This window comes from Microtus pennsylvanicus, chromosome 20, assembly GCF_037038515.1.
Source record: "Microtus pennsylvanicus isolate mMicPen1 chromosome 20, mMicPen1.hap1, whole genome shotgun sequence".
NCBI classification, from domain to species: Eukaryota; Metazoa; Chordata; class Mammalia; order Rodentia; family Cricetidae; genus Microtus; species Microtus pennsylvanicus.
The window spans coordinates 22,985,723-23,107,618 of record NC_134598.1 but is presented as its reverse complement, the minus strand read 5'-3'; the positions used below and the strand labels follow the sequence as shown (position 1 = coordinate 23,107,618).

At 36.9% G+C, this 121,896-nt stretch overlaps 1 protein-coding gene across 1 annotated transcript; it reads left to right on the top strand.

Annotated features, from left to right (window-relative positions):
• Window positions 1-3,663: 3,663 nt before the first annotated feature.
• On the top strand, window positions 3,664-51,948 carry Slc6a15 (solute carrier family 6 member 15). Its single transcript, XM_075954373.1, has 12 exons — window positions 3,664-4,288; window positions 21,781-22,223; window positions 24,868-25,025; window positions 25,398-25,524; window positions 26,369-26,550; window positions 33,818-33,928; window positions 37,684-37,925; window positions 38,027-38,219; window positions 41,591-41,783; window positions 43,024-43,183; window positions 49,256-49,418; window positions 50,592-51,948. The coding sequence occupies exons 2-12, from the start codon at window positions 21,935-21,937 to the stop codon at window positions 50,961-50,963; spliced, it is 2,190 nt and encodes a 729-aa protein (XP_075810488.1). The 5' UTR covers window positions 3,664-4,288; window positions 21,781-21,934; the 3' UTR covers window positions 50,964-51,948.
• Window positions 51,949-121,896: the final 69,948 nt, after the last annotated feature.

Here is a 121,896-nt window from a genome sequence, read left to right as displayed (position 1 = left end):
GCAGTTCCAAGATTTGACTCTTTTAAAAGAAAAGATGAAAAACTTAGCCCAGAAATTCCAGGATTTGAAGAAACTTATAAAGAATTCTCTTTTCCAATGAGCAAAAGGGGAGAAATTCAAAAATGTCTTGAATATTCTATATATTAAGGGAGGGCCAAGCCATCATACTTTCTATTTTATTTATGTATATGTTCATTGTGCATAGGTGTTTGCCCACAAGTGACTATGAGCCACATGCATCCAGGACCAACAGAGGCCAGAACAAAACATCAGAATTGGAGTTATACCTCATTAGCAACAACGTAAGTGTGGGGACTTGAACCTGGCTAACCTGAAAGAGCAACAAGTGATTATTGCAGGATTCTTCTTGTGTTCTTGCTCGTCCTTCTTGTTAAGGTGAGAGATGGGACCTGAATCAAGTTTCTTTCTTGAGGTAAGATCCACAGTGAGAAGAAACACGACTCTGAACAGATCAGAAGAGACTATAGCTTCAGAAATATAGAATAAGTAAGAAAAGGCATTTCTTGTGTTATGAGCAACTGACATTTGATGTGGTGAACTGGGCAGGAAGCCTGGCTAACATAAGTTGGCATGGGTAGTCCATAATTAGGTAATTGTTTCATGGGAGCTTAACCCTCATGAATAAGATTAGGGCTCTTAGCAGGACAAGAGTCAAGAGATTGCTCTGCTTCCCCCCTTTCTCTGCCTTATACGGATACATCAAGAAGTTTGCATCTACATTCCAGGAAGAAAGAGTCATCAATCTTTATATTTGGCAGCAGCTTACTATACACTTCAGTCTCTAGACCTGGAGGAAAGAAATGTTTATTGTTTCAGGCAACTAGACTATGATGTCTTACAGGAGCTTGAACACACTAAAACACCTGCTTAGTGAGCAAACTTATATTTTTATGATAGTTAATAGTTTTATGCATATTTAAAATTTATTTGATATTATGATACTTAAGAAAACTTCCAAAATGACTACAAAGAAAGAAAGAAATCTAAATAGACACAATTTAAAAGACTGAGAAAAATGACACATCATTGACAGGCTTCTATATCCAAACTGTTTTATAAGCTAATTGATTCCAATCTCTCTAAGAAGATATTCTTCTTAAATGATACATGAAGGCAATTTTGCAATTTAATAAGTTATAAAATCATCATACTTCATTTTGTAAAATGAACACAACCAAAATAATGTCGATCATAAGTAACTAAAAACAAAACAAGAGGAAGGCAACAAGGGAAGGAGAGAGTGGGGGAGAAAAATAGTCTCCTAAGAATAAGAAGGAATGGGTGAAAGAGAAGGAAGTCCATAAGAGGAGGGGAATCTCAAAGAGTCATTTGTAGTCATGTGATACTTTCAGTTGGACTGGCTTTTGTCTCTTTGTTACTGTCATACCGTGTGACTTTTCCTATGGAGACATGACAAGCAAGCGTCTAATCCTCCAGACAGGACATCAACAGACCAAAGATGTGGTTTTATCGAGGTTTAGCCTAGCAAACCAGTCATCCTTTTGAGTTATTCACAGAAGCATGGAAGAAAGGTGAACAAAGACAGCTGCACTGTATTCAAGTCCACCTTGGCACCATGGATGTCTTAGGAGGCTGCTCTCCTGGGGCTCATTTCACATATTTTAGGCAGCTCCACCGGTCTCCTCATCCCAGTGATTGTTTTCTGCTCTCATACCTGTAGGGGTGCACTGACTCTTGCAACTTTATTAATTGTGCTTCATGTATGAGCTTGTATAGCATATGGGCTTTATTCTCCTGAGACAGGGTTTCTCACTGGACCAGTAGGTTGCTTCGGATACTATCCCTTCCTCCACATCAACACCACGTGATCGCTTTGTACAAAAAGAGTAAGGGCACTCAGGAATTCCTAGTAGAACAGATATTAGCAAATTGAGCCTTAAATCTTGGAACACTGTTGTTAAAACGAAAACAGAAATGCTTTTTGCCTGTGACTGGAGTTCCCTGAATTCAGGAGGACAATCCTTCCACTCCTTATCCACTCTGCTTTCTAGGTGACTAACTCTTGTTATCTTTCCCCTTTCCTCTCATTAAAGAAATCTGTAAATTAACTAAAAGCTTCCAAAATATTTCAAAGCTGGTACTGAGGACAGATTTACAGAAGACAAAGGGTCTAAGTTTATATTTTACTATCTCTATGAACTTTGAAGTGTTTTTTTTTTTCTGAGTGTCACCATTCTCAAATCTCTAATTTAAGAACATTGCCTATAGTAATTAGCGGAAGAGATTAAGGAAAATATGATCAAATCCTTAAGTAATTAGCCATAAGCTTGGTGCTTCAGTTGTTTTTCTAGCATTCCTTTATGGACATAAAATACACCAGTAGTTATTAGGGACATCAATATATTTTATGACAAGTAGCTTGTTACATGCATTTAAAGTAGAGGTCAATTATCAGTGGAATAGTATAAGGCACATGGACTTTAAGTATGTATTAGTTCCAAGGAAAACATTCGTGTAAGCAAGCATATTACTTCCCCCCACACCCAAATAGCAATATTCATTTTCTGACATTCTTTTCCTGAAGTATTAAGACTTCTGTTTCAACATATAAAGCAATGTTTAAGACTACATAAACATTTGCACACCACCAGTACGAGGGGAAAAAAAGAAGCACATTATTATCTAAGATCTTCAGTATGGAACTCCTTGTAGATGCTTTCCATTTTTTCTCTATTTTTTTTTTTCTACAGAAGATCGTCAACGGTGGCAGAGGAGGGGTCCTCCCAGGGATAAATTTTGTCACATAATATATTTTTTAAGGAAACTTTGAAGAGAGGCGGATGGGAAAAGCTCTCCTGGTTCCTTTCAAAGGATTAGTAGCCATGATCTGACCTGAAATTCAGGTCTTGTGATGCCTTTCCAAGACATGCCTCACTTTGAGAAAGTAGTAACAACCTTACTACTAAAATCTGTGTTAATTGGATACCAACAGTTAAAACGCAAGGGAGCTTTGGAAGGCCTAGAAAGGCACAAACATTCTCACTAATATTAATCTTCTAGAAATGAAGAAATGCACCTCACTAAAGAACAAAACCCATTCTTCTGCAATATGTTCTAGGGTCATTTTGCATTTCTCTCAAAAATGTAAAGTTTCAGCGCCCACAAATTTATTGCCTATCAAAGTCCTGGGAATATGTTTAGGGAAGAGTTCTGCGATTCTACAAAGGAGGCAAAGCTTTGTCTTCATCCATGTATATTTTAGGAATTCCCCCCACGTGGCTTAATTGAAAGCCTGCTTTGAGTATGGGAAGAGGTAAGTCAGACTTCAGCTGGTAGACTCTGCTTTAGAAAGATTCTGATACCTGACGCACGCAATGAGTGAGGGCCAGCTCTCTAAAACCGGTTTAACTTTACACAGCCTAACCAGAATCCTTGAGGCAGGCGGTACTCTGATGATAAGCAAAGCCCCAAGCGCTTTTCTTTCACAAAATATGTAAATGGTGGCACCGGAAGAAAGCCCAGGAACCCTCATCCCTAGACTCCTTTACTGATTCTGCAAGAGTAGAAGAGCAAGCCCTATGCAATTGTTATACTCCCAAAGACAAAGACCTTGGTAGGCAACTAGTGCCCATCCTTTTAGCTGAGTGGGTTAGAAGACAGATGTAGAATAGCTCGTGGGGCGGGGGGGGGGGGAGGGGGTCGAAGGGAGGGATAATCTGTTTTACGTGGGGCTTCCCCAGACCCACCCAGCAAGCCGCCGGCCTAGCCCTGCGCGCTGGGAGGACGCAGCAGGCAGCCGCAGTGACCTCTGCGTCAGGAGGTGGTGGGGAGGAGAGGAGGCTCCCAGCCTGCAGACCAGGCTCGATCCTTGGCGCCGGTTCCCCGCCCGCAGCCTGTCGGGGGGCCGCAGCACAGGCTGGCTGGGCACGTGGGAGCCTCCGTCACACCCTCACTCATACACACACACACACACACACACACACACACACACACACACACACACACACACACACACACACACAGGCGCGCGCGCGCGCGCACTCACACACACATACACACATAAACCAAAACACACACACCAGGAACCGCGCACCAGCATCCCGTGCCATTTGAGTGGCAGACACAGGCGCTCACGAATCTCTTGGTGCCAGCCTGCAGGACAGCGACTCCCGAAACCAAGCCTGTCCTTGGCAAGCTGTTTCTGCTCTCCAGACAGCTCCTCTGCAGCTTCTGGCCCCGTTACCTGGATCCGACCCTTTCTCGACCTAGGAAACAGTAAGAGGTGCAGGCTCCAGAAGCACCAGAGGTAATGTCACGCTCCGGTGCTGGAGCACCGCCGGGGGTAGGGTGGGGCTCTCTCTTAGACACCCTAGAGTCAGACGCCGGAAAGGACAGCAGGATGCAGGGATGGAGCTCCAGAAAGATTCAGACTGGCTCCTGGGACGGAAGGAGGAAGGGCGAAGGGAAACGCGGAAGAATGAAACTGGTTTCTGAGGATACCCTCCGGCTCTGCGTCCTGCACCTGTGCAAATTAGGGTTCGGGTGGGTGGGGGTCCGAGGCGGCACTTGTGGGGAGAAACACGTGGGTCAAAACGTGCCGCCATCCTTCCTAACCTAGGTGGAAACTGCCTGGTGCATCCGAGGAGACAGGCACCTTTCCAAATCGAGCAGGGAGTTGACGGGTGCGGGCGGGGGGGGAGGGGTTGACAGGGGAAGTCCGAGAGGAAAGTTGGTGTCAGAGCTGCGCTGCGCTGCCGAAGTAAATTGGAATCTAATCTTCATAAGGGCGGGAGGTGAGGCGAAAGAGTAGCGAGCCTTTTTCCTGAGGGCTCGTGGATCATTTGCCACAGCACCACAGTCTATCAAGCACGATATTTCGTGAACCGGATTCGATTCTCTCCCGCTGGAGGCATCCTGTGATGGGCTGCCCGAAAACCAGCCTTTAGGCGAACACTCGGCACGTGGTTGCTGAAGAAAGCGTAGCATCGCGTTTCTCTGCATCCTGGAATCGGAAAGGGCGACTGAGAGGGTCGTGGCGAGAATGGTGGCACAGGGATCTTAAGGAACTGCTGGGGCTGGAGAGGGACTGGGCATCCCTACGCCTTCTACGTAGTCCACGCACTTGGTTGCTCTGTGTGTGACAGGGCAGAAAAATTTGAATATAGGAATGTTGTACACCGGAGCGAAAGCCTCACTCTCTTAACTTGCTCACCAGCCTTAAGCAAAGGAATGAATCTGAATCCCATCGGGGTACTGGGCTAGGGTAGGAGTGGGGTCTGAGTGGCCAGAGAGAGTCTGCTTTCAAGGGCTCCAAGGGAGTTTGTTTTTTTTTTTTTTTTTTTTTTTTTTTTTTTTTTTTTTTTTTTTTTTTTTTTTTTTTATCAGTGAGCTGAGAAGCGGCATTGAAAGTGCTCCTTAACATAGCTAATCTGGCATCTTTCTTTCCCTTTCCACCCTAGTGGAGAAAGGTTGGAGTAGGACTGGGCGGGGCCCAGAGGCCAGCGTGGTGACGTAGCAAGTGTTTGGGTGCTTATGCAAATAATCCTGCAGCCATTGCCTCTGGGCCACCCTCTCTGTCTCTTTACACTTAAAGACATACCCATTCCTAGATCTGGGTTCTTCATTGCAGACCTGAGAATGTTGTGGGGAATAAAGGCTTTGCTTTAGGGGCTCTATTTGGGATCTTTTTATTCTCTTCTGTAAAACCTATCTTATTGCTTCCAGTGTTTGGTCACTTTCTGGAAAGGCAAGATCAGAGAGCAGTTGCATCATGCTTCAACCCCCAAACGTCTCGTTTCTTAATTACATCTTATTAAAAACGGACCTGATTGCATCTTTCTCAACTTTCTTAGCCTGGAGTGGTTTAGGCACTTTATAAATACTTGATGGAATGAGTGAGGTTTCTTGTTTATTCATAAACAATATGTATATTCCTCTCACATTAACTCAGATTTTGTATCATTCTAGGAAATTTAAAACTAAATTAACTGACCACTTTTCTCCAAGAGAAACTTTGAGTGCATTCTTTTTGTGTTGGTAGGAGACAAGAATTAACAAATTTTGAAAGGAAGTTAGTGTCTCGTGTTTATTATTGAAAAGATATATTACTACACATTATCTAGATGGTTTAAGAATCATTGTAAAATTCCAATAACTATGACCCAAGCTGTGACCTTTAATGGAATTTAAGAAGTATTTATACATGTTTCTGGAAGACAAGTGTTTTTTTAAAAATCTAATTAACAATAAATAGGGAGTTTTAAAATTGAGTGCTCTAGCCTTTAAGAGATGGACAGAACGTTTTTCTATAAATTATTGAAACCTCTGAAAACGATTTAAGATAGATATTACAAGTTGAGCTTTATGTGTATAATCATACTTTTACCCAGCTTTAGCATGTGCATGTTTAAAAATATTTCTCTGTCTTGAAAATGTACAAAATAGGAAATACTTTGATGTTTCTTTAAACTCTGGAGTTATATGCAGCCAGTTTAAAAACGTGATTCCCTTAGAATGGTAAAGCAGGAAGAGACTCCAGTGGTCTAGTGGTTATTCCAACCTCCAGGGTTTACTTTTCTTTTGCTTCTTCATATATCACTGAACTTTTTGTTGAAAATTATGTTAATTCTTTACCACGACATATGCACAACTGGATATAATAATACATCAATATGCAGACTTGATGGTGAAGTGATTTCTGGGCAGATGGTGTTATTAACAAAACTCCATAGGCGTAGTGGGATGCACGGAAGGTATCCAGTTTTCCATGGTCCGAATCTTTCTTCTTAGTCTTGGTTTATGAACAACTTTACTCTTCTGCTGGTATTCAGTAATGCTTTATGAACTTCTTATGCTACAGTGTCAGCTGTGGTCAGACATTATTATTTTCTTTGAGAAATTTCAACCCTAAAGATAGGCATGCAGCAGCATAGTTTAAAATATAATTGCTTGATTCAGGAAAGAGAGAAATGCTTTAGCCTTCTTGGCCAGCTAACTTAATATCTGTGGGGATTAATCCACCAAGCTGTCCTCTGAGCATGAATGTTATGAGTAGAATGGCTCGTCATGGAAGCTTTTCCATGCATCAGACTGGAAAAGATCACAAAGATGACTCAGGGGATGGACGAAGGCCCAATCACTTTCAGATGTTGTGTGTGACCACAGAGACTGAGAGAGCTTTATAAAGAACAACTTGGTAATACCTATCAAAATCATAAAAGTAGTTTTGATACATCCGTTTCACCATCAGGAATTTATTCTGTAGATTCATAAATGTAAGAGATGCAAAACTGTTTACTCGGATTTTCTAACATAAATGATCATATGCGATTTATATGTACAAAATGTAAACACAAAGGACATTGTACGGCTATTAAAATAAGTCTAGTATGTTAAGATAAAAAGTGTGAACTTCTAACCTCAAAAGCAAAAGAAGCGAAGACTTAGAATTAAATAGTTATATGGAAATGAATAGGTAGGGAAAGACATTGTAAAAGTAAAAAAGGTCAAATAAGAGCTCTTGGTAGAGAATACTCAGGCATTCATTAGCTTGATTTTATTGCTGCCTGAGTACCACACTACCAAGGGCCCTCATTTGACCTTTTCACATTTACAATGTTTTTTGCAAAATTTGGAAACAACAGTAAAAAAGGTTTAATACTTTTTGACTTTTTACTTCATTATCTTGATTATATTGAGTACAAAAGTCAACAGGTATTAAACTTTTTTACTATTGATTTCAAATTCATAAGGAATTTACTTTCAATAATTTTTTCATTATTTGTTTTATTTTTGAAAATAATAAATACAACATTTCACCCTCCTTTTTTTCCTCCAAACCCTCCATACAGACCTCTGCTTTCTTTCAAATTCTTGGCCTTATCTTTTTCATTGACTATTGTTTTATATATCTATATATGTGTATACGTGTGTGTGTATGTACATATATCAGTATATACAATGTTACTTTCATGCAGGTTTTCTGGGTTCATTCATGTAGCACAAGTTCTAGTAGGTCTTAATAATAAAAGCCAGGAGTCAGACACAGGGAAATACTAAAAGATTAGAAAGACGAAGGAATAAGACCATAGCCACCTTACCTCTCAACTTCCCAGCTGAAAAGAGACTGAACTCCTGTCTCCTAACACCTTATCTCTTCCTCTCTCTGCACAGCCATACGACTTCCCATCTGTCTATATATACCTCCAGACAGCTGTAGTTAGCAAGTGACTAGCTCTGCCCCCATCTTCAGGCAAGCTTATTTGTACAAGCAAGATGTCACCACAGGTTCACTATTTGGTATCTGATAACCAACTAATGAGACCTCCCCTGCGTAAAACTGTTCCTTTTGCTCTGCTCTGAGCATTCCTTAGCTGCTTGTAGGTGGTTTTTTTTCTTGTAGGTTTCAGACCCTCTTAGACTTTTTTCTCTCTTTGCAGCAAAGAATATTAAGGAAAACTATAATAAATAAAAATTCAAAGCTTTGGAACCAAGTCCCCATCTACAAAACACTCCCATATGCAGGGCTCAAGGAACATTGAGGAAGAAGGGCAGAAATATTGTATGAGCCAGACAATCAGGAAGTTTGCTGTGAGGCTGTCTCCTAGCAATGTCAGAAGGCCACCTACAAAGTTTAACCTACATGGATGCTTAAACATGAATTAAACAAGGACACAAGAGGAGATATGACAAAGTGGTTGGGAGATAGCCCATATGGCCTCAATATTTTTCAGAATAAAATTACATAAGAGGAAATTTAAGGTATAATTTATTAACCATCTCCCTCACAGTTTCAGTTACAGTATGTTTAGTTGACTAGCTAAATTTAGTTGGGTATATAAAGACATAAAAATAAATAAACACAGAGACAAACAAAAAGCACTTTTTAAAAATATCAGTGAATGTATGAAAGACTTAACTTTAGTTAGAGTTAGAGATAGTCACGCCCCAGCCAGAAACCACTCTCCTGCCATCAGAAACTCCTGAAGGTCTAGTGCTCAGAGCAGCTGTAGGCACTCAGATCACGCCTTCAGGCTCTCTCAGGTTTTATGTGAGCATAGTTGCCCCACATTGGGCATCATTTTGTAGGCAGAGATTACTCATTCATTTTCCAGTCACTCAGACCCAAAAAAGTCACAGAAACTATATTAATTAAAACACTGCTTGACCTATTAGCTTAAGCTTCTTATTAACTAACAGTTAAATCTTAAATTAACCCATTCTTCTTGTTTTATATTTTACCACTAGGCTTGTGGTATACCCATAAAGTTCTGGGGGCATCTGTCTCCTTCAGCAGCTACATGATGTCTCTCCTTTTGACTCTGCCTACTCTCTCTATACATCTCTTCCAGCGTCGCTATATTCTGCCCTGCTATAGGCCAAAGAAGCTTTTTTATTAACCAATGAATAAGGCATATTCATAGCATACAAAGAGAAATATCACATCAATTCTTAAATCATTGACTTTGCTTTAATAATAGTACAGAAAAATCCCAGCTTGCAGAAAATACCTAGGTCTCCTTTCCATGGTCAAAGCCATTTCATTCCATTTTATTCCATTTCAAGTATGCTATATAATATAATTATGCAGTAAACACATAGCTTTCTGAGTGCATAGTCATCTTCATTCTCATTAGATTTTTTATGTGTACCAATAGGTTGCTCCCTTGCATGGGTGAACCAGGGTTTAAGCATTTACCCAGAGGATGACATCTGGGTTATTTCCAATCTGGAGCTTTGTGAGAGAAGTTGCTAGGGAGATTCCTGTACAGGTGTTTATGGAACATACCTTGAATTTATCTAGGGCATGGGCTTAGGAATGTAATTGCTAAGGACTATAGTATAATTCCATGCTCAATGTTAAAGCAGATTCCGAAAGAGAAATCACCTGTTTTCTGGAGTAGTGGCCATACTTACATTCTCACCAAGTATAAATCAGTGGTCCACTTTTTATTCATCCTCAAGGGAATATAGACCTTATTATGGGTATGTAGTACTACTTCATTGTGACTTTGTTTCCTTATTTAATGTTAACACGGACCCTTTTGTTGTGTTTGCCATCCACATAACATTCAGTGGAGTTTCCACTAGTTTCTTCACTCAGGTAGTACTTTATATGTATTATTTGTCATTTATTGATCTATTGGTTTGTTTATTTACTTTCAAAGAGTTTCTCTACGTAACACTCTAATCTATCCTGGGACTTGCTCTATAGAACAGGTTGGCCTTTAGTTTACAGAGATCAACTAGCCTCTGCCTCTTGAGTCCTGAGATTAAAGGTGTTCACCACCACCTCCCTGTTTGTACTTTGTATTTTTAATGGATGAGTTTAAGGGTCTTATAGACTTATAGTACTATGTTTTTTCACTGTGTGATCTTTGAGCAATTTCTCTAATTGGGACCAAATTCATGGTCTTTGTCTCATTATGCTAGTGCTTTACTCCTTACTTAAAAATGACACAGTGGTTAAGAGCACTGCCTGCTCCTCCAAAGGTCATGAGTTCAATTCCCAGCAACGACGTGGTGGCCCACAACCATCTGTAATGAAATATGGGGCCCTTGAGGAAGAGACCTGCTCAGTCATCCACATCAACATAGACCTTGAAACCCGATATGAACAAGGTCAACACAATCTTCATAAATGGGCTGCCCAGGCATCCTTCATAAACAATCAGCACCTTTTATTAAAGTTTTGCTTGTTTCTCTCTGTTCTTTTCTTAATTAAAAAAAATAAAATAATGTAATTACACCACTTTCCTATTCCCTGTCCTACTCTGATGACATAAGCCACCAAACAATCCCACACCAGTTCAGAATTGTAAATAATAAAATGGTTATTTACTTAAGGGGAAAACTTACAGATCACTGTCCTAGACAACACTCCTCTGCATTAACAGGAACAGAGTCTAAAAGCCAGAAGCAGGACCTGAAAGAAGGAGAGCTGGGCGCCATTTACTGCTGCTTTTACAGTATAAGAGACCATGTCCAAGTGGGCTGGCATCTTAAAGGCTATTGGCTAAAAGAGCAGAATGCGCACCTAGAACACTACTTTCAACCTCTCCCATGTTCCCCCTTTACCATGTAAACTGATGGCCTCTTTTAGATTACGATTATATACATGTATATGCACGTGTGTGCGTGTGTGCATACAAATGCACAAATATATAAATATAACCCTCTGAGTTCACTTATTGTGGCTTGTCTGTATATCATTTCAGAACCCATTATTTCATATTAGATAACCAATGAGGGGTCATATTCCTTTTATAGGCTATTTTTTTCTCTTCTAACAGTCATTAATTGCTTGTGGTTCTTTGAGAAAAGGTGAGAGAGACTCCCTGGACTCTACATTAGCATTTCATGGTTTAGGTCTTGTTTAGAAAGCCATGTTGTTGAAATATTGTGGATGCAGCTTCCCAGTCATTTCTAGGAAACACAATCTAATAGCAGATTTTTCTGGTATTCAGCTTCCTCCTGTACAATATTCACTGACCCATAGGTTCAGAATTTCTACTGTAGATGTGTCTTTTGCCGTGGATACCACACAATCCATTGATCTCTCATCAGTTTGTTTATTTTTTATTGTTTGTTTTCATCTTCTTTATAGATCTATTAATAGTGGAAAAGTATACTTTGAAGCATAGCTTATTACCTTTTGTTTTGCTGGATCTTGGTTTTGATCTCCCATCTGAGAGATCTCTTTTCTTAGCTCTAGGTTTCCAAGACTTTTCCTGGCTATGTGTTTTGTGTTTTATATTCAAGTCTATAAACCATTCTGAGTTAACTATTGTATAATATTTTAAACATAGTTCATCCAGAGTTGGACTAAGGATGCTAAGTTGTTTTTTGAATGGCTTATTAAAAATCACCTTTTTTTCCTATTGACATTACCTTTGTATTTTATTAAAAATTCTCTATTCATATTTTATTCATGTATTTTTTTCTGGATAGAATACTCATTCCATGGTTTCATGAATTTACTTTTATGTTATCCCCATTCAGTATTCATTATTTATATTTTACTTCTTGTGTTGTTTGCATTCTCAGTAGCACTTTGTGTTTTAATAATTATGGTTTTATATTTCTTTCCACAGACTCTCTATTGTGCTCATTCTTCTTTTCAATTCATAATATTTCTTCCTGTATTTTCATGATGTTTGGGTTGTTGGAAATAAGTTATTTTTTTGAATAGTGGAACGTTTCTCTTTTTTTCCTCAATTATGACATGTAGTTTTGCTGGGTATATTAGTTTAGGCAGACTGCCAGAGTCCTTTAGAATTTGAAAAGCATTCCTGCAGATTTTTCTATCTTTCAGAGCTTTCATGGAGAAATCAGCTATTGTTATCATGGGTTTGTTTTTTTACATGTGGCTTGAACTTAATTGTTTTTATAGCTTTCAATAAATTTTTTTCCATGTGTAGCTAGTGTTTTAACTATATATACCTGGGTATTTTCTTTCTAGTCTTGTCTATTTAGTGATCTGTTTGCTTCTGGTGTCTGTATTAGTGTGTCTTTCCTTAGGTTAGAGATGTTTTCTTCTATGATCTTGTTGAAGATTGGTCTATATTATTGACTTGAAATTCTTCTCTTTCATCCACACCTGCAATTCAAAAAGTTGGTTTTTTACATGGTGACTCACATTTCCTGTATGTTACTTTCCTGTGTTGTCTTGCATTTTAATTCTCCTTACTTATTTATTCTTAACCTACTTTATCATTGAATCCTGGCAGTCTTGACTTTTCCTACTTATAAGGCTTTCCTTTGCATTTTTTAGTTGAGTTATAGGGTTTTCAATTCCATTTTCATTTCATTACGAGTTTTTCTCAATGTTTCTATTTCCTTACTGAATTCTGTTCTCAAATCCTGGATTTTCTTTCTCATCCATTATCCTTATGTTTGTGTTTTCTTGGGCATCACTCTAGTATTTATTCCTGCTAAACTCCTTTTCCTTAATTTTATTGAACTTCTGTTTGTGTCTTCTTTGAATTTTTTGATGGAGTTTATGATTATTCTATGAAATGTTGTTGTCCTGGGGTTCATCTAGGTAATTCTTATGGCAAACATTTCTAAATGTCTGGTAGATTTGGGACAGAAGGTACCATATATTTAACTATCTATAAATTTTTGGCTGGAGGATAAGGATTTCTTCTTCACAAAAGGAACTTAAATCTAATCAGAAAATAGTGTTGCCTGCCATTTCTGTACCACTATTGTACCAGTGGGCATTTTTTGGCAGGATTTCCATTATTGTAGCTCACAGAATTCACAGCTGGGTGTGATTAGTGATTACTGTCTCCTTTGATAGTTTGAATGGTACTCCTAGCTCTATGAAAGTTAACTAGTAGGGATAATTCTTCCAGGTGTATAGCAGGTTAATTTTTCTATGTTCTTTGGTTCCAGTATTTGATGTCTTTTACAGTACAGTCTAATTTCAAGTACAGGAGATATAAATCAACAGCAACAGTAATAGCTTGCAACATTTTGAGTGGTTTTTTAAGGTACCCCATTGTTTAATAACTCCATAAAAAGTAGCTCATTTATGGTGATATTTTGTTTGCACCTTAACAAATAAAGGTTGCCTGAAGATCAGAGTGTGAAGTTAGCCACACTTGTCAATGACAGAGACCAGGCAGTGGTGGTACACACCTTTCATCCCAGCACTAGGGAGATAGAGGCAGACAGATCTCGGTGAGGTTGAGACCATGTTAGGCTATAGGAGATGGCATCCATCTTAAAGAAAAACAGATCTAAGCAGTGGTGGCTTTTAACCTTTAATCCCAGCACTACAGTGGTAGAGACAGGAAGGGATATGGCTGGGCTGAGAGAGGAATATAAGGAGGAAGGAGACAGGAGGTGAGGATTCAATCTGAAGATTCATAATGATGCCGTTCAGTCTAAGGATTCCTAGGCACAGGATCGCCCATTCGGTCTGGTCATTTGGAAAGGAAAAAACTCTAGTGGCTGGCTGCTCTGCTTCTATAATATTTCAGGTTGCACCCGCTAACATCTGACTTGGGATTGTTATTATTAAGAACAATTAGAATTCTTGTTACACCCATTCCTGGTGTTGGATTCTGGTATCTAAGAGTTCATTGTTGCTCTTTTGTTGGGTAATCCACTTTAATTATTTTATTTATGTGTGTGAACTTCTTATAGTAGTTGGTTTCCATATATCTTTTTGGAAGGATGCTATGTTCGCCTCTCCAGGCCTTCTCCTATACTCTGTTCTCCATTTCCCATCTAATTAACCACCTCCTGTCCCATCATTCTCTTTTAACCCTTTATACCAAAATACCAGTGTCTTCCACCCCTACTTCATTAAAAAGTCCCTCCCAATAGCCTTTTGGTAATATTCTGATCTCTATCCTAATTGTGTCAGGCAGGGATAGCACTTGTCATTATTAATGCTATTATTTCATTGTTAAAATTTGAATATCCTAATATATATTTAATTATTCACTCATGTAAGCACATATGTGTGATTTCTGACATGCGTTCTACTGTGGGAAAATAATTGCTGTAAAACATCTGAAATATGGAGCAAAAATGACCAAAGTATCGAGGCAATTCTCCAACAAAGCTAGTTGTGTGACCTGGGAAAGGAAAAGAACATGAGAGAGGAGAAGAAAGAGAAAAACCTAGAGAAGAGCTGGCATCAAAATCATTTTTAAAAATGAAATAAAAGGAGAGTTTTTTTTAAAGAAAGCTGTTGGAATATCAGTAATCACTTTATGCCAGTAGAATTAGCAAAATGGCCAAAACCCTTACATAAGAGGGATTTCTAAATAAAGGCAACAATGAAGTAACTTAAGTATCTGTATATAAATGAGCTGAATTGAATTTGTAAATTAAATATGTATCCTGAAAAGTAACTCATGTTCTCACATGGCTTTATTGGTTAACACTGCCAAATACTTAATGGAGAAAGAATATAAACTCATTTATTTTCTTTCAGGAAATAAAAAAAATCACAAAACTCCAGTTATAAAAGCATTAAAATTAAAAAAACAAAATATGATATAAACATTACACTCACACTCTTAAAAAATCTGTACAGATATTTATTTTGTGTGTGTGTGTGTGGTGTGATAAGCACAATTTAGTATAATGAGACACTTTGATGAGGTGTGGCAGCCACACTTATCTGTGTGTTTAAGGATAAGGCTTAGAGTGTAGTAAGAAATTATTCTGTTCTAGCAAAGTACCAGGCATGATTACTGTCCTGTTGAGTGGCCTTAAGTCCAACTACACAGCAGTTGGTGGCCTCAACTTGTGAATGACAGTACTGGAACTGAGTAGGACTGTTAAACACTTTACCCCAGGCAGCATGCATAGCTTTTCTGGAACTGTGGATGCTAGACCACAAGGAAAAAGGTTTTTTATCGGTCAGATCCAGCTAAAGTCACCTGAATTCTAAGTCCTAAGTGTGTGGTGTCTTCAGCAATATGGTCCCACCTTCAACTCCATGAGGCAACAAATGATAACATATATGTCTACTCTATTTTGTTTGGAGAGTTACTTGGACTATCCTGACAAAACATTCAATAGGAGGTTTCTTGTGTCTGGACACAGTCCCAAGTGATACATCTCCATCATAAGTTCCTGTATTTATGGCTTAGTGGATAACAGAGGAAAGGAGGCAGAAATATTTTAAGAACTAGAATACTGGGATGTCTGGTATGTAATAGTCTTTCATAAAATTAGCTATTCCAACAAATAAATTGGAACAAAGGCAATATCAATAGGCATGTTATCAAAGAAGTTGCTAGACTTCATGGGTTCTCATCTCTAGACAAGGGACTACAGACAACCAATGACTTCCAGGAAGAGATTCAGCCTCTCCCAGGGATTAGTAACCTTAACAGTAATCAAATACAGAGAGGCCAACATTGAAATTGTATACACAACAACAACAATGAACTCAGAAGGTTTGCACAGGATTGTGCAGACACACACACACAAACACACACACACACACACACACACACACGCACACACACACCAGTAATAATCCAAGAGAAAGAAGCTATCAGCTTGAGAGACATCAGGTATGGGAGAGTTGGAGAAAAGAAAGGAAGAAATGACATTGTTTCGATTCTATTTCAGTTAAAACTATATTAAAAAATAAAGTGTACTAGCCAAGTCTTAAAAATAATTATCACAGGTTTCTTCTAAAGGTACATTAAATATAAAACATATATTATTTTATATAAATTAAATCATTTAAGAAACAGTTTTAGTATTCTATATTAGCATGTTAAGAAGTTATGTAATTATTTTAATAAACAGAAATTTATAGGTCAAAATTGTCTATTATTCAAGTTTTCAAATAAAAATTATAAAACCTACTTCCTTAGTAACAAAATGAAACATCCTTAAAATGATAAAAAGATATGTTCACAAAAGTTAAATTGCTTAAATTTTACTTAATTGAAACATAGAATATTTCCCTAGTCATGTTAGGACATGAAAAGATACAATGTCGACATTGTATCTTAGCTAGTAACATTAGTCGAGGGAGGGATATTAGAATTAGCAAACTAAAGAAGCACAAGTTAAATTATCTCCATTCATTCATTGATCACATAAATATTTATTCTAGGTTATCTTGTAAAATGACAAAATCTAGTTAATATCATTAGAAAGAGAAAAAATATGAATTAAAAATCAGTTCTATTCCATATAGAGTAAAATTAATTCCTAAATTAAAAAAAGAATTATGATAATATAATTATATCATATATAATTATAATAATATAATATAATAATATAAGGTAACTAGTGGTGAATTTAACAAAGTATATTATGAAACAGTGTTTAGTAAAATTGATGAATATTCATGTACATGTTGTGACACACCAAGTTTGCAAACTGAAAAAGCCGTACTTTTCGATGCCTTTGTTACCAAATAAATTTGTATATTAATGTAATCTTGTTTAAAATACCATTAAACTTGGTTTTAATTAATTATTTTTGTTTCAAAATTTTAATTTTTAAATTATTTCTCATTCTCTGTCTCTGTTTCCTATCTGTGATCTGTGACTCTATCTCTGTCTGTCTGTCTGTCTGCCTGTCTTTTATCTGTCTGTCTGTCTGTCTCTCTCTGTACATACCACAGCATATATGTGGAGGTGAGAGGACCACTTGCAAGAGATGTTTCTTTTCTTGTATCACATGGGTCCTTTCATAACAAACTCAGCTAATCCACTGATCAGGCATAATGCCAACTGCATTCATTATCTGGGCTGTCTCACAGGTTTTTATTTTTGTTTTTTGATAGACCTTGACAAATTTCAACACGTGTTGGAAGACAAAGAACCAAACTAGGTAAAGCATTCTGTGAAAAGAAGAAAATATAAAGTAGTTTTGTCGGACATATGTATTGGTTTTAAAAGTTTGGGGATAAAATGTAAGTGCTTCAAAGGCTTATTCCTAAAAAATTTTGTTTGAAGATAATTAAATCATGGAAAAAATGTAGTAATGAAAAAAATTAAACAATAAAGTTCTCAGCATGTTTCATAAGTAGGTATTCTTATTAACAGAAAGACAAAATAATTTGATATTTAAAAGTGCTATAAATGGGCTATGTTATTTAGAGTTTTTTTTTTTGCAATTGTGGAAAGTGATGTTGGCAAAAAAGTAAATGGAAAAACAAAAGAACAGAAGAAAGAAAAAAGGAAGGAAGAAAAGAAGAAAGGAAAGAAAGAAGGAAAAAAAGAAAAAAAGAAAGAAAGAAAAAGAAACTGGCCCAAAAACTCATGGACACAAGGGGTGCTTGACAATGAGATAGAAAGAGAAAAGAATGAAAGTAGTTCTGAGAATCAGAAAGCAGGATCCACCACTAACGAAATAGTTATGTTCTCTCATTGATACATTTGATGGAACTTAAAGGAGCTTTCAGCTATTTTTTCATGTTTGTTTCCTTATGATACAAACCACAGGGAAGGAAGATTATATTCAAAAAATGATGATGATAGTTTTTTCTTCCATTGTCATCCACCCTTTGTTGTAAGACTTTGCTGCCCCCTCCTTCAAAAAAATGGGGTTTATCTCTTCATTTTTCTATTTTAAGGTTTCGATTGCACCTGGGTATGGTTTTGTATGCCTTTAATACCAGCACTCTGGAGAGCAGAGCTGGGAAGAGCTCTGTGGGTTTAAGGTTAGCATGGTATACACCTTGAGTTCCAGGACAGCTAGACCAATATAGTGACCTTTTTTTTTTTTCGCAACACCCCATTCAAAACAAACAAACAGAACTCTTTTAAAAATTAGCAAGCAAAGTAGGTGGTGTCATTATGACATTTCCACACATTTGTTGTATTGGTTGATTGTCCTTGCCTGTTTCTGTCTTCCACCTCACTCTGGGCCTCTTGTATCCCTCTCTTTTCAATATACTCCATTCCACTTTCAAATAACAGGTCCTATTATGATCTCCTCAACTCCCTTAAAACCTCCTCTTCTCTTACATGGACTCTTTTCTTGGCTCAGTTCCTCAACCACATTCACTTTCATATAAATATACTTATGTAATATCAGAAAGTAAGATCTACAAGACACAGAACACGTAGCATTTGTCTAAGCCTAGCACTGTTCACTCAACATAATTTCATTTCAAGACATTTCCATTTTCCTGAAAATTGCATAATTTCATTTTCTTTATTGCCGAGGACAATTCCATTGTGAATATGCACTACATAGTTATTATCAACTCATCAGCTGATGGACATCTCAGCTGATTCCATTTCATGGTTGTTGTGAATAGAGCTGTAATAAACATGGTTGTACAAGTATCTTTGTGGCCTGATACCGTCATTTGGGTGCATATCAAGGGCTGGGATATCTGGGTCTTATAGTATTATTCTGAATTTTATTGAGAAAACTTCACACTTATCAGCTTACACTCATTCCATGAGTAAATAGGATTCCCACTTTTTACGCATATTTTAAAATTTTTATTGACCTCATGTGTTTCTTCTTTTGAAAACTTCCTGATTAGTTCTTTGGCCTATTTATTTTGGCAGAAGTTTTTTCTTTACCTTTTGCAATTATTTACATATTTTAGATGCTAGACTTTTATTTTCAGTAAAGTGCTAAAGATTTTTCTTCCATTCTATAGACTGCCCATTTGCTATGGTGACACTTTTCTTTCATGTGCATACTTTTAAATTTTTATGTAACTTAGTTTCTTAATTTAATGATGTTTCCTGTGCTATTGAGATTATATTCAGAAAGTTCTTGCCTTTACCTTGAAGTACATCTTCTGTTTTCTTCTAGTAGTTTCAGATTTTAAATTAAGGCCTATTATCATTAATATAGATTTAATGCAACATGAGAGATATATATCTAAATTTATTTTTCTGAAGGTGGACATACAAGTTTGCAGCACTATTTGTTGAATAGGCTGATTTTTCTTCCTCCTTCATAAAAATTAATGTAACCATGGTTGTGTGGGTTTATTTGCAGGTCCTCCGTTTGGTTCCATAGGTCTAGTTATCTATTTTATTCAAATCGGCGTGGATTTAGTTGTGAAACTGTCTCTGACCAGTGAGTCATTTTCAAATATAACTCATAGGCTAGCTAGTACATTTGCTTGGGCTTACCTTCTGCAGTCTGGAGTTGGGAATCTGTATTTACAATATAGACAGTGGGAGCTAGTATTTTAGAAAGAGTACTTCTAGAAAAAAAAATACAGCGACCTGAATGCTAGTTTGCTCCTGTTTAGTTGAGGCAGAGACATTCACCCCATCATATTGGAGCCAAAAGGGGTCTTTCGTACATCAATACAGCATGTAATAGCTGGTGCAATAACTGTCCTTGAAAGTCTAGCTACATTAGTAAACCAATGAATCATGCACAGTTAAAACCCTTGCTTTGTTTGAAGTTAGAAGGTTGTGAAATTGACCCGATGTGCAGAAAAAGAATGTAGTATTTATGTAAAAAATCCTGCTGAAGCATGGAGCATTCGTTCTGGACATTCAACAAATTAATTATAGACTATTGCACTCAAAACCGTGAACGTAGCCACAGTAGTAAAAGTGGACACTTGCTGCACCTTCTCATTGTGGTGGTACTTCTGCAAGAACTTTTATTGGGCAAGCTTACTATCATTTTCAGTTTACAAATGAGTTGAATAACTTGGCCAGGATAGTAACATCCCTAAGATTTAGAGAGGGGATTCAAGCTCAGGAGGCCCGTCTTTGTAAACTAGATTTAAATATTTGGCAGTGATATATCTTTTCACATGGACATATTAGTTCTTTTTTTTTTATTTTCATAATTACATCTAATTTCCACTCCTCTCTCCCTCCCCCCACTCCTCTCCCCCTCCCTCTCCAGTCCAAAGAGCAGTCAGAGTTCCCTGCCCTGTAGAATGTCCAAGGTCCTTCCCCCTCCATCCAGGTCTAGGAAGGTGAGCATCAAACTGGCTAGGCTCCCACAAAGCAAGAACATGAAGTAGGATCAAAACCCAGTGCCATTGTCCTTGGCTTCTCATCAGCCCTCATTCTAGTTTTATCCCATGCTTTTTCAGTCCCAGTCCAGCTGGCCTTGGTGAGCTCCCAATAGATCAGCCCCACTGTCTCAGTGGGTGCGTGCACCCCTCGCGGTCCTGATTTCCTTGCTCATGTTCTCCCTCCTTCTGCTCCTCATTTGGACCTTGGGAGCTCATTCTGGTGCTCCAATGTTAGTTCTTATACGATTCCACTATCATAAAAGAAGAAAGCTTATATGAGAACATACAGAGACGAAGAGGACAGTATCTTTTTGATTATGAAAAAAGCTCACATTAGTGTCTAACATCTTTCATGAAGTAACAATGGCATTTTAATGCTTGTATTTATACCTATTCCTTTTATTTTATTTCCCAATTTTGATACATTATTTTAAATTTCAATCTACATCTTTCTCTCAACCAACTTTCTACAATTGCTAAAAAAACATAGCAAATAATGAAGGTCTATATACTGTACATTAAAGTCTAGATCTTGCATATCACCATAGAACCTGCATCTGGCGATGGGTGAAGATAGAGACAGAGACCCACACTGGAGCACCGGACTGAGCTCCCAATGTCCCAATGAGGAGCAGAAGGAGGGAGAACATGAGCAAGGAAGTCAGGACCAAAAGGGGTGCACCCACCCATGGAGACAGTGGGGCTGATCTATTGGGAGCTCACCAAGGCCAGCTGGACTGTGACTGAAAAAGCATGGGATAAAACCGGACTCTCTGAATATGGCGGACAATGAGGGCTGCTGAGAAACCAAGGACAATGGCACTGGGTTTTGATCTTACTTCATGTTCTGGCTTTGTGGGAGCCTAGCCAGTTTGGATGTTCACTTTCCTAGACCAGGATGGAGGGGGGAGAACTTTGGATTTTTCACAGGGCAGGGAACCCTGACTGCTCTTCAGACTGGAGAGGGAGGGGGAGAGGAGTGGGAGGAGGGAGAGGGAAATGGGAGGCTGGGAGGAGGCAGAATTTTTTTTTCAAAAAAAAAATTCAACTTAAAAAAAGTGTATTTTTCCAAGGAAGAATTAAACTAAAAGAAGTAGGTATAAAACTTATACACATTCTAAATCATATATGAAATTGTTGAGCCCTGGTTGACCAAGATCAATCATGCTTTGTAGTATTGGCTACATTCTAAATCATATATGAAATTGTTGAGCCCTGGTTGACCAAGATCAATCATGCTTTGTAGTATTGGCTAGGGACTCTACCAAAAAGAGGAGCAAGAAAGGATGTTGAAACACTGTTGATATTTTTCACTATTAAATATGACATTTCAACTTTTCATTTCACAGCTATCTACAGAGTATCGGGATCAGTTCCAGGATCCCTAAAAATTCCTCACCTTGAATCAAGGCTCTATATGATATTCTTCGATTTACTTCATTTTGAATAACATTGGGAAAAAGACATTTGCCTCAAAGGTGTCTTTTAAAAGAATACTTTCCAATGCCTAAGAATAGCAAAGTGGTTAAGAGAGATTTAGATGATGAAGTCATTGAGTCTGTCAAGGACCTTCTGTCCAACGAAGACTCACCCGAAGAGGCTTTTAAGAAGAGTGAACTAATCGTTGATGTTCAAGAAGAGAAAGACACCGATGTCGAAGATGGATCTGAAGCAGATGATGAAAGGCCCGCTTGGAACAGTAAGCTGCAATACATTCTGGCTCAAGTTGGATTTTCTGTAGGTCTGGGGAATGTGTGGCGATTCCCATACCTCTGTCAGAAGAACGGTGGTGGTAAGTCACGCTTGCTTGCTTTAATGATGAATTGCTACACTGGTAAATTACTGTTCATTATTTCGAATAGCCCCTACTACTGATACAGTATCATATTTTCAGAAATTGTGAGTTCCGTTACAAAGCTAGGGAGACTCCTTTATGGGAAGCAAGCCCAGCACTGTGTTATTAAGTTTCCAGAGAAACACAACTGTGTCCTACAAATACTCAGGGATTGCTCAAGGAAATGCATTCTCGAACGTCTTCCCTGAATACTGTAAACATTGCTGAAGTACTGAGGGGAACGTTTCTAACATGGGTTTTGTTCTCTGCATGCCGGACTTTTGCTTTCAATGAGAATCTAAAGCCGACAGCACTGACTGAACGTGGATGTTCTCTCGGTGACTTACTACCTCTGAATTCCAAATTGTTTCGTTCTTTAACAAAAGAAGAACTAACATGTAATTTAGAATGATTATGGTCTTTAATGTGGACTAGCACTTTTAGGACTCACGAAGGAGTTGAACCAGATAATTACCATAATACCATTCATTCTTTGTCCTTGGAGGTTTTACACCATCTAATACAGGTCTGTAATATAATACTAAGGAATGCTGTCCGGCTTCAACATGTTCTTTGGAAAAGAGAATACTCTTATTTCATTTCAAACAAAAATAGTTTCACCATTATTAGCACTTTTACTATGTATAGTGGACACATAATTTTCAACAGTTTAAAAAGAATAAAACTGTCATAAAACTCTTGTGAAAAAGCTGGGGATGATGGTACATGCCTTCAATCCCAGCACTCAGGAGAATCTCTGTGAGTCTGAGGCTATTCTGGTTGACAAGGTGCCTTCCTGGATAGCCAGAACTGTTACACACAGAAGTACTGCATCAAAAGCAAACACAACAGCAGCCGGGCGGTGGTGGTGCATGCCTTTAATTCCAGTTCTTGGAAGGCAAAGAGAGGCAGATCTCTGTGAGTTCGTGTCCAGACTGGCCTGCAGAGCGAGGTCCACGAAAGGCTTCAAAGCTATAGAGGAACCCTGTTTCGAAAAACCAAACAAACAAGCAAACATATTCATGTCTACATACATACATACACACATATATGAGGGGAATATTTATGTATTGATATGTATATCACCAATATTTTTGTAATTGTATAATATATGCATATAAAGCATGATAAAGCAAATATGGATAAAAGTACATACTCTGGACTGAGATGACTCAGTAGGAACATTACATGTTTTGCAAGCCTGAGTCCCTGAGTTTGGAAGACCAAGCATGGTAGCACGTATCTAAACCCCGAATGCTCATGGCAGGAAGTCATGCAAATTTATGGGGCTTGCTAGTCAACCAGTTAAACCAAATCAGTGAGTGCAGTCTCAATGAGAGACGCTGTCTTAAAAGACAAAGTTTATTTTGATAGACAAAGTGCCTGAAATTGACCTCTGGTTTCTACATGCTTATGTCCCGACACATACACAAACCCAAACCTACATATTCTGAAAGGTACACATTTTTATCTCCAACTATTACAAGGGGTGCTTTGATATTATTTCTGGTCTGTGATAGTTTGTTTGGCTGAAAACAATTATGGTTTTATTTTGCAGTAATTATAATACACACACACACAAACCATGTCAAATGAATGGAACTAGTCATTTGCAATTTTTCCTCAGTTACTAAGATAAAATGCCAAGGCATTATGGTGATTAAAGTATATTTTAGGTGGTTAGAGAATTCCACCAGGAGCATAGTAAGAGGTTTGGAAAGCAAACTTTTGAACGAACCTGACTAAGAACTAAGAATTCAGTTTCACATCAAGTGAGCCACCCACTCCATACTGCTCATCAAACAATAATTCTCTAGCAAGTTGATAATATCCCATGGGAATTATTTATGGTATCAAAGATTAGCACCTGTAGGTGTACTTTTTTTAAATAAAAATTGTTTGGTTTTTTTTTTTATTTTTTGCTGCTTGCTTTTTTGTTAGTTTCTCACTATTCGTTTCATTTTCTAAGATTGGCGGAAATACTTACTTGGAGACATTTCACTTTCTATAACTTCCTGGACATCCTGCTAAGGATAAAGACAGACTCAGATTAAAGTTTGGTATTATTCCTTTCAGTATTACTTCAGCCTTGATGGACAGCTATTAAAAGTTTGACTATTAGTTATTAACAAGACCTACCTCTCTACCTCTTTCTTAGTAATATTCAGGTTAATTTCCCTACTATTGATTTCTTGCCTACCAATGTAAATAGAGAACAACATTGCATATCTTGTAAGAAAAATTGGCTGAACTGGAGAGTGTGTTGCATATGTGTGTTCAGAGGAACATGCATGCAGAGGTCAGAGGAGGTTTCAGGATAGTTTTCTCCTTCCACTATGGTTCAGGAAATCAAATTCACGTCATCAGACTTGTGCAGAAAGGTACTGTCTAGCTGGCCTGCGAGACTTCTTAGAGGAATTAAATACAAGATTCAACCTTTTGGATGTTCAAAGAAAATCAGTTATATTTTCTCAAAGACCTCTATTTGTATTATAGAAAAAACTCTTTTCATAAAATCGTCTTTCATAAAAAGTTTAGAGTCAATGTATACTCTACTATAACTTGAAAATACGGCACGTTCTGTTTGTTTTTGTTCCTCTAGGTGCATATCTTCTGCCATATTTAATACTACTTCTGGTAATAGGAATTCCCCTCTTTTTCCTGGAACTTTCTGTGGGTCAAAGAATTCGGAGGGGCAGCATCGGGGTTTGGAATTACATAAGCCCTAAACTGGGCGGGATTGGATTCGCGAGCTGTGTAGTAAGTCTCTTCCTCTGACATTGTTCTTACCTGTGCTGGTTTAGAATCATGCAATCCTCTTCTCTGTAAACTGCAAGTCTTTGTCTCTGTATAGTTCTTTATTCACATGTTATAAACTACTGGTACAGAGTGCACTATACAAAATCATCTATGATAACTGATAGTACCTCAATCTCGAAATGGATTGTAAATGTTCAACTCAGAAACTATTTTAAAGTAAAGATAATGCTTTCAGATAAAAATATTATGAGATCAAGACCTAAATATTATTACAACTTAAAAAAATATTAGATATTATGAATTCCACCCTGCTGTTTTAAAGAGAGTGTCAGAGGATGAGCGATAAAAGGACATTCTTTTACTTTTTTGCAGGTGTGCTACTTTGTGGCTCTTTACTACAACGTCATCATTGGCTGGACCTTGTTTTACTTTTCTCAGTCTTTTCAACAACCTCTTCCTTGGGACCAGTGCCCCCTGGTGAAAAATGCATCTCATACTTGTAAGACGCAGGTTTTGTTGTCTTCTCCTCTTGAACCGTTTCAAAATTAGCAAAGGCACAGACTTTCTTTTCTGCTTTGTAGAAACTACTGTGGGTGGCAACAATAAAAATCCAAAACCAAAACAAGCAAACAAAACGTCTGGAGTGAGCATCATAATAGACTCCCTTCGGCTTTTGGAATGGCCACTTGTCGTAATCATTATTATTTTTTTAAATCTTAGAATATAAAGAACCATTTTCTATAGAAGGCAACTCATTCATGAAGTTAAAAATGTTCTCCTAGTCCCATTTAAGAAAGTAAAATAAAACACGTGAAATATTTTTTATTTGATCCAGTATATACAAATGTTACCATTTGGACTTGCAATGTATGCAAATATTATTTTGTTGGCATTATAGTTAACCTTAGTTTTCAGGCAAAAATTCCAAAAATCCTGCCTGAATTTTACTTTAACAGCACATACATATCTCCTCATTCTGCTTTTCAGCAAAATCTCTGGCTAGCAGCTATCACATCTGACGGTGCTGTGCTCCTGTACCATATAATTATGGGTCTGGGAAGGGGAATGTTAATTACTTGTTTCAATTATTTCCTTAAGAAGTTCATGTATTCCTTTGGAATTCTTAATAACTATCAAGAAGAATACCTGTTCCCGGATTTTTCAGAGTCTGCAAATTTTTGTATTTCATTGTGAGCTTGACAGCTGTTTTTAGGTTAAATATTTTCTAGGAAATGGATAAGAATTGGCTAATGGACTTGTTCAGCAAAATCCAATATTACTCATTGCTCCTCATATATAGTCAGAATTATTGCATCTTATCTCTTTTTTTTTTTTCCACACAGATATCGAGCCAGAATGTGAAAAAAGTTCCGCCACCACCTATTACTGGTACAGGGAAGCGTTGGATATCACCAGTTCCATCTCTGAAAGTGGAGGCTTAAACTGGAAGATGACTGTCTGCCTGCTGGCTGCCTGGGTCATGGTTTGTCTGGCCATGATCAAAGGCATTCAGTCTTCTGGAAAAGTTAGTATGCTAGAATCCCTCCTGATTCGGCTAAGTACCCTCCGTGGGTATTGCCAATCCCTTGTAGCTATCCCCAAAATTCAGATGACAAATTGCTTGTAAAACTTCATTCTAAGTATTTTATGAAAAGTGATATTTTTAAAAACGTGCCTTTAAAAAGTAGATAAGTAATAAGCAAAGTGTTTTGTAGTGACATTTAGTATCATTTATAGTATCGTTTTTTTCTAGCAAAATCTTTTTTAAAAACCTTCAATATTTAAGTCTGTTCATTTTGCCATTTGTTCAGCATCTGTTAGTTCTCTGACTACGTCATCTCCAGTCATGAAAAGTGATGGAATGATGAATTAAATTTTTTGTTTGTTTGCTTTGTATCATAGCCTTCTTTGGGGTCTTTTTCTAAGAAATGATTATAAAGAATATTCAAATCGTGTACTTTTGAGTGTTTCTTAAAGTTCTTGTCCTTAGGTAGTTAGAATGATGCCAACAAGCAACACAGAATACCTAAAAAATGACAAGAGCACACCTTCCAGGACAAATAAAAATTTAAATATACTGGGCTTGGAAAGGACATTAGGTGCACTATGAAGTCTAAATAGTTTGCTGTTTTCTTTTTTTAAAATGATGCATTGGTCACATAATTTTTATTAATTCTTTTGCTTTCGAAAGCATAAGAATCCAACACTTATCACTGCCCTTCCCATCCTTCAGCCATAGGAAGAATTCAGTGTTGGCTCTTCTTACTGTCCCCTGATGGTATAATTATATTAATTTCTCTTTGCAAAGTGTAGCTGTAATCATGTGTCTTTTCAGTCTAATTGGGCATCATAGTTAGGAACACTGGGGAGAGTGGAAGTTGGACTACTCTACTATTATTATAAGAATAATTAATAACAATTAATCATGTAATAATAATAATAATAATGTGACATTGGCACAGATGATTTGAACAAAGACGGTAATAAGTAATTATACCTAGTAGACATCTCTTTGTTCTGGGACCTGTACTACTTTATCTTACTTACTCCTCAAAGCCCTAAAGTGTAGTTACAACTTTCCGATCCACTTTACTGATTAATAAAAATGGCTGAGGCAGGTTATCCTGTGTAGCCCAACTTTTTTTGAACTGGAGTTTTCCTGCCTCCCGTGTGGTAGTCACAGTCACACAAATATGTGTCACCATGCCTTGATGTCTGTGTCTTTCATGGAAGAGGCTGTGGTATGGTCCACGCTATGCTGCCTCTGAGTATATACATTTGTGCCTATCAAATGACGACTTGAGAATGGGGATGAGAGTGGGCGGAAGTTGGTCTGACTCATCTTTGTTTCCTGTTGATTCCGTTTTAGTAACAATAAGGATGGCATTGTATCCTGTAAATCCGTTTATCTGACCCTTCATGTTCTTCTTGTGGCTGCTACATTATTTTGCATGTGACAAAGTGAACATAATAGCTGCGCAACTAAATGTCTTGCAATCTTTTGTAAATGTTATTATGTTTAATACTAACTTCCCAACTTTAGACACTGCTTAGATTGAGTGTACCTTGACCTAGGGGTCACTGAATTAGATTATTAATAAAGGAATAAGTTCTTAAGCCAGGTTTCATGACATGAACATAATTGTTAAGTTAGTGTTATGTGGGAGGAAGAGCCGTCTCTGGTTGACTATAGAGATTTGAAAGCTGTTGTGATTTAGTTTGCTAAGACTTTCTGAGTGTGTGTGCTATTGTCACTTAGAAAATAATTTCTTCTTTTTAAAAACTATACTAGTTTCTATTATGCTATTTTTACAAATTGCAATTGTACACATGTGTGGAACCCAAAGTTAATGTTACAATTTTTTCTGGAAAAAATTGTATAATAATCAACACGAGTAAATGAGCATATCTATCACATCACATATTTATCAACTTTTCTGATGAGACTACTTGAAATTTACTCTCCTGATATCAGATACTTTCCTGTTTTGTCTTTAACATCATGCAATAAAAATGTTCGAGTAGAATGGAGTACAAGTTATGCAGACCATGTGATTTACTAAGCAAGAGAACCTTAGGGAGAGAGTGACATTGAGGCGGAATTTGAAGCAAGACTTGGGCTGTGTTGTATTGGATGCTTTAATACAATTGAGGGTCTCTTCTCCCGAGTCATCATCCTCTTCCAAAAGTGATCTTAACAGTCCAGATGGGGCAAAAACTAGCTGTAAGCAGCACGCGAAAAGATAGGAATGTTTAAATTGACGCCGTTCTTTAGAATTGAATAGAGAGGTGAAGACGGTGAGAGGAGAATTGGTTGTAAGGGTGAATGTGTGTGTATTAAACAATCAAACAAAAAGCCTCCAAATAAAGTGTTATGCAAGCACTAGGCAGAAAAGAGTGATGGAAGGCTAGCAAGTACACACATTGTCATTGGGAAGTCCCAGTTGGAAGATGAGACCGCCTTATATAGTTTTTTTTTTTTTTTTTGATTTTCGAGACAGGGTTTCTCCGTAGCTTTTTGGTTCCTGTCCTGGAACTAGCTCTTGTAGACCAGGCTGGCCTCGAACTCACAGAGATCCGCCTGCCTCTGCCTCCCGAGTGCTGGGATTAAAGGCGTGCGCCACCACCACCTGGCTCCTTATATAGTTTTTTAAACATGCAAACACACACAGGGTAGAGAGTGGGAGATGCTGCCTGGAACCTGTATGAGTGACAAGAGAAGGATGCTGGTAATCACTCAGGCTGCCTAAACACACCTCAAAATGCAACTGCAGCGCTGGATTCTGATATCTTTTATTTTTCTGCCTCCCTTTGGGGAAGAGAAGTTGTTGGTCTGTGAGCACACTCAACAACGAGTTAAATAAAAAGAAGACAGCAAAACCACAAAGAACAGGACTATTCCCCAGTATAAGAGAATAGAGGGAATAAGAGAGATAATAAATCCTCGTATAAAAAAAAAAACCCTTCTGGGACAATGCTTGGTGATAGTGAAATTAATTGCCTCTGTAATAGACAGTCCAGTCTCTCTGGTTATGTTCCCAGGCTATATGAGACCTGGTTTCAACATCTTATGACATTTGTGACCCCAAAATAGGAGATTGAAATGATATGTTATTGACGTGCTTCCAGCTCCAGGGTGACATTTTTTCTTAGCATTTCTTCACTATCAGTGTATTACTCTGTTAAATATTGTGCAAACATTGGTTTCTTCATTCTGACAGCCAAATGAGTTGTAAGTTTTATCTCTAATCCACAACAAAGTAAATAGTTCAGGATCCAGTTTACTATCCTGAAGTAAGTAACTAAATTATTTAACTAAAATCAGGCATTGAAGTCAACAGTAAGATTTCTTCTGAATGCGTGTCTATAACTAACATTTTAATATTAAGAGAAAAACAATTGAGAATTATTTTAAGTTTCCCAATTCTAGTAGTGAAACAATATGAAAATAGTCTACATAATATTTTGGTTGACAAAGTCATCTTTTACTTAATATAACTGCTGTGAAAAGTATTTTGGTTGGCAATTCTAAGGAGGCTCTAAATTAAACAGAGGAATGCATCTTATTCTCTTTTCTAATCACATGTACTTTTTAAACTATATCAGGCTCATCGACTCTTCCATTCATCGATTTATTTTACAAAGGTATTAAATATTTGGTCTTTACTAGAATTTGATTTAGTTTAGCAAGGGGCAAAGTCTGGATTTAAGATCTTTCCATTCTAGTGACAGAGGCAAACCACAAATTTATAAAATCATTCTAGGTACATGAGTACAAAACCAATATATGCAATGCATGAGGTTTAGGTAGCTATATACAATAAAGTGATTTCAGGTAACAATGTATATGCATCTGTGGTATATAAGGTAAATTTAATTGAATTTTTTCAGTTTCATACAAGATTTTGCTATAAAAATATAGCCATTTGTGTAAATGTAAAGAATTTGTACTTAAGAACAAGGTAGATGCTTTATACAGTATGGCTTAAGATACATTCATGTAATTCTAAGAATTTTATAAATAAATATACAGACCTTTCTTTTCTTAGAGAAGAATGCAGTCATGGGATTGGCATACTTATACTTTTTACCTGTTTGATATATTGACTTTGTTTTCACAATATAAACTGGAATATTTCTATTTTTCTTCCTTAAGAATGTATGTTAAAATCTTATTACCAAATCCAGATTAGTTTATTTAAGAACACAAATGTCTGTTGAACTAATAAAATAAAGTGGGAATAACTGGGACCACATAATTAGAAAATAATTGAAAATTCTATATAATAAATACACTGTAGTGTGTACACAGAAGAAACCTTAACTTTCTAGGAGTTCTCTTCTAATGTACAGTATATTTGATGACTTACTGAATGCTGTGATCTAATAGATAGATATTAGTACAGTAATTTCTGTCCTCATAAAGCCCATAGTATAAAGATCCAGGCAGATAATTGCTGTATTACATATGGTGGTGGAGGCAAAGAGAACATGCATGAGAAAGTCATTACAATTAGTCTGGATTTTAGGAAACTTCACATAGTGGGCAATTTGGGATCATGCTAAGATGGTTGAACGAAACCTCATGAGAAGGATGAGAAAGAGGTCATTTCAGGCGCAGAATCAGGGATAATGAAGCCCAGAGGAAGCTAAATGTTCCTGTGTGACTCTGACATCCAGTTTGGGCAACAAGAGATAAAGCAACAATGTGAGCTGGTTGCTGATGGACTTGGAAGTGTCTGCAGAAACTGGTAAAACGGTGGCGGTTATATAGTAAACTCTGTAAAGATTTGAAGATTTTTAACTGTTCAGCAAACAATACCATCAGATTTCTAGAAAGCTCCATACAGAAGAGCAATGGATGGTGATCCTCTGCCATACAGAGGCGAACTGATAGGGAGATGCTGGAGGAAAGATCAGCAGGAAATAAACTGAGAATGAACAAAGTCCTCATGCCACTTATGAAGCAGCAAATTGAATTTGATTTGAGAAATATGCAGAAAGGACTCGTGCTTTTGGTAGCCTCGTAATTGTGGAGAGCTACAATCAAATAAGACCTAGGGGACTGGAAGATTTAAAGAAGGTTGAAGTCATCAGAGATAACCAGAAAAGTAACCCCCACTTCCAAAATAACCCTAATAAGAAAAAAAATTAGAAAATGAACGTGAAAGCGTATCATCAAGGCAGAAGCCAATCTAAGATTATTGAAAATGTTTGTTTTCACTAATGAAAACAGAATTACTTTTTCAAAACATAGATTTTAATATACTGACATCCTACACGTAGAACTAACCTGTCCCTGATAGCTTCAGAATATTTAAGTATGACTTTCAGAGGATAAACCACAAAGGAAGCAAACACAGGCATTGTCTTTCTATTACAAGTTCTTTCGAGTTATCGAGTTGCATGCTCCCTTCCCAGAGGCCTCCTCTGCTTTGATAGTCTCCCCCTTATTCTCCCAGGCTCCCTTCATTTCTTCTTTACGCACATGCTTATCTTATAGCTATTCTGTTTCTACAAATGTATTAGGAGTTTAAGATCTATTAATGAACAGGAAAGACAAGGCCTCTACCTCCACAGAGCTTCTATAACAGCAGAGCGGACAGCCCACAAGAGAACTCAAGTAAGGTAACATCAGCAAGGCTATCTGCTGTCCCAGACAAAAACAAACCTAATGGTAATGTCTCCAAGGGGATGTCACTGTCTCTACTGTAGCAGGAGTCATACCAGATGGTGGATTCAGCGTGGAAATCAAAAGGGCAGTCTTATTTGGGCTGCTCAGGAAGATTTCTGCAAGATGTTTCTGTGAGTAGAGAAGAGGAGCAAGAAGGTGGTGTGCTTACAGGGAGAGGCTGAGCTTGCTGCACCTACCAGGTGGTAAGGGCATGAGGGCCTGAGCTCCACAGAAGAACATTATTAGCTTAAAGGTTTGCAGGACTGAGGGAGCAATTAGCAATCGGTTCAATGCTATTAGGAACACTTAGGATGCAGTTAGCAGAAAATGACACAGCTGGAATGCTGATGTGGAACCTGAGGGCATATTGCAGATTGTCTTGGACAATTCTGCATGTATGATTTCAGCAACAGGATCACCGGGACCATTTTCTGAAAAGGAGAGGGCACAAGTTAGAGAGAAATTCACAAGTTTGTTTCTACAATGTAGAAGTATTATAATTGTTAGACCTCCACCTGAAGATGTCAAGAAGATAGTTAATGCCTGGTTCAAATGACTCCTTTGGGTGATAAGCAATTTCCTGAGTACCTTACAAGCAAACATAGCAGAAATAAATTGTTAAAGGTTTTATACTGAATGCAGTACCTAAAGATTACACAATACTTTGGGAGTTTTATAGCTTCATCATAAAAAATTCCATAAAATATGTGTAAAACATGAACCAGGATTTGTTAGGCAGATTATGTTTGATCCTTTCTTTCCTAAATATTGCTTTTAAATAGGCATTAAAAACTATCAACACCATTAATTAATCGTACACTGTAGTTGTACCCTCATTCAAGGAAAATTAAGTTAGCTTTTTTTGCATGTAGGCACACAATGATATCTAGAGTCATTGAGCAGAATTAAATCCTGCTACTAAAAGCAACATAGATGGTAAACATTTTGGATTTTTTAATTCTGCATACACACAAACATGCAAATGTGCTCTTCGCATATTATCCATCTACTAAATGAGATGGCATTCTATCATTTACAATAACTCAGATAGAACATAAGTGTAATAATGTAGTAAGAGAAAGACAAATTCTATGTGTTTTCCTGTCTGGCTAACTAAAAGAGCCTATCACATAAGAAGAGAGGGCAGCAGAGTGGTCATTCTAGAGACTGGGAAGGAAAGAGATGGATAAAGAACTATTGGACAATGACACCCAAAAGACAAAAGGAAGATCACAATTCAGAATTGGGTACCACACTGGGGTGACTATAGTTCACCATAACTTACTGGGACTTTTAAGATAATTGTAAGCTTAAAAGCTTATAACACAAAATCTTAATTACCTCTAAATTGTTATTAAGCATTTTATACAAGTATTGAATTGTACTTTACCCCATAAATATGTACAGTATGAATCAGTTTAAATGGAGTTTTATTTATGTCTCAAATAAGATCCTAAAGAATCTGAACAATTCCCTTTAAAAATGACTTTAGAAATTGTTAACCGTATTGTTCCTCACACTACAAAAAATAATAGTAGCCAGCAAAGTGTAGTTATAACCGTAAGAATTGTCATTTTTCTATCTCACCGACTGTCATTTTTTTCTTTTTTGCTTGCAGATCATGTATTTTAGTTCTCTGTTCCCTTACGTGGTACTTGTATGCTTCTTAATCAGATCTCTCCTCTTAAATGGCTCAATTGATGGCATCCGACACATGTTTACCCCTAAGGTATGTGCCTTATTTTCCACTACGTTTATTGTAAATATATCTCCTTAGCTATGTTTAAGGGTTAATTCTTTTAACATAAATATATTAGACTTCTAAATTATAGTATGTAGACCATTAGAGAGAAGTGGTTTTTCTGTATTTCCAATTCGATTCACCTCCAATTTTTAAAACATACCATTCAGGTTCTTGAGTGAAATTGTCAGTATTTAAATTAGAAAAGTCTCTACCTATGAAATAGCTTATGGTTTACAGTAATAAATCTGGGAAATTTTGATCTGCATTTTCTCATCGTCCTCTAGTTGAGTGGTTTATATCTAATATGTGTCAACAACAGTATCTTTTTGCTAGAAGAACTAGTGAAAATATTAATTTCCCCAGTATCCGCAGGTTACACGCCATCTAAAATCTCTGGGGGAGAATCCCACTGTTTGCTAGAATACTGTCTTATATAGAATTAGTGTTTTCTTGGGAATGTTTGGCTCTCTCTGGAGTCATAAATAAAGTGGTACACTTGATAATTTTTATAAACATGTACACATACCAGGAAATTTTCCGTTAGTTTCAAAGAGGGTTTGAAATTCATGCAGTCCATCTACTAAGCAATGATAAGTTTATTGCTGTCTGTCTTGTTCCTGGTTACCCATAATTTACTTGCAGACTTAATCATGCCTTGTTGTTTTTAATTCAAAACAAAACAGAAATAGGTTTTGGGAGTGCCTGTGTTTTTGTGGTTCAGCAACATAAAATTCCAGCTCACCGTTAGCTTGTTCAGACTCTGGTGAGGAGGTCAGTGTGTGCAGTTAAAATAGTTCCTACCCTGGAGGTTATGTGAAGGACGATTGTGGTACACTGGCGAGCCTGTAAGCACGGATCTTTGAGCAGGGGCAGAAGGGATTAGCTTCTGTGGAATTCTTTGTCAGCTGCCTTGTTAGGAGGTAAAAGAAGCTGTGTTCTTTGTATGTCTGGATCTGAGTTTGTATTTATTCTGTAGGAGCAAAAATGCTGACGTGGGCGTCTGGTTTTCTTCTTTAGTCCAAAAGTGCTCTTTAATATTTGGTGCCATTGAGAACTTTCGGTGGAACACTGCTTTGGATTCATACACTTCAACCACCTTAGAATTAAAATCTGCTCCAAGCCTCACATACTTGATGACCAAAGCGATTTATATTCAGAGCGCTGAAGAAAATGTTTCTCGAGTTCAAGGCAACTAATTCTTCTGGCTTAACTTCTGAACTGTAACTGCTTTCCCAGTTCACAACTAGCTGTCACACAATTCTGGAGTTTGATTTTAGTACATAGTTTAGAACTGACACGAACTTTTATGTGGATCTAGCATTTAAAACTTTAGCTTATAGTAACATTTTGATTTGTAATAGGGATCTCCTTTAAAATGTTAGTTCATTTTCTTTCTTTTTTTCCTCTTTTCTTGTTAGCTAACTTCCCATTTACTATTGATAAAGTAATGGTTAAAAAATTTTCTCAGGCGACCCCACCCTACAAGCAAGGTGATTGTCTGGGGCTACCCCTACAGATAAATGGTGTTTGTTCTAGGGCAGTAGTTCTCAACTTGTGGGTCCCAATTTCTTTTTCAAACTTCTGTCTGTATAATTATTAGTATATTGATTCATAACAGTAGCGAAATCAGAGTTATGAACTAGCATCAAAAATAAATTGTATGGTTGGGACAACATGAGAAACAGTATTAAAAGGTTTCAGCATTAGGAAGTTGAAGAATTACTGATTTAGGGTATTGACAAAAAATTAAAATAATTATAGCATACGTTTTGTTTGTTCGTTTGAGACAGGGCATCACTTTATAGTCCCTTATGGTCTGGAATTTAGTCAGGACTGGCCTCATCCATATGGCAATCACGCTGTTTCAACAAGATGCTGGGATAAATTACTTTTTTTTAACCAAAAAAAAATATTTTATTTACTTTTTCATCTATTTATTTTACGTCCGAGCCTCAGCCTCGCTGCCACCCCCCCACACACACACCTCCCATTCCCCCTTCCCAGGCCTTCCACCACCTCTGGCCTACCCCCAATTCCCACCTCTTTTGTTGTTTCCATTCAGGAAAGGGCAAGTCTCCAGTGAACATCAATAAGACATGGCATGTTATATGCTACTTTACTTTACATTGTTTACATTGTTTATGTAGAAAAGAATGTACCTAAGCACACAAAATACCCTGAAACACCAAGTAGAAAATTCACCTTGGTATTTGAAAGCAGGTGAAAAGAAGTCTTTAGACACGGCTCTCTCCTGCCATCTAGTGGTGACGCCATCATAGACAGCTGAGTGTACTTGAAGAAATACCCCACATATTAAACAGCTGTTAAAAATAGTTGCTTGCTAAAATATTGATCTAATATTATGTTCAATAATAAGACTTCATAAAGTATTAAAATAATTTAAATAATCTGAAGCACTACATCCATTATTTGAGGAAGAGTGGTAGCTTTAGAGGTTCTGAATATTACTATTTATTTCCGCCCCTGACATGCAATGTGGCAATGGGCTGGTTTCTCATCTTTTCAAAGGCTCAGATAGCATATTCAACAGCTGCATGAATATAAATTAGAAAAACATGCACAGCACTTCTCTGTGTTTGTCACTATAATCTTCATGCACTATCAATATTGGACAGTTAGACTTTGGTTGATACTGTGGCAATAATTTTGTTGCTACTCTTTCTATTGAAAAAGCAGAATGAAGAGGATCGTGAGTTGCCTTGACTTGCACTTTAAAAAAAGTGCAATGGCTTTTGTCTCTTTTAAAATACTTATTGATTTATTATGTGTACAGTATTCTGCTCGCATGTATGGTTGCAGGGCAGAAGAGGACACTATACCTCATTACAAACTGCCATGAGTCTCCATGTAGTTGCTGGGAATTGAACTCAGAAACTCTGGAAGAGCAACCAATGCTTTTAACGTCTGAGCCACTCCTTCAGCCATTATCTTGCACTTTCATTAAATCCCTTAGCATCACGGTTTGATTTGGTACGATTCATATTCTTAGCTATCACCTACCTTGACATTACTCCCAATAAAGATAATTTGACTTCAATGTAAGAGAGAAAAAAATACCAATTAAGCATTTTTATGAATGGAAATAAGATTAGGGGCTTATTGAATTGATATTTCATTAAGTTCTTGAAAGATTTGATGAGTTTTCAAAGAAGTAAGACACAGCCCACAAGGTGGAATGTGTTTGCACATTCAGAACACTCGTAATACAATAGACCTCCTTCTGTTCTTAAAGAAATGGAAAGGTATCTTGGCAGCCCAGGAATTCCAATCGTGTACCAGTTACCTCCATCCTTAGACTTCCAGCAAAATTTGGGAAACATGAGAAGGCTAGGATGTGAAGTGATTATTTCCCTTTGTATTGGTACTTGATGTATTATGCAATGGAAAAGACAAGGAAAGATATAAAATAGGAAATTATCAAAGAGTAGTAATTTCTCTGTCACCATCTGCGGTTATGATTTATCTGGAAACACTGAATAGTTCTCTCTTAAGTGGAAAAGTCACCATGTAAGGGCTTGATAATATTCCCTGTTGCATTCTTAGCTACTTTTCTAGAAAAAAAATATTCCTAAGTAATAATTTATTTTCCTCTTTTAAATTACATTTGGGTTTACAGATATCACTTATCCATATTAAAATGATCTAATCTCATATAAGTGAATTGCTCAGAACTTGGGATTTATTCCTGACTTCTTTAATTCTCTCTTATTTTCAAACAGCTCGAAATGATGCTGGAGCCCAAGGTGTGGCGAGAGGCTGCCACTCAGGTCTTCTTTGCCTTAGGTCTGGGGTTTGGTGGCGTCATCGCCTTTTCGAGCTACAACAAGAGAGACAATAACTGCCACTTCGACGCTGTCCTTGTGTCCTTCATCAATTTTATCACTTCTGTCCTGGCGACGTTGGTGGTGTTTGCAGTCTTGGGCTTCAAAGCCAATATCGTGAATGAAAAATGCATTTCACAGTATGGACAAATCATTTCCATTTGCTTCTAATGGTACAATTCTCTATAAAACCTGCATCAAAGAAACAGGGTGCTCATTCTCCTTCTGCTCTATTTTTTAGGAATTCTGAGATGATTTTGAAATTTTTGAAAACGGGGAACATTAGTCGGGATGTCATTCCCCATCACATTAACCTTTCAGCTGTTACTGCGGAAGATTATCATTTAGTTTATGACATCATTCAAAAAGTAAAAGAAGAGGAGTTTGCTGTTCTTCATCTCAACTCCTGTCAAATCGAGGATGAGCTAAATAAAGTTAGTAAGCCATGTCTGAGAAGTCAAGCAATTATCATTCAATTCAAGTATGCATCATCCCAAAGCGTTCTTCAGTGAAGTGGGTTGCACAGTGCCTAGCGATGCAGTTTCAAAATTCTCAGATAACTCTGCATCTCATAGAGTATGTTTACTTACAAAGATTTTGGTTATTTTAAAAAAGAAGTCTCACCAGTATTCAAACCAATAGCTCTTCCAGAATGAAGACTAATCCGATACACATTTTGGTACAAAATTTAATGCAGAACTTGAATTTTGGTTTCTGAGTTTTTGATAAATGGATGAATGAATGATAATTTTTGTTAGACAGTAGAGTTCAACACATTCTGATTATGTCTTTTTCTTAGACTCTAATTTATTTTAATCAGCAAGAAATTGGGGAAAAGTAATAAATGTCCTTCTATTGGTTTTTATTATCTACATACATTGTCAATTAGGAGGACAGAAATTGGCCATTAATCATTTGTTCTAATATAGATAGCTATGCCTGAAACTCAACATAAATATCTCATGCTGGCAACTATGGCTGAAGCCTTAAATAATTATAACTTTGAATTCTAAGAGAAAATATGGTTTCTAGTTTGTTCACCAATTCTTTTAACGGAAGTAATACAATCACCATGCAAGTAGTGTAGAGTTTTGCTTTTTAATCCTAATAACATATTTCACTTTGTGTGTGTGTGTCTATGTGTGTGTCTGTGTGTACATGTAATGGCATTTCCTCATTGGGAATGTACAGAGAGACCATAGTTTGATAGGTGTTTTCACCAATCACTTTTTTACCTCTGATTTCTTAATGTACCTGGAACCACAGGGATCTGCTTGTTATGTCTGTGTGTGTCACCAAACTCCTACCTTTGTACCGCAGTTATAGACACATGGCATCAGGCCTGGCTTTTACATGGATATTAGGCAGTTATACGAATCCTCATATTTGTACAGCAAACACTTCACCCACTGACCTGTGGCCTCATTTTTTTTCATTAAAAATTATTTTTCCTATGGTTGTATATTCATTGTACATAGTACTGAGTTACAAAAGAACAGTATCCTTTGGGAGTTATATTTCTCCCATGCACACTCCTCCTAAGAGTTCCTCCTACTGTTTGTTTTCTCAGACAATGTTGTTTATACTTTAACGAATGTGTAATTTAACACATGTATATATTAATTTAATGCTTAAATATATATTGTGTATGTGTGTTAGAAAAAAGGTAAGGGAAACACACCAAATATGCAAAAAACTTTAACTGCTAAATAATAAGAATCCAACAACTCAATCAGTAAATGGCTTACGTTTTCCACTAACCACACACAGACACACACAGATACACAAGCACACACACACACGCATACACACACATTTTACAAACAAGAAATGAGAGAAAACATGCAAGATTAGTCCTTCTAAAACTAAGTATGTTTGATATAAATATCTTCAGTTATACTCACTTTTCTGTACAAGATATGACCTTGTGTTTAAGCACTAACACAATTTCATAGTGTATACATGCTGCATCATGTCTGCCCTTCCTCTGCTGATGCTCACCTACTTGGTTCTAACCTAAGCTGTTGTCAACAGTACTACAGTAACTAATGTTCAAGTATGCCTGTGATGTGTTAATGGGGAGTTCATTCATTAAACACCAGGCATGGTACATCTGTGTTTTATGGTATATCCACTTTTAGTTTGGAGGAAAATTTCATAGTAATTTCCATATCATTAGAGTCCTACCAGTGGTATATGAGAATTCCTTTTCTCAATAATTTCACCAGTATTCGTTGTGATTTTTTTTTGATAACTGCTCTGAGGACTTGTAAGATGAATAACAAATAATATCGTTTTAATTTTTTCTGTTATAGCTAATATGTTTAGCCTTTGAATGTGTTTGTGGTTCATCTTTAGAGAAATTGCTGTTCATTTCTTCAGTCCATGTATTTTGTGCTTTTATTCTTCTTTCTTTTTTTCAAAATACAAAATACTTTAATTGTGGTGGAATAGTCCATCTGAAAATGATTTGTAGACAGGGAATTCCTAAAAATAATCTTTCTTCTGAACCAATGAATTTATTCTTCTTTTTTAGTAGTTAAATTTATTTGTGTATTTTGGATATTCAGGATGACTAGCAAACTTTTATGTATAGGCTTTCTATTCATTTGTTTCTTTTCTTGTACAAAAGTTGTTTAATTTCATGATACCTAATGTTTCAGTTGTTAGCATCATTTTCAGCAAATGCAGTCCTAATCAGAAAGTCTTTAAACATTCCTATAATTTCATGTGTGTTCTTGACTTTTTTCTCTAACAATTTCAGTAATTGTGAAAATTATCAAATAACCAAAGGAACATAGGAATGTTAGATTTAGATAAGATAAGGGTGCACTTGATTTTTTTTATCTAAAGCATGTGTTTTCTTTTTTGTTTCTTGCATTTTTTACCAATAATAGATTCGTCTCTCATACAATACTCCACTTCTTCCATCTCCCCTACCACCTAGTCTCCTCCCAGACTCACTCCCCCTCCATTGCTCTTTACAAAAGAACAGGCCTCCAAGGGAGAACAAATAAACAACACAAAATAAGGTGCAATAAGATAAGGCAAATGTCCTGATCACAAGGCTGGACAAGGCAGTACAAGAGGAATAAAAGAAGTTTTTCATAAAGCACATTCTAACCACAGTTTCCCCTCCCCCAGCTCTGTCCTGCCCCTTCCCATTCCCCCACATATCCATCTCCACTCTTTTTGAGGGAGGGAGGGAGGGAGAGAGAGAGAGAGAGAGAGAGAGAGAGAGAGAGAGAGAGAGAGAGAAAGAGAGAGAAACAGACCAAAAAGGTGTTTCATTCTGTTTTTTCCTTTGAAATTGATTTTTCTTAAGATTGAAAACTGACTTTCTATAATTCAGTAATTTCTTCTTTTGCATTCTTTTAAGCTAAAATGTTTATTCTTTCCGTTGTTTATTTTCTTTATTCTAGCTGACTAAGTTACTTCATTGGTCAGAAATATTTGCATACATATATATCGTGTTTTGTGTTTATTGCAATAAATCAGTATTTGCATTCACAAGTTTTAACAAAATTAACAAATATCATTTATTTAATAATACACTTTATCATTCCCGGATCTTTGAAATAATAATCAACACCATATGGTTGTATATTTTGCTTAGCAACTCTGAATTGTATTTCAGTCTTTAGTTACTCAATACCATCAGTCTAGGCCCTGGGAAGGAGAACATGATTTAAGGAATAAAAGCTTATGCTAGCATATTTGTTTGCAGTAGCTCTGGTCATTACTGTTGAATAGAAGCATCTCAGGCTCTTGCTCTTGGTTAATACTGGTTGTATGTGTTCTGCAGGCTGTGCAGGGCACTGGCTTGGCATTCATTGCCTTTACAGAAGCTATGACTCATTTTCCTGCATCTCCGTTCTGGTCAGTGATGTTTTTTCTCATGCTGATAAATCTTGGACTTGGCAGCATGTTTGGAACCATTGAAGGAATCATCACTCCTGTTGTGGACACGTTCAAAGTGAGGAAGGAAATACTCACTGGTGAGATTTTGCTTTTGCTTTTCAGCATCAGCTGTGGCCCATTTTTGTTGCTGAGAGAATAGATACTATAATTAGATTGTATAATCTCTTGGATTGCATTAATATCAATGTGACGATAGATTATAATTTATAAAAATATAATAGTAGGTCTTATTATTTAAGTGTATTAGTTCCTTCAGGAAAAATTGTATTTAATATACGTTACATTTTTATCTTTTCCAAAAAGTAGTTTTTATTGCTATCCTATATTTGTTACTTGTCTTTTGCTATGAAAAAAAGAAAAAAAAACATGTCCAAGATAAGTAATTAAAGAAAGAATCTATTTTGAGTTTACAGTTTAAGAGGGTTAGACAGCCTGAAGTAGCAGGCAGTTTAAGCCGTATGTGAAACCTCACATCTGATCCACACAAAGGGAGTGGAGAAAGCTATTCCCAGCTTCTTCTAATTTTACTCACGTTAAAAGGAGATTGAGACATACAATACAGTCTTTATTTATATTAACTGTCAAAAAGGCAAAAAAAAAAAACAGCTTTAAAATGTGCAGAAAACCACACTATACAAATGTATCTGTAAGGTTTTACAATAACAAGTGTCCCAAAGTTTGTGACTTAAATGTTAAGCAGGAAACATTTCTTCTCAGTTGACGCTTGGATAAGGAGAATACTCATCCCAATAATCGTCACATTGCTTTGCACACTCAAACTATTCAGGCAAGAAAAATATGTAAATATGGATTGGTAGTGAAACTTTTTCTAATTGGATTTTTCATCTTATGTTTTAATGACAATATATTTCAATCATACTTGAGCATTTGTAAGTTTGATAATCCATTAGAAATCACACTAGACTCATTATTGCATTGGTATTTAAACACTATAGAAGCTTATTAAATATAATAATCACCTATGAGTGTGAGCTGCCTGAAAGGTCACTTTTCTATTAAGAGAAATATGGGATGGATATTTATTTTTAAAATTGTCATACAATTGTCCCTCAGTTATTATTTGTACTTGGTAGATGGGATGCCCCAGAATTAAGGAGATGAATTATGTACTATTAAATTTAGAGGTTAACCCTGTGTAACCTACTCCTAACATGTAATTTTCCATAGAATCAGAGAAGCTATTGCCTACAACAAATTATGAAAATTGAAAACTATTGGTTGAATGTAATGATTCACAATAACAGAAAGTCTTGGTTCTATGTAAAGGCTAATTTTACGTTTGTTTATTTTCTTTAGTTATTTGTTGCCTCTTAGCATTTTGTATTGGCCTGATATTCGTGCAGCGCTCTGGAAATTACTTTGTTACAATGTTTGATGATTATTCTGCTACATTGCCTCTGCTAATTGTGGTCATCTTGGAGAATATTGCTGTAAGCTTTGTTTACGGCATAGATAAGTAAGTATACTTGATTGCATGCAGCTGTTTTTTTACCTCTATTTTTGAAAAGTTTGATCAATATTTCATTTAAAGGGGAACAAAATGAAAAGGGATGAATCTTCAGCTATTCAAGTATTTCACAGTCTTTTCTTGATTGAACAGTTTACGGGTGCGTATTTCCTCAGTGCATAAGGGTTGGGAACGGCATACAATTTAAGGGTGCCTAGAGTTCTAAGCCCTGGCTTAATTCTTATTCAAAGGATAACTTACACACTTGAAAAGTATTTGATATGTTCCTAGATCATAAGTTACTCTGACTTGTTATTGTTTCTCACATTTTATATACGATGAGAATACCAAACCCAAGACGCTCCTTATTCTTTTAGAACCTGAACAGTCGCAGATCTGTAACTCACAGATTCCCTCACTTCATTATAAAGCTTGTGTCCTACTTCTTAGGCTGGATTATATTATGAGAAGGGAGAAAAAAAGAGAAAAAGAGAGATAGAGACAGAGAGAGATCATTACACACAGAGAGAGACAAAAACAGAGACAGAGAGACGGAGTTCATGTTTTCTGGTGTCAGAAAGATTTGGGAAAATGACCTAGTCTATTCTGAGATGCATATACATTCACAGCACACAGACTACATATGCAATTAACTGACTTTTCTGTATGTTTACACCCGGTCGCATACTTTCTATGTGTGAAGAATGTGTATTTGATATGAAATGAAATGTCAAGTTCATCTCAATGGATAAGAGAACTTCGAAGTATTTATTCAGTATGTTTTAAAATAATTGTCTCCACCAGATGGAGTGATGAGAGAGTTGTGTAAAGTTTATATGAGATGAAGACTAGAGTCTCTTATGTGACCTAAATACAATAATGGGTATTGAATAAGTATTTTGACTGAGTTGAGACAATCTTAATATTGTCCAAAGCTACAAGGAAGGAAGAATAGGAATTGCTTGTAATAATCACATTTCAGTTAGTGAAAGCAGCAAAAGCAATTTTAAAAGTAAACAAAATCTTGTGTCTTAATTCTGCATGAAAAACTTCTGTATCATCATGAAAATGCATGGGAATTAAGGGGGCTAGAGAGATAGCTTAGTGAGTAAGCACTTTCAGTTAGCACAAAAAATGAAGTTCGGATTCTTAAAACCAATGTAAAAAATGTTGTTTGGGCATGGTGGCTTGCCCATAATCCCTCCATAAAGGAAAGAGAGACTGGAAGTTTCTAGAAGACTGGTTAGCCAAAAAGCATAGCATTCAGTAAGAAACTCTGCATAAACATACTGTGATTATGGAAGACGCATGTCTTAGTTAGGGATACTGTTGCTGTGATCAAACACTATGACTTAAAGCAAGTTGAGGAGGGAGGATTTTAATTTGGTTTACACTTCAGGATCATCGTCCATTACTGGAGAAAGATAGGACAGGTACTCAAGCAGAGCTGACACCTGGAGGCAGGAACTGACGCAGAAGCCATGGGTGAATGCTGTTTTCTGGCTTGCTTCCCATGGCTTATTCATCCCACCTTCTAATACAGAACTCAAAACCAGCAGCCCAGGGATGGCACTATCCACCATGACTGGGCCCTCACCCATTGGTCATTAAATGAGAAAATGCCTTACATCTGGGTCTCATAGAGACAATTCCTCAACTAAGGGTCCTTCCTCTGATGACACTAGCTTGTTTCAAGTTGGCACAAAACTGGCTAGAATAACATGCAATGTCAATCCCAGGGCAACACACTCACATACATACATGCATGCATGCATGCATCCGTCCATCCATGCATTCATCCATCCATACATACATACACATGTATACACAGATATGTAAGCATACATATAAAATTACAATACCTACATATACATATCTATGAAAAATTAAATGCAAATTAAGATAACAAGAGATATCCTTAACACTTGCTAGAATGGATAACAAACATTTCATAATACTAATAATGAATTTTAGCTATTGGCAGTAGCAAATACTGATATGTCAATACCAGCTTATCATTTCTAATATATATGCAACTCTGATATAAAATGTTGATAATGGGGGACATGACTCATAAGTTGGGATCAGAGATATATTGGATTCAGCATCTTTACGTCAGCATTGTTATGAACCTAAAATTGTTCTAAAATTAAAGGTATATGGAGAAATGTTCCCCGATGACTAACATTCACACACTGTTAAGATGGGGGATTGTTTCTCCACGTTTCAAAAGGCACAGTGTGCTAACTTTACAGGTATAAATTTGATTTATATCTTGATTACAAAACCAAGTTTCTTAATGTGTTACCTAAAAACCATTGAATCCTAACCTTTACTGTGATAGAATCTGATATTGTTACTAGACTTCTCTCTCAATTAATAATTTATCAATATAGTTATTAATAAGTTATCAATTTAGATTTACATTTAAGTAGTTTATTATTTGAAGCCTTCTTCAAATAATATGATTATTATATATATGATTATTATATAATATATATGATTATTATATTATTATATAATATGATTGAGAATATGATTTTTTTAATGGTAGTGTTTCTAACCAATCATAACAACAGGAGGAAAAGTAATGCCAACTATAGCTTCATTTGTTGAATTCCTATTGTGTAAGAAATCATATGTTCTGCATAAGTCAATATGATTTTAACAATAATCTTTCAAGTTAGATATAGTAGTTTTTGAAGTACCAAAAATGAAATTCAAAGAAAGAAAGATGTATGTTAAAAGATGGCAGAATTGTCATTTGGAATAAGACAGCTTGATTTCAAAGGTCACAATTTATCTAAAGTTCTAGGATGGAAACTCTCACACAAGAAATTTCCAATTTAATTAGTTTTCCCTTTACATCGTTGAGCAGCATTGAATACTTCCTGCTCAGCTCCAATGATTTTATGATTTCATAAGCTCAGTAACCTAATATACTTCTACCTGAATCTCCACTAATACCTTTGAAAGATGGCAGGCAATTGAGAGTAGACAATCTAAATCCAAACTTTTGTCATAGCAAACAGTTTAGCACAGAGAAAGAAAATATTCAATTATACTAACTCAGTGTTATTAAGAAATATGAATACAAATGTAAAAGGAGTATTCTTAAAGCCTGGAGATGATGGCCACATAGTTCTTTGTTCCTTTGAGTTCTTCTTCTTTTTTTTTTTAATTTCTTTACTGGTTTTAATAGTGAAACCAAAGACTTCCAGTCTTTGACAAGAGAATCCCCCCACCATGAACCTTCATGAAAGGTTAAGATAAGCCATTGTTACCTAAAAGACCTGTATAGTGTCCCTTATATGGGGGAGGGCAGTAGAAAACATGCAACTAGGTTTCTGACACCTTCTTTAATCTCTTTAGTTCATTGAAGCAAAGCGTGCCATGCTATTTTGAAGATGTGGCCTAATCTCAAATGAGTATCTTGGGTCCCATCCCTCACTGCAAGGGCTGCAAAGAGCTTAGAACACAGTAAGATCTTTAGTGAGGGAGTTAACAAGTTTCTGAAAGCAGCAGCAAACTAATGCGTCCTTCTAAAATTAAACTCTGTTCTGAATAAAAATAATGAGAAGATAATTAAGTTAGAAAGATAGACATAAGCAGAGCCTGTCTGAATGGAAGAAGAGAAAAATGAGAGGAGGAGAGACCATAGGTCCGAGACAAAACAAAGACAACCATTGATCATTTTGCAAGCATGGAGCTGTCCTCATTCTTTCCTCCTGAAAATTCGGGAAAATTGATTCCTTTTAAGTGTAGTCAAGTCTTAAGGAAAACAAGTCATTTCAAAAGAAAGAAAATGAGGAAATGAGTCATACAGCAAGCCATTAAAATAGAATTTTCACAAGATACTTCAGTAAAGTTTTAGAATTGACAGATATTTCAAAAGGATGCAATTGTGGAATTATTTTAATTTTCAAAAATATGAAAGAGGAGAAAAGTAGATGTAAAAGCAGAAGTATTGGGATTCAAAAAATAATTGTGTGTAAAACTTTAATATGTTATAAATGCGGCCCCAAAATAAAAGGAACATTTAAAAAAGCAAAGTAGTTAATTATTTAAGAATGGAAGAAAACCCTGACTACTCTTTGGACTGGAGAGGGAAGGGGAAAGGAGTGGGGGAGGGGGAAAAGGGTGGGAGGAGGGGGCGAAGGGTGGGAGGAGGGGGAGGGAAATGGGAGGCTGGGAGGAGGTGGAAACTTGTTTCTTTTTTTCTCCTTTTCTCAATTAAAAAAAAAAAAAGAGCACTGGCTGCTCTTCCAGAGGACGTGGGTTCAATTCCCAACACCCACATGGCAGTTTACAGTTTAGGATCTGTGAATCCTAAAAATCAATGTATATAAAATAAAAATAAATGCATTATTTTTTTTTAAAAAAAGAAAGAATGGAAATAATTTTTTATTTTTTATAAAATCAAATAAATATAATGAATACATTAATATATCAAACATACCACACAAAACAATACTGAAGGAACTGACCTGAAATAAGTGATAATGTGATTATTGAAAGAGTAGGCAGAGTTCTTCAAAACCAGATGTTATAGCTAATACCAGGTCTCTAAGTTATTAGTACAAGAAAATATATTGAGCATCATACTAAAACAAACCTTATTTTGACAAATCAAAATAATATTTAATTGAAAACTCTGCTCATCAACAGGCATTTTTATATATTATTTGTTAACTATATATGTTTATAATCAAGAAAAGAAAACATAATTTTGAATATAGCTAAACTGTCATTCAAGTATAGTGCTTGTTGACAGTTAAAGATCATCAATGCAGGGACTAATGGGTAGCAGTAAGATTCATTGTTCTTTATCTAAGTATTTGTTATTTCACTATATTTTTTATTTATGGGTGTGTGTGGAATACATATTCCAGTATACTCAGGAGGTCAGAGAACTATTTTCAAGTGTGATTCTGTCTTTACACTATGGAGTTTCTGGCCATCTAACTCAGGTCACAGGCTTGGTTGCCAGGGCCTTCTTCATCCACTGAGTTATCATAGTGGCCCCAAGATTCACTTTTAGCTGAATTCAAAGGGAGATGACTGTTTTTACAATGGCCGTATACTGTTACCATGTTGATACTGAATATCCTCCCTTATAAATTATACTACTGTAACCAGACATCCCCACCTCCCACTCCGGTCCAGTGAAGTTCTAACCGTGATTCTGGTTCCATAGCTAGTTTATGAGTAGTAAGGAAATCAGATGTCTTCGTGAACCAGAAAATGGAGGTAGCCACAGGTAATTGTCCCTGGGAAACTACAAAAACAAGTAAAGAGACAATCCTAGGGGAGAGGCTTGAAGACTCAGATTGGAATTGAGAGATATTTGAATGAATTGCAAAATAAGAATATTCTTTCAATTATGATATTACTCAGAAAAACAAACAGCGAGCATTCTAGAAAATTTAAACACCCACTGGTGGTATTCTGGGATAGCATAGAATCACTATAATTTTTGTAAAAGGTTATTCAGGGTGTTTAACATAACAACAAATTTTGCAGTCATATTCTAGATTATCATCCGTAGTACACTTCAATAATTGGTTAGGGGTTTATGCTAAACATACTGATAACAGCTTCAATTTATTTCATAAGTAAATATTCATTCTCTACTTCATCTTTCATTTTGAATTGGTGTGTGTTTGTATGTATGCATCTATGTGAAGGCAAGGTTGTCTGTTTATGTACCCCTGGAAACCATAGGATAACATTCTGTTCTCGTCTTCTGTTGCCTTCTATCTTAATTTTTGGAAACGGTCTCTCCCTTTCTGTGTCAGCTGGACTGACTGGCAAGTGAGCTCCTGTGATTTGTTAGTCTCCTTTCCTTAGCACTGAGGTTGATATGCACACTGATGTGCCTCCGCTTTTTATACGGGTGCTGGAATCTGAACTTAAGCCCTCACGCTCGAATGGAGCGCACTTAGCCCACAGAACTACCCCTCTATCCATTGAATTTGTGATCAGTGCAACACATACTAAGGTGTTATATCTAGATTTCTATCAGATTAGTAAGGTAATGTCATATGATGGAGGAATAATTAAATGTTTTCTTTTCCCCAGGTTTATAGAAGACCTAACGGATATGTTAGGCTTTGCTCCGAGCAGATATTACTATTATATGTGGAAATACATTTCCCCTTTAATGCTACTAACATTGCTTATCGCTAGCATTGTGAATATGGGATTAAGTCCTCCTGGCTATAACGCATGGATTGAGGAGAAGGTAAAATGCAAAATAAAGAAGTTGGTTTTTTTTTCTTTTTTTGAATTTTTAATTTTTTTAAAACAAAACAAACTGTCATTCTTTATTACACATACCAATCCAAGTTCCCACTCCCTCCAGCTTATTTGAAGTAAAAAAATGTCACGCTAGAAATCTTTGTATTTTATTTACTTTATAGTATTATATGATTTGTTTATTTATTTATCTCTTTTGAAAGATGCTACTTTGGTTTGGGGTTAATAGCATTTATAATTTGCACCTCATACAGCTATGATGTTTATACACTGTAAACTTCTTTAGCAAATGACACTCAAAAAGCCTTCTATTTATTAAACCAGATCTCTTCATTTTATCATTGAAGAACAGTGGTTTCATGGCTTTTGACTCTAGGAAGCATAGTAAAGCTCCAAAAATATATATCTGTAGAAATTCGTTAAATATAAGCTACTCACAATGCTTAAAATATATATTAGCAATACAGACATAATTTAAATAAATATTAAATCAAGACTTTATGACAATTGTTTTCTATTAGCAAGTGACTATGGAAGGTATGTTTCCAAGTAGTATAGCCACACTGGCTCAAACATGAGGTCTGTGTTGGCTGTTATAGATCAGTGCACTGATTTAAACCCCTCTACGGTCAATAATTCTGCATAATAATAACACATTCACAATGAAAACATAGACCAGCCTGTCTTATTTATCAAACTATGGGACCAGATGTGCTTTGAAATCTCAATTTCAAGATTTTTGAGAGATGGTATGGTACACATATCACATGTCTGTTGCTTAGTAACAACTTAGTGATTGATAGTTTTTCCTAATTATTGTCAATTCTTTTGGTTTTTCCTAAACTAATAGATGTGATAGCATTCAGTTGGGAGATAATTACTTCCCCCCCTCTTCTTCCCCTCTCCCTTTTGTCTTTATCTCCTCCTTGGGTTCCCTCAAGTTTAACGGGGTCAGGGCAGAATTCTAAGAAACAAAAATATTAATGATCAGACTTTTTAATCATTGAGTTTGCTGAATGTCATTTCCATTACTTACTGTCAGTCAAAGCAAGCGAAATGATTATCTGAGAACCTGACTTATAAACCCAAGACCAATATAATGCTTTTATCTGTGCGCATAAGAAGATGGTTGATATTTATCTTTCCTTGGCTTTACCAGGCTTCTGAAGAATTTCTGAGCTACCCGGTGTGGGGAATGGTTGTCTGCTTCTCTCTGATGGCTCTTGCAATACTTCCCGTCCCTGTTGTTTTCGTTGTCCGTCGCTGCAACCTCATAGACGATAGCTCCGGTAACTTGGCCTCTGTGACCTACAAGAGAGGAAGAGTCCTCAAAGAGCCTGTAAACTTGGAAGGAGATGACGCCAGTCTCATTCACGGCAAGATACCAAGCGAAATGTCGTCGCCTAATTTTGGTAAAAATATCTATCGAAAACAAAGTGGTTCCCCGACACTGGACACCGCTCCCAATGGACGCTATGGGATTGGGTATTTGATGGCGGACATGCCAGATATGCCTGAGTCAGACTTGTAGCTGAAATGGCAGCAGCCTGCGGGCGTGGTTCATTTTTATCAATGGATGTTGGTTCTACTATGAGAAGCATTGGGCTTCACTTATCAGAAGGTGATCTCAGGTGTCCACGGCTGTGATCTTTAATCCCAACAGTATAAAGCCGTCTAAGAAGAGCGTTCCTCAGTTTACATTTGCACAGAAATGATTAAAAACAAAGCTGACAGTGACTGAGGTCATATTTTGCCAGGATTTTTTTTTTAAAAAAATAACTATACTTTTGGCATATTTTCAAGTATTTCTATCTCTTTAAAAAGAAAACAGGTGTTACCTCAGTTTCTAATGATTTCTGAATTTAATATTATTGGCAATTTTAAAATCATTGGTATATCTTAAAATGTATAATTTTGCCTTCAGAGCAAGTCCCAGTATTACCTGGAACAGTTGTGAGAGTCCATGCCTTTCTGCATAATTCCATGAATATGTTCTGTAGATAGGCTCTACTTATTTAGGCATTTAATTGAAGAAGACTGCGAAGTATTTTTCTTATGTGACAGCCATATAGAACAAAATATCAAAGAGTGAGTGAGAAGGCACTAATGCTGGATGAATGTTAGATTGGGAGGTGACAGAGGATCGCATGTGACGGCTGTCTGTATATATTGTGTAAAATACGTGGGTGAAAATGACCTAAGAGTGAGTTGCTCCACACTCTCTAGAATGATGCAGACTCTGCATTTTTCTTATGCCGTGTGCCTAAAAACCTACTTAATATTTATTGTGGTTTTGAGATCACTTACAGTATATTTATATAATATACTTACAATGTATAGAGATGCATAATCGGGACTCTAAGTGCTGATTTGAAAACCTGAAGCAAGATAGTATTTGATTTCATATATTTCTGTTTTGCTTCATTTTATGCAAATACAAATCCTTTTTTAAGTGATTGTTAAAACTGTATGGCATTACATTTTAACCTACAAATAAACGAAGTTTAAACAATGGCGTTTGTTTTCCTCGTTGATTTTCCTTGAATCACCTGGACAGGATTGCGCCTCTTGCAATTCGTGAGCAAGGTCGTCTTGCATTTCAGCCAGCACTTGAGCATTTTGTAGTAATCATCACATTTCCAGTGGGATCAACAAAGTCACAGGGCTGCCACCACTTTACAAACAAATAAACAATCGAGTTTATTGATTGATGAGTGGCTCTCATGCAGTTTCAAAGTATGGAAAAAGGCATATAATTTCTAACAAACTGTGTTTAGAGTTGAATGCTTGCTTCATTTTTTTTTCATCTATAGCATTAGATAAAGAATCGGAAACACAATAGAATAATCTGAATGCACAATGCAGTTTTATTAATTATAGTCAGATTCCTTTCCTTCCTTCCTTCCTTCTTTCCTTACTGGATGTTAAACCTATGTGCATATCACATAATCAAGGCAAGTGCGTTACCACTGAGTTATATGCATGCTCAGGCCTGCCCTGTTAATGCCTATGATTTATAAGAGCCCTCTACGTTTAATTTCCATTTCTAATCATTTCCATAACGGCATGTCTATTTTTCTACATTTCTTCTTCTACTCTGTTGCTGGTAATTCATTGTTCTATGCTCAGTTTCCAACTACAATGGTTGTTTTAAAAAGAAAAAAGCTAACACATAAGTGAAAACAAATAATATTTAGCTATCTGTTTCTGGATCTTCTTATTTCTTTGATTTCTTCAGTGTTGTCCCAGATGACAGTCTCCCCCCATTTTCTCTCTCTGTCTCTGCTAAATAATATTTATATTTTATATATAACACTGCTTTTATATATAAAAGTGGTTACTTCTTTTTCTGCTGGTGCTTTGGTGGACACATATGTTGCTCCCATACCTTACAATTTTCTGTAGGGTGTTGCAGCAGAAAGAGCTCTGTGAGGGGCTGATTTCATTTCTCTTCTAGCAAAGTTTATAGTTTGGGATCCTACCTTATACAGTAAAACAGATCTCCATCCCTTATTCTCAAACTAATTAAGAATAATGCAGGAAGCGTGTTTTTGACTCAGAGAACAATTTAAATTCATTCTAAGACTCCTGCATGCTGCACGAGAAACATTGGTCTAGAGGTTAGAGCAAAGAGACATGTCCTTTTGTTTTGTATTGTCATGATATCACTTCTTCAGATGTTCTTTTGGGTAGTCTTTGCCCTGATTTCAGCGTTTGTTAAATAAAAATCTGCAAGGTACGGTGGTTTTTACCTGTGCTGCCAGTACTCAGAAGATGAGGCAGGGAATTGCTGCATGTTCAGGTTCAACATAATCCACAAAGTGTGATGTAAGAATGCCTGTACTAAATAGATATCCTGACTCGATATAAATAAGTAAATAAAGATCAACATTACTCCTTATAAATAGCAAGTCAATGTGCCATGACAATTATAATTAAAATATAGATAATATCACATTTCCTTACTAATTCCCTAGTCTTAATTCCCCTTTCCTATATTAATTGCCTGTGAGAACTTTATCTGCTCTCTCCCCAGCTACTTTGGTATTTGCCAACAATAACAAGAAAAGATAATAATTGGAGATAATTGTTCCCTAAAGCTAAAATTTGAATCAATTGACTTTTTTTTTCTTCTAACTCTTCAAGCTTTGTCCTAAATTTACATCTAGGAGTGTCATGGCTAAAGGGATGTCTCTTGGCAGAATGAAAAATGGTAGAATTCTTATCGCAGTACTGAGAATAAAAAGGCTGAGGGAGAAGAGGCCCTCATTGCTGAGGTCAGAGTCTCAGTTTAGGAGGCAGTATCATAATTAGGTGATGGAACATGATGACGTGAGCCGGGCGATGGTGGCGCATGCCATTAATCCCAGCACTTGGGAGGCAGAGGCAGGCGGATCTCTGTGAGTTCGAGACCAGCCTGGTCTACAGAGCTAGTTCCAGGACAGGCTCCAAAGCCACAGAGAAACCCTGTCTCGAAAAAACAAACAAACAAACAAACAAACAGAAAGAGCATGATGACATGAAGATGTATTTGCATTTCTATACGTCTTTGATGTTTACAATATCACATTTGCTCATTATTAGCTTTCTTTTCACTCCTTTTATTTTTTTTATGGGAAACCAATGAATTTATTGGACTTATTTATAGAGCCATGATGAGGGGTTGTTTATTGGAACATGCTTACAGTCTTCCAACTTCACTGCCAAAAGTCCTGCTGGATCATGAATAGCAACATGGAATTTACATCATGCAGATACCAGTCAGTCGGCTTTTCACTTTCTGTCCACTCTAGTTTCTCCCATGATTACGGGCAGTGGGAGGTTGTCAGGAAGATGGATTGGCTACAAACATTAGACCCTCTCTTTTTTCTAGTAGGAAGTGATAACAAACTTTCCAGGTTGCACTTGGCTTTGTGGTAAGGAAGATAATAATGTGCATCACAGGAATACATAGCCATCAAACATAGTTTTTCTTATTCAATAGTGAAATTTTCCCAGTTATTAATAAAATAGTTACATCCCAACAAATCCTAACTTAAACATGTAGGTAAACATTTTATTATTAAAATGTAAAAACTCATCCAATAGCATAATACACTCTTGCTGTAATCAACCACCTTGCTATTTATCTTTCTACCTTACTTTAGAAAATAATCCTATGTGAAACCTCAGGTTTTCACAGTTTTCAGTTGTTTATTTTTTGCTATAGTTAGACTAACCAGATAACTTATTTTCAATATGCGCATGCAGTTAGTTTTAGGATTGGAGTCATGACCGGAAATTAGCATATGTTTCATAATGTTGATCAAAGGCATACATTTTTAATGTATATGGTGATGTTAAATAAGATGTGTATTAATTCTGAGTTTCGTTTTGCTTGATTCTGGCATGACAAATTGAAAGTGCCTAACTTTTTATAAATATCATCATTGTGGAAATTCAAGAATTATATACAAGTATTGCTTTTTATTATGATCATATTATTTTAAGTAACGTTATGGCATAAAATTCAGAGGGATAAAGAAAAATAATTTGGGCATTAACAACCTGCTCTGAATGATTAACTATTACAGAGTTTGTCTGGCAAAACACCGAGTAGCATTTTTTACTCGCACGTTATCATGCCAGTCATCAGAGAAGAGGAAATATTTTTTAGGTGGATGAGCTTTTCTTTTCTTTTAATTGCCTCTGTAACACTATTAAAGAAAGATTTGCATTAGGCAGAGGAACACACTGAAGATTCTGCTTTCCTTTCCTGTGTCCATCACTGGTTAGCTAGGCTTGAGCAGCTTGTCTATCATCTACTGATGAGTTCTCAAGACGGACTTGAATTTTAAAGAGAATGATCACACTAAAATTATACTTTAAAAACAGTCCAGTAATCCCGATTTTCTATACAAATATTGAAAGACGTAGTGACAGCAGTACCTTATTATTGCCCTTATTTGTATCAGACTCGAGTTTTAAAATTAATTTATTTTTATTTGCATGCCTTGGTCATGTGCCCACTTGCATGTCCATGTGAGGGTGTGGGATCCCCTGGAACTGGAATTATAAATAGTTGTTTATTACCATGTGGGTGTTAATTGAATCCAACCCTGTCCTATGGAAAGCAGCCGGTGCTCTTAAACGGTTCTTCAGTCTCTAGGTTTAAATTTTTTGGAACCTCTGCATGTACTATTAAAAATTTTGTGAATATACTATTTTGTGAATATAGTATTTTATAGCTCCTATATTTTAAGAGGTTCTATTTATTTTCAAAGATCATTTATCAAAAATGAGTCATGCTTTATCCATAGTAAGAGACTTACAACAAATACCTAAGATACAAAAAATACATAAGATACAGGGGGAAAACTGGTTCACTTATCTAAGAGTAATTACAAATTTCTATACTAGTGGGCAGAGCTACTACTAAATGATCAATACATTGCATTCATTTTCTTGATATTTTATATTTTATAAAAGTCTATATTTTAATATTTTAAGTTTTATTATATGTGTTTTAGGAGTCAATAAACCTGTTAATATTAGAAGAAAATACTTTTTTAATAAAAATGAAACATTTTCTTTAAAAATTGCATGACTGTGCAGGTACATAAAATAAAAGTTTATTTTTTTTAAAAATGAACAAAAACTAAAAGCACCTTACAGTATTTTATGTAAAAAAAAAAAGAACTATAAAAGCAGAAGGATCATTCTAAGTGTCTCCACTTCTTTGAGGGTCAGCTCTGTATGATAATGCTGACTTTCTTCAGGACAGATCTTGTCTCAGTTCTCTCTGCTAGCACATGGGACAGTTGTTGCTGCTCTTTAATAAAGTCCTCTGAACTCTCAATTAACCCTTCTATTTCCTGTGTTCACTTTTGTGACAATTCTATCCTCTGTCTTTGGTTAGATCCAATCCACATTTCAGTTCTCATTTAGATGGTACTTTCCTTAATGCATCTATTCACTTTGATCACATTCTTTCTCGTCCTTGAAAGAACATTCCTCTCATTATATTAAAATTCTTTCCTAAATTACTCAATGAACTCTCAAAGGTCAGGAATTCTGTTTTGGTCAGAACTGTATTTCCAAAACATTCGTAACATTTAGCATGAAAGGGCGAAACATTATTGAATGAAAGAATAGAAAAAAAAAGGAGATGTTGAAAATATAAGGATAGCTCATATCTGTGTGTTTGCTGTGGATTGAATGTGGTTGGTCATTCCAAATTTCTGTGTTTGAAGCATTTTCCCCCTGTGAAACATGTGAAAGGTTTAAATAGGAACTTACATAAAGCACCGTCCTTGAGGATGTCATCAGAGTCTTCATAGGTCACAATTAATAACTATAAAATAATTAACAACTATAAAAATAATTTTTTGGGGACAGGGTTTTTCTGTGTCGCTCCAGCTGTCCTGGAACTCACTGTAAAGACCAGGATGACCTTGAACTCAGAGATCTCCCTGCTTCTGCCTCCAAAGTGATAGTGCTCAGATCAAAGTGTGGCATTTAGTGTGCCAACACCAACATGCTATTATGTAATTAATTTATAGAATTTCTCCTTGTCTATATTTCAAGATCTGAAGTAAAGATGAGAGTGTTTAAGCATGATGATTTGTTTGAAAGCATAGCAGACTAATAGTATAGCATCATTAGCTCTGAACCTAGAACAATAATGGCACAAAATACATGGTTTCACTCTGACCTTAGCATAATTTTTGTTTGTTTCTGTGTGTGCTGTTGAGGACCAGTCCCAACAACAAAAAAAATTTCTTACCAGTGTAGAGGCATGGGAAAAAATAAAGACACTGTTCACACAACAGTATTGGGAGGGACTTTCAGGGATTATTCAGATCCAGAAATCCACCCTCCTGGTTATTTTTCAAACAGCTTTTATATCAACGTAAACTGGTGGAGAAGATAACAAAAAGCTTCATTACCATTCTGTTTCCTAGGTAGCAGGAATGAGTCAAGTCATATTTACTTGGTCAACACTTGGCCACATAGGCTGAAAACACCTACTCTCCAGGTAACCTTATAGTTACAGTGGAAGGAGCAGAATTATATTAGCATATCCTGACCACCTGTTAGGATGGCTCCGAGTTTGCTTGACTTCAAGAGAAGTCAGGTGACCACCACCCCTGTGGAAGGTGCAAATTGCACCTGTCTCTCAGATTCTCTGACCACCAGACAATGTGGGAATGGGCCTGCATTTTTCCCACCCCTACGGTGTGTGTGTTTATGTGGTTATGTGTACTTATATGTTTATGTGTGAGTGTGTGTGTGTGTGTGTGTGTGTGTGTGTGTATGTGTGTGTATGCATGTATATGGAGGCTATAGGTCCAAGGCAAAGGTTTTGCTCTCTCACTTTCTATTTTACCTATTGAGACAGGAACTCTTGTCGAGCTGAGCTCACTTATTTGGCCACAATGTATGGTCAACAAGCTGTCAGGACACTCCTGTTTCTGCTTTCACAGAGTTGGTATTTTTGCACATGCCACCATACCTGGCCATTGAAAGGGTTGCTGGGGAATTTAACTTTATAGTTGGCTGTAAGTGCTTTATTAACTGAATTATCTCCTCTGTCTCTGGACATTGTCTTATCTTCTGCTTCATCCAGTTTTTTCATCTATGTTAATCAGTTAGAATTTAAGTGCCAAACCAATTATTAATCTGTCCTCAAACACACACACAATGTATGTGTATATATTACATAATAATGTGTAGGTATAATATATATATATGTATGTATATATATTCATATATATTCGAGAGGGTGTCTCACTATATAGTCCGGGGTAGCCTGGAAAAATACTTTGAAGACCTGGTTGCCTAAAAATAATAGAGTTCATCTAGGTTGTTTCCAGGTTCTGTCTATTACAAATAATGCTGCTATGAACATAGTTGAACCAATGTTTTTGTCATATGATAGGGCATCTCTTGGGTATATTCCCAAGAGTAGTATTATTGGATCTTGGGGTAGGTTGATCCCGAATTTCCTGGTTGCACAAGTTTGCATTCCCACCAGTGTGCCCCTTACTCCACAGCCTCTCCAGCAAAGGCTATCATTGGTGTTTTTGATTTTAGCCATTCTGACAGGTGTAAGATGGTATCTCAAAGTTGTTTTGATTTGCATTTCCCTGATCGCTAAGGAGGTTGAGCATGACTTTAAGTGTCTTTTGGCCATTTGAATTTCTTCTGTTGATAATTCTCTGTTCAGTTCAGTGCCCCATTTTTTAATTGGGTTAATTAGGTTGGAAAGAGCCTTGACTCTAGAGGGGTTCCCAGGGGATCAGAGAGATGTACCCAACTAGGTACTTGGGCAGCTGAGGAGAGAGAGCCTGAAATGGCCCGATCCTATAGCCATACTAATGAATATCTTGCATATCACCATAGAAACTTCATCTGGCGATGGATGGAGATAGAGACAGAGACCCACATTGGAGCAATGGACTGAGCTCCCAAGGCCCAAATGAGGAACAGAAGGAGGGAGAACATGAGCAAGGAAGTCAAGACCTCGAGGGGGGCACCCACCCACTGAGACAATGGGGCTGATCGATTAGGAGATCACCAAGGCCAGCTGGACTGGGACTGAAAATGCATGGGATAAAACCAAACTAACTGAATATGGTGGACAATGAGGGCTGCTGAGAAGCCAAGGACAATGGCACTGAGTTTTGACCCTACTGCATGTACTGGCTTTGTGGAAGCCTAGCCGGTTTGGATGTTCACCTTCCTAAACCTGGATGGAGGGGGAAGGACCTTGGACTGCCCACAGGGCAGGGAACCCTGACTGCTCTTTGGACTGGAGAGGGAGAGGAGTGGGGTGGGGGGAAAGGGAGGGAAAAGAGAGGTGGGGAGTAGGCGGAAATTTTTAATTAAAAAATTTTAATAAAGAAAAATAATAATAGAGTTCAGTCTACCTCTGCCTGAGAGCTGAGTTAAAGGTGTGCATTATCATTCCCAGGCTCAAAGCTTAAAGGCTTCACCATTGTGTCTCATTTATTCAAAGACAAGTTTGAAGTAGACCATGCGATAAAGAATATTCTTCAAATACTGTACTAATTACTCTAAGGCAAAAAAGAAAACAACAAATTTTTAAATATATTTCAAATTTATTAAATTAAGTAATAAGACAAAACAATAAAAACAAAAAACCTAAAGAAGAACAAATCATAGTGCTCAGATACTATTTTTCTGTCTCAATTTTGAACTGTACATGTAAAGTTCCTGTCATTTAAGTTTCTTCCAGAAGAGGGCAGTAGCACATTTTCTTATCGCTGGAAGATAGGGTTTATGTTATGTCCCAGTCTAATAATTCAGTACTGAAACTCCTGTTCCGTAAAGCGCTTTATTTTTATTTTGCAATTGTATATTATAAATATTCACTACACTGTAATTTAAAACCTGAGTGCTTTCAGTTCTATGAGAAATAGATAATGATCACTATTATTAATTCTTTTTACTTTTTTCCTTTTATGAAAATTGACTTTTTTCTCACATAATGAAGTCTGATTATGCTTTTTCCTCTCTCTACTTCTCTAGTTCTTACCCACCTCCCCTTTCATGCATATCCACCCCCTTTCTGTGTATCATTAGAAAGCAAACAGCTTTTAAGGCATTACATTATACTATAATATAATATAACAAAAGCTAACCCATCAGCAGAATAAAACAAAATAAACAGATGGAATAGAGCCCAGAAAAATACATGAGAATCAGATATAGACATGATTTCTTCCTTATTCACACATTTAAGAATCCCATGAAACAATAACCTCAAAGCCTTAATATATGTGCAAAAGTCATGTAAAATAAAATGAGTGAAAAATATAAATAAATAAAATAAAATATGGTAGGTGAAAAAAGCTAAAAACATCAGTAACCCTTTTATATATAAATGAAAGGCTGAAAAAGAAATCAGAGAAACAACACCATTCACTATAGCTTCAAATAATATATCTTGATATGTATTTTATAATGTATTTATAAATTTTATAATATAATATATTGAGCTAACTCTAACCAAGCAAGTGAATGACTGGTATGATAAAACTTAAGCCACTGAAGAAAAAAATTGAAGAAGATTTCACATCTTCCATGTTCATAGATCAGCAGAATAAATGTAGCAAAAATGGTCATCCTACCAAAAGCAATCTACAGATTCAATGTAATTCCCATCAAAATTCTGAAACAATTTTGAGTGAATAATGCAATGATAATCTTCAGCTTCATATGGAAATACAGTTTTATTACTTTTTAAAAGAAAATTACAGATATTGAGTAAAACTTTGCCTTCCTAAATGAAAGCAAGTTAAAAGTTAAAGTACATAATAGATTGCTTTTGTAGCTAAAGATTGTGAATATTTTATAAAATAACATTTTCTATTAATCTAAAATAGTTAAAAATATGAATTAAGCATTTTTTTCATTGCTGAAATATTTAATATGTGAGGGTGTCTCTGTGGAAATGTGTATTAGCATGCACATGTGAGTACAAATAATAAAATTCCAGAGACAGAAATTGGGGTTCAACCCAAAAGCCAGAAAAGCAAAGCTGTCAAGCACTCGAGAAGTCTAACCTCTGTCAAGGCTGACTGTAAACTAAGAAGTCTCTCTTTCCTTCCATTATATATACCCTCTAGTGCTGGGATTAAAGGTGTGAGTTCCTAGTACTGGATTAAAGGTGTAGACCACCAACACCTGGATTTATTTCTGAATTGATCTAGTGTAGCTCAAATCCTCAGACTGAATGGGCTATCCTGTCTCTATGAATCCTTAAACTGAATGCAGTCTCTAGAAAATGTCAGACCGAATGCTATGAGCTCCTGTCTCCTCCCGCCTTATAATCCTCTCTCTGCCTAGTCATATCCCTTCCTATCTCCACCTGCCTACTGCTAGGATTAAAAGAATGTGACTCCCAAGTACTGTGATTAAAGGTGTGAGTCACCACCACCTGGCTCTGTTTCTCTTTTAGACTAAATCAATTTCCTGTAGCCTAGAGTGGCTAAAGCCAACGACCTAACAATTGCCCACACACGTACTGAAATGTTTGGAACATTCCATCATCTCCCTCAGTCCTTGTGAATGTTCTCCAAATAGAACTCAGTTATTGAACAGGGGCAAGATAACCCTTAGGTATTGACTCAGTGACTGATGTTTTGACTTAGGCCCTGGGAAAGGGCAAAGTGACCCTCAGATGTTTTCCTTTACCTCATCTGATCTAGCAACTACTCTCCAGCCAATTACTAGTAATAGCCCTTTTGAATAAGCCAATCACAATAGTTAAAGAACAACCTCTAGACACCCCTTCCTTCTGTGGTTTTTCCCTTTAAAAATAGCCTGTACCAGACATTCAGGGTCTTCTAGCCTCCCGACTGCTAGAAGGCCCTGTCATGACAGAATTAATAAAATCCTCATGCTTTTACATCAGCTGTGATATGAGAGATGGTCTCTTGAGGCAACTCCTCCTCCTTGGTGATTGGACGCTAGGGTCCAACAGACTCAGTGTTCTTTTTTTGTTGTTGTTGTTGTTATTGTTGTTGTTTTTCCAGACAGGTTTTCTCCCAGCTAGAACTCAGTTTTCTTTAAGGAGCTGGTACTGGGAGTTTGTCCATGCTTCAGTAAGTATATAAGTAACACAGATTGGATTAGGTATTTGTTTTCTGTTCTTATTCTTTACTTGTGAGGGGCTATGGGGGAGGCCATAAGAGGATGGGTGAGTATCGGAAGTGAATATGATCGACTTGCTTTATGTGAAACCCCCAAATGATCAATAAAAATGTTATGCTGGAAAAAATGTACAACATCTTATATATACAGTTTGCAGGGAGAAAACCGAGAATCAGCAGAAATCTAACACACAATGGGACAAAGTTAGCAGGAAGCTAACCAAGCAATGCTACACAAAGGGAGCACAGAATATCTTAAGTGTGCCACAGACTCAGCAGCCCAGACTGAGGACCACAGACCTTGAGGGTGGGGGGATGGAGTAGGAGGCCTAAACCATAGCTTCTCCAAGTCCCTGGCCCCAAGCAATTACTGGCCTTGCCAAGTATGTGCCTGGTTTTAGAAAAGGAAAAATTCCTTTTCTAATCATCAGTGCCTCCGGCAAAGTCCTAGACAAATCCAACCCTTAACAAACTCATTTAATTCTATTGGATCATAATATCAGTGGTCAAAAATCAAAAGTGTTTTCTTTTTTATCCTGTAAATTCTCTTCAGTCTCCCAAACATCAATGAAAAACTACTGAATTAAGAAAATAAAAATATGCTTGGTCTAAACTTTATTTTTATTGTGGTCTTGTAACAAAGCAATCAAAAATAAAACATTAACAAATATAAAAACGAAACAAAAAACATTATTATAGCCAACTGTCTTATCAGCTGAATGTATCAAGTGCTAATAATGTTCTCAAACATGGCAACATTCATGCAGTTTTCTTAAAATTCTCACTTAGTATGCTTTTCAATTTTCTTCCATAGAAATTAATTTATAAATATTATAGGTATTTGAAAAATATAGAGTATCATGGAAGTAAGTGAAATCACCAGTAATAACATCAGCCAACATACAACGTGGGAAAAAAAGTTAGGTTTCCTCTAAGTTACCCTAACGTTTTTACAGCAGTGTGTTTCATTATTTCATAAGCAAGGCCCTGTAATAACCATAAATGGAGAAATATAGGAAAGACTGGTAAGAATAAACATGACCTAATTGAGTATGGGAAATAATAATTGCAGAGACTTTTTTTTTTGCTTTTTCTTTCCCAAAAATATTCTGTTGACCACACACCATTGGCTTGATAGCCCATCTGTATTCTGTGGTCAATATGGCTGATTTTTGAGAAAATTATAGGATCTACAGTAAATTTGGTTTTATGCTTTATAGAAAACAGTTTATCTAAATCGCCAATGCGTCCCACCCCAAAACACTAACACTATTTACAGGCTTTAAGTCAGGCATGATATGTCCAATTTCTTTATTTACTTTTTATTTCTAACATGATGATATATACTTGCAGTTTTATGTAGACGACAAACCCACATATTTTAAAAACCTCCATGTCAAGAATTACAGTGGAAAAGAACCACGAGGAATGAAATTTGTGTAACAAATTTTGGTTAAACACTATGAGTGCCTCCGGTTGTATATGAATTCAGAAAGCAATGAAGTAGGATGAAGAGACAGATCTGTTAGAAAACGTTATTCTATTTTCAAAGGAGTTTTAATGTATTTGAACTTCCCTAAAGAGTATTTTACCCCAGAGTGTCTTGATTATCAGTGACTCAAATTGCATGGTTCCTGGGTTGTAGTTACTGCATTTCAGTAGAGATTTAAGGATATTGTTTGGGATTGCTGAGGGTCCTCAAGATTGACTATCACTTTTCTTTCTTTTTTATTGATTTTTGTTGAGCACTACAGTTTTTTCTGCTACCCTCCCTGCCTCTCCCCTCCCCTTCTACTCTCTCCCAAGGTCCCCCTGCTCCCAATTTTCTTAGAAGATCTTGTCTTTTTCTACTTCCCATGTAGATTAGACCCTAAGAAAGACATACATAGACTTTTCTTAGCATTCCACACTGTCTATCGAACTAGACACAGCAAAGCGTTCATAAGTTAATTTCCATCCTGAAATAGTCATTCCAACTTAACTTGCTTTTAGGACGTTTACACTTTCAATTCCATTATAATAGCAGTTTATAAGAGCCTGGAGCACTGGACAGAAATCTCAAGGTCCAAATCAGGAGCAGGAGAGAGAGCACGAGCAAGGAACTCAGGACCGCGAGGGGTGCACCCACACACTGAGACAATGGGGATGTTCTATCGGGAACTCACCAAGGCCAGCTGGCCTGGGTCTGAAAAAGCATGGGATAAAACTTGACTAGCTGAACATAGCGGACAATGAGGACTACTGAGAACTCAAGAACAAGGGCAATGGTTTTTTGATCCTACTGCACGTACTGGCTTTGGGGGAGCCTAGGCAGTTTGGATGCTCACCTTAGGAGACCAGGATAGAGGTGGGCGGTCCTTGGGCTTCCCACAGGTCAGGAAACCCTGATTGCTCTTCGAGCTGATGAGGGAGGGGGACTTGATCGGGGAGGGGGAGGGAAATGGGAGAAGGTGGAGGGGAGGAGGCAGAAATCCTTAAATAAATAAATTAATTAAAAAAGTTTTAGTTAAAATTAAGACAGTTTTAACTATATAATACTCATTAAATATTATGTAATATATATATATATAAATGCACAGTGTAATATAAATATATATATATAAATGCACAGTTGTATTTATTTTTTAAATCCATGTTTGCTAATAAGTCCTACAACAAATATTACATTCTTTTCATCCTCCATAAACTCACCTTCCTAAATCTTTAAACAAGATGCATATGTCTACACCAAAGAGTCAGGACAGGAATGCTTGCACCTAAGTAGAAGGCAAGTTAATAAATGAGTGCAGAGCATGGTCACATTTGGGAGGAACCCTAGACACTTGATTTCTCTAAACTCAGAATCAGAGCGAGATAGAGATGAGATGGTGCATGCAACAGTCCTCTGTTCGCTCCACTTACCTATTGATCTACCTTTCAAAATGGAAGGCATTTTAACTGACATTTTTTTTCAAGTTTGGATGTAGTGAATGAATACTGTTTTAGTGGTGTTCTAGCTCCTTAATTTTTTCCAGAATTTTTATGTTTTTTTTCAAACTGTTCTAATTACTTTGGCCTACTGAACTAATGACTTGCATAGCTGAATTTTGATTATTTTTCTTATGATTTTTATTATAAGTGTATCAGTGTTTTTCCTTTCCATTTTTATATTGAAAGTAAAATTCTTGATGCAATATATTCTGATCACAGTTTCTCCTCCCCAATTTCCTCTCAGATCCTCCCCACCTCCCTCATCCATCCAACTCTGTACCTTCTTCTTTCTCTTTAGGAAAACAAGCAAGGAAATAAAAAAGAAAACAAAATAAAAACTGAAAGAAAACACAAGAAATACACATTGCCATTCCCTTCTAAACAGTCTTTTTCTTAATAAATTTGAACATCTTCTAATGTCAAACATGAAGAAATTGTCACAGTATTTCCAAGGCAAAGAAAAGAACATTACATATATTCTTTACTCGAACTTTCAAAAAGATTTAAAAATTTATGAACCAATAATTTATTTATTATAATATTGAGTTCCACAGAATCAGCATGTTTGGATTTCTAGTCTCATGAGTGGTTTTACAAATTTTTTCCATATTATGAAACCTGGGCAGTAAAGAAGTAGAACAGCTTTCATGAGAAGTCTTCTTCTTTTGGATCACAGTTACTTCCATCTTAGAAACACATGTGAAGCATGTTGACACATGTACACAGACAGAGTGGAAAAGAATCATGCAGAGACAATCCTCAGAAATTAATCACAATGAATCTTGAATATGAGTACGAATTTTCTGAAGACACATTCTAATTCAGCATTCTTTTATGAGGACCAAACGCTCTCCCTTCTCACAACAGAGGTTGAAAGATAGCTAGGAAGGAAAGCAATGGATTGCATATATAAATGTCCACCTGAGGGAGCCATTAAACAAAAAGAGAGACCTGTATTTTAACCAGCCGGGAAACACGGTTATTTAATAAGCGAATTTGACGTCTTGGCAGTTCACAGGCTCCATCATCTTCCAGGTCTATGGACTATCTACTTAGGCAGATGGATTTCTCCCTTGCAACGGGCATGGGCACATTTATGCTTGGCAGAAAGGATGTGTGTGGACGAGAGAGAGGACATTGTTAGAGGTCAAGTGGTAGAAGGAAAAGGCATCAGTCTGATCAGGTATATTTTCTATTATGCCTTCTCAAGTCATGGCAAAAAAAAATCTGAGAGGCGAAAATCAGTGTGACACACAGTTACAGACTGACATCCAGAAGACCTTAATGTATCACACTGCCTGACTTCCCATTGCCTCCGTGAAATTGGATTTTACTATTCCTCCCTTCTCACCTCTACTCCAGGTGCAATTCATTCTGCTATTTAGTATAATTCAGAGACAAACTTTGTATTACATGCTGCTTTTGTCTGGAATTCTACTGTATTTGTTCTATGGCTGGACGCCTTAGCTCTTGTCGTATGCTCGTTTCTGCTGCATCTACACATTTTGTCCTGCAGGAAGGCTTTAACATGCACAAAGCAAAGGAAACTTAAGAGGACCAAGGGACTAAATAGAACTCAACTTTTGGAACCCCTTGAAAGACACAAGATCCATGTCCTTTCCAAGTTAGTAGAAATTGGGGAAGGAGATATTTCCACTGGCTGGTCTACGTGCAAGGGATGCAGGGAGCTGAAAGGATGTAGCTTTTATGTATTGTCACCATGGCGATGTGGGCTTTTAATATCACAGATGCGCCTTGAGCAAACTCTCTTCGTGTTCATGTGAGTAGCCCCTATAAACTCACTGCTTTTCTAAACCTGAGCTGTGTAGCATCCTTTCTTGGACCTGTAAGATGTCTTATGTGGGATGAGTAGATATTTGAATACTTATCCCCAGGATAATTCAGGAAACTCTGATGGGGACGCTCAACCAATCACATCTGGTTAGGGTGTGGCCGCCTGGAGCCCAGGTAGAAAAACCTGGAGATGCAGGCGCAGGCTCTCTCTCTCTCTCTCTCTCTCTCTCTCTCTCTCTCTCTCTCTCTCTCTCTCTCTCTCTCTCTCTCTCTCTCCGGTGTTCGCCGGATCCTTTTGGATTTTGGACCTCCCACTCTTCTAGAGTAAGTTCCCCCTTTTTTCAATTATTAAATTAGAACTGTTCTTGAGCTGTTCTGGTTATTTATCGTACCGACCGAACACACCAAAAGAACCCTTTTATAAAATCTCTGCTCAAATATTGTCTCCTCACTATGCTTCCTTCTTGACCACCTTAGGTAAATGTGAACGTTGCAACAACTCTTCTAACAGACATAACCTGTATTTCGTCACATACCACATGTCACTCTCTCATATCACACCCTTTAAAGAACAATGCATTTTTGTCTTCTCTGACATCACTAGAAACTAAACGGTGGAGAACCTTGTCTATCTGTTCACAACTACTGCCAGATTGACAATAAAATTGTGTTAAGAGACCGAGTTCATAAATGAAGGAGTGCATATGAGATCACAGCTAACTTCCAGGGCCTCTTCTGTGTCATTCCCAGTAAACGAAAGCACTACCTATAAATGTCATCTATACTCGGCAAGCTTGCTGGTCTATCATTATAGTTTCATGATTTCTTTCTATGTACACACCTTTGTACAAATAAGTAACTTATACATCTTTTAGATGTGCAATTGAGAATTCATGTTTAGTGAGAACATGAAATCATTAACCCTTATGATAGTTTTTTTCAAGAAGCCTATTAAGCAGCTGTAATAGTGCCTAGTAGAGTAAGTGGTTGGTATTTGTTTTTTTGGTTTTTTTGTTTGTTTGTTTTTTTTTAACATTTTTTTATTGATAAAAGAAGAATAAAGAAAAAAAAAACAAATTTCCACCTCCTCCCAGCCTCCCCTTTCCCTCCCCCTCCTCCCACTCTTCTCCCTCTCCTCCCACTCTTCTCCCCCTCCTCCCACCCCTCTCCCCTTCCCCCCACTCCTCTCCCCCTCTCTCTCCAGTCCAAAGAGCAGTCAGGGTTCCCTGCCCTGTGGTAAGTCCTAGGTCCTTAGAAACCTATTTTTCTGGTCTGCAGTCCTATGTATCTAAATCTATTTGCTGGCATTGATGGTTGCTTTAATAATTTGACTAAAGTGATTTCAAGTGAATCAACGGAATGCTCATTCTCAACATCAATGACATGATTCTTTCATAGGACAAAGTTTAAAAGAAAATTGGCCAGTTTGCTTGTTTGCCACGAAGCATTCAGGTATTCAGATGTTGCTTTTCCCTCCATCCCACATTCTTGGCTCCAAAACGTGCGTGCTCAGCATTTTCCTAATGATAAATTGGCACCGTGGGCTCTGGCTCAGCTCGCAGCAAATTTAAAGAGCTGGCCCAAATAATGCCATGTTGGGATGCTGTTTTTTCCCTTCAACATTCTTGTGGTCTATCAAAAGCTTGCAATTTCACATTTGATTATTTTTTTTATCTTAGAAAGTCTTTTATTTGCCCTTACATAGCACTTTAGGGAGCCCATTACTGCTGAGGCTGCCCACGCAGGCATGGTACACATGAAGCATTGATGTTCAGATTTGTACAACAGACTTGAATGTTGTATCTGTGTAGACTTTTTAGTAACGTAAGTCAACTTTTCCTTGTGATTTATTTGCATAACCACCACATTAAAAAATCTAGTGTGGTTTGCATTTCTAGTTTATCTAGACTTAGCCACCATATTAAAATGTACAGAAATTAAAACACAGCAAGTTTCATGTTCATAATACAATGGTTTTTGCAATAATTTTCAAATTGTTTAGAGTCTAAACAATTATTTCAGAAGTGAAAAACCAGGAGAAAATTGCAGATATTAGTTCAACAATCTAATTAAGCAAAACATGAAAAAACATGTAGAAAAGAACATCTATGGATCAACCTACAGGGCTACACTGCCCGGTACCTCCTCTCTCTTCCTATCCCATCCAGCTTACATCCAGATCCCCCCACCCTCTGTTTCTCTTCCCCCTCCCTTCCCTGGTGGCAGAGAGCCTCCCTGCTCTGCCTGCTTGGGCGCTGGGTCCTAACCCCAAGCGTAGGGTAAAGGGGAGCTCGGGGGCTTCTTTGTCCCCATAGCCCGCCTGCAGCAAGCAGGGTGGGCCCTTTGTCTGCGAGCGAACCAAGCAGCACGGAGTTTCGATCAGGGCACCTAGTGAGACATCATTGTGGTGAGTGAGTGCTGTGGCACCCGGGAACAGCCCGCCTACACTTCCTGATCAACCTACAGGGCTACACTGCCTGGTACCTCCTCTCTCTTCCTATCCCATCCAGCTTACATCCAGATCCCCCCACCCTCTGTTTCTCTTCCCCCTCCCTGTCCTGGTGGCAGAGAGCCTCCCTGCTCTGCCTGCTTGGGCGCTGGGTCCTAACCCCAAGCGTAGGGTAAAGGGGAGCTCGGGGGCTTCTTTGTCCCCATAGCCCGCCTGCAGCAAGCAGGGTGGGCCCTTTGTCTGCGAGCGAACCAAGCAGCACGGAGTTTCGATCAGGGCACCTAGTGAGACATCATTGTGGTGAGTGAGTGCTGCGGCACCCGGGAACAGCCCACCTACACTTCCTGATCAACCTACAGGGCTACACTGCCCGGTACCTCCTCTCTCTTCCTATCCCATCCAGCTTACATCCAGATCCCCCCACCCTCTGTTTCTCTTCCCCCTCCCTGTCCTGGTGGCAGAGAGCCTCCCTGCTCTGCCTGCTTGGGCGCTGGGTCCTAACCCCAAGCGTAGGGTAAAGGGGAGCTCGGGGGCTTCTTTGTCCCCATAGCCCGCCTGCAGCAAGCAGGGTGGGCCCTTTGTCTGCGAGCGAACCAAGCAGCACGGAGTTTCGATCAGGGCACCTAGTGAGACATCATTGTGGTGAGTGAGTGCTGCGGCACCCGGGAACAGCCCACCTACACTTCCTGATTAACCTACAGGGCTACACTGCCCGGTACCTCCTCTCTCTTCCTATCCCATCCAGCTTACATCCAGATCCCCCTACCCCCTGTCTCCCTCCATCCCTCCCTTCTTGGAGCAGAGTGCCTCCCTGTTCAGCCTGCCTGGGCGCTGGGACTGAACCCGAAGGTGAGTGCAAAGGGGAAGGTGGTAGCTCCTTTGTCTCCATAACCTGCCTGCAGCAAGCAGGGTGGGCCTTTGTTTGGAAGCTAACCAAGCAGCAAGGAGATCGGAACTGGACTCCAGGAGAAACAGCACGGGGGAGTGACATCACTTGGAAGGTACATCAGTTGGCAAGAAGACCTGATCCTGTAAAAGAAGATCCATAGGAGAATATTGGAAGGAAGAGATGGGGAGACGCCAATGCAAGAATTCACCCAACAATCTGAAGAACAACACGAAACCACCAGAAGCCAGCGACCTCACAACAGGAGGACATGAACACCTTAATCATGAAGAAGGAGAAAAAACTGACTTCATGACAGTGATTGACACCCTTAAACAGCATATAAAAAACGCCCTTATAGAAATGGATGAGAAGTATAACAGAAAGTTCGAGGAATTGAGTAAATCAGTGAATGATACCCTAGGAAAGCAAGGAAAAACAATCAAGCAGATAATGGAAACAGTTCATGATTTGAAAAATGAAATGGAGGCAAAGAAGAAAACACAAACAGAGGGCCGACTGGACATGGAAAATCTAGGTAAACGAATAGAGACTACAGAAACAAGCATAACCAGCAGAATACAAGAGATAGAAGAAAGAATCTCAGAGTCTGAGGATAACATAGAGAAAATAAACGCACTGATCAAAGAAAACAGCAAGTCCAACAAACTCTCATCACAAAACATTCAGGAAATATGGGACACAATAAAAAGACCAAACCTAAGAATAATTGGAGTAGAAGAAGGAGAAGAAGTGCAGCTCAACGGTCCAGAAAATATACTTAACAAAATTATAGAAGAAAACTTTCCCAACCTGAAGAAGGATGTACCTATGAAGGTTCAAGAGGCATACAGAACCCCAAATAGGCTGGATCAAAAAAAAACATCCCCTCGTCATATAATAATCAAAACACAAAATATACAGAATAAAGAAAGAATATTAAGAGCCGCAAAGGAAAAAGGCCAACTTACTTATAAAGGTAAACCTATCAGACTTACACCTGACTTCTCTATGGAAACCATGAAAGCCAGAAGGTCCTGGATAGATGTACTGCAAAAACTAAGAGACCATGGATGCAAGCCCAGACTACTATATCCAGCCAAGCTTTCGTTCACCATAAATGGAGAAAACAAAATTTTCCAGGATAAAAACAAATTTAAGCAATACGTAGCCACAAATCCAGCCTTACAGAAAATAATAGAAGGAAAATCACTAACCAAGGAGTCCAACAAAGACCTCAATAACTCAGACATCTAGAGACCCTTCACCAGCGCAACTCAAAGAAGGGAAACACACAAACCCTACTACTTAAAAAGTGACCGGAGTTAACAACCACTGGTCATTAATATCACTTAATGTCAATGGACTCAACTCACCTATAAAAAGGCACAGGCTAAGAGACTGGATACGAAAACAGGACCCAACATTCTGCTGTCTACAAGAAACACACCTCAACCACAAAGACAGGCACCTACTCAGAGTAAAGGGCTGGGAAAAGGCTTATCAAGCAAATGGACCTAAGAAACAAGCAGGTGTGGCCATACTAATTTCTAACAAAGTTGACTTCAAACTTAAATCAATCAAAAGAGATGGAGAGGGACATTTTATACTCATAACAGGAAAAATTCATCAGGAAGAAATCTCAATCCTGAATATCTATGCCCCTAATATAAAAGCACCCACGTATGTAAAAGAAACATTGCTAAAATTCAAGGCAGCCATCAAACCGCACACACTAATAGTAGGAGACTTCAACACTCCTCTTTCACCAATGGACAGGTCAATCAGACAGAAACCTAACAGAGAAATTAGAGAATTAATGGAGGTAATGAAGCAAATGGACTTAACAGACATCTATAGAATATTCCACCCAAATAGGAAAGAATATACCTTTTTCTCTGCAGCTCATGGATCCTTCTCGAAAATTGACCACATACTTGGTAACAAAGCTAACTTACACAGCTACAAAAAAATATTACTAACCACCTGTGTCTTATCAGACCACCATGGATTAAAGTTAGAATTCAACAACAATGCTACCCCCAGAAAGCCTACAAACTCATGGAAACTGAACAGTCAACTACTGAACCATACCTGGATTAAGGAGGAAATAAAGAAAGAAATTAAAGTCTTCCTTGAATTCAATGAAAATAAAGAAACAACATACTCGAACTTATGGGACACTATGAAAGCAGTCCTGAGAGGAAAGTTCATAGCACTAAGTGCCCACTTAAAGAAAACAGAGAAAGCACATATTGGAGACTTAACAGCCCACCTGAAAGCTCTAGAAAAAAAAGAAGCAGACTCACCTAGGAGGAGTAGAAGACTGGAAATAATCAAACTGAGGGCTGAAATCAACAAAATAGAAACACAAAAAACAATCCAAAGAATCAATGAATCAAGAAGCTGGTTCCTGGAAAAAATCAACAAGATTGACAAACCCCTATCCAAACTAATCAAACGGCAGAGAGAAAATTTGCAAATTAATAAGATCAGAAATGAAAAGGGGGACATAATCACAAACACAGAGGAAATTCAGAGAGTCATTAGATCTTACTACAAAAGCTTGTATGCCACTAAACTGGAAAATGTAAAAGAAATGGACACTTTCTTAGATAAATACGATTTACCAAAATTAAATCAGGACCAGGTGAACAAGCTAAACAGACCTGTCAGTCGCGAAGAACTAGAAGCTGTTATCAAAAACCTCCCTACCAAAAAAAGCCCAGGGCCAGATGGTTTCAATGCGGAATTCTACCAGAACTTCCAAGAAGACCTAATACCTATACTCCTCAATGTATTCCACAATATAGAAACAGAAGGGTCATTACCAAATTCCTTTTATGAAGCTACAGTTACTCTGATACCAAAACCACACAAAGACTCAACCAGGAAAGAGAATTACAGGCCGATCTCACTCATGAATATCGACGCAAAAATCCTCAACAAAATACTGGCAAACCGAATCCAAGAACACATCCGAAAAATTATCCATTATGATCAAGTAGGCTTCATTCCTGAGATGCAGGGCTGGTTCAACATACGAAAATCTATCAATGTAATCCATCATATAAATAAACTGAAAGAAAAAAACCATATGATCATTTCATTAGATGCTGAAAAAGCATTTGACAAAATTCAACACCCATTTATGTTAAAAGTCTTGGAGAGATTAGGGATACAAGGGTCATACCTAAATATAATAAAAGCTATATACAGCAAGCCGACAGCTAACATCAAATTAAATGGAGAGAAACTCAAAGCCATCCCGCTTAACTCAGGAACACGACAAGGCTGCCCACTTTCACCATACCTCTTCAATATAGTGCTGGAAGTTCTAGCAATAGCAATAAGACAGCATAATGGGATCAAGGGGATTCGAATTGGAAATGAAGAAGTTAAACTTTCGTTATTCGCAGATGATATGATAGTGTACATAAGCGACCCCCAAAATTCCACCAAAGAACTTTTACAGCTGATAAACAGCTTTAGTAATGTGGCAGGATACAAGATCAACTCCAAAAAATCAGTCGCCCTCCTATACTCAAAGGATATGGAAGCAGAGAGGGAAATCAGAGAAGCTTCTCCATTCACGATAGCCACAAACAGCATAAAATATCTTGGGGTAAATCTAACCAAGGAAGTGAAAGATCTATTTGACAAGAACTTTAAGGCATTGAAGAAAGAAATTGAAGAGGATACCAAAAAATGGATGGACATCCCTTGCTCTTGGATTGGGAGGATCAACATAGTAAAAATGGCAATTCTACCAAAGGCAATTTATAGATTCAATGCAATCCCCATCAAGATCCCATCAAAACTCTTCACAGATCTGAAGAGGACAATAATCAACTTTATATGGAAAAACAAAAAACCCAGGATAGCCAAAACAATCCTATACAATAAAGGATCTTCTGGAGGCATTACCATCCCTGACTTCAAACTCTATTACAGAGCTACAGTAATGAAAACAGGGTGGTACTGGCATAAAAACAGAGAAGTCGACCAATGGAATCGTATAGAAGACCCGGACTTTATCCCACAAACCTATGAACACCTCATTTTCGATAAAGGAGCTAAAAGTTTACATTGGAAGAAAGAAAGCATCTTCAACAAATGGTGCTGGCACAACTGGATGTCAACCTGTAGAAGAATGAAAATAGACCCATATCTATCACCGTGCACAAAACTCAAGTCCAAATGGATTAAAGACCTCAATATCAGCCTGAAAACACTGAACCTGATAGAAGAGAAAGTGGGCAATACCCTACAACAGATGGGCACAGGCGATCGCTTCTTAGGTATAACCCCAGAAGCACAGACATTAAGGGCAACATTGAATAAATGGGACCTACTAAAACTGAGAAGCTTCTGTAAAGCAAAGGACACTGTCACTAAGACACAAAGGCAACCTACTGACTGGGAGAAGATCTTCACCAACCCCGCAACAGACAAAGGTCTGATCTCCAAAATATATAGAGAACTCAAGAAACTAGACTTTAAAATGCTAATTAACCCAATTAAAAAATGGGGCGCTGAACTGAACAGAGAATTCTCAACAGAAGAAGTTCAAATGACCAAAAGACACTTAAGGTCATGCTCAACCTCCTTAGCGATCAGGGAAATGCAAATCAAAACAACTTTGAGATATCATCTTACACCTGTAAGATTGGCTAAAGTCAAAAACACCAAGGATAGCCTTTGCTGGAGAGGCTGTGGAGGAAGGGGTACCCTCATCCATTGCTGGTGGGAATGCAATCTTGTGCAACCACTGTGGAAGTCAGTGTTTCGGTTTCTCCGGAAATTCGGGATCAACCTACCCCTGGACCCAGCAATACCACTCTTGGGAATTTACCCAAGAGATGCTCTATCACATGTCAAAAGCATTTGTTCAACTATGTTCATAGCAGTATTATTTGTAATAGCCAGAACCTGGAAACAACCTAGATGCCCTTCAATGGAAGAATGGATGAAGAAAGTATGGAATATATACACACTAGAGTACTACGCTGCGGTAAAAAACAATGACTTCTCGAATTTTGCATGCAAATGGATGGAAATAGAAAACACTATCCTGAGTGAGGTATCCCAGGCCCAAAAAGACGAACATGGGATGTACTCACTCATAATTGGTTTCTAGCCATAAATAGGGTTCACGGAGTCTACAATAGGCGAATCTAAAGAAGCTAAGTAAGAAGGTGAACCCAAGGAAAAACATATAGTTATCCTCTTGGATAAGGGAAGTAGACAAAATTGCCGGGGGGAAAAGTGGGATCTTGGGGGTGGGGTGGGATGGGGGTTAGGGGAGATGGGGAGAGAAAAGGTAGAAGGGAAGGAGGGTGGACTTGGGGAAACAGGAGGATCGGGATAAAAGAAGGTTGGATAGGGGAGCACGGAACCACAATTCTTAGTTAAGGGACCCACTTTAGGGTGGGCAGGAGACTTGACCCTAGAGGGGCTCCCAGGTGCCCAAGCTGAGGTCCCCAGTTAGTTCCCTGGGCAGCTGAGGATAGGGAACCTGAAATGACCCTACCCTAGAGCAATACTGACGAATATATTGCATACCATCCTAGAACTTGCATCTGGCGATGGATGGAGATAGAGACAGAGACCCACACTGGAGCACTGGACTGAGCTCCCAAGGTCCCAATGAGGAGCAGAAGGAGTGAGAACATGAGCAAAGATGTCGGGACCACGAGGAGTGCACCCACCCACTGAGACAGTGGAGATGATCTACTGCGAGCTCACCAAGGCCAGCTGGACTGTTACCAGAAAAAGCATGGGATAAAACTGGACTCTCGGAACATGGCGAACAATGAGGGCTGATGAGACGCCAAGGACAATGGCACGCGGTTTTGATCCTATGCAATGTGCTGGCTTGGTGGGAGCCTAGCCAGTCTGGATGTTCACCTTCCTAGATATGGATGGAGGGGGGAGGACCTAGGACGTACCACAGGGCAGGGAACCCTGACAGCTCTTTGGACTGGAAAGGGAGGGGGAGAGGAGTGGGGGGAAGGGGAGAGGGGTGGGAGGAGGGGGAGAAGAGTGGGAGGAGGGGGAGAAGAGTGGGAGGAGGGGGAGGGAAATGGGAGGCTGGTGGGAGGAGGTGGAAATTTGTTTTTTTTTTTTTTCCTTTCTTTATCCTCCTTTTATCAATAAAAAAATTAAAAAAAAAAAAAGAACATCTATAAGATGAATAAGTTATTTATTTGTACAAAGATATGTACATAGAAAGAATGTCAGGAAACTATAAGGTAGTAGAATTGACCAATATAACAACAAACTTGAAGAGTGGGGATGGAATTTACAGGTAGTTTGGGAATGCCACAGAAGAGCCCCTGGAAGTGATCTGTGAATCATAGGTAAATTCTGTTTAACAAATATTGAATACAGTGCTTATTATGTGGTTAGTATTTAGTGATCAAATGCTCATAGATCATCTTTGGTGGTTTGATGAATTAGACCTGCATAGATATAAATATGAATTTGAAGTTTAGAATTAGAAAATATAGAGCACTAGAAAGAGAACATGTAAAAAAATCACAATCATTACTTCTGTTTCCTTGTATTCTAATAAATTAAAGAGAGATAAACTCAATGTTTGTCCAGACTCATTGCAGGATTATTTGCAGAAGTCAACATATGAGACAATTTACCGTCTCTTGAAGGATGAATTAATAAAGACAATACAGCCAGACATGGTGGCAGGCACCTTTAATACAGCATTCAAGAGGAGGAGGCAGGTAGGTCTTTGAGTTCCAAGGCAGTCTGGTCTACATAATTAATTTCTTTCTTTCTTTCTTTCTTTCTTTCTTTCTTTCTTTCTTCCTTCCTTCCTTTCTCTCTCCCTCCCTCCCTCCCTCCCTCCCTCCCTCCCTCCCTCCCTCCCTCCCTCCCTTCTTTCTTTCTTTCTTTCTTTCTTTCTTTCTTTCTTTCTCTCTTTCCTTTTTTAAATAGTAAGTTTCAGGATAGCTAGAAAGTCACAGAGGCACCCTGTCATGAAAAAACAAGCAGCCAAATAAAGTATAGCACACAACACTTGATACTATTATTCTTACTTTAAAACGAACAGAGCAAAATATTACAATTTACAGCTATATGGATCATTTTGGACATTGTGATTTTCATGAAACAAACCAGTAAAAAAAAAATGGCAAATATCGTGCAGTCCTTTTAGAAGAGATTCCGGAAACAGCTGGGCTCATCATAGCAGATGGCAAAGTGGCATTGCGAAGATGTATTGGGAAAGAGGTAGAGAGTGCTACTGTTAATGGATCAGAAAATTTGGGTTACATGAGATGAATATGATTTAGTGATCTGCTATCTAATGTCACTCCCATAGTTTGCATTAGCATGCAGTCCATTTAAAAGATGATGAAAGGTCAGATTTCATGTAGCATGTTCTTATTATAATTCAGGCATCTGGAATTGACTTTTCACTAGAATATATTAAGAGTATGCCATTTATTGGCAATGGTAAAATAAAATGTTTTCCATTTTTAAGAAGTGTTTACTCTTTATGAAAAGAAGACTAATAAAATCTCAGACTCCAAGGTATCCGTGCAATCAGTTTAGTTCCCTGGCCCTATAGAAAGCATGCAGGTTACAACTCAGCTTCCTGTTAAGAGTTGGGAAGTTTTTTTCCAAGATGGCGTATATTCAGATTCATAGTGCACAGAGACATTCCAAGGTATCCAGGCAAGTGTCAGGACAACATGTGGAGGCATGGCTATTTCTGAGGTGTGCAGCCAGGGAATGAGAAGTTGGATTGGAAGATATGTTCTTCCCTATTGTCTGTGCCAGCTGGGGAGGCAGCCCCACGGTCATGTCCTGGCACCTACCTTGTTTTCTGCTTACTGGGGTGTAATGAGGACACCGTGTCAAGGGTCTGGTCTACACTCTTCTAATTCTTCCACAGACATAATGAGGTTTTTTTTTTTAAATGCATAACATGATAGTCCCTAAAGCAATTATGTACAGGATTAGTTCCTAGACAGTAGGAAAGAGATGGTCTTAGGCAGCTAGCTTCAGGCACAGTACCTAAGAAGGGTAGAAATTCTACATTGTAGCTATATGCAAATGACAGTTTGCCTGTGTCCTGTAAGGTTTCTAAACATTCATGTACTAAAAAAATTAGCTTACATTATTTGAGAATAAATTCAAAGGATTTTCCACGATTCAGTTCACACTCATTTATGTGAGTGCCACTGCTGTACAGACTAAAGGGAACTTACACACTTTTGTTTTGAGAACATAGCCAACAGAGTTAATATGGTGGTCTATGAATTCAGAAGTAGTAACTCTGAAACTATGTAAGTAGGCATTCAGTATGGATCAGAATTGGTTACAGGGAGTCCAGTATGGGTCTGTACCTGAGCAAATCACAGAACCAGTTTATATAAATTAGTATAAGTCTTGGTCATAGACAGGAAAAGACAGTGTCAAAATAGACAATAATAGGTAAGTTTCATAAATTACACACACTTGTGTTTAATTGTTCTTAAGTAGATAATTGTGTGTAAATTTAGTTTTAGGAAAGTTTGGGGGCATTGCAAAATTATAGGAAGAAATTAGGGAAGGAGTACAGTTAAAGATAATTTATCAAAAAGACCTCTGAAAATGCTCCATGGAAACCTACTACTGGTGAAATGCCCTAAAACACCTACATGTGCATTATATAAAAGAGGTTTAAATAGAATGGCCCTGTAACAGGAGAGACAATGGCTTCTCAGGCACCATGTTATCAAATCGAAAGTCAAGTGCCATGCATCCATGGGTTACTTCTTTTTGAATTATTGTTTAGTGAAGTCCTGTAGATTCTCCCTCCCAAACATTACAGGCTACTGTTCTGGGTTACCATCTGGAACTTGACAGTAAGACTCTGCTGCTTAAGATAACAAAGACCTAAATCATGAGACATGTACAAATCAAGCTTGTACTAACATGGAAGCTTCTTTTCTGCTGGTAAGCATCCATAGGGTTGGAAGGCTCTATATAAGATAACCAGGAAGAACAGTCAAGAACGTACCAAACAGAGATACGACTAGTCTGACAAGTAATTTCCACTTGTGCAATGAAGACATATACGTCATGGAAGCTTTCAACAATTTATGATTGGATTTGAGGTTCACTTTACAAGTTGGAGCTATTACATAGTATTGCTAATTGGGAAAAATGTGGCAGGTTAGGTATTAGGCCTGAGATCAGAACCAAGTACTGTTGCTCTGCTAAATGTACCTAGTAGTAAACTGTCCCTTAACCTCGTATCTTTAAGTCCATAGGCTAGCATATCCCTAAAAGTTATCATAGAATGATTCTTTTTTTGCAGTAGATGAAGAGTCCAGGGACTCATAACTGGTCAGCATACAGAGAAAAAGCAACTGGAATTCTCATTTGCAAAGAAAACATCTGTATCACATCCTCTTTCCAAAAAGCTCAGGGTTCATCATGGAAGAGGGGATGGAAAGATTATTGGATGCAGAACGAGTAACTATCTGCAGTTAAACAGTATCTACTGAATACAACAGCACAGCTGTGCACATGATTGCACATCTGCTGGGACTGCATGCACAAGACTTAGGAACTAAAATTCCCGTAGGATATTGGGAGGGTATCATGAAGTTCAACATTTAATTGGAGATTCACTGGAAATTTATTCCTTATAGGAGAAAGAGAATTAGTTTTTTCCCCAGGGATGTAGCACCTTAGAGCCTATTCATTTTCTAGTAGACATTTCCACACCTACAAGTATGTGGGACACAGTAAACGGACTCAATGGGAATTAAAATAAAAATAGAGAGAGACCATGTGAAGTTCTCATGGAAAAGAGGTTCTGCATTAGAGAGAAGTTGGAGGGGAGGCAATGGGGCTGGATGTTATCAAAACACATGGCATGTATACGTAAATTTAAGTAAAATATCAAAAAGGAACTGCATATTGAAAAACTTTTCAAATACTGTGCTGATTTAATAAAAAAGCATCTGAATATGCTATAGTTCTCTTTTCATATATCCAAAGACTTTTCTTCTTTCTAGATAGAAAATATGATAGAGAGTACATAAAAACGGATAAGGGCAAAAGTGAGTTTGTGTTCAGAAAAGAGAAACAGTGCCATTAATATCACACGGACACCCTATATGGAGTGTTGAGTCTATTGGCAGGGAGAGAGAACAGGGAAGTGAAAGAAAAGGAATGAAAGAGAGGACAGAAGAGAAGCGGAGAGGAGAGGAGAGAGCAGAAGAGGAGAGGAGAAGAGAGGAGAGAAAGGGAGAGGGGAGACAAGGGAGGAGGAGAGGAAGAGGAGGGGAGGAGAGGAGAGGAGAGGGAGGAGAGGAGAGGAGAGGAGAGGAGAGGGAGGAGAGGAGAGGAGAAGAGAGGGAGGAGAGGAAGAGGAGGGGAGGAGAGGAGAGTTAGGAGAGGAGAGGGAGGAGAGGAAGAGGAGGAGAGGAGTATTGATATCAGTGGCCATAAGGTAGTAGGGTATTACCTAATGTTTAAAAACGGGAAAGTGATTCCAATCTTTGGAGGTAAATAATCATAACAAACATACACTCTTAATTTTCTTCTGTATTTCTTGGTGAACAAAAGTCACTGAGAAGACTAACATTTTGTGCTTTTCAGGTCGAAGAAAAGTGAATGAATTCAAAGGAAAGGACTGAGAAAAAACTGCTGAAAGTGAATTTCACCAAGTACAACAAAACTGAAATCAGTTGCGAGGAAGGGCATTGTAAGAATCTTTCATAAGAATATCAACATGGTTTTATTCCATATAAACTTTGGTTGAGCCAAAATTTCTGTATAGGATTCAAGAATCCCATTACCATTCATGTGATGTTTTTTCCTGATTCTGCTTTTCAACTCAGTACCTGTTGAGTTTATGACGATAATCAAAACACATTTCAGGAACCAAAATTTGTCTGGCTCTAATCACCTTTGCGTCCTAGAATATTGTAGAGGATATGAAACTTAGTCTGGCCGGTCCAAACAGAAACCACCTGTGGCCTAGCTATATTCGTAAGGACAGAGTTCTTAAGTAGGGAGCACAGATTTGGAACTGTAATAGTCAAGCTGCTCATACCTCCAAAGACACTGATGCCCTAAGTCTCAGAATTTGTATATGTGTGTTCTGTTACATGGCAACAGAGAAATTGAGTTTCAGATGAAAAGTAATATTTATGATCTGCTGACTTCTAAACTAGGGGAAATATGTACTCAGTCCAACATAACAATTCTTTTTTCCTTTATACTTGAAATTTTACATACCAATCCTAGTTCCCCCTCCACATTCCCACCCCACCACACCCCTCCCATCCACTCCTCAGAGAGGCTCATGCTTCCCATGGAGGAGTGAACAAAATTTAGCTTTGAGGCAGGACCAAAGCCCTCCCCACTATATCTAGGCTGAGTATGGTATCTCTCCAAATGGGAAGACAAAGACAAAGGTGCAATTGCAGAAATCTGTAGTGAAGGGAGAGGTCAAATAAGAAGTAACTTGACTAAGAGCTAAGACCAGTTTAACACTGTTGTATTTAGGTTTAACTGCAGCAATTCCCCGTGGTAGCTGTGTGAAATTTCTGAACTTCAATTTAGCTTCTGTTTCTCATTGGAGAAACAGGCAATTTACAGTTATCTGTTTAGGACTAAAAAGAGGGCTCGATTGTCAATAGTACTTGCCGCTCTTCCAGGTGAGCCAAGTTTGGTTCTGAGTACCCACAGTGTGGTACAATTTCCTGTAAATTCAGTTCCAGGTGATCTAAAGTATACTTCCAGCTCAATGGACACCGGGCGTTAAAGGAGCATGGATACACGGGTAGGCAAAATCCCACATAATATAAAAAACAAATAAACATTAGAAACAGTTACAACAGTGTTTTTTTTTTTACATGAGATTGTTGCAAAAAAGGATGAGTCCAATGTCCAAACGTGAACCATTGAAGTCACTGGGCAAGTGCCATATAAAGCTTTATTAACTTCAATCTCCTGAGCTCAATATCTCTGTAAGTCTCCAAATTCAAGTGGAAATCCTGCACTGACTGCCTAGACCCAAAATACGCTGAATTCTTTTTTTTTTTAAAAAAAGAGAAATGCCTTTTTATTCTTTCAGTCAAAACCCAATACATACTAAATACAATTGTGGAGTTGAAGTCAGGTTTGAAAATTTGACAATAAAAAGAGAGATGCAGTAGTTTGTAGGGCTCTTCCTGAACCAGCCACTTCCTTGGGCAGTTTTGTGGGTGTTCAGTGAGTTAGGAGAGTGTTGGTTCAAAAAAATAGCTTTGAAAGCAAAAACCAGGAATCTGTTTTGAGAGGAATCCTCATTGCCTCCTTTTTGTCCTTTGGCCCCTACAGAAATGCTACAGAGTCAATGGTTCATGTTTGACTTCCTAACATTAAGACTTAGATCTCATCTCAAACTTCTGCCCCACAGCATTTTAACACTCTGCCAGTCACAGGATTTGTTTATATATTTTAATCAGTATTCAACAGAATGAGTGTAGTTTTCTTTCCATTTTTATCATCCCTAGTTTCTACAGTCGTGCTTAAAATAAGAGAGCATAAAAAATAAGCAAATACATCAGGGTTTTGATTAAGATCTAACTTTTAACTTTTTTGAAATTCCATTCAGCATTAACGTCAGATTTTCACAGTGCGAGAGCTCACTGAACTCCAGCATAAACGACCTGTAATTATTGCTTCATTTGCTGCTGTTAGCGCTGTATGCTCTCTTGGCCGCCTTGCTTTCCAGGTTGTTTTTTTCTTCTTGACTCACATTCACCGTCCTGCACTCTGGACCTGCTACTTAAGCAGTTCTTCCCCCAACCCCTACATTTGCTTTTGAGAAAGCGCCCTAGACACTTTGTTTTTCATTTTGATTTTGTCACCAGGTTTTAATATCTCAGAAGTCACATGGATCATCAAGCCATGTCTGGGTTGACAGTACTGTTCTTAAAAACACTGGAACATCATTTTTGTTTCCCAAACTTGCACACCTACTTACGTTTTTATTATTGCTATTTTTTTTAAACAGGGCCTAACATCTAGCATAGTCTGTCTTCAACATCATCTGTCTATTACAGATTGTCCCTGAATTCCTAATATTCTGGCGTCTGATTCCTGAGTGTTGGTATTATATGTGTATGCCTCTGTGCCTGGTGCATCTTGCTGTGTCAACATACATGAAAAAAAAATAACAAACTTCAACACGATTAACTTCGGCTCACAGTTGGGTAACTGAGTCCACATAGTCAAGAAAGCATGGCAATGAGATTGACTTTAGGTGTTACGTTGGAAGTGAGGAACAGTGAGTCACATTGTGTCTAAGTCAGCGGTCAGAGATAAGGATAGAGTCAGGTTGCTCAACTCACCTTCTGCTTTTTACTTTCCTCTTTTAATAGTCTAAGAATCCAATTCACAGGAGAGTGCTACCCTCATCAGCGTAGGCCTTGTCTATCCAGATGTGCTCTCAGATATGTCTCTTACATGTGTATCTTCTGGGTGACTCTAAACTCTGTAAATTGATAATGAATATTATCCATCACATCTGACTTCATCTGTATCTTATCTAACCAAACCTGGAAGTACCTAAGTGTTTCACTTTAATAGTTTTCAATATGGAAAAGAGTTTCCTAGAGAATTTCCTTGTGAACATTTTTCTGTAAGTTGAAGGAATTACAGAAAAGGACAGTTTCCTGTAAGTTGAAAGAATTACAAATTACACCTTAGTACAGAGGGCTTCTATTTAGTTCAGGCCTTGGACATTGTTCAGTGTTTGAAGCTTGACAGGGACATTTAGAGTTTTTATTCTGCAGGATTTTTAGATGTTTAAAATGTCAATCTGTCACAGTTTGCAATGTGCAGTAGTATTTAGTTAGGCAAGGCACTTACAAGAAGACAAATTCATTGGTGCAAAATTGAGTGACTGTGGCTTATTAGCTTTAAGCAAAAAGGGTATTTAAATATTATTAATAAAATTTTGAGAATATATATTCATACACTTATTTTATACATATTATTATATATTTATCATGTCATATATAACATATTATACAAAATATTATTTTATAATTATATAATACAGATACTTATTCATTATATATATAAAAAACACACTCAATGTATGATTTGTTTAAGAATTCCACCTTTTTTGTTTATATTTTCTCAGAGCTAGCATGAAATTTTATACAAAGAATTATTGAAAAGACAAAAAAACAAGTAACATTACAGAGTGGGCAGATTCTGTGTGTGTGTGTGTGTGTGTGTGTACTATTATACATAGATGTACGTAAGAACAATGAGGAGAAATAGAGGTCAGGAAGTTGAAAGAGAGTAGTAAGAATATGGAAAGATTGTGGGTAGGGAAGAGAAGGGAAAAGAAAAGAAGGGAAAAGTAGGGTAGGGAAGTATAGTGGAGGGGAGGGGGGAAAAGCGGAGAAGGGACTGGGAGGGAAGAAGGGACAGGGAGGGGAGGGAGTGGAAGGGTGAGGTATGGAAGAAGTGATTTAACTACTAATCTTAAAAATTGCAGAAAAAGCTAAAATAAATAAAAAAATCCCGGAGAAGCCTGACCATCAGTTTTTATTCCTCTTCCATAGCCTCACTAGAAATGTGAACTCAGAACTTTGCATTGTAAACTGTTTCCTGCCATCATAATTATGTCCTCAGTACTTATTTTCAGTAAAAATGTCAAGTGGCCACTATAAATTATAAAATATACTGATTTAGCCATTTTTTTCATTGTGTCAGTTCATCTTTTAAATAAAATTAAAGCTTTTAATAAAGTTTTTAAAAAAATAGCAAATCTAGAACTCAGCCTCAGATTTGCCTCTTTTTTTTTTGACCAAGTTAAAAAAATGTGCTTCTGTTATTATTAACATATGTAGTCATGGCATGTGAAAACATTGCTGTGTAGGAGATTTGTATAAAATACAGAAAAAGCAAACATTGTTGATTTATCTGTCTTGATTCTCTGCAGAAGGGAGAAAACTGGAGCATTGTCATGTTATTATTTTAAAGAAATATAAGAAACAAAGCTGGAAATGATTCAACATTGGACAATCTCTTTTTAGGGAGTTTTGCTCCAATCTGAATTCTCAAATACTGCTTTCTGAGGTTGGAAATGAGAGGAAATCACATATAGTTTCCTTTCTATCTTTTTCTCTAGGCAAATACAACTTTTTAAAAGTCATTCATTAAATTTTAAATGCTTCATTCCTCACGCTTTGTTTTAATAATCAAATATGGAAAATCTAGAACAATGATTTTCAGCCATTGGGTGTCAACCCATTTGGCAGTTGCAAGTCAGATATCCTGTATGTTAGATATTTACAATAGAAAATTACAGTTATGAAGTGGCAACAGAATAATTTTGTGGTTGTGGGGCACCACAGCATGAGAGACTGTATTAAAGGGTCACAGCATTAGTTTGAGAACCACGTGTCTAGAAAATATTGGTAATTAAATATTTAATGTTTCTTTTGTTCTCAGTATTTTATTAAAACTTTGGTTAGTCATTATCATGTAATGAGTTGAAATTCTACTAAAATACTAAAACAACAGGTTCTAGGGTTAATATTTTATATAATCTAACATAATAGTAAACTTTCAAGGTGAATTAATCAATGCTTTCTAAAGGAACAGAAATGTTACAATGGATGCACATATTAAATTAGGATTTACTAGACTGGGTCGTAGGATTTAGTTCAGACAGTGAATGATTGTCTCCCACTAGATAGGCTATGTGTATGTATGTGAATGCATGTGCACAGTTGGATGCCAGCGGACAACATCAAGTGTTTGTGTGCCTCTTCTACCTTGTTTGAGATGGGGTCTCTGTTGTAAACTACTGTGTAAATCGGGAGAGCTGTCCCACGAGTTTCTCAGGATTCTCTTCTCTCTGTCTCCTGTCTTCTCATAGAGATTACCATGCTCTTCATGGTATGCACAATGCATGCAACAGTCTGTAGTTTTTGTGTAGGTTCTGACTTCAAAACCATGTCTTCACATGAGTAGGGCAAGTGTTTCCCACTCTGAGCCACCTTGATAGTCCATAACTAAACTTTCTGTATTATTAAGCCTATTCTTGATTCTCTTTCCCTTTAAGGAATTTCTGTTTTCTTTTCTTTCCTTTTCTCTTCTATTTTACCCTTTCTTTTCTTTTATTATCAAAATCATTGTTTACTTCAATGGTGACACTTTACGTATCTTTCCGAATGCTGTCAATGGAACTTAGTCAATCTGTCCATTCTTTTGAGACTCATGTGCAACGAAGAATGAAGCTGTGGGGAATTTGGATTATCCTGTCATATGAAGAGTGACAAGTCAAACCATGTACAGCCACAGCATATACCTTTCTTACCCCTGACCACTGTCAGAAAATAATTATAATAAATCATCAAATGTAATGTATAAAGAATGTGATCAATAAAATGGAAAGATAGACAAAGATTAATTTTTGTTAGGAATCAGTGGAAAATGAGTATGGACTTTCAGTAACTGAAGAGATAATTAAAACGTGAATTTTACCTGATAGTCTTTCCTATCTAAGAATCATGTTGGAGAATGAAGTACAATCATTTATTACATAGTTTATCTACTCTGGATAATGGAATCCAAGGCAGGAACATAAATCATGGCTAGTCAGTGTAACTTGAAAAATTTCAGAACACGTACAAATGCTGAGATTTATTTTTGTGTGTGGGAATAAAGTCTCAATATGATTTTTTAAAAATTGAACACATTTGCTTTTATTGTTTTTATTATTTACTAGGTTTACTAACAGTTACAGGTTCAAGATAGAAAATTCCATTCATTTCCCAAAGGACAGGAATAAAGACTTCTTTAAGGTCACAGAGGTTGAAATATTATAGTATGTTATAACTCCATTTCAAATGTATCTTAATCAGAAATTCTCTTAAAAACCTTTAAAAAGGCCTGTTTTTATTTAATATATATGAAAATAAATATGATGTAAACATGATGAAATTAATAATTTAATGGATGTCAAATGGTATTCTTCCATCTCTAGAATATACACATCTGTACCATAATAAGTTATAACTCATATTTTTTTCAAGCAACGTATTTTGAGTGCCATTCACACTAACATCTGCTCAATGTATTTCTCATTTCACTTGATGAATATCTTCTGAACTTACACTGTGGTTAATTATATTACAATTATTGTTCAGTCTTAAATAGAGAGACTTCACACGTTAAGTGCTTGTGATTGGACTTTAGTTTGCTAGATTATCTATCATCTATCTATCTATCTATCTATCTATCTATCTATCTATCTATCTATCTATCATCTATCTCTGTCTGTCTGTCTCTGTCTCTATATCTATCTATCTATCTATCTATCTATCTCCATATATATCATATTTAATTTAATTTTGGTAACTTTTATTTTAATTTGCATTTTATTTGTTGGAATTGAATTATTTTCATTTTGATATATTATAGTTTCAAAACCTCTCACTTTTTAAATAATTACAATGCCAATCTTAATATTTTTAAGAAAGTCATATTTTTATACAGTGTGTTTGAATATTTTATTTTGTACTTAGGAATATAAAATCAATACAAATGTAGCAAGAATTTCCCAAAAAAGTAGTTGAAAATAGTCTTCGAAATTGATCTTGAAAATGTGTATTCTCAGACAACAGAGAAAATTTTAAAGTAACATGAAAGCTATCATTGGACACAAAATATATTCAAAATTCTATGAGAAAGGACAGTGAGAGTTTACTTCTTGGCTTTATCAAACTAAAACAAAAAACATCATCTTATTGCTTTATTGGTGACTTTCATCTTTCTACTATATACATAGTTGATACACACACACACACACACACACACACACACACACAGTTCATTTACTGATAGCCCAGTATATCAGCTACTTTTCTTTGCTATCTCAAAACACTATAATCAAAGGTGAGTTAAGGAAGAAAGAATTTATTTTGGTTCATAGTTTCAGAGGGAGTCTATAGTGGCAGTAAAGCAGGGAGTTCAGATATCACATCTTCAACATCAAATGTCAAGTAAGAGAAAGAGAGAGAGAACTGGAAGTTGGGTGAGGCTCAGAGACCACCCCTAGTGATGTAATCCTCTGGGATGCTTCATTTTAAAGGCTACACAGTCTTCCCAGATCGGGCATCAACCAGAGACAAAGTGCTCAAATACCCAAACCTAAAGTGATGTTTCCAATAAAATGATGACACTTAGTACTTTCTATGGCATTTTATATAACACTATTGCCAATATTATTGATTAACTGACATCATCATATTGTTTTAAATTAAGGAGTCAATTATTTATGTACAGGTAGATGTAAAATGTGAATGTGGGGATTCCAAAATGTCTACGGCTCCTTACGTTCGTTTGGATCATGACCAAAACATGTAACAGCCAAAGGCCCAGAGCAAGTATATAAAGGAGCAATCCAAATACTGGAGAGTTGGGGAGAATCAAGTAAGAAAATTATAATCTGAAGAAAACAAAGAATAATATTGAATGAATTTTCCACTTTACGGTCTTTATCTGGAGGACAAGTACCTGACTCTTAATTACAGTTTCCATGGAAAATATTTTCTTGGCTTAAAGCATAGGATGGCGATGAAAACCAAACTGACTGAAAAGTTGCAGAGACAACGCTGAAATACTAAACGGGGATTCGTCCCACAGTTCTGGTTCAACCCTGGCAGTCTGTGCTCAGGGAGGACATGGAGTAGCTCCGAGAAGCTAAATTAACTGATAGGAGATTTAACTGTCTTTCACTGAAGGGAAAACAAGAATTCGAAATTTGGCTTCAGCCAAGCTAAATCCCTGGATAAAATTTTAAAAACATTTTGGAGGAAAATAAAAGTCAAAACTTTTACAACACGTAATTTGTAATACCCAGGGCAACCATCTGAAAATATTTTCTCTATGATGAATGAGGAAAAGCATGACAAGAGCGACAGTTTCTTTTTTAAAAAAATTGGTGAAAATGACTGGATATTATGAAGAAAACCAACCGCAACTGTATTCTCACTAAACATAAGGCATTTAGATAAATAATATACTTAATGTATTTAATTAATAATGTGGAGTTTTTAGAAAAAACAGGGAATCTATTGTAACAAATCAGTATGCTAAAGTATGCTATGACTAAAAGTAAGTGATTTTTATGGATGTCCAAAAATTAATAAAAAATTATTAATTATCTACCTAAAACCCTATAGCATATTTAATTTTATGTGTAAATATACATGTATAATTTAGATGAAATTTTCTCATCTGGGTTGACAATGCTTCCCCACAAGCCAAATATTTCATGAGACAAAGCCCAACACCAGGCTGCAAGAAGTTCTCCTAGGAGTTGTTGGTGTGGCTCGTCCAAGAGACTCCCAAAACATTGCACTCTATTTCTATTACCCTTAATTGATCCTCAGAAGTGTAAAGTAAATTCTTATTGTTGAAGGTAGCATATAGTTCGAATGTGGGTTCCAGAAACCTCTGAGCTGGAAAGACCTGAATGCCTCCTCGTTAAGAACTAGCTTTCATAATAACATGTCACTATGCTGGCTTCAAAAACAGGAAACAACCAACGTTTACACCCAGCTATGATGCCTATGAACCACTGCAATAACTAGAATGTGGCATAGCAACCTAACAAGCATCTCCTGATAGTAACCTACTCAACAAGAGAGAAATCATGTCTGGTATCAGAAACAGAGTCAACTACCCAGGCCTAGTGAGTTTATAGATCTTGAAGCAGAACCTACAACTGCTACCTTACTAAACCAGTATAATCTCTAACTACATTATAAATATTAGTCCTTAAATCCACAGATAGCTGTACTCCCTAGAAAACCAGAACCAATCAAAATACAAAGTTGTGGAGTCGAGTCCCAATGGATACATCAAGTAAACAATCACGATGGCTAAGGCTCAGGGAACACTGCAGAGGAGGGGGCATTCTAACAACCAGAAGAACAAGGAGTTTGTTAATGAAACTGGGTCTCCTAGTGATCTCAGAGGCAGCATTCATTAAATCTCACTAACATGATTGCTTAAGCAAGAGCTGAATGAAAACAACATATGAGCCAAATGGAAAAGACCATAAGTCTACAGTCAATTAGGGGATTCTAAGGGTGGAAGAAGTGAAAAGATCATCAATTAATAACCAAAACATAATGACCAGTCTTGGAAATATACAAAAAAGCAACATAGATCCTGACCAGGTTACATTTAAGAATATATGTACATATATGTGTATGTGTGTGTGTGCATTCTTGTAACAATAATTAATGACAAAAGAGGCCCTGAATTTGAAGGAAAGAAGGGAGACATATATGAGAGGCTTTGGAGAAAAGGAATGGGGAAATGATGTAATTATATTATAGTCTCAAGAATAAAAGAAATAATTTTACAAGGTAAATGATCTTAAAGAAAAGTTATACACTTCTGTGCATTAAAATATATCATGAAGGAAGTGGATATGCAAAGTTATAATTATATAGAAAATATTGAAATATTTGAAAAACACTTTTCTGATTCACAATTAGGACACATACAAAAAGGAATCCTGCAACTCAAAAAGAGTTGAAAAGGTAGACAATCTAATGTCAATTAGCAAAGATTTGACTATATGACTCACAAATAATATGCACAAGAATAAGAATAAGGAAGGTCATGCAATATTTCAGGTAATTATGAAACATTATACCAAATCACAGTTTGAAATTGCTTCTTATTTCTAAATTCACTCAAATAAAAACAGTTTTGAAAACCGAAAATGACGGCAAGAAAATGAAGAAAGTAAAACTTTAGTAATGCTAAAAAGATCTTAAAAATATTGTAAGTTTTGGGGGCTGGAGAGATGGCTCAGTGGTTAAGAGCATTGCCTGCTCTTCCAAAGGTCCTGAGTTCAATTCCCGGCAACCACATGGTGGCTCACAACCATCTGTAATGAGGGTGCTGCCCTCTTCTGGTCTGCAGACATACACACAGACAGAATATTGTATACTGTATGCATAATAAATAAATAAATAAATATTTAAAAAAATATTGTAAGTTTTGAAAATACCTTAGTGTTTGCTAAAAAAACTAACACACATTTACCAATAGCTCAGAAACGACCAACCTAACTACACAGTAAATTTAAAAGGATCATGTACCAAAGACACCTAGATGAATATTTATATTTATTACAATTATGATGATCAAAATTTTGATTCTGTTGCCCTCAGTAAAAATGAAAAAATATTTTATATATTTATAATATAAACCAGAGGTTCTTAATGGTAAATGGGACTAAATATTAATGCTGGTAGAACAACAAAGATTCTCCGAAGTACTGAGTGAAAGAAAGATCACACATAGAGACAAAAGCATCAATCCAGGGGCCTGCATGGGTCTTTACTGGCTTTTCTACATTTGTTTCCACTGCTAGCTTTTCTCTGTGGGACTCCTAACAGTGGGAGCAATTGGGTCTATGACTCTTTTGCCTGCTCTTGAGACTCTTTTCCTCCTATTGAGTTGTGTTCAGCTTCTCTATTGTATTTTATTTTGCTTTGTTTGGCTGTTGTCTCTTCAAGACCTGGTCTTTCAGAAGGGACATAGAGGTGGAGTGGATCTGGGGGAAAGAGGATTTTGGGAGGAGCTGGGAAGTGTGGAGGGAGGGGAAATTTTGATAACGGTGTATTTTATGAGAGAAGAGTCTGTTTTAAATAAAAATAAAATATAAGTACTGTATAGCTTCATTTACAGAGAGGATGTAGAAATAACAGGGGATAATATAAAAGAGCTTTTTTTTTGATTTACTATGAGGCTTGTATGACATTTCTAGAGTGATGATTGTGTGCCAGACTAGGTTTATTTGAACAGGTATGTGTTTCTGTGAAATAACTGGAATACATCAAATACTAATACTAATGTCATTTAGTTTGAACATATTACCTAAAAGCAAATAAAATTTGAGGTATATATATATATATATATATATATATATATATATATATATATATATATATATGAAAAATACAGAGCAAGCAAGCATTACTCAACTATTGAATCTGTCTTCTAAGATAGTAAACATATGGGTATTTACTGCAAATAAACTTTTCTTTTTTTAATTATTTTTCAGTATTAAATGATATAAAAGTAAATGTTAGATAAAAATAATAATTCATTCCCAACAAGCCTTCACAGACTTAACTATTCCTTCTTGAGTAAGACAAGCTGTATGTTAACTACGGATATTTTCATCACCAGTCATTCTCATAGTGCCTGAAAAGGAATGCAAATAATTGGTTCTTGAAGATCAACGAAGTCTAGTCTTAAAACATGCAAGATGCATGCTAGCACTTGGAGAAGGTCTCTTAAAAATTAATAAGAGCCCTTTAAAGAAAGCTGAATTCATACAAAGAAAAAAAAGACATTAAAATCGTGCCTGCATGTTTTGTGTGTGTCCTGCACTCTACACTGCTGATCCCTTTGGGATGTGTGAAATAGTAATCCTCATCTCATCTCTAAAACCTATTAGAATGAATTGCACAGATGCTCAAATGCCTATTAAAGGGAAACGTACTGATGGCTATTCCTGACTTTCCAACTCTAACTAACAATCCAAAACCAAGAAACGTCTTATTCCATTCCACATATTCATACTAATGGGATGGCACATATTTCATATTTAATCGTATTTTAATAGACATTATTTTTAAGGGTCTGGAAAGATGGCTCAGTAAGTTTGAGCAATTGCTGCTCTTGCAGAAAACGCAGATTCAGTTCCAAGCACCCACATAATGGTTTACAAATCTGTAACTCTAGCTTCAGGCAATCTATTGCTGTCTTCTGGACACCTTGGGCACAACATGGAGAGTACTCATGCGAAATACTCTCACACACACAAAAAACAGTAAATCTTACAAATTACACTATCATAATTATGCCACTGAATTAAGAAAGGAATTAATATTTACATATTTACAAGCTAACTATGGTCTGAAATTTCTAAAGATAATTTATTTTTAGTTTTACAAAAATCATAGATTAAACAAAGGAGTAAAATTGAAAAAAATATAAAAGATATCTTTAGAGAAAATGATTGTAAAATATTTCCCTTAATATGGGTTTTATTTTTCAGTTCTTGTGAACTAACACAATAGATCCAGCAAGATAGAAGTTCCCTGTTCTTTTTATAAAGTGCAGATTTATATAAAAGTGGGTTTTCTTTCTCTGTTTTATGTTCTTAAAATCTACACAATCTCTAACTATATTCATGTATGAGCTTTTCATTTTTCTTCTAGCTCTATTTTAAAAAATAAATGGTTCCTTTTTGAAAATGTTTACCGACAAGAAAAAATGTAGCTTCTTTAAACTCAGAGTCCTATATTTTATATCATATATTTATGCTGAACTTGAAAATTTCAAGACAATGAATAAAATATTTACACTTCAATTTCTTGCTCACTATCATCATTCATTTCAGTATGCCTTAATAAAGGATGGAATTAACAAAAAATAAATATATGCATGTATCATTGAATGTTTCTTGATCAGTTCTGATATCTTTGTATCAGATATAGATTAATATCACATGTATAGAAAAATAATAATCTGTGAATAAGTAGATAGCAAAGGAATATGTGATCTGGCTCCAACTAAGTTCTCTGCCCTTGATTTCTGGCATTGTATGCAAACTCTAGGCTATGTGAAGTATTTTCTCAGTAGTTATTAGAACAAGTTTGAGCTACTTTGCAGCATACTTCTTTCACACATTTAATGTTTTTCAAATTGTCATATGTTCTTTCTGTCCTCGTCCAAGTGTATATTTGTGCTAAAATGTTTTAAGAATGGAAATGATTTTAGTAAAACATAAGCACATCTCCCAAAAAAGAATGCATCTATTCATGGCCTTAAGTTATTCTACATAGAAAATTATATCTATTTTCCTTTTCTATGAAACAAATCTTTAAAAAATATAGAAAGGCATCATGTTAAATCTTCCTGATAGAAAACTGTGTGTGTGTGTGTGTGTGTGTGTGTGTGTGTGTGTTGTAGCAGGCTGCTTGTTGGTTTCCAGCTGTTTGTTTCCGGTTGCTTAGCCCTGAAATAATCACACAGAAACTATATTAACTAAATCACTGCCTGGCTCATTAGCTCTAGTTTCTTATTGGCTAACTCTTATATTAATATAACCCAATTCTGTTAATCTGTATATAACCAAGTGACTGTGGCTTACGAGGTAAAGTTCTCATTGTCTATCTCCGGTAGTTCCATGGCTTCTCTCTGATTCTGTCCTCTTTTTCCCAGCATATAATCTAGATTTACCCACCTACTTCTGTTCTTCCCTTGCCATAGGCTCAAAACACTTCTTTATTCATTAACCAATAAAAGTTAGACACATAGACAGGAAGACCTCATAGACAGAAGGACCTCCCACACCTAGTGTGTGTGTGTGTGTGTGTGAGAGAGAGAGAGAGAGAAAGAGAGAGAGAGAGACACAGAGACAGAGACAGAGACAGAGACAGAGAGAGTGTTTGGGTACACAACAGGCAATTAAATAATTAATATGCATCATAATGTTGAAATTATGTATATGAGTAATGCATGATCCATATCCTTATTATCCAGAGTTCAAAGACAAAACTACAAATACTTAGATTTTCCATTGAACTCAATAATTTAAAGTATCTGGATAAAGGTATATAAATAAAATGATATGGTAAAATATTTTGTATTAGCTTTGTTTTGGAGAAAATTTTGAGAAAAGGAGCACACAGAGCCATAAGTGAAAATTGCCCCAACGCTCACACTATGTAGACTTGAAAATTTGCTATGGTAGCCAGAGTAATATCCCAAATAAAAAAGTGTACATGTTTTAAACCTCAGAATCTGTGAATATATCTTATTACATGACAAAGAAAAACAAGCTCCAAAATGGATTTAGCTCTGCTTGTTGGCTGACTTTAAAATGAGAGGTTGTCTTGGGTAGCCTCTTGGGGTCAGCCAGTATAATCACCAGGGTCCTTTAAAATGGAAAAGAAGTGAGTGTGGATGTCAGACTCCGAAAGAGTTTGGCAATTCTCTCTGTTGATTTGCAGGAAGTTACCACAAACCAAAGTGGGCAGGCAGCTTCTACCATCTGCAGAAAGCAAGGAAAACGCTCCTCCCTAGAGTCCAGCCTTTCCAGCCTCTTGGTGGAGTTTGAGCTGAATGTTTTTTTTTTTTTTTTTTTTGTTTGTTTGTTTGTTTTTAATTGAGTGAGAGTAAATGTTGCACCTTAATAACACAAACTATACCATCAAATGTCCCACATTTGGGGAAACCACAGGGGTCAACACATTGGGAGTGCAATCGATAAGCCTTGGCCCATGAAAATCTCCTTCTTGGTGTCAGCATGTTTTGTATCAGGGAAGTGAGGGATATTTTAGACCTCTTGCATCTAGAGTTGTAATATAATGAATGTGTGCTCTAAGTAACTATGCTTGTGGTCACTTTTGCAGGGGTGGTAGGAAACGAAACTAAGACACCAATGTAAAGACAGGTAATACTAGAAAAATGAAACGTGAAAATAAAACTGGAGATCACACACACACACACACATACACACAAATAGAATGTAATATTAACCATTAATAAGGCATGAAGTTATGTCATTTGTGCCTGTATAGATGAAATTGAGATCATTATTATATGAAATAATCCAGGCACATGATCTCATTCTTATTTGGAATCAAATAAAACTACCTCAGAAATTGAGTGTCAAATGCTCTCTACAAGAGACTGGGAGGTAGCAGGACAGGAAGGGGAAACGTTAAACAAAGGATACATTATTTGCTGTGTAGGAGAAAGAAATTAGAGCGTCCTGTTGAACAGTAGAGAAATTCTAGAAAATAAACAACATACTCTACATTTCTGTGCCAGGGGAATGTTTTGAATATTTTCACCAAGAAAATGATGAAATTTTGAGGAGCTAAAAGTGCTTAAAAACATTGCAATATGTTTACACATATCAAGATGTTACCAAATGAATGCATATTTTTGTGATTTCAAGTATCTATTTTAAAAATGAAAGATTACTAATAGATTCTCAATAGAATAATTTGAGAACTCCATACTAGTCAAAGTTCCTCTATCCTTAACCCCAAAGATATTTTATTTTATCTTCTGTAATTGTTAATCTACAAGGAACTCAAATAAATTCTACTTCATCTAATGATTTTCTAAAAAGAAAACAAACTTCATTTCATGTTCCAGGAGACAACATTTAGCACACTGTTTAAAGGCCTGCACAAATTTTGTGAGGTTTGTGGTTAGATTTAAGAATACCTTCTGAATGTCAGGAAAAATAATTATGTCAGCCTTAAGAAATAAATTTGAGTGATTTGAATACTTTTCCAGGAAGATTGCTCCATTTTCAAGAACGCTTAAAAAACTTTTATTTACCGTGTTAGTATCTAATAGTGAAAGGCATTGTCTTTGTGTGTTGACAGAAATTTGCAAGTTTTACATTTAAAAGTGCATCAGATCACAATTGTACCAGAGAATGCTGGAGCTGCCTCTCTCATGAGCTGCTCAATTCTAACATGCAATCATACTGGGAAAGAAACTCTGAAAATGGAGATGTTTAGTCATCTCAGAAATACACAATGACCCTAAAAGATGGTTTCTTTTTTGTTTTTTTTCTTTCTTTTTTATTATTACTTAAAAAATACCAATTCTAATTCACACTCCCTCCCCTCCTTCCAGTCCATCCCTCTCCTTCCACAGACCCTCCCCCCATCCCTCCAACCCTAAGGGAGTGTAATGCACCCCACCCTATGGAAAGTCAAGGTCCTCCTTACTATGGCTAGGTTGAGCAAGGTTTATATCCAAAGAGAATAGGATCCCATGAAGCCAGTATCTGCAGTAGAGACACACCCAGAGTCACTATCAGTGGCCCCTCAGTCTGCCCCAGGTGTCAACCCCCTTCAAAGGGGGCTTGGTTGTTCCCATGCTTGCTCGCTCCCAGTCCAGTTGGAGTTGGTGAGCTCCCATAACCTCAAGCAAACTGTCTTAGTGGATGACCCTCTCATGGTCTTGAATTCCTTGCTCATACTCTTGCTCCCTCTATTGTTCAACTGGATCTTGGGAGCTCAGTCCAGTGCTCCATGTGGGTCATTGCCTCTGTTCCCCATCTGTTGTTGGATGAAGGTTCTATGGTGCTATTTAAGATAATCATCAGTCTGACTATAGGGTAAGGTCAGTTCAAACATCCTCTGCTCTATTGCTTAGGGTCTTAGCTTAAAAATATCATAAAAATATTACAGAGTGATTGGGCAATTTTTATAGATATCTACCAAAGAAAATGCTGGACCAGACAACATGACTCTGAACCCATGCTGAACATACATAAACTAAACACTACTTGTTAGTTAACCTTAACTGAGTGTCCAACATTTAATTTAGGTCACCCAGTACTGTGGGTTCTTGTGTATTTTTCTAGAGCCAGGTTTCTTGCTAACTCCATAATGGCTCCCTCCCCTTCTTCCAGTCCATCCCTCTCCCTCCACAGAAAGATATCTCTTTCCTTGCTCCCATATCTGTCCTTCTTCCATCTCAACTATCCCATTCCCTCAAATTCTCCTCAACAGCCCTTCTCCCCTTCCTTCTTCCCCTTTCCTCCCTCCTCCCAAATTTTTGTCTGATTCTAATTTCCAGGTAGGTCTATATATGTTTTTCTTTGGGTTCACCTTATTACTTAGTTTCTCTAAAATCCTGAAGTCTAGGCTCATTGCCCTTTGTTTATGACTAGTATCCACTTATGAGTGAGAACATACCATACTCATTTAAAACATGGTTTCTTTTTTTTAATTTATTTATTTATTAAAGATTTCTGTCTCTTCCCTGCCACCGCCTCCCATTTCCCTCCCCCTCCCCCAATTAAGTCCTTCCCCTCAGCCCGAGGGGGAGGGAAATGGGAGGCGGTGGTGGGGAAGAGACAGAAATCTTTAATAAATAAATAAATTAAAAAATAAAATAAAACATGGTTTCAACTGGACAGCAAAATAATCCACAATTAATACTGCCATTTATGTAACTCAAAAATCCGTGTGTTGTACTAGGTTTTTGAAGTTATAGTTTGACATAGCCATGAGAATGGTAGAATTCTTGGGCATCTTTCTAGTCTACTGCCAGTCTCTGTATCCAAAATGCTTGCAAGTTGTTCTTTATTTTCCATAATCAAAGGTAGTATGTTTTATAAAGCTATAAACTAATCTTTAACTTTTATTTTAACATATTACCCAAATATCTTGGTATAGCTGATTTTATGGTCTTTTTCCTGTGCTTCTGCTACGACGGAATATGCAAGGCTCTAATTGAGGTATAGTGATCTAACTGCTATTGATCACGTCTATACATTGCTGTCTAGATATCAGGTTTGGGGATGGTTTGAGTTTTATTTGCTGATTTCTGTATTTGTCTTTGTCGGACAGGTGTTTTGTTTCTTGGTTTCCATTTCCTCTCTGGCTTTTCAGAATGCCATGGCTATGTGTTGCCTCTGTTCCTATCCTGCTCAGCTTGTGTGTTCACAGGGAATGCCTGCCAGTGTTGGAGGCTTGGACACTTTAATGAGTTGGGGGAAGGCAGATTTGAGGAGAAGTTCTTTGTCATACATAGGGGATCGGGATGGAGAGGAAACGGAGACCACAGCAGATTTCCTGTTCCAGAGCAGGAAATGAAACTGGCAAAGAAGCCTGAATGTGATTTCCACTGTTCAGTTACTCCTATTTCTGTGTCTTCAGCCTTGGAGACATACAATAAGTTATTAAGCTGTCTAAGTGCAATTGAATATAGGAGACTGACACAAATGGAGGCCAACATGCTTGACTGTTATTTTGCTTTTAGATACTTTGTTTTTCCAAATCAAGAGCAGGTGCTTTTCAGTAAAAAGTTTCATTGTATTTATTGATTCTTGGTAAATTCACATCATGCTTCCCAATCCTACTCTTTTCCAGGCCTATCTTATATATACTCTTTACCCTTGTAGCATCACCAAAGGAAAACTTAAAAAATAATACAATACAGACAATAATATTTGTAATTGGAGTTTTCTCTCCCCCGGCTAATTCCCAAATATCGAATCTGAAGCTTAATATTAAGTACAAACTGTTTGGCTAATGGCTCAGGTTTCTTACTGGCTAACTCTACTTATAAAGTAACACATTTCTAATAATCTGCATATTACTATGTGTGCCCCATGGCTTATTGGTAATACTCTGGCATCTTACTCTTTTGGAGGCTTCTGACATCTCCCCAACTCCACCTTCTTTTTCCCTGTATCTCTGTTTGGATTCCCTGCCTAGCTATATTCTGTCTTACCATAGGCCAAAGCAACTTCTTTATTAAACAATGGTAGTATATTTACAGCATACAGAGGAGGACCTCCCACACCAAATATTAATTAAAATAACCAAATAAAATACAAAGACAAAAAAGCAAACAAGTAAAACAAGCACTTTGTGCCTCTGTCTTTCTACTGTCTTTTCATTTGTCTCAGTGGCTTTGAGAACTGGGATGTATGATGCAGTATACCATTTTGTCCACCCAGCTTTACTTAAAAATGCCAATTGATTAATATGGTGTTGGTCAGGTCCAAGGATTCTGACTTCTAGTATACCATCAGTGCTAGCCTTTCACTGAATCTCCTCTTGAATATTGTGATGGTGTCCTGAGTCATAGAGATCTTATAACTATGGTTCTGCCAGACCAAATCCTTCACACGCTCCAGCAGGTCACAGATGGGTTAGGTGTCTGGGAGTGGCCAATCAAAGCCCAGGATATATACCTGGATGATAGCTGAGTTGGTCAGTTCAGGCCATTGGGATCACCCAACTCAGGAGAGGGGTGGAGCCCATTGAGAGAGGTGGGGCCAGTTTTCCCAACTGTTAACACTAACTCTCCTATGAGGGGAGGGAATTCTCAGTAGTATTCTCTTACTTCAATACATGGTTCAACATATAACTCGCATGGGCTCCTGTGAGTAGAGGCAGTTTCTAGAAATCTGTTCTATAACCTGCCTTTGAACTTTGTAACCATAGAATGAAGTGTATCAAGTAGTCAATACTTGTATTTTGTACAAAAAAGAATATAAACACGGCGGGAATGAGAGGCCTGAACAAGACAGTAGATCTACCATGGCAAACTTAATTTTTCCAGATATTAGCTCTATGATACCCTTTCTGGCATGTCCTTCCCTGAAGATGGCATCAATACTTCTCACATAAGAGATTTCAAAAGGCTCTGTTCTCTTATTACAGAATCTGAAGATCCACAGCAAAAGAATAAATGCTATTAGGTTGTTTTTTTTTTTATTGAAAAAAAATTTTCGGCCTCCTCCCAGCCTCCCATTTCCCTCCCCCTCCTCCCGCCCCTCTCCCCCTCCCCACACTCCTCTCTCCCTCCCTCTCCAGTCCGAAGAGCAGTAGGGTTCCCTGCCCTGTGGAAAGTCCAAGGTCCTCCCCCCTCCATCCTGGTCTAGGAAGGTGAACATCCAAACTGGCTAGGCTCCCACAAAGCCAGAACATGAAGTAGGAACAAAACCCCATGCCATTGTCCTTGGCTTCTCATCAGCCCTCATTGTTCGCCATGTTCAGAGAGTCCGGTTTTATCCTATGCTTTTTCAGTCAGAGTCCAGCTGGCCTTGGTGAGCTCCCAATAGATCAGCCCCACTGTCTCAGTGGGTGGGTGCACCTCTCGTTGTCCTGACTTCCATGCTCATGTTCTCCCTCCTTCTGCTCCTCATTGGGACTTTGGGAGCTTAGTCCGATGCTCCAGTGTGGGTCTCTGTCTCTATCTCCAAGTTGGATAGAGGAGCAGGGAATCACATAACTTAATTAAGGGAACCACCTTAGGGTTGGTAAGAGACTTGAACCTAGAGTAGCTCCCAGGTGCCCAGGGCAATGTCCCCAGTTAGTTCCTTGGGCAGCTGAGGATAGGGAACCTGAAATGACCTTATGCTATAGCCATACTAATGAATATCTTGCATATCACCATAGAACCTTCATCTAGCGATGGATGGAGCTATTAGATTTTTGAAGTTGCGTTTTTAAATGGAGATATCTATTCTGTTTGATGATTGCACATGAAACCCAGCCACTCTTCCGTGAAGAAGCCCAGGCCTCTGGAACAGGCTAAGTGCAGGCATTATAAGAAACAACATTAACTCACAGATACCCATGTGAAAAAGCATGAAACGATTCCATTATGCCCTGATCTGAGCAAATTCGTGAAAAATTCCAAAAGGACTTGTGAGTCATGCAAGAGTAAACACAAGCCTGGCTTTAAGCTGCTAATATGGAAGCAGTATAGCTGAGAATATAGCTTAGGTCTTCGAAACGTGTGTTCTAACTCTCCTTTGTTCTTTCCAGAGCACCATCCTGGAAAATTTGCCAACATCTTCATAGGAACAGTGAACAGTGGAAAATTCAGCTGTGTACTGGGGAAGGCAGTGTTTCTCATGCTTGTTACAGCTTCATAGCCACATGGTAAGGTCATTGATCTAATGAATAAATCAGTAAGAAAGAACAATGGGGATCTTTTCTTCTATTGTTACAGTGACAATTGAGGGTTTTGAACAAAGTAGTTTTTTAACATCTCTCTAGCAGAAAGTGAAACACAGTTGTATTACCATCTTTAACTACTCCTTTAGGTAAAACGTCTGCAAGAAAATTAACTGAGAGCAACTGGTTTGCTTTTGAACCATTTAATTTTTGCAGCAGTTTTGGGGATACACTAGAGCCTCAGAAGGCAGTCTGCAGCTTTGTGCTGTGCTCACATTTTACATGCTAACTAGTAAGGAAGGAAACCAAAGTGTGTGTAGTAAAGTCCTCAGGAGTATGTGGCTTTTATCTTTTTTTTTTTCAATTGCTCCCATCTGTTATTAATTAAACCACAAGAAACATATCTTAAAAACAAAATAACTAAAAGTGATATACTCTAATGAATTTATTATAGTTTTTTTAGGAAAAAAATGTCTCTGTTTTGTAATTTCTTCTGTGTACAGACCTGTAAGTCTCTGTTTCTGCATCTATGTGTTTCTTTTTTTTTAATGATTTTTCGGGGCAGGGTTTCTCCGTAGCTTTTGGTTCCTGTCCTGGAACTAGCTCTTGTAGACCAGGCTGGCCTCAAACTCACAGAGATCTGCCTGCCTCTGCCTCCAGAGTGCTGGAATTAAAGGTGTGCGCCACCACCGCCCGGCTTCTATGTGTTTCTTGTACTTTTTCTTTGTCCCTTTCCTCTGTTTGTTTGTTTTGTCCTATCTTATTTTATTATTATTCTTTGTTGGCTTATTTTCTAAGGGGAGACATAAATACTGTGGTAAGTAGGGAGAATCTTGGAGGAGTTAAATGTGAGGAAACCATCATTGAAATGTATTGTGCATTAAAAAATCAATTTTCTTTTTAATTATATATTATTTAAAACAATTTTAAATTTAAATATATTTTGATCATTTTCTTCCCCTCACCCAAGTTCTTACAGATCTCTCCCTCTATCTACCTACCCAGCTTTATACTGTTTCTCAAAAAACAACAGCAACAAATCCAATACTACACAACTCCCAATTCTATTTTCAAAATGGAGTAAAAGAGGATAAAAATTTTAAAATTAATTTAGAATTTCCAAAACTCCAAATTTATTTGATATACTATTTCAGATTAAGTGTCACACTAAAAAGATATAATTAAATTCAATTTAGAATACACAGTCAATGATACAGTTTTACACAGACCTGTTGCTGGTATTAAATATAAGAATATTCTCTTTCTAGCTTAGTCTTTAAATCCATTCTGAAGAATAAAGCTGTCTCCTAGCATTTGCCAGATTTCCCATTAAGGCAATTTAAACTTATAACAGAAAGCAGGTTTCTATAGCACGTTTATAATATCACTGTGTAGTCTTAGATGCGAAGGTTATTTTACCATGTAAAAATGTGAAGAGTTTTCCCAGTATACAGTGGAAGGTTTGGCAGTCACATATGCGTAAGCAGTTCAGTGCCTCAACGTCTGGAACAGTCTCTCAATTACCCAATTATCCTAAAAGGAGGAAGGGGCGATTGTTTCTTTCTCCTGAGGAGCAGCTGAGGTCATAGCATACACTCATTATGTGATTTTGCTGTAAACTCTGCTGCTACTGATTCCTATGATGTGTCAGTGACATTCACTATTCCCACTCCTGGAAAATCCTGCTGTTTCGGTTGCCAATTGTTCTATTAATCCCCCAATAAAGTGCCTTAAGAATTGCTATACAAGCCAGGCATGGTGGCACACACTTGTAACCCTAGGGTGTGGGAGGTGTTAAGAGTTGCTTTTCGGGCTGGGGGGGGGGCTTAATTGGGGGAGGGGGAGGGAAATGGGAGGCGGTGGCGGGGAAGAGACAGAAATCTTTAATAAATAAATAAATTTAAAAAAAGAGTTGAGCATAAACCTCACTTACAAGAGATTCAGTTTTTACTGTATCTGGTCCACAGATAATGAGTTTACTTGGTGATTCCACCGTTAGACACTTAAGCACGCCTGTACTGGGGACATTAGATATTAAAACTTGAACATTAAAGAGTTTGGTGCCATAGTTTGATTGAAAACAAGTATCTGAGAATTTGGCTTTAGCAGTTGTGAACTTCATTCTTCTCCACATGATTTCTCTTTAAAGCTGCCCTGTGCTTCCTCACAGAAAGGTGGCTTGTCTCAGAGTGCCAAGAAGGATACATTACATAAGGTCTACACACAATGTGTAAGTGCCTACCAGGTTTCTTCTATCACACTTTCTAATGTCTCTTTGGCTAAAGTAAATCACATAGTTTTTTTAGACATGGTGGTGAACATCTTAATCCCTGCAGGCAGAGCTCTGAGAATTTCGGGTCAGCCTGATCTACACAGCAACTTTCAGACTTACTCAGGCTACATATAATCCTTATTTCACCCAAGGGGGAAAGAGGAGGAGGTGTAGGGGCTGAGGAAGGAAAGGTTTGTGGCAGCACTATTTCCTTATAGTGGGCAGTATGTGAGACACTATGGGTCAAACTCATGACAACCGAATAACCAAAAACTGTGATGATATCGCTCTTGCCTTCTCTACATTCTCACGCCTCTGTCTCCTTGCTTGGTATTTATGGAAAACTTAGTCAGGGATAACTAAATTTCCTTAATGGAACATCTGAGCCAGTCTATCTGTGATTAATTTTCTTCATATGTCTCAGGTACTTCAATCCTGTCTTTAAGAAGATATACTAGTGGGTTTCTTTAATTTCATGGCAATGAAATTTATCATCTCTGCCCCCATATCCCAATGCCTCATGAGTGAGGTGGTGAAGCATTGTTTCATTTCCTTTTTGAAAGTCTTTCAATTTAAGTAATTTACAGGCATGATTGCCCTATTAATAGGGCTTCCTGTATTGGGCAATTATTAAGTAATATATCTACATGCTGAATCATAGACTTTCTGTTCTTCAAAATGAGTAAAGACTGAGGATATCTTTTAACATTCTACCTCATTCTGACCATCATCACTGCCTGACTCTCCTGTAGATTGCATGTGTTTGGATCTCAGGAAGGACTCCTTAGTGTAAATCTAATTTGTACTGATTTTCCCTTGTACTCCATCAGCTATCTGGGGGAGGGGGAGAAAGAAAACAAAAAACCAAACGGAAATGGGATAGATGGTTCAGATAGTTAAAGTTGTTGGTGCTCAGTCATGAGGAGCAGAGATCCAATTGCAACACCTGTTACCAGTTGGCTCACAATGACTTGTAATTCCAACCTCACCTACATGCGCCCATAGCACAGGTCGTTCGACTACTGCTTTAGACTACTCATAATACTTTCTTAGATTTGACTGTTTAAGAAATTATAATATATTCTCTTGTACATAAACTATTTGGGGAACATCCCAATAATCAAAGAACACATTCATCAAGGAATGACGTCCCGCCATACCACAAGCAGAAAAAAGAAAATAGCCGTGCTGGAATTCACCGTGGTGACACTTTATTCTGTTTCATCTTTAATTACAGGTATTGTTACCATAGCACGGGACACATAGCTTCTACAACACTAAGGAGTGAAATGTTGCCGTAAGGAATTGATCCCATGAGTACCACTCCTTTGGTCAGTTTTGTCTTTGTTATATGGATTTTACCCCAGTAGGGAGTCATGCAGCTTTCTGCAAATTCATCAGTTTTGTATGTCTCTGTTCAGGTACAAACTGTGTAGCATGAATTTTCCTGGGGAGACAAAAACACATGATAAGAGACCAACGAACTTCTAAATCAAGTTATGTAAATCAATAATTTCATCGGTGTTACTTCCAAGATTGTGAGTGATGGAGAGCTCACAGAAGCATTGTTGATAAAAGTAGCTGGTGTAGATTTTTGTCAAAAAATCTCATGCTTGGGCTGGAGAGATGGCTCAGTGGTTAAGAGCATTGCCTGCTCTTTCAAAGGTCCTGAGTTCAATTCCCAGCAACCACATGGTGGCTCACAACCATCTGTAATGGGGTCTGGTGCCCTCTTCTGGCCTGCAGGCATATACACAGACACAATACATAATAAATAAATAAATATTAAAAAAAAAATCTCATGCTTACATTACCTACCTAAAAAATCAGATGTATGGATATTTTTGAGAATTGAATGTGTTCTTTCTCAAATGATTTGTTGATGAAATTGAACTTTTGTTAAATGAATAAAAACAGCATGGGCAAATTCCACCTTCCCATGGGGTACAGAATTATTCCTATTGTCTCCTAAAGATTGGGTAATTTGAAAAGCTTGTTCAGTAAAGTATCTGAATGTTCTAGTTTTAATTCATAAACTTGATATAAAAATTCCTCCTACAATAATAAAATAAAAAATACACATCAACACTGTACACTTTCTTTTATTAAAATAAATTTATGAGACAAATGAATTAATGTACTTCATTGTTTTTTTTCTGAAAATAATGATTAAGCAAGTCATCATAGGCACCCCATTTAGGTATATTGCCTCTGAGTTCTTTAAAGACTAATCAAAATAGAACAACTACTTAAACTTTAAAAAAATCCATTAAATTTCTTGCTGTGCCTCTACTTTGCCTTTTTCTCAGACTCTATAATTTACAGCCCTGGAGCAATGGATTCATGAATTATTGCATGCTCACATATCATTAAAATTAACACATTCTCAAGTTTATCTTCTAACATAGTAAAAAGTAATACCTTAGGAATTTTTTACCTCAATATTTCATAAACATACACATATATACATACTCACACAACCACACACACACACACAATTACTTGATGAAACCCAGGTCATGGTATAGTCTGGGTCTTAATTATTCATCTGAGAATCAGATGTAGTTGGCCTGCTGTATCTAGAATTTCAGATTCTACAGATCTATCTAATAACAGAGAAAAAAATTGATAAATAATTGCTTCTGTAGCTACAGACACTTGCCCCTTCATCATTTGTTCTATAAATAAGTACTTATAACAATTATTTGTGTAATGTCCATATCATAATTGGAATTACAAATTAATGTCATGAAATTGTGAGAGGATCGGCTTGTGTTATTTGCAAATAGTTGCCTTTTATATCCTCGGGGATTAAAAACAATCTCTGGAAACTACTAAAGCTGAATTCACAGATGATTTAGACAATATGCTATAACATATTTTAACATCTATTTTTAAGTTTATAAGGAAAACATTTGAATGAGAATAACTAACTTCTTCCAGCTTTGCCATCCAGGAAATCAATTTTCCTAGCATAATATTGAGAGAGGATATTACTCTTAGGCAACTTCTCCTTTGTTTGGTTTAATCTATCCTCTTGGTTACTTCAATTGGCTCCAAGTGTATTTGTTTCATATTAATAGGATTATCCTTTGTAGATAGTCTCAAGTGTATACCTATACATATCAAGAATATATAAATAACTATCCTTTATGAAATTCTTGCCAGGTTTTACCTTAATTTTATTTACTTGTTACCAAGTGTTTAGTAAGGGTCTGAATGTTGACACCCTTACTGCCACCTACCTAAATAACACAAAAGAGTGATTTATCAAAGCAATAGGGTTAGACATGCCAAATCTACCAATGTTTATCGAATTAGACTTCTAGGCCTATTTTGCAAACTAACAAAAATTGTCTGCTGTGTAAGTAATCCCCAGTTCTGGAAGCTAAACCGATGTCATGGCGTCTGTAATGTCACGCTCTAAGCAAAACTCTAAAAGAAGATACAAGTGGACATAGCGTTAAAGAAATTGCTTATAATGTATTGCTAACTCATGAATTGGTACCTCTCTCAACCAACATTAGAGAAGTTTCTTTAGCAAGTGGACGTTAGCAGAGAGCCACAGGTGTTCAAGGTATAAGGAATAAGAGAATGAATCTTTGACTTACATGGGAAATCTGTATCATAACCCTCCTCTGACAGCCTAGGGATCATCATGGAAGACAAAAAAGAAAGAGTGAAGAGCGAGACATGATTGATAACTACAAAGAAACAGTGTTTTCTGGACACAATTGTGACATTTACATGTGTTCACTCACAATTTTTATGACAGCAAGTGCATAAACTGCCCAAACTCAAGATAGAACAAACCCAGAATTGGAGAGGAGAGATATGTTTGAAGTCCCACCACTATATGAGGAGTTACTGGCAATATATAATTTCTGGGAGGAAAAAAGTCAGTTTTTTAAAGGTGTTATTTTATTTTATTTTATTTTAGGGTATTAAATGGCTCCTGGTAGATTCATCATGCTTCAGTAGAAGGCTGACCATCCATGAGTGGGAAGTACAATTGGGTTTCTTACTAAAAAACAAACAAACAAACAAATCTAAGAATAGGACACAAAGTTGTGTTGATGGGGAAGGGGAATGGCAGCAATTATTATCCACTAGATGTCTTCAACCATCAAGGTTCCTTATATTATAAACGTTTCTATTGTTGTGATAATACATCAGAACCAAGGAACAAAGGGCTTACTTGGGACTTACAGTTCCGGAGGAGTAAAAACATCCATCACCATCATGACAGGGAGCATAGCAATAGGCAGACAGGCAGGCAGCAATGGCACTGGAGAAGGGTTGGGAATTCATATCATGATCCACAAACAGGAAGCAAAGGGCACACTGGAAATGACAAAAATCTGTTGAACCCCTAAACCCACCCCCATCCTGGAGTAAAACACCTGCTCCAACAAAGGCCCACATATCCTAATCCTTCCCAAACAGTACATGAGGTGGGCACCAACTATTCAGATATGTGAGTCTTGGGAAAATGGGGTACAAGGCATTTTCTTTTAAACCACCATATTATATGCTCATAGTGGGAGAAAGGCCTTACAAGTTTCTAAGGCTGATAATGAGGTGAAGCAAAGTTAATGAAAACTCAGGGTCAAAAATTGGGGTTCAACCTGAAGATCCAAAAAACAAAAGAGCCAGCATTTTTCTCTTACCTCAGCCTCAGTCTGAAATGGCGATCCTGTCTCTAGGAATCTTAAAATGAGATTGTGTATTGAGAGCTGTTTTCTCCCATTTTATAATCCCCTCTCAGACTGTGATTAAAAGTGTGCACCTCTGTGATGAAAAGCACACACTACCCAGTTTCTATGGCAACTAGTGTGGTTACTGGGATTAATGGTGTGTGTTCCCATTATCTGGTCTGTAAGGCTGGCCAGTGAGATTGTTTCACTCTCATATCTTCAGACGCTCTTTCTTTATTAAGATACAGTTGAAAGGCCCCTTCAGTGATGGGAAGGGAGAGGGAAAAGAAAAGGGACAGACACAAGGGGAAATAGTAATCAGAGAAGAGAAGATCTTACTAGAGAGTGATTTTCTTTGTATTTAGTATATCCTCAGGTGTTTATCCTTCTCCAGCTGAAGGGTCTCTAAAATGGGTACAGGTGTTTATTGGAGCTATCTATTATCATTTGCTATGTGAAGCTTATCTCACATAAAAATCCAAGTTCTAAGTAGATATGGACTAATTTATGTAAGATAAAAGAGAGAAATAAAACATCCATGGAAAGACACTGACATTTATATTTTTATATATTTTTTATATTTTTTAATGCTACAATGATTATTGATCATGATTTCTTAGGATGTATTAGGAACAGGGACATTCAAAAATAACAACAAAACCTTAAATAAATAAGCAAACAAACTATATTGCTTTTGCTTTTAATTTTCATAAAATTGAGAGCAAAGTAAGTATTTGGATATATTTCAGCACAACTCAATAGAGAATTATAACTGTGTAGGTAAATCAAAACTGGTGATAATTTAAATTTAAAAATTAGCAAAAAAGAAGCTCTTAAGTAAAACTGAAGAGAACTAAGTTTTCTGTTTTAACTTTGTATTAATTCATTATTCCTTCTTGTTTTATTATACCATCATCTAGAAAATTAAAGTTCTTCTCCTATCCAGTACTAACTTAAACTTCATCAATATAGAACAATCACATTATATATTTTTTTATTTCACCAATCAACTAGATGAACTATATTAGGACCAATCAGTTATACCTTTCTGAATTCCATTATTAAGCATATGTTTACTTTTGAGATAGATTAGTCAAAGCATGGTAATGCAACAGAATAATATACAAAATGTTTAAATAAAATAATCTCTTCTTATGCTAAAGTGTAAAATAAATAGAGCTATTTACAAATAGCAAGTAGCAAGTAACTGTGCTAGTTCAGTACAGCAATTGTAGGACCTTTTCCATGTTGTATCTTGCTCTACCAGGGGGTGAGGCCTTCTTCCATATAAGAACATAGCATCCCCATAACTCTTAGAGAAGGAGAGCTTTTTGGATCTCTGCATAATTCCTTGGAGGAAGCTGATGAAATTGGTGGTGTGGAAACTTGAACAGAATAGGCCAGCGAGGCTGAGAACATTCTCACCACGTCCTAGTCCAACTGACAGTAGTGGATATCGGCAAAGTTATTTTCTTTCTCAGATTTTATTTTGTGTGTGTGTGTGTGTTCCCCTTTCACCGTGTGTGTGTGTGTGTGTGTGTTTGTGTGTGTGTGTTTGCCATGTGCTATGTGTGTGAGGAAACTTGTTATTATAAAAAATACAGATGGGGGAGCTGGAAACATTCACAGTTGTGTGTTTCTTAGCATCGTTACTGGGAAGCAAACTCTAGTCTGCTGAAAGAGCAAAAAGTGCTGCCTTGATTGAAGAAAAGGGAGATTGACTTCCTGTCAGGATCATTTAAATAGGTGATTTACTACCCTTAGTAAGTAATCACACTAGAATATACAATTCCAATTTAGAGAAAAATTCCACTAATGACTTAAAAGGACTTTAAAAATAGGTGCTATACCTACCTCTCCACCAAAATTAAGACACAAAATAAATAATTCAAACCTAAATGGCCACTGAAATATTCAGAACATTCTCCTCATGTAGTAATTGGTTTAATGTTAAAATATCAGAGATGTTTCTTTCCTCAAATTCTTTGCCAAAGTTCTCTATCCTTAAAAAAATATAAATGTCTTGTTTAAGACATAACTGTCAAGAAATAAACAATCAAAAACAAACAAAACCAAAACCAAGACCAAAAGCAAAACCAAGCACCACAGTTGGGGGGAGGGCAGACAAAACAAGACAAAATCCTCATACTAAATTAAAACTGACTTTACACTGTCTTTTTCTAATTGGTAGTTTAATGCTTCTGTTTCTGTGGGTTGCTAAGGGTTGGCACTTGGCTTAGACAGTCCAGTGTTTAGTGGCTGATCCTTTGTATCTGAAAAGCAAGTTCTCATAGACTACAGGATTTGGAAAGATGAATGTCTTTATAAGCAAGTGCAGGAGCTGATGCATGCCACAATTTCAAATCACTTACAATTACCAGCTCTTATATGTGTTCTTTTCCTAGTTCTTTTTTGCATTGCCAATCATTGAAAACACAGAATTATCATTTGTTTGTATTTGGCATGTCCTCAGTTTTGCTATTTAATATCCCTATCTTGTCTACTGTGCATTTATGAGCTCTGTAGAACTAGAAATTCTGTATCACTAGAGACTTCATGAGGCTTACCTATTTGCAAAGAATTATTTATAACTAGTAATGTTTTATTTCTGTAGAAGATAACTACCAAACTTTTTATTGTTTTAGAAAGATTTGTTTTTCTTTGAGGGTGAGGGTGTGTGGATGTCTGTCTGTGTCTGTGTGTTTATCTATGGAGAAGAGGTTGTCAGAACTCCTGGATCTTAAATTTTAAGTGTTTGGAAGCCTCCTGACATGGGTGCTATAACTGAACTTCTATCCTTCAAATGAGCTACAAAACCTCATAACTAATGAGCCATCTCTTCAGCACTGTTGGGTGGTTATCTTGTTTACTATCAGGCAAAGTATAATCATTCCGACTTTAATACTTCATTAGAAGTTGCTTTTAATTTGCAGGCAAATAAATGGATCTAGAAAGTAGCATATTGAGTGAGGTAACTCAGACCCAGAAAGACAGATATAGTATATATTCATAACTGTCTTTCAGAAAAAGAGCAAAGAAAATCCAGCCCACAATTCACAACCCCAGAGAACCTACAAAACAATGAGGACCCAAAGAGAGACATACATGGATATAACCTACATAGGAAGTAGAAAAAAAAACACAAGATCTCCTGAGTAAATTGGGATCACGGGGATCACAGAAGAGGGTAAAAGGGGAAGGGCCAGGGAAGGAGGAGAGTGGAGAAAAACACATAGCTCAATAAAAACAAGAATTTAAAGAAGCCGGGTGGTGGTGGCGCACGCCTTTAATCCCAGCACTCGGGAGGCAGAGGCAGGCGGATCTCTGTGAGTTCGAGGCCAGCCTGGTCTACAAGAGCTAGTTCCAGGACAGGAACCAAAAGCTACGGAAAAACCCTGTCTCGAAAAATCAAAAAAAAAAAAAAAGAATTTAAAGGAATTGCACCTATATAATTCTTTATTCTTCTTTTCTAAATAGATGTATTATTTTATCTTCTGTTTGTATGTATGTTTTGACGTCTGCATGTATGATGTGTGGCATGAGTGTGTGTGTGTTTCTGTATGTGTGGTGGGATGATGAGGTCAGGAGACAGCCACGAGTCTTGCTCCCTGCCTCTGCGTTGTTTGAAGCAGAGTTTCTTTGTTGTTTGACATTGCAATACTGCTGGTAAAATAAGTAGTCCAGGCTTCAAGGAATTATCCCATTTCTCTCTTCCATTTACTGAAAGGTCACTGGAGTTTAGATGCATGCTAACATTTATGGTTTTATTGAACCAAGGATTTGATACCCTAGTCCATCACCTCAGAAAATATGTCATGCAGTTTTGCAGTAAGAAACCTGGAAACGTTTTATGAGCTTTAATTTTTGAACTTTGATTTTTCTTGTGCACGGAAGCAATTTAATAATATATGGAGGATTTATTATAAGTGGGTATAATTTTTGCAGGGGAGAGCATGAAACTTAGGATTCTCTGTCCCTGGACAACAGGAAACATAAATGAGAGCTATGGAGGTGATAGTGACAATCATTTCAGCAGAAGTAGGACATGGAGTCACACAGGACTCATGAAAATAAGGCAAACTTGAAATCCCTCCAAAAGACAAAATATACCATGAATACACCACGCGTTGCACTGCATTTGCAATGTAAATGTGAGTACATTTTTATAAGAAATAGCAAAATGAAGAAATTGTTCCGAAGCTTAACTACTTGTGAATTTTCATATTTTAGATCATAGTGAGACTTTGTATTTACAATTATAAGTCTCAAGACAGATGAATGCATTCCCAGTCTTTTAGACATTAAATAAAGTGAGCTATTAATTTGTTAATTGATTGACTCATGAGCTAAGTGCTAACATAATAGTAGTGACTATTAGGAAGAGCTTGTCTATATTGTTTTTGATATGTATGAATGTAAAATATTTTCATGCTTTTAATTTATTCTATATGTTTGCTTGTCTGTTTCCTACCTTTTGCCCTGAAAAAATTTCAATCACAGTTCTGATGTTTGTGTTTTCAGCTATGACCTAAAAGCAGAAAGCAAACAGTGTCTTTTTCTGCCACTGAAATCAATTGAAAGGCAGAAATAGGAGATTCTGAAGAGTGGGATTTTTATGAAAGCACATTTATTTTCAATTTATATTTTAAAGGTTTTCTTTCAGAAGATATCTGTTCATAAAAAATGAGGCTGTGATAGCAAAATTGACAAGAATGAGTCCTTCATTATAATCCCAGGAGATCATGGTTCATTATAAAATATATGAATAAAGTGAATTGATCATGTGGGGAATTGGACTCTATAATCTCTTTTTATTTCAGCTTAAATGCTTGAACTACAATGAACTTTATGAATCATAGGAAAGAAAAACTTTTTAGTCTCCCCTCTTCTTTTATCATAACTAGCTATCTACCCAAGAGGAGTTTAAATCTGTGGCCATGGATCAAAGGGAAAAAATCTGTCTCCATTTGCATGTAAGAGGAAAGTTTCTTATAATAAAATTTCATTACTGGATACCATTTTCTTTACAGTGCTACTATTAGCAAAATGAGCTCTTTATATCACTGATGATGTTTTATTTTGCAATACATCTGACATACAGTAACAAAATAGCATCAACATATTCCCTTGGTAAAATATTTGAATATCTGCTATGTGACACGTCTCATAATAGCTTTGCATTATTTCCTCAAGTGGCTTATAGAGTGCAATCCGTTGTGAAAAGTGACAAGAAAGTAGTATGTATAGAGATGAAAAATAAAAACAACCTTGCCAGAAAGACAATTGTCTGTGACTAGAAGGTTACTGTCTGAAGAAAGGAGACAACAAGAGCTCTAAGGTACTCGAAGAAATGAGGATCAGGTGCTTGACTTCAAAAGTATAAATTAGAAGACCTCAAGTGGTACTTCTTGGAAAACTAAGTCCTTGGTGTTGGCCACATGTCATTCTTTCCTACCTATAGAAATGAATGATCTTGATAGTCCATACCAGAGATAATGAATGGGTCCTTATAGATTGAGGTATTCCACATTAAGACACAGTTTATGAAACAATCAATACATTCAAGAAGTATATTTTATAGAACATTTACATCTTATTTTAGTACATTTTCCTCACTGTGGAAAAAACTATTTAGAAGGCTAAAATATTTATTTTGACTCTATTGTTTCAGAGATTACAGTATATACCAGTTTCTCAATTGCTATTTGGCTGAGGTAAAGAAACACATCACGGTGCAAGGATAACTGGGTAAGGCCAAGTTGGTGATGTTATGGTATCAAGAAGTTAGGAAGACACAGAAAGTAATTAACTAGAACCGAGATATACTTTGTGTCAATCCATCCCTAGTGACTAACTTTTGTCAAGTAGAAACATTTCCTAATAGCCCATTTATTAATTCATTATTGAGGTTAGAAATCTCATAATCAAGTCAATATCACCACTGTTTTAATACCAACATTTTAACAAATAGGTTTATGAGATTGATATTTGATATCCAAACCAAACATGTCATGGAAAATATTAAATGCTGGCTATTTTTCCTGTGTCTGTGTGAAAATGTAATTTGAGGACATTAAAAAAATAGAAAAATGAGCAGAGTATTTTGAGTGATATTTTATTTTTATAGTTTTCGACTTCTGATTCACTGATTCAGTATAAAAATAAAAATAATCTACAACCTATCATTTAGTAATTAATAAGTAAACTTAATAAGGTTTTCCTTATATCAGGACAGAAATTTTCAAAAGATTAATCTGAGAAATTGTGCCTGTTCAATACTTTTGAACATACAATGTTCAACTATTTTCAATAAGGAAATAAATAAAATATATATTTCAATAGGAAATATATATCCTAGTGATATATATGAGAGTGATGTTTTCATGACATTTTCACTCTGTGTTCATAGTACACCTCTATAATAGCATAGGGAGAAAGACAACAACTGTCAATCACATGAGCCATAAGTGTGAGGCATTTATTCTTAGTTATTTATATACATATAAATATAGAGTATTTTGTACTCTAAATATGTAGACAGTAGTCTAGTAAAAAGATGTTCTTTGTAGGTGAAGTGAACATATATGGTTTATGTTCTGAGAGATTTGTATCCATGCTAGCTTATCATTGAGTGAAGATGCTTTCTTATGTTTAATAGTCGAAGTTGAATTTCCCCCTTTTGCTTTTTGAAATACATTTTATCTACCTGTTTAGTTTTCATTAGTGATGGTGTTGTATGCTTTTCTGTTGGGGTTCCTCAGCATTTCTTCTCCATAAGATTCTATTTCTAAACTACCTGGAGTCAAATACTGCAGATTTCATTGAGATTCTATAAAGTACAACACCCAATAATGATTTCAGTGTTGGATATGATGATAAGATTTATTATTGTTAACAAATATAATAACCATTGCTAGCTTTGTATACCTATTAATTTGAAAGAATGTAGCTCATAATATTTTAAAATCGCACATGTAATATTATTTATGAAAATATCAATTGGTTGTATTTTGATTGACAATGCTTGTATTGTCAGAATAATTTTGAAAACAATGGTAATAATAAGGAACACATTAATTAGGAAAGTACATGTCTGCTGTTAAAGACAACAGTATAATAACAATTATTAAACTAGTAGTTTGTTGCTTATTTGGCTTCATCCATATATTGTGATGTATGAGATAATAGTTCATTGATTTGGATATGAAAGAAGTATATCACAAATAATCTAACATCAAAAAATTAAAACTGTAGATAATAATTTTTAGTGTTAAAATAATCATTTTCTGATTGTGTGTGTCTCTATTAAAAAAACTTGACATTGTAGCTTAGTCTACCAGAAGATCATAACAGAAGTATAGATAGAAGCATATCTGGGGAAAAGGTGTGCAGACACATTGATAATGAAGACAGCTTCTTTAACTGATGGACAATTTTTTTTATATAGTCAAATTGATTCTTTCATTTGGTTTTAAATTTCAATATTATAATTTTATAAGACATTATTGTAATTGAATCGAAAATGAAAACACATCCTACCAAAATCTAGGGAATAGAATGAAAGCAGTCCTAAGAGAAAAGTTTATTGCAATAGGTTCATTCATAAAAGTAAATCTGAACTATTTCAGACTAATAAATTATGTATCTTGCAGTCTTGGGGAAAAGATAAGCAACCCCCCAAAAATTATATAGAAAGAAATAATTAAAATCTGAAGAGAAATTAGTAAATTTTAAACAAAAGATAAATCTAAAGAACCCTAACATAGAAGATATGCTTCTTTGAAAAGATAACCAAGACTGGTAAACCTTTAACAGAATTAATCAAAAGAAAGAAAAGTTTCAAATCAATCCAATTAGAGATGAAAAATAACATCATAACAGACTCTAATAAAATCCTGAGATTGTAAAGATATACTAAAAATCATTTTTCTATCAAATTAGCAAATTGAATTTTAGGAAGTCTTTAATTTCTTCCTTCATTTCTTTTTGGACCTATTGATGATCCAGTTCAGCATTGTTTAATTTCCATGAGCTTGTGGCTTCCAGAAGGTTTGGAGCCACCTTATGTATGTGCTGAGAACTTATCCCCAGTGCTCTATAAGAACAGTAAGTCTCCTAAACCATTAACTTATTTCTCTAAACTATCTTTCAACTACCCAAAATGTGTACCTGAATCATCTCTTCATTTTCCCTGTATTTCATTGGCTAAGAAAAGCACAGGTGACAGGGACATACAAAGTAATGGATTACACAGGTGTAGACAGGAAAAAAGTGTGGGGGTCATCTAAGAATTTTATGTCTTCATGTTTATATCAACCTTCTATTTTTGTTTTGTTTATATTTTATTGTAGTAATAGGGGCGGCAGGGCTGTGTCCCCCAACACCCCAAGCCACCTGCCCGGCCTGCTTATGCCCCGAAATAATTACACAGATACTGTATTCTTTTAAACACTGCTTTGGCCCATTTCTAATCATCTGTGTAGCGCCCCTAGGTGCGCTTACCGGGAAGATTCTAGCCTAAGTCCATCCTGGGTCGGAGCTTCATAGCGTGCGTCTTCCCTGGAGCAGGTAGCATGGCGTCTCTCTCTGAGGTGTCTGCTCTGGAGAGGAGAGCTGCGGAGTCTGACCTCACTTCCTCTTCCTCCTGGCATTCTGTTCTGTCTACTCCTCCCACCTACCTTCTAACCAATGAAATGGGCCGAGGCAGTTCCTTTATTGCTTAGCCAATGAAATCAACAGATTGATATATGACACTCCCACATCATTTTATCATACAACAAATATGAATTTTTACTTTTTGAGAATGCAGAACACCTTCCTCCCAGCTAGTTATCAGTTGGCAGCTTATTTTTAAGTTATGGCTGACTACACCCAGCATGAACAGTATTCCATTTATAGGAGAGTGAGAAAAGCTTCTCCTGGCCAAATTTCCATGGCATCCGTGAAAGGGGTGCCTGAGAATAACACAGTTCTGTGAGAATGCACTCTGCATGCAGATAAACAAAATTTTCTTTATTTTTTTGTTGTTGACAGTGTCACATATTTTAGTGATATTTTTAGAATTTTTTGTTTCTTGGAAAAACATTTCACAATAACAACAGTTGTTTTTACTCAGTAAACATTAAGGGTCAGGAATCTTGAAAATATTCTGACTTAAAGAGAATTAATGGTATTATAATAGTGCTGGGACCTCTGAGTGAGTTTGGTATTCTTATAACCACCATGAATTCCTAATTGGAAGAGAATTCCTTCAGTTAGTAATCCCTGCAACCAATCTCACATAGGGCATATAAGCTGTGACAAAGATTCGATGGAAAAATTTGAGAACTACTTTTACAAAATTTCTACAGTCATTTCTAAAGTGATACTATTGCTTTATAAATAGTAGCTTAAAAGATATTGGATTTTTGGGTTTGCTATAAGTTTATGAACCAGTAGATTCTGAAGAAAGCATTTGTGTGTAATACAAAGATATTTTAATTATGGTGGGGATTTAAAAACTGAGCAATAATAGGTAAAGTTGAATAGAGCTCCAAAGATCATGAGGAAGTCAATACTACTGAATGAGATAGCATACCCATGAAAGACCTCTGAGCTTCCAGCCTACGGAGGCAGAGAGATACGTTTTACTGGAGAGAGAAGGGCTCACTACCTCAAAAAAAAATCAGGACATACATTGTGAATAGTGTGTGTAATAAAGCTGTCCCAGAGAAATTTCTTTCCTAGAATTGTTCAAACATGAAGCAGCCCGAGGTTAGAGGTGAGAGCTCTTGGCTGCTGCATGCTTCTGGTGCTTTATGTACAGGAATGGGATGCAAGGGAAGTTATGTGTGTGCAAGAACTGGGTACCACAGTTGAGAAGGTCAGTATCCTAGTTTCTAGATGCAGAGGTAGTTACATGAATACAAGGAAAGCCAGACCAGGAAAAGTCAATGCTCTTTCTCCTGGAAAGCCTCACTTGGCCAATTATTAATAAGGATTAACAGCAACTGTCATTTCTTTAAAGTTTTCTACATAGTTTTGGATAACAAGTAAGAAAATGTGTTTCATAGTAAGGGTTATTAAATTGATAATTGCCATATGGCAAATATATTTATATATTTATATATGAAAATAAACACAGCTGCTTTATTTTGTCATTTTATCCTTCTGGATTCTATTATAGTGCTTCATAGATCTTAAGATTTCATCTAAACTATTGGCAATGGGGAGACCAGCTGTTGCTCCAAGTGTCCTTCCTCAAACTACTTATGTTTTATCCCAGAGGATTTTGTATATTTTGCTTTCCTTTTCATTTGATTCTAAGAATGTTTTTAGTTTTGTCTTGATTTCTTTTTATCATCCAATAGCATCTGCTGTTTTAATCTTTATGGATTTCTATAGATTTTTTATTGTTTTGAGCTTTTGTTCATTTTATCAGATAGATTATAAGGAATTCTTCTTATATTCTAGTAGTTGTCGAGATTTACTTCATGTTGCAATATGTGGTCTATTTCAGAAGAACTTCCATAGACTGCTGAGAAGAATGCCTGTTTTGCAGTGTTCTCGGTAGAATATTTTATGAATAGTATATTAGGTCCATCTGATCAAGAATATTATTTAATTTCAATATTTCAGTCTTTATTCTTTCTCAGGATGCTCTGTACATTGATGAAAGTGGAATGTTGGGCTCTTCTCTTAATAATGCATTGCGATTAATCTGTGATTTTATATCAACGAATGCTTGTTTTATGAAATAGTTAGAACTCAAGTTTTGTGCATATGTTTAGAAATAAAATGTCCTCATGATAGATTGCTCATTGTCTTTTGGTTGCTGAATTATTGCCATTAAAGTTTAAGGTTATTATTGCAAATTGTGTATTAATTGCTAGGTTATTTCTGACTTCGTGCTGATTTCTATACCCTACTTTGCATGTTTCCTTAGTCCTACATATGCTTACCATTTTCTGTGTGAAATACTAATTCAGTATTCTCTGTTTGGCTGGCTTGATGATCATAAGGCTCTTCTGCATTTCTGCTTCTTCTTTTTTAACCATGGAAAATTTCTGTCTCTTTCAATTATAACAGATAGTTTTTCTGTGCATACTAGTCTGAGTTGGCAGCTGTGGTTTTTCAAATCGTGAAGTACATTGCTTCAAACCCCTTTAGTCTGAAATGTCTCCAGTAAGAAATCAGCTGCTATTCTGATGGATTTTTTTCTTTTAACTTTTAACATGGGATTTCTCTCTTGCAGCTTTTCAAATGTGCTTTGTTTCATATATTTCATCTTAATTATAACATGCTGCTGAGAATTTCCCTTTTGTTCTTACCTTTGTTATTCCATATGCCTGCTATATCTGGATGGCCATCTCTTTCCTTAGATACATAAAGAGCATTTCTTCTATAATTTTTTTCTGTTATTTCTTTTATTTCAGGCCTGAATTTTTCTACTTCTGTGCATATAACTTATAGATATGGTCTTCTGATGGCTTTCCATAAATCCTGACTATTTTATTCATGCATTTAAAAGGTTTTAAAAATATTTTTTTGATTCAATTATCCAACTTTTCTACATTGCTTTCAAACCCTGGTATATATTCTCTCTCTCTCTCTCTCTCTCTCTCTCTCTCTCTCGCTCGCTCGCTCGCTCTCTCGCTCTCTCTCTCTCTCTCTCTCTCTCTCTCTCTCTCTCTCTCTCTCTCTTTCTCTCTCTCTCCATGACACATGCTGCCTTGCTGTTTTAGTCTTTTAACTGGACTTTTTATGACCTAATGGATTCTTCACTTCCAACTTCATTTTAATTTGAACCTTTTTCAGTATTTCTTTGTATTGAATTCTCTTTTCATATCCTGGTTTGTCATCCTTATTTTATTTGTGTGTGTGTGTAATTCTTTCTTTCCTTTCTTTCTTCCTTTCTTTCTCTTCCAGTTTTTTTTTACCTCAATCAGGAGTTTATTTCTGTCCTATATTTCTTTAAGATACTTATTTATGTTTTCTATAAATATACTTATTCAAATTTTTGAACATGTTTATGATTGTTTCTAAGAATTTTGTATCTTTACTTTCTTCTAACTTACATGTTAGCAACTATTATTACTAAGTGATTGATGTTTGAAGAGTACACACATTTTATTTGATATTTATATCGCTTGTATTTCTCAAGGGGACCTCAGTATCTGATGTTGTCATTGACTGTGTTTCTCAGTATGAATATTTGGCCTACTGGTGTTGAGCAGGGAGTTGATTTTATACTTGACGTGATCCTGACATGGCAGGCTTTGAATCACCTAGGAGATTCTTTGAGCTCAGTCATGCAACTTCTCTTCATTTATTCAAAACTAGAATAGCTGAGGTGATTCTGGTTCAGCTGTGCTTACACAATCTCGGGCTTCGTTAGAGTATGCTTTGTATGAAATGACATGTAGGAGATGTAGTTATGCTGTTAACAGTATGAAGCTTCAGTTGTATGGGTTTAGCTGGTGCTCTATAACTGGTTAGCATTTGGGTGTGGAAGATCTATATGGCTGCAACTTCTGAACTGAGCAGTTGGTGGTAACCCTAGACTGATGCTGAGACCATGGAATTTGGTGAACTAATTGGGCAACAAAATGGTCTTACTTAGAGGGTTGTAAGAAAATAGGCAAGGGAATGCTCAACAGGTGTTAGGAAAGAGGTAAGTAAAGCTACCTACTGGAGAGCAAGTAGTTGTTTCAAGCAGGTTCAGAGACTGGGGATTGTTTGTCAGCAGGGTGGGGAAGTAAGAGGAAGAAGTAGATGTTCATACAGTGGTGAAGATGTGTCAGAGGGCAAGATGAGTAAAGGTTCTATGTACAAAGTAAGCAGGCACTCCAAGATGGTCCTAAGATAGCCATTTCTGGGTCCCAATGGGAGAGGGGTATTTGATCTCCCTTCTGAGCAAGCAGACTATTAATTCAGCTCCTCAGAAGACAAGACTAAAATGTTTGAATGGAGTGAAGGTTAAATTTGGAAGGTCAGGAACAGATCTGAAAGGTAAATAGTAGAACCCTGAGATAGTGAGGTTAGAAGGACGAAGGGAAGAAAGCATGAGGATTTTACCTCTAATGTGTATAACTAGAGCCTTAAGAAGGACATCAGGGTTAGGGAACACGGATGAGGAGTGAGGATAGAGCTCTACTTCTCAGTGTGGGTGTACAGATTTCCTGGAGAAGGCAGGAAGTGAACGGGGTCTTGAGGAGGGAGACAAG

Coding starts and splice junctions, on each gene's coding strand:
- Slc6a15 (XM_075954373.1), top strand. CDS start 21,935: ATGCCTAAGAATAGCAAAGTGGTTAAGAGAGATTTAGATGATGAAGTC. Junction 25,026..25,397: donor TTGGATTCGCGAGCTGTGTA/GTAAGTCTCTTC, acceptor ACTTTTTTGCAG/GTGTGCTACTTTGTGGCTCT. Junction 49,419..50,591: donor ACGCATGGATTGAGGAGAAG/GTAAAATGCAAA, acceptor TGGCTTTACCAG/GCTTCTGAAGAATTTCTGAG.